The 144179-nt window shown below is 43.7% G+C and overlaps 1 protein-coding gene across 1 annotated transcript; it reads left to right on the forward strand.

The window, feature by feature from the left end:
- Nucleotides 1–12062: 12062 nt before the first annotated feature.
- On the forward strand, nucleotides 12063–78260 carry LOC123993751. Its single transcript, XM_046296204.1, has 3 exons — nucleotides 12063–12867; nucleotides 75021–75072; nucleotides 76368–78260. The coding sequence occupies exons 1-3, from the start codon at nucleotides 12530–12532 to the stop codon at nucleotides 76662–76664; spliced, it is 687 nt and encodes a 228-aa protein (XP_046152160.1). The 5' UTR covers nucleotides 12063–12529; the 3' UTR covers nucleotides 76665–78260.
- Nucleotides 78261–144179: the final 65919 nt, after the last annotated feature.

The following is a 144179-nucleotide window of genomic DNA, read 5'->3' on the forward strand; positions in this document are numbered from 1 at the left end:
TGACAGACCAGCTAGATCTACATTCTCTAGTATATTTTATCAGACCAGCTAGATTTACTGTCTCTACTATACTATGGCAGACCAGCTACATCTACAGTCTCTAATATGTTATGACACACCAGCTAGATCTACTGTATCAGTTATATTATGACAGACCAGCTAGAACTACTGTCTCCATAAATATTATGACAGACCAGCTAGTTCTACTGTCTCTAATAAATTTTGACAGACCAGCTAGATCTACTGTATCAGTTATATTATGACAGACCAGCTAGATCTACTGTATCAGTTATATTATGACAGACCAGCTAGAACTACTGTCTCCATAAATATTATGACAGACCAGCTAGTTCTACTGTCTCTAATAAATTTTGACAGACCAGCTAGATTGAAAGTCTCAATTATATTATTTCAGACCAGCTAGGTCTACTGTCTCAATTATATTATGGCAGACCAGCTAGATCTACTATCTCTATTATATAATGACAGACCAGCTAGATCTACTGTCTCAATTATTTTATGACAGACCAGCTAGATCTACTGCCTCTTTTATATTATGGCAGACCAGCTAGATCTATTGTCTCCATTATATTATGAAAGACCAGCTAGATCTACTATCTCTATTATATAATGACAGACCAGCTATATCTACTGTATCAATTATATTATGGCAGACCAGCTAGAACAACTGTCTCAATTATATTATGACAGACCAGCTAGATCTACTGTCTCTATTATATAATGACAGACCAGCTCTCTACTGTCTCTTTATATTAGACAGACCAGCTAGAACTCACTTCTCTCAATTATATTATGACAGACCAGCTAGAACTACTGTCTCTATTATATTATGAGACCAGCTAGATCTACTGTCTCTATAAATATTATGACAGACCAGCTAGATCTACTGTCTCTATTATATTATGACAGACCAGCTAGATCTTAGTCTCTCTATTATATTATGACAGACCAGCTAGATCTATTATCTCCATTATATTATGAAAGACCAGCTAGATCTACTGTCTCAATTATATTATGGCAGACCAGCTAGATCTATTGTCTCTATTATATTATGACAGACCAGCTAGATCTACTGTCTCAATTACATTATGACAGAACAGCTAGATCTACTGTCTCTATTATATTATGAAGACCAGCTAGATCTACTGTCTCAACTATATTATGACAGACCAGCTAGATCTACTGTCTCTATTATATTATGACAGACCAGCTAGATCTACTGCCTCAATTATTTTATGACAGACCAGCTAGAACTACTGTCTCAATTATATTATGGCAGACCAGCTAGATCTACTGTCTCTATTATATAATGACAGACCAGCTAGATCTACTGTCTCTATTATATAATGACAGACCAGCTAGATCTACTGTCTCTATTATATTATGACAGACCAGCTAGAACTACTGTCTCTATTATATTATGACAGACAAGCTAGATCTACTGTCTCTATTATATAATGACAGACCAGCTAGATCTACTGCTCTTTATATTACGACAGACCAGCTAGAACTACTGTCTCAATTATATTATGGCAGACCAGCTAGATCTTCTGTCTCTATAAATATTATGACAGACCAGCTCTCTACTGTCTCTATTATATTATGACAGACCAGCTAGATCTAAAGTCTCAATTATATTATGGCAGACCAGCTAGGTCTACTGTCTCAATTATATTATGGCAGACCAGCTAGATCTACTATCTCTATTATATAATGACAGACCAGCTAGATCTACTGTCTCTTTTATATTATGGCAGACCAGCTAGATCTATTGTCTCTATTATATTATGAAAGACCAGCTAGATCTACTATCTCTATTATATAATGACAGACCAGCTATATCTACTGTATCAATTATATTATGGCAGACCAGCTAGAACAACTGTCTCAATTATATTATGGCAGACAAGCTAGATCTACTGTCTCTATTATATAATGACAGACCAGCTAGATCTACTGCCTCTTTTATATTAGGACAGACCAGCTAGAACAACTTTCTCAATTATATTATGGCAGACCAGCTAGATCTACTGTCTCTATAAATATTATGACAGACCAGCTAGTTCTACTGTCTCTATTAAATTTTGACAGACCAGCTAGATCTAAAGTCTCAATTATATTATGGCAGACCAGCTAGATCTATTATCTCCATTATATTATGAAAGACCAGATATATCTACTGTCTCAATTACATTATGGCAGACCAGCTAGATCTATTGTCTCAATTATATTATGGCAGACCAGCTAGATCTACTGTCTCAATTACATTATGGCAGAACAGCTAGATCTATTGTCTCCATTATATTATGAAAGACCAGATACATCTACTGTCTCAACTAAATTATGGCAGACCAGCTAGATCTACTGTCTATATTATATTATGACAGACCACCTATATCCACTGCCTCAATTATTTTATGACAGACCAGCTAGAACTACTTTCTCAATTATATTATGGCAGACCAGCTAGATCTACTGTCTCTATTATATAATGGCAGACCAGCTAGATCTACTGTCTCTATTATATAATGACAGACCAGCTAGATCTACTGCCTCTTTTATATTAGGACAGACCAGCTAGAACAACTGTCTCAATTATATTATGGCAGACAAGCTAGATCTACTGTCTCTATTATATAATGACAGACCAGCTAGATCTACTGCCTCTTTTATATTACGACAGACCAGCTAGAACAACTGTCTCAATTATATTATGGCAGACCAGCTAGATCTTCTGTCTCTATAAATATTATGACAGACCAGCTAGTTCTACTGTCTCTATTAAATTTTGACAGACCAGCTAGATCTAAAGTCTCAATTATATTATGGCAGACCAGCTAGGTCTACTGTCTCAATTATATTATGGCAGACCAGCTAGATCTACTATCTCTATTATATAATGACAGACCAGCTAGATCTACTGTCTCAATTACATTATGGCAGACCAGCTAGAACTACTGTCTTTATTAAATTCTGACAGACCAACTAGATCTAGTGTCTCTATATTATAGCAGACCAGCTAGATCTACTGTCTCTATTATATTATGACAGACCAGCTAGATTTACGGTCTTTAGTATATTTTGACAGACCAGCTACATCTTCTGCCTCAATTATATTATGACAGACCAGCTAGATCTACTGCCTCTTTTATATTATGACAGACCAGCTTGATCTACTGTCTCTATTAAATTCGTGTTGATGTTTGCTTAGTCCTCACTCTCGTGTGTTTTCAACTTCAGAATCCTTCAATTGGTGTGCCAATGCCTCAACACCAGCAGTACCCCTTTCTTTCCAAAGGGGGGCAGTCAAAACTCAAGTAGCCGAGAGTCACCTATGTTCCACGCTGGTTGGGGATTTAAGACCATAACAAAAAACATCCTACACATTGTACTGGGAAACCCCTAGTGCTACGTCCCACATGTTAATTGTAGTAGTGCACTATACAGGACATAGGGAGCGATTTGGGACAGATCCCCAATCAGAAGACAGGTTTTTCATAATGGGACTGTGGTGTTATTATAACAACTTGGTGGCAGAACGTTTGAATGTAATTAACATTTATAATTTTACCTTTTCAAATGTCATTTAAACATCACATGTATTTGATCAACAGGCTGGTTTAGCTGTAGCTTTCTGACACAGAGTCTGATTGTAGTTGATCAACAGAGTGGGAAGAGGTGGGAAGAGGTGAGACAAGAGTCCTTCTACAGATCATGGGTTGCGTTCCACGTGTCACCAATAGGGCTCAAAAGTAGGGCCCTAAATAGGGAATATGGTGCCTGAGCCAACTCAGTAGCTGGTGACATGTTTTGGACTGACAAACCCGAACCTCAAAACAGAACCATGTCTCATGTGCACTAGCCATGGATATAGTCTGTCAGGAGAGACTACCACACAGACAGACAGGGTAGTCTAGCCATGGATATAGTCTGTCAGGAGAGACTACCACACAGACAGACAGGGTAGTCTAGCCATGGATATAGTCTGTCAGGAGAGACTACCACACAGACAGGGTAGTCTATCTGGGATGATGTGGAGGGAGAGACTACCACACAGACAGACAGGGTAGTCTATCTGGGATGATGTGAGGTGAGAGAGACTACCACACAGACAGACAGACAGGGTAGTCTATCTGGGATGATGTGAGGTGAGAGAGACTATCACACAGACAGGGTAGTCTATCTGGGATGATGTGGAGTGAGAGACTACCACACAGACAGACAGGGTAGTCTATCTGGGGTGATGTGGGGTGAGAGAGACTACCACACAGACAGGGTAGTCTATCTGGGATGATGTGGGGTGAGAGGGACTACCACACAGACAGGGTAGTCTATCTGGGATGATGTGGGGTGAGAGAGACTACCACACAGACAGGGTAGTCTATCTGGGATGATGTGAGGTGAGAGAGACTACCACACAGACAGACAGGGTAGTCTATCTGGGATGATGTGGGGTGAGAGACTACCACACAGACAGGGTAGTCTATCTGGGATGATGTGGGGTGAGAGAGACTATCACACAGACAGACAGGGTAGTCTATATGGGATGATGTGGGGTGAGAGAGACTACCACACAGACAGACAGGGTAGTCTATCTGGGATGATGTGAGGTGAGAGAGACTACCACACAGACAGACAGGGTAGTCTATCTGGGATGATGTGGGGTGAGAGAGACTACCACACAGACAGGGTAGTCTATCTGGGATGATGTGGGGTGAGAGAGACTACCACACAGACAGACAGGGTAGTCTATATGGGATGATGTGAGGTGAGAGAGACTACCACACAGACAGGGTAGTCTATCTGGGATGATGTGGGGTGAGAGAGACTACCACACAGACAGGGTAGTCTATCTGGGATGATGTGGGGTGAGAGAGACTACCACACAGACAGGGTAGTCTATCTGGGATGATGTGGGGTGAGAGAGACTATCACACAGACAGGGTAGTCTATCGGGGATGATGTGAGGTGAGAGAGACTACCACACAGTCAGACAGGGTAGTCTATCTGGGATGATGTGAGGTGAGAGAGACTACCACACAGACAGACAGGGTAGTCTATCTGGGATGATGTGGGGTGAGAGAGACTACCACACAGACAGGGTAGTCTATCTGGGATGATGTGGGGTGAGAGAGACTACCACACAGACAGACAGGGTAGTCTATATGGGATGATGTGAGGTGAGAGAGACTACCACACAGACAGGGTAGTCTATCTGGGATGATGTGGGGTGAGAGAGACTACCACACAGACAGGGTAGTCTATCTGGGATGATGTGGGGTGAGAGAGACTACCACACAGACAGGGTAGTCTATCTGGGATGATGTGGGGTGAGAGAGACTATCACACAGACAGGGTAGTCTATCGGGGATGATGTGAGGTGAGAGAGACTACCACACAGTCAGACAGGGTAGTCTATCTGGGATGATGTGAGGTGAGAGAGACTACCACACAGTCAGACAGGGTAGTCTATCTGTGATGATGTGAGGTGAGAGAGACTACCACACAGACAGGGTAGTCTATCTGTGATGATGTGAGGTGAGAGAGACTACCACACAGACAGACAGGGTAGTCTATCTGGGATGATGTGAGGTGAGAGAGACTACCACACAGACAGACAGGGTAGTCTATCTGGGATGATGTGAGGTGAGAGAGACTACCACACAGACAGACAGGGTAGTCTATCTGGGATGATGTGAGGTGAGAGAGACTACCACACAGACAGACAGGGTAGTCTATCTGGGATGATGTGGGGTGAGAGAGACTACCACACAGACAGGGTAGTCTATCTGGGATGATGTGAGGTGAGAGAGACTACCACACAGACAGACAGGGTAGTCTATCCGGGATGATGTGAGGTGAGAGAGACTACCACACAGACAGGGTAGTCTATCTGGGATGATGTGAGGTGAGAGAGACTACCACACAGACAGACAGGGTAGTCTATCTGTGATGATGTGAGGTGAGAGAGACTACCACACAGACAGACAGGGTAGTCTATCTGTGATGATGTGGGGTGAGAGAGACTACCACACAGACAGACAGGGTAGTCTATCTGGGATGATGTGGGGTGAGAGAGACTACCACACAGACAGGGTAGTCTATCTGGGATGATGTGAGGTGAGAGAGACTACCACACAGACAGACAGGGTAGTCTATCTGTGATGATGTGAGGTGAGAGAGACTACCACACAGACAGACAGGGTAGTCTATCTGGGATGATGTGAGGTGAGAGAGACTACCACACAGACAGACAGACTACCCTGTCTGTCTGTGTGGTAGTCTCTCACCTCACATCATCCCAGATAGACTACCCTATCTGGGATGATGTGAGGTGAGAGAGACTACCACACAGACAGAAGGGTAGTCTATCTGGGATGATGTGAGGTGAGAGAGACTACCACACAGACAGACAGGGTAGTCTATCTGTGATGATGTGAGGTGAGAGAGACTACCACACAGACAGACAGGGTAGTCTATCTGGGATGATGTGAGGTGAGAGAGACTACCACACAGACAGACAGACTACCCTGTCTGTCTGTGTGGTAGTCTCTCTCACCTCACATCATCCCAGATAGACTACCCTATCTGGGATGATGTGAGGTGAGAGAGACTACCACACAGACAGACAGGGTAGTCTATCTGGGATGATGTGAGGTGAGAGAGACTACCACACAGACAGACAGGGTAGTCTATCTGTGATGATGTGAGGTGAGAGAGACTACCACACAGACAGACAGGGTAGTCTATCTGTGATGATGTGAGGTGAGAGAGACTACCACACAGACAGACAGGGTAGTCTATCTGGGATGATGTGAGGTGAGAGAGACTACCACACAGACAGACAGGGTAGTCTATCTGGGATGATGTGAGGTGAGAGAGACTACCACACAGACAGACAGGGTAGTCTATCTGGGATGATGTGAGGTGAGAGAGACTACCACACAGACAGACAGGGTAGTCTATCTGTGATGAGGAATCTGTTGGGCGTGAAAAACCCAGCAGCATTGCAGTTCTTGACAAACTCAAACCGGTTCACCTTGCACCTACCACCCTGTTCAAAGGCTTGTCTTGCCCATTCACCCTCTGAATGGCACATATTTACAATCCATGTCTCTGCTGTCTCAAGGCTTAAAATCCTTCTTTAATAACTTGTCTCCTCCCCTTCATCTACACTGATTAAAGTGGATTTAACAAGTGGCATCAATAAGGGATAATAGGTTTCACCTGGATTACCCTTGTCAGCCTATGTCATGGAAAGGCTTGTTGTACACTCAGCGTGTAGCTAGAAGGACTTTGGCTGAGCCTTCATAACTGGGTTAAAGCATTAACCAGTTCTGTTATGGTCCTGTCACCTCAGTATGAGGGGTAATGTTATGGTCCTGTCACCTCAGTATGAGGGGTAATGTTATGGTCCTGTCACCTCAGTATGAGGGGTAATGTTATGGTCCTGTCACCTCAGTATGAGAGGTAATGTTATGGTCCCGTCACCTCAGTATGAGGGGTAATGTTATGGTCCTGTCACCTCAGTATGAGGGGTAATGTTATGGTCCTGTCACCTCAGTATGAGGGGTAATGTTATGGTCCTGTCACCTCAGTATGAGGGGTAATGTTATGGTCCTGTCACCTCAGTATGAGGGGTAATGTTATGGTCCTAGTCACCTCAGTATGAGGGGTAATGTTATGGTCCTAGTCACCTCAGTATGAGGGGTAATGTTATGGTCCTGTCACCTCAGTATGAGGGGTAATGTTATGGTCCTGTCACCTCAGTATGAGGGGTAATGTTATATGGTCCTGTCACCTCAGTATGAGGGGTAATGTTATGGTCCTGTCACCTCAGTATGAGGGGTAATGTTATGGTCCCGTCACCTCAGTATGAGGGGTAATGTTATGGTCCTGTCACCTCAGTATGAGGGGTAATGTTATGGTCCTGTCACCTCAGTATGAGGGGTAATGTTATGGTCCTGTCACCTCAGTATGAGGGGTAATGTTATGGTCCTGTCACCTCAGTATGAGGGGTAATGTTAGCAGCTTCTCTCTGTTGTTGGATGGTGACCCTAGAGATCAAAGGCAGCCCTTATAACAGCAGGCAGTATGAACACACGCACGCGCACGCACGCACACACACACACACACACACACACACACACACACACACACACACACACACACACACACACACACACACACACACACACACACACACACACACACACACACACACACACACACACACACACACACACACACACACACACACACACACACACACACACGCAGTCTGGCTCCAGGGAGCACCAGAGGGTCTAAGACAATAATGTGTGGTTGTGGATACTTCACACTGCTTCATTAGAGAGCCATGCCAGAGTATCTCCTCTAAATACACATTAGATAACCCACAGCAGCAGACAACCTTCTCTAGGTGTGGACTGCTAACGTTGGCAGAAACACAGACAAGATATTTTTTGAGTATCTGTTGTCATCTCAGTCACTGACGGCCCTTAGGATCGTTTTTTTGTTGTTGTAAATATTCTGAAAAATATATATTTGTGATCTCTGTTCTGCAACATATGCTTAAACAATGAAATTATTTTTCTGTGTTAAGACCTTCGGGATAATATCTGCTTTAATAACGTTGTTTTATGTTGTAGATCTATAAAAATGTACCAAAATGCTAACGGAATTAGCTCTGGAACATTCAATGAGGCTACAAAACAAAACAAAAATATGTTTGGAGATTTGTACTACATATTTAAATAATCTAATGTTAGATTTAAACAATCAAAAGCCTTTAAACACTTGTTGGACAATAACTATAAAAAATAAAATGCCTTTTATGGTCTCTGACAGACTTGAAATGAATCCAGTTAGTTGCATTTTCTGAAGAAAACAATATATAGAGGAGGTTGTTCCTTTTTGTTGGGAAATGTTATACTTTATCAAAATATATATTTGTTAATATGTATATTAATTAAGACACATATTTGTCCCTTTCTTTCAAGAATCCCTGAGCTCTGAAACAGAAAAATCTTCTCTCAGCCTCGGGGCAAAATGTAAAGTAGCGTAAAATTAGCTTTATTAAAACTGCACATTTGTCTCTCTGGCCCATGCTCTGACGTCGCGGGGGGGCCCTGCGGAACTACGCTACGCCACTGTACGCCATGGCAACAGACATTAGTTTATCCTCCTCCATGAGTTTGAATCCCTGCTCAAACCGTCACCAAATACAAACACATTTGGGGCTGCCTGATTGGTCCAGAAACCGATGGGTTTTTCCAGAGCCAGAACACAGGTGGATAAAGCGGTGGTTTTAAAATGAGTAAATGGCTTTGATACTCTGATTGGTCAGAGACGATGATTTTGTTTTGGACAACGCCCCTCGCCGCCACAAACGACTTCCATGATGGTCGTCTCCGACTGAAGTACGCAGCGAACGACAAAGCAACGGACGAATTTGGTGTCAGGCTAAGTCTCTTTATCATCATTTGTTCTTAACTGACTCGTTAAATATAAAGGTTAAATAAATAAAAACATGTAAAACACATCATCACAGAAGTGCTGTATTTTATCAGCACCAATAGAGGGCAGTGTTTCTTTCATTTCACTTCATCCACAGCTTCTACCTGATTTCCCCATACCAGAAAGTGTAAGTCCCCAAATGGCATGCTATTGGGCTTTGGTCGAAAGTAGTGCACTATATAGGGAATAGGGTGTCATAGTACTCTGGTCAAAAGTAGTGCACTATATAGGGAATAGGGTGCCATAGGACTCTGGTCAAAAGTAGTGCACTATATAGGGAACAGGGTGCCATTTGGGAGGCATGCCAGGGCTCCACTGCCAGAGGACATCCTCAGACACTCAGTAAAACAAGAGACAGTCATTTTCTCTGTTTAACTGATTCCACTGAGCAATGAAACATTTGTATTGATGCCTGCCTTCAATAAGCCATGATGTCTTCTTAGCGTTCTATTCTGTCTGCACTGCAAAGTTGTCTTAATCAGGCCCAGGATAGATAAGTTCCCCCAACTTAATCACACTTGCGATCGATAGGTTCATATATCTTAATCGGGCTCAGGATAGATAAATTCACCTAACTTAGTTCAATTAAAATTTAAATGAGATTTTACAGTGTTGCAGTCTCACAGCCATTAAATTCAAATTGTGCAAATGTAATGAAATAATGTTTTCTAGCTTGAGAAACTCTTATTTGAGAACAGAACCACCCTCTGACTCTGTCAGTGTTCTTTCTCACTTAACAAGGGTTCTGGGCCAGATCTTAAAATGCACTTAGAACAATGAACAAACTGGGGACAAACTGATAGCAAATATTGACCTTTACCATCTTGACATGTACACACTTGAAATGGATCGAATTCAAACATTTTCAAGCATGCATCTCTGCATCTCACCAATATGCCACATTCGTGTACATTTGGTCCGAACCTCCATATAGATCTGTGTGCCTTTACTGTTGTCCAACTCATTAATCCACAAGGAACATCGCTGCTCTTCCTAGTTAAAGATGTGACATCCATTTTGACAACAATGCTGTAAATGCAGCCCAAAGAGAGCTAGCCTACAGTATGCCTCAGACAGAGCACTCAGCCCAAAGAGAGGTAGCCTACAGTATGCTTCAGACAGAGCACTCAGCCCAAAGAGAGGTAGCCTACAGTATGCTTCAGACAGAGCACTCAGCCCAAAGAGAGCTAGCCTACATTATCCTTCAGACAGAGCACTCAGCCCAAAGAGAGCTAGCCTACAGTATGCTTCAGACAGAGCACTCAGCAAAAGAGATTTAGCCTACAGTATGCTTCAGACAGAGCACTCAGCCCAAAGAGAGCTAGCCTACAGTATGCTTCAGACAGAGCACTCAGCCCAAAGAGAGCTAGCCTACAGTATCCTTCAGACAGAGCACTCAGCCCAAAGAGAGCTAGCGTACAGTATGCTTCAGACAGAGCACTCAGCCCAAAGAGAGCTAGCCTACAGTATGCTTCAGACAGAGCACTCAGCAAAAGAGATCTAGCCTACAGTATGCTTCAGACAGAGCACTCAGCCCAAAGAGAGGTAGCCTACAGTATGCTTCAGACAGAGCACTCAGCCCAAAGAGAGCTAGCCTACAGTATCCTTCAGACAGAGCACTCAGCCCAAAGAGAGCTAGCCTACAGTATGCTTCAGACAGAGCACTCAGCCCAAATGCTTCAGACAGAGCACTCAGCCCAAAGAGAGCTAGCAGTATGCTTCAGACAGAGCACTCAGCTCAAAGAGAGGTAGCCTACAGTATCCTTCAGACAGAGCACTCAGCCCAAAGAGAGCTAGCCTACAGTATGCTTCCGACAGAGCACTCAGCCCAAAGGTATAATATGCGTGTCATTACAGGCACTGGAGTTAAAAGACAGAGCACTCAGCCCAAAGAGAGCTCCTACTATTTCAGACAGAGCACTCAGCCCAAAGAGAGCTAACAGGGAGCAGCAGCTCCATATGTGCTCATGCTCTCCCTGTATCTCTCTGCGTCTCCCTCTCCCTTTTTCTGTCTTTCTTTCTGTCTTTCTTTCTTTCTTTCTTTCTTTCTTTCTTTCTTTCTTTCTTACTTTCTTTCTTTCCCCTCTGTCTCTCTCTGCATCTCTCTCTCTCTCTCTCTCTCTCTCTCTCTCTCTCTCTCTCTCTCTCTCTCTCTCTCTCTCTCTCTCTCTCTCTCTCTCTCTCTCTCTCTAGAACAGTGAGCATCACCAAGCACATGCATTGCATCTTTCCATCCCCTAATTATGCTGTCTGAACACACACATCCTGATTCAGCGGGAATGTGAGAGAGGAGAAGGAGGAGGGCCAGTCGTTTACCAATCACAAGGGTTTTCCCCACCTCCCTCCCGGCTAACCTCCCTCCCTCCCTTCCTCTCTCCCTCCCTCCTCCCTCCCTCCCTCAGTCTCTAAGCACGTTGGGGGAGGAAAAAGTGCTGGGCAGTGAAAAAAAGTGATAAGCAGCTTTGAAACACATTCCCGCTGAATCAGGATGTGTGTGTTCGACACAGACACAGACAGCACAGCATTGGCTAGCTCTCTCTCCCCCACAGACGCAGACAGCACAGCATTGGCTAGCTCTCTCTCCCCCACAGACACAGACAGCACAGCATTGGCTAGCTCTCTCTCCCCCACAGACACAGAGGCCAGCGAGTGTCTCACAACCAAAGCAAACATAGCCTTATTAACGTGACGAGAGGGAGACTCAGGGAGACACGACTGACTGTCTACTCTCAGGGAGAGGAGGAAGCAGGGGACACTTGACTTCCCAACACCCTGATCCAGAACACCTGGAGGGAGAAAATCCGTCCCTCTGCATACACTGAGGAACACACAACAACAACTACAAGCCTGAGAAGAAGAAGAGAGACCAGCAACAAGGTCTTTCTCTTTCCCTTTCTCTTTTTCTACCTCTCTCTCTCCTGCTGTGGAGCTCATCTCTCCAGTCCGTCAAGGTGCTCTGCTGACCGGGTTTGACTGATCTGCTGTCATCATGTCAGATGGAGAGGAGTGTCTCTCTCCCATCGGTCTGGACTGCTGCTCCTGCTGCCTGGACCTGGCCAACTGTGACGACCCAGCTAGAGTTGGGGGCCAAGGCAGAGGCCAAAGCACCCCTCTGATGGGCAGCCCCACGTCGCTCAGCCACTTCCGCCAGTTCCGTGAGCAGCTGACGTTCCAGAACCAGAACGTGAACACAGACAAGCTGAACAGCATGATGAGGCTGGACTCTCTGGAGTCTGTGGTCAGAGACCCCTGTTACCTGCTCAACGAGGGCATCTGCAACAGCAACATCGACCAGACCACGCTGTCCATCCTGCTGTTCTTCCACAGGTAACTGTCCTTCACCTCTCTACCTCTCATCCTCATTTACACCTCCACTTTTATTTCATCCTGTTTCTGATACATTAAAACACCTCAAAAATATCTCTATATTTCACATTATCTCACTAAACATTACAGTGTAATTATTTTCGTAAGCACTGCACAATGTAATAATTAGTGTGATTACTCATTGTTATATTGTGCTTGGAGCAGTAATCTTACCTGGGTTATGGAAAGGCACAATGACTAACTTCAATACTGTCACTGCGTACGGGACAGGTAACAACTAAATACATTGTCAGTACTGAAGGGATATCAAATCCAGTTGTATTGGTCACATACACATATTTATCAGATGTGATGTAGCAAACTGCTTGTGTTCCTAGCACCAACAGTGCAGGCGGTATCTATCTAAAACAAAAAACGATATTACTGCTCTGTTGGAGCTGAGAACATAAGCATTTGGTTACACCCTCCTCCTCACTTGTACTGAAAGTTGTGACGTCATCGTTTACCCTCCAATCCATCTGTTCCACTTTCTGATGATGTCATTTTTCAATGTTTATTTACCATAGAAATGTATTGGTGATATCCCTGTCATAACCACAAAATGACCACAATAATATCATCAACCCGATGAAAACGAAATAACGTGACTATTCTACCCTTAATCAAACATCACAATTGACCAATTAGGTTGTTTTAAAAACTGACGCGCTAAGAATGTTGATGATTTGAGAGCTGAACGACAAGTCAACTAGTTTTCATTAGCCCTCATTTCTACACATAAAGATACAGTTATACATTTCCCTCTCCAATGCATAATAATAACTTTTCAAAGGACTCGGGCAAAAGACAGAAGACACACAATTATGAATTAATTATTATGATTAATTATTAGTGTATTTATGAAGTCCTTTTTTTCATCAGCAGTTGTCACAAAGAGCTGATACAGAAACCCAGACTAAAACACCAGAGAGCAACGCACATGTAGAAGCACGGTGGAACAACTAGAAAGAGGAGGTCCTCTTCTGGCTGTGCCGGGTGGAGATTATAACAGAACATGGTCAAGATGTTCAAATGTTCATGGATGACCAGCAGGGTCAAATAATAATAATCACAGTGGTTTTAGAGGGTGCAACAGGTCAGCACCTCAGGAATAAATGTCAGTTGGCTTTTCATAGCCGAGGCTTCAGAGGTCGAGACAACAGGAGAGAGAGAGAGAGAGAGAGAGAGAGAGAGAGAGAGAGAGAGAGAGAGAGAGAGAGAGAGAGAGAGAGAGAGAGAGAGAGAGAGAGAGAGAGAGAGAGAGAGAGAGAGAGAGAGATGAGAGATAAGAGAGAGAGAGAGAGAGAGAGAGAGAGGAGAGAGAGAGAGAGAGAGAGAGAGAGAGAGGAGAGAGAGAGAGAGAGAGAGAGAGAGAGAGCCAGAGAGAGAGAGAGAGAGAGAGAGAGAGAGAGAGAGAGAGAGAGAGAGAGAGAGAGAGAGAACTTAAGTTCACACAGGATGACAGATAAGACAGGAGAATTACACCAGATATAACAGACTGACCCTAGCCTTCCGGCACATAGACTACTGCAGCATAGATACTGGAGTCTGAGACCGGAGGGGTTGGGGGACACCGTGGCCCTGTCTGACGATACCCCTGGACCGGGCCAACCAGGCAGGATATGACCCCACTCACTTTGTCAAAGCACAGCCCCCACACAACTAAATGTATATCAACAGACCACCAACCTACTACCCTGAGACAAGGCTAAGTATAGCCCATGAAATGGGCTTCCTGTCCGTCAAAACTGAACAGGAAGTTCACGTCAGTGACTCAACCCACTCAAGTTGAGTATAGAGGGGGAAAAAGCCTGGCACTGCGTGACGCACCCCTCTTCTAGGGACAGCATGGTAGAGCACCATTAAACACATCACAAACCCTCTAGAGGTCACAGTAAACACAACGCATCACAAACCCTCTAGAGGTCACAGTAAACACAACGCATCACAAACCCTCTAGAGGTCACAGTAAACACAACGCATCACAAACCCTCTAGAGGTCACAGTAATCACAACGCATCACAAACCCTCTAGAGGTCACAGTAAACACAACGCATCACAAACCCTCTAGAGTAAACACAACGCATCACAAACCCTCTAGGTAAACACAACGCATCACAAACCCTCTAGAGGTCATAAACACAACGCATCAAAACCCTCTAGAGGTCACAGTCAAAACCCTCTAGAGGTCAACGCATCACAAACCCTCTAGAGGTCACAGTAAACACAACGCATCACAAACCCTCTAGAGGTCACAGTAAACACAACACATCACAAAACCTCTAGAGGTCACAGTAAACACAACGCATCACAAACCCTCTAGAGGTCACAGTAAACACAACACATCACAAAACACTAGGCAGCTTGTGATATTGGACGAGTTTTGAATTAGTTTGGGTGGATTGCAGAAGGCTTATTAAGATCTAAATATACTCCCCTCTCATCATTGCCAAATTGTAAATATAAACCACAGGTTTGTTTGGATACATGCTGACGTGTTAGTTGGGATTATAGTTGGCATGCAACTGATTACTGCCAGTTCGCATCTCCCTTTGGCAGCACGAACCAACCCTTGGGATGACTTAAACTCGGTTCAAATTAGAGTTAACAGTTTTCCATTAAAACTCTTCCATAGCTTCAGCAGCCATCATTGCTGTACTTCAGATTTATGAAAGGTTTAACAGTACTGTCTGTACACTGTGTGTAAGTAAAGAAATAAAACAACAGTAAAAAGACATTTGAAAATGAGAGTAGCAAGGCTACACAGACACCTGTTAGTCAGGCTTATTGAGGTAGTATGTACATGTAGATATGGTTAAAGTGACTATGCATATATGATGAACAGAGAGTAGCAGTAACGTAAAAGAGGGGTTGGCGGGTAGTGGGACACAATGCAGATAGACAGGTTAGCCAATGTGCAGGAGCACTGGTTGGTCGCGCAAATTGAGGTAGTATGTACATGTAGATATGGTTAAAGTGACTATGCATATATGATAAACAGAGAGTAGCAGCAACGTCAAAGAGGGGTTGGGGGGGCACACAATGCAAATTGTCCAGGTAACCATTTGGTTACCTGTTCAGGAGTCTTATGGCTTATGGTTAAAAACTATTGAGATCCTTTTGGTCCTTGACTTGGCACTCCGGTACCACTTGCCACGCGGTAGCAGAGAGAACAGTCTATGAGAATAATAATATTATAATAATATATGCCATTTAGCAGACTCTTTTATCCAAAGCGACTTACAGTCATGTGTGCATACATTCTACGTATGGGTGGTCCCGGGGATCAAACCCACTACCCTGGTGTTACAAGCGCCATGCGCTACCAACTGAGCTACAGAAGACTGGGGTGGCTGGGGTCTTTGACAATTTTCAGGACCTTCCTCTGACACCGCCTGGTGTAGAGGTCCTGGATGGCAGGCAGCTTAGCCATAGTGATGTACTGGGCTGTACGCACTACCCTCTGTAATGCCTTGCTGTTGGAGGCCGAGCAATTGCTGTACCAGGCAGTGATGCAACCGGTCAGAATGCTCTAGATGTTGCAGCTGTAGAATCTTTTGAGGATCTCAGGACCCGTGCCAAATCTTTTTAGTTTCCTGAGGGGGAATAGGTTTTGTTGTGCCCTCTTCACAACTCTCTTGGTGTGTTTGGACCATTCTAGTTTGTTGTTGATGTGGACACCAAGGAATGTGAAGCTCTCAACCTGCTCCACTACAGCCCCGTTGATGAGAATGGGGACGTGCTCGGTCCTCCTTTTCCTGTAGTCCACAATCACCTCCTTAGTCTTGGTTACGTTGACAGATAGGTTGTTACACTGGCACCACCCGGCCAGGTCTCTGACCTCCTCCATATAGGCTGTCTCGTCGTTGATCAGGCCTACCACTGTTGTGTCGTCTGCAAACTTAATGATGGTGTTGGAGTCGTGCCTGTCCATGCAGTCGTGGGTGAACAGGGAGTACAGGAGGGGACTGAGCACGCAACCCTGGGGAGCTCCAGTGTTGAGGATCAGCGTGGCAGATGTGTTGCTACCTACCCTCACCACCTGGGGGCACCTCGTCAGGAAGTCCAGGATCAAGTTGCAGGGGGAGGTGTTTAGTCCCAGGTTCCTTTGCTTAGTGATGAGCTTTAAGGGTACTATTGTATTGAACGCTGAGCTGTAGTCAAGTAATGGTGTTTTAATGAACTTGTTGACTTACAGCATTGTTATGACTGTGTTAATGGATGTTGGTGCTCTGCCAGGAGATGTCTGGCAACAGTGTGGTGTCCTTGTTATATGGTGGTGTGTGTGTGTGTGTGTGTGTGTGTGTGTGTGTGTGTGTGTGTGTGTGTGTGTGTGTGTGTGTGTGTGTGTGTGTGTGTGTGTGTGTGTGTGTGTGTGTGTGTGTGTGTGTGTGTGTGTGTGTGTGTGTGTGTGTGTGTGTGTGTGTGGTGTTCCCCTGTTCTCTCTCTGTTTGTCTGGTTCAGAGTACCATCAGGAGCCATCTGTACATGCTCTCAACGACCCAAACGGGAGTCACTCTCAGTGGGGGACAGCTGTCGCTGTGGACCTCTTCACCACATCACCAGCCAGGCTCTGTCAGTGGGGCCACATCACCAGCCAGGCTCATACAGAGGTCCTCTCATACATATATCTACTCATACAAAGATCTACTCATACAAAGATCTACTCATGAAGAGATCTACTCATGAAGAGATCTACTCATAAAGAGATCTACTCTTAGAGATCTACTCTTATAGAGATCTTCTCATACAGAGATCTTCTTATACAGAGATCTACTCTTACAGAGATTTTCTCATACAGAGATTTTCCCATACAGAGATCTTCTCATACAGAAATCTTCTCATACAGAGATCTTCTTATACAGAGATCCAGCAGAGACTCACGGGCAAACAGTCAGACAGAGATGCAGCTTCACACAGGCAACTGCCTGAAACTGATTCAACAAGTCCAGTATGTTCCTACACTAACTGTCCATGTTGTGTAGCAGCCACTCTGGGCTTGTTAGGCCATGAAGGATGTCAATGGTAATGTCATGAGTAGATACTATATATAACTATATATAACACAGTACATCATATAAAGTTATTACAGCACTAGATATCTACAATACAAGACGACGCCAACAGAGATGGTCGCCTCGCTTCGAGTCCTTAGGAAACTATGCAGTATATTATTTTTTTAAATATTATTTCTTACATTGTTTAAAAAAACTAAATAATTATATATATATAATTATATATATATTTTTTTTAAATGTTATTTTATTGAATATCCAAAACAGACAATATACTTGCAGTAAAACCGCTCAACAACTACACCACACCAGTCATCCAACAGACTCCCATTCAGAGCGACACACAGAAGCATCCAGTGATATACGTCCTGCTCAAGGGCACGTCAACAGTTTTGATCCCACAAGGCAAAAAACAGGGACCCGAATCCTCCAAGATCCCCCCCCCCCCCCACAGTTCCCCAAGAGCTGTCCCCCAACCATCCAAGACCCCTCCCACAGTCCACCCGCAAGAAAAATAATCATTATAATAAAAAATACAAATGCAAATAATTCCATTCCCCAACCCCAATAACCCCCAACCCCAATAACCCCCAACCCCAATAACCCCCACCCCCAATAACCCCCCACCCCAATAACCCCCACCCCCAATAACCCCCACCCCCAATAACCCCCAACCCCAATAACCCCCACCCCCAATAACCCCCACCCCCAATAACCCCCACCCCCAATAACCCCCACCCCCAATAACCCCCCACCCCCAATAACCCCCACCCCCAATAACCCCCACCCCCAATAACCCCCACCCCCAATAACCCCCACCCCCAATAACCCACCCCCAATTCAACAACAACCAAGGAAATGAACTAAAGAGAAAAGAAGACAAAGACAAAGGAAAACAGAAAACAACAAAATGCCAAAAAAAGGACATCAAGGACAACCAATCTAGTCGAATGGAATCCACAGCTTGAGAGTTGAAGATAAATAATTTTACTAAGAGTAATGGTATATTAGTAATTGACTCTCTAGATCTAACAACAGTAATATTTCCAGGGTCAATTTTAGATCAATGTTATGCATTTTCAGCCATTCCTGAACCTGAGACCAGAAACAGGCTACCTGGGGGCAATACCAAAATAAATGGTCTATCGATTATGTATCCTCACAACAAAATCTGCAGAGCTTTGATGATTTTATGCCCCAAATATTCGACATTTTGTTGGTGGCAAGAATTCTATATAATAATTTGAATCGTGTGTAATTTTATATATCAACTCATACACCCTGTACCATGGAATCGGTACATCAAAATCTCTTCCCTACAATTTTTCAATCTGTATGGCACAGTTGCCAACATCCTGGTCCTCAAATGAAACTGGTAACTTTCCTATTAATGCTATTTGTATTCCTCTGCCAGTTGTGATCCTTTATACTGGGCAGACAGACCAGTTCCCTACCTCCTCCTGCTGCCACCTGCCTCCTCCAGTATTGATCAAAATTGGGCAGACAGACCAGTTTATCCTCCTGCTGCCACCTTTCCTCCAGTTGTGATCCTTTATATTGGACAGACAGACCAGTTTTATACCTATCCTGCTCCACCTGCCCCTCCAGTATTGATCCATGGATATTGGGTACATCAAAATCCAGTTCCCTACAATTTTTCCACCTGCCTCCTCCAGTATTGATCCTTTATATTGGGCACAGTCAGACAGACCAGTTCCCTGCCTCCTCCTGCTGCCACCTGCTGCCACCTGCCTCCTCCAGTATTGATCCTTTATATTGGGCAGACAGACCAGTTCCCTACCTCCTCCTGCTGCCACCTGCCTCCTCCAGTATTGATCCTTTATATTGGGCAGATAGACCATTTCCCTGCCTCCTCCCGCTGCCACCTGCCTCCTCCATTTTTGGGGCAATACTGTAATCAATTGGTTGTACTCTTGGATTGAACAGACCTTCCCGTACAATTCTGACAACTCTATGAAATACATAACTCTACCATTCCAATTTACAATATCATTTAAGAACAAAATACCCTGTATTTTGACCTTGGCTGTGAGTGCCTTGTTCTCTCCATGGAGCGTGAGAATTCCACTCTGGCTGAACTCTAAACTCCCCCTCAGCTCTGCTACTTCCTCACACAACCTTTCCAGTGTTGCATGCATTCCAGCCAGAGCACTAGCCTCTACTTCATCGGTAAGTATATTGTCCGTGTCTGTAGACTAATCTGTCTTTCTTTTTTATGTCAGGTTAGAGTTCATTTTTGAGGTAGCCGGATCTTTCCTTGATGGAGTATGTTGTTCCTCCATAGCATAAAACTGTTGGTACTTGGCGATTTCCCTCAGGATCTCCTTAGTATCCACGATGACGACCGGTGTGTCTGTAGTACAGGCACCTAGCACTGTTGTTTGGTTAGCAGTGTGTCTGTAGTACAGGCACCTAGCACTGTTGTTTGGTTAGCAGTGTGTCTGTAGTACAGGCACCTAGCACTGTTGTTTGGTTAGAAGTGTGTCTGTAGTACAGGCACCTAGCGCTGTTGTTTGGTTAGCAGTGTGTCTGTAGTACAGGCACCTAGCACTGTTGTTTGGTTAGCAGTGTGTCTGTAGTACAGGCACCTAGCACTGTTGTTTGGTTAGCAGTGTGTCTGTAGTACAGCCACCTAGCACTGTTGTTTGGTTAGCAGTGTGTCTGTAGTACAGGCACCTAGCACTGTTGTTTGGTTAGCAGTGTGTCTGTAGTACAGGCACCTAGCACTGTTGTTTGGTTAGCAATGTTTCTGTAGCACAGCCACTTAGCACAGTTGATGTTACCAGCCAAACTAAAAAGTTAGCTAGCTACTGAGAAACATTCCATTCCACACTTTTAAAACAACCACATTTCCAAAACAACAAACCCGAGCTCTCCTTCGTTCAACGGCAAGTGACATTGTCACCTCAGAAAAACTTAAGTCTTATTACATAGAGCCGGGAAGAACTATTTGATATAAGAGCGACGTCAACTTACCAACATTACGACCAGCAATACTAATTTCCCGAAGCGGATCCTTTGTTTGGCCCTCCACTCAGGACAATGGACCTAATCCCAGAAGCCAACCCAAAACAACGGTGCCTCAGAAGGCCTCCTGGTTAGGCTCCGTAGACGTGCACATTGTCTACCGCTCCCGAGTATACAATGTCCAGTCTCTTGACAACAAGGTAGATGAAATTCGAGCAAGGGGTGCCTTCCAGAGAGACATCAGAGATTGTAACATTCTCTGTTTCTCGGAAACATGGCTCTCTCGTGATATGTTGTCGGAATCTGTTCAGCCTCCTGGCTTCTCCATGCATTGCGCCGATAGAAATAAACTCCTCTCTGCGAAGAGGAAGGACGGGGGTGTATGCCTCATGATTAACGACTCATGCTGTAATCATAACAACATACAGGAACTCAAGTCCTTCTGCTCACCCGACCCAGAATTCCTTACAATCAAATGCCGTCCATATTATCACCCAAGGGAATTCTCGTCAGTTATCGTCACAGCTGTGTACATTCCCCCTCAAGCAGACACCAAGACGGCCCTCGCGGAACTTCACTGGACTCTATGTGAACTGGAAACCATATATCTTGAGGCTGTGTTTATTGTAGCTGGGGATTTTAACAAAGCACATTTGAGAACAAGGCTACCTAAATTCTATCAGCATATTGATTGCACTACGCGCCGGGGGTAATACACTGGATCACTGCTACTCTAACTTCCACGATGCATACAAAGCCCTCCCCCGCCATCCTTTTGGCAAATCCAACCACGACGCCATCCTGCTCCTACCGTCTTATCGGCAGAAACTCAAACAGGATGTATCAGTGACTAGACCCATTCAACGCTGGTTTGACCAATTGGAATCCACGCTTCAAGATTGTTTGATCATGCGGACCGGGATATGTTCCGGTCAGCCTTGTCATGACGTTGCCCTCTTTGGGTACAGCGAGTACCTTCACCCTTTCTCGGTATCCTACAACTAGGCTGCTGTGGTCAGAGAGGTCGTACATTCCTGAAGGAGTTTATCTCCCCATGGCCACACAGTATAGAGACAGACTGAATTTTCATAGAGAACAAAGGAATTTCTTCCACCTCACAGAACTTGAGGTCCGAAGAACATTTATGTTCTGGAGAAGGTATAAAAATTGGTGAAGAATCCAGCTACGAACTGTTTGGTACCATTTTGTGACACTCATGGGAGTGTGGCTTTTTTCAGGTCGAATCAGTATTTTGTTATTAATTAATTATTTATTTTACTTAAGGGCCCTAGACAGCTGCCCTGGAGAAATGCTGATTCAACCTGATTATGTTTGAGAGGCTTCCATTAAAAAACACCCTCTAGGTTCCGTTAGACAGGTAACTCTTTATGTACAATATAGCAGGGGGTGTAAAGCCATAACACATATGTTTTTCCAGCAGTTAACTATGAAGTCAAACAAAACAAACCCCCCACCACAATATTCTCATCATCAATTCCTAATGATGATATAAGACTTTTGAAACGGTTTTCGTTTTGACATATCAGGGTTAGCTCGTGAGGAGATATTGCACGACCAGAACTGTTATGCAGGTGAGTGAGGACCCAAAAGCGACTTAACAGAAACAGAGTTTATTCAAGTCCAAACAGAAAACGACAAATCCTGAATCCTTAACAGGAAATGTCCAAGCGGGGAATAACAGAAATCCTCTAGTCTGTAGAGGGGAATAACAGGAGAAGCGGCCACAGACTGCAGGTCCCTTCGGGTAGGCGCAGGCCGTAGCTGACAGAGACACCTGCTCACACGCAGCATCTGATGAAGGCAAAAACACGACAGGACGGAACAAGAACACAGCACAGCAAACAAGGATCCGACAAGGACAGAAGCAGAAACAGAGAGAGAAATAGGGACTTTATCAGAGGGCAAAATAGGGGACAGGTGTGAAAGAGTAAACGAGGTAGTTAGGAGAATGAGGAACAGCTGGGAGCAGGAACGGAACGATAGAGAGAGAGAGATAGAGAGAGGGAAAGAACCTAATAAGACCAGCAGGGGGAAACGAATAGAAGAGAAAGCACAGGGACAAGACATGACAATCAATGACAAAACATGACAATCTATGACAAGACATGACAATCTATGACAAAACATGACAAGAACATGAGAAGGTCACATGAAACTCTGTGATATGAAGATGCATAGTGCTGTCACAGACAACTAGAACAGTGCAGTATGTATGGAATACGACTGTCACATAGACAACTAGAACAGTGCAGTATGTATGGAATACGACTGTCACATAGACAACTAGAACAGTGCAGTATGTGTGGAATACGACTGTCACATAGACAACTAGAACAGTGCAGTATGTGTGGAATACGACTGTCACATAGACAACTAGAACAGTGCAGTATGTATGGAATACGACTGTCACATAGACAACTAGAACAGTGCAGTATGTCTGGAATACGACTGTCACATAGACAACTAGAACAGTGCAGTATGTATGGAATACGACTGTCACGCTAGAACAGTGCAGTATGTATGGAATACGACTGTCACATAGACAACTAGAACAGTGCAGTATGTATGGAATACGACTGTCACATAGACAACTAGAACAGTGCAGTATGTATGGAATACGACTGTCACGTAGATAACTAGAACAGTGCAGTATGTATGGAATACGACTGTCACATAGACAACTAGAACAGTGCAGTATGTCTGGAATACGACTGTCACGTAGATAACTAGAACAGTGCAGTATGTATGGAATACGACTGTCACATAGACAACTAGAACAGTGCAGTATGTATGGAATACGACTGTCACATAGACAACTAGAACAGTGCAGTATGTGTGGAATACGACTGTCACATAGACAACTAGAACAGTGCAGTATGTATGGAATACGACTGTCACATAGACAACTAGAACAGTGCAGTATGTATGGAATACGACTGTCACATAGACAACTAGAACAGTGCAGTATGTATGGAATACGACTGTCACATAGACAACTAGAACAGTGCAGTATGTATGGAATACGACTGTCACATAGACAACTAGAACAGTGTCACATCACATAGACAACTAGAACAGTGCAGTATGTATGGAATGCACTGTCACATAGACAACTAGAACAGTGCAGTATGTATGGAATACGACTGTCACGTAGACAACTAGAACAGTGCAGTATGTATGGAATACGACTGTCACATAGACAACTAGAACAGTGCAGTATGTATGGAATACGACTGTCACGTAGACAACTAGAACAGTGCAGTATGTATGGAATACGACTGTCACATAGACAACTAGAACAGTGCAGTATGTCTGGAATACGACTGTCACATAGACAACTAGAACAGTGCAGTATGTGTGGAATACGACTGTCACATAGACAACTAGAACAGTGCAGTATGCATGGAATAGGATGCAATTTTGGAAGCATTCAGCACACTCAGACGATCCCTGTCCTGTGCAGAGCAGGGTAACAGGTTTTGCCTTTTACATCAAAATGAATAAGATGGTATGGATCTGATCCTAGATCAGTACTGAAGTTCTTCATTCTGCCTAGCAACAGGACAACATGTTCACAGGTGGTTGTTCTTCCACGGTTCCGTAGCTTCCCACTTTCCTGTTGTTCTTCCACGGTTCCGTAGCTTTCCACTTTCCTGTTGTCCTTCCACGGTTCCGTAGCTTCCCACTTTCCTGTTGTCCTTCCACGGTTCCGTAGCTTCCCACTTTCCTGTTGTCCTTCCACAGTTCCGTAGCTTCCCACTTTCCTGTTGTTCTTCCACAGTTCCGTAGCTTCCCACTTTCCTGTTGTTCTTCCACAGTTCCGTAGCTTCCCACTTTCCTGTTGTTCTTCCACGGTTCCGTAGCTTCCCACTTTCCTGTTGTCCTTCCACATTTCCGTAGCTTCCCACTTTCCTGTTGTCCTTCCACAGTTCCGTAGCTTCCCACTTTCCTGTTGTCCTTCCACAGTTCCGGACTTTTCTGTTGTCCTTCCACAGTTCCAGCTTCCCACTCATCATTGTCCTTCCACAGTTCCGACATTTCCTGTTGTCCTTCCAAAACCCAGCTTCCCACTTTCCTGTTGTCCTTCCACAGTTCCCAGCTTCCCAGTCTCCTGTTGTCCTTCCACAGTTCCGACTTCCAACTTTCCTGTTGTCCTTCCACAGTTCCGTAGCTTCCCACTTTCCTGTTGTCCTTCTGGACTGCATTAGCCATCTATCACTCATCATCGCGAACAGGACACCACCCAACCCAAATAAAACCCACCAAGTTCTCCCCCATCGGTGGGACTGTAGTGGGACAGGTTGAGAGCTTCATGTTCCTTGGCGTTCAAGTCACCAACAAACTAACATGGTCCAATCACACCAAGACAGTTGTGAAGAGGGCATGATAAAACCTATTCCCCCTCAAGAGACTGAAAAGATTTGCCATGAGTCCTCAGATCCTCAAAAGGTTTTACAGCTGCACCATAGAGAGCATCCTGACAGGTTGCACCACTGCCTGGTATAGCAACTGCTCGGCCTCCGACCACAAGGCACTACAGAGTGTAGTGCATACGGCCCAGTACATCACTGGGGCCAAGCTTCCTGCCATCCAGGACCTCTATACCAGGTGGTGTCAGAGGAAGGCCCTAAAAATTGTGAAAAACTCCAGCTACCCAGGTCATAGACTGTTTTCTCTGCTAAAACATGGCAAGCAGTACCAGAGCGCCAAGCCTAGGACCAAAAGGCATCTCAACAGCTTCTACACCCAAGCCATAAGACTCCTGAACAGCTAATCAAATGGCTACACAGACTATTTGCATTGATACCCGCCCCCCCACGTTGCTGCTATTTTCTTAAAACTGCACTGTTGGTTAAGGGCTTGTCAGTAATAATTTCTCTGTAAGGTCTATCTGTTGCATTCGGCGCATGTAACTAAAAAAACGTGATTTGATGATAGGATACCACCCAACCCATCCAACCTCCACCAAGAAAAAGTCCAGTTTTAATTTCCCCAGTAACAGTAAGGTCGAGGCAGATTAGGCAGGGCTCCAAATTCAGACATTTGACTCTCTCTGAGTTCGAAGCAAGTTATTTGCCCTGTCAAGCTCCTCTTGTGCTTATTCCAGGCCATTCCGTACAGACCACAGAGTGCCGGAGAACAGGGATTCGGATTGGTTGCCAATTTCTTTTTTTTAAGCCTGTGATTGTTTCTGTCGATTTAAAATAAAAACTTGACAGGGCTGGATGAGAGAAAATAACAAGATGCATCCTGTCTGAGCCTTTACTTCTGGGTATTGTTTACAAGAGCAAGTTGTGCCATGGGAACAGGGCGGGTACAGAGTGGGTACAGGGTGGGTACAGGGTGGGTACAGGGTGGGTCCAAGGCGGGTCCAGGGTGGGTACAGGGTGGGTACAGGGCTGGAACAGAGTGGGTACATAGTGGGTACAGGGTGGGTACAGGTACAGGGTGGGTAAAGGGTGGGTACAGGGCGGGTACAGGGTGGGTACAGGGCTGGAACAGAGTGGGTACATGGTGGGTACAGGGTGAGTACAGGGTGGGTACAGGGCGGGTACAGGGCTGGAACAGAGTGGGTACATGGTGGGTACAAGGTGGGTACAGGGTGGGTACAGGTACAGGGAGGGTACAGGATGGGTACAGGGTGGGTACAGGGTGGGTACAGGGCGGGTACAGGACAGGAACAGGGGGAGTACAGGGTGGGTACATGGTGGGTACAGGGCAGGTACAGGGCAGGAACAGGGGGAGTACAGGGTGGGTACAGGGCGGGTACAGGGCGGGTACAGGGCAGGAACAGGGGGAGTACAGGGTGGGTACATGGTGGGTACAGGGCAGGTACAGGGCAGGAACAGGGGGAGTACAGGGTGGGTACAGGGTGGGTACAGGGCGGGTACAGGGCAGGAACAGGGGGAGTACAGGGTGGGAACAGGGTGGGTACAGGGTGGGTACAGGGCAGGAACAGGGCGGGTACAGGGCGGGAACAGGGTGGGTACAGGGTGGGTACAGGGCAGGAACAGGGCGGGTACAGGGTGGGTACAGCGTGGGTACATGGTGGGTACATGGCGGGTACTGGGCGGGTACAGGGGGTACAGGTACAGGGCAGGAACAGGGTGGGAACAGGGAGTGTACAGGGCGGGTACAGGGCAGGAACAGGGCGGGTACAGGGTGGGTACAGGGTGGGAACAGGGTGTGTACAGGGTGGGAACAGGGTGTGTACAGGGTGGGTACTGGGCGGGTACATGGCGGGTACATGGCGGGTACTGGGCGGGTACAGGGGGGTACATGTACAGGGCAGGAACAGGGCGGGTACAGGGCGGGTACAGGTGGGTACAGGGTGGGTACTGGGTGGCTACAGGGCAGGAACAGGGTGGGTACAGGGCAGGTACAGGGCGGGTACAGGGTGGGTACAGAGCGGGTACAGGGCGGGTACTTTTTTAGAACAACTATGTACACTAATTGGTGATGCCATTTAGCCTGCACTGGCTTGCTGACTGGTGGGCTGGCTGGCTGGTGGGCTGGCTGGCTGGTGGGCTGGCTGACTGGTGGGCTGGCTGGCTGGCTGACTGGTGGGCTGACTGGTGGGCTGGCTGGTGGGCTGGCTGGCTGGTGGGCTGGCTGGCTGAATGGTGGGCTGGCTGGTGGGGTGGCTGGCGTTCTTTCCACTGAGATGTCATGGCAGTGACTCACCATTACAGCGATGCATGTTGATGGTCACTTAGTTTGTTTACGTGCTACAGAGGTTAAACAGACTGAATGATGAGTAAACAGGACAGAGAGCAGAGCTCTGGAAGGAGCACAGAGACACAGAGACACAGAGACACAGAGACACAGAGACACAGAGACACAGAGACACAGAGACACAGAGACACAGAGACACAGAGACACAGAGACACAGAGACACAGAGACACAGAGACACAGAGACACAGAGACACAGAGACACAGAGACACAGAGAGTAGAGATCTGGAAGGAACACAGAGACACAGAGACACAGAGACACAGAGACACAGAGACACAGAGACACAGAGACACAGAGACACAGAGACACAGAGACACAGAGACACAGAGACACAGAGGGTAGAGGTCTGGAAAGAACACAGAGACACAGAGACACAGAGACACAGAGACACAGAGAGACTGGCTAATAGTACAAGCTTAGTTAGGAGGTAGAGAGGGATTACTCTGCAAAGAAGGCCAACTGCAAGACACTGATGCAGGAATGTAAAATATGTCTCTCTCTCTCATCCACATAGCTCTATAATGACTTGCATTGCTACGGCTGGGGTGATCCAGGGAGAGAGTTTCTCAGGCCAGGCTGCAGTGCATACAAAGACCTTTCTATCACTGGATAAAAGGTGTCATACAGGTGTCATACAGGGGACATTAAGGGGACATTAAATTGATGGGGCAGTAGTTACATGGGGAGGGTAGTTGTAGCATTTCAGTTGACTGAGGAGAATATATATTATTATCTAACATTAAGTTGATGGGGCAGTAGTTACATGGGGAGGGAAGTTGTTGTGTGTGGCTATTCTCAATCTGATGGTGAAAGACTGTTTAGGATGAGGTGAGATCATGAATGTTTCTATAGTAGAGAATTGGAGGAAAACAGTACTATTCTTAATCTGTCACTTTCAGCCCTGGGTCATTGCCTTTGATCCAGTCTGTCTCTGTCATAGGTAAATATTTATTTTACTAGCCCATTGTATGTGTTGCGGGTGTAGGGTGTTAGCCCTACACAGAATCCCCAACCTGCAAGACCAGGGTTGCTTGATCTCCCTCCTACCCTCCGACCTGTCCCGTTTGGTTGCACCTGCCAGGGGTATATACCCCTTGGGCCTAACTCTAATGGTTATTGGCTTCTTGCTCTAGATGCCTAATCTGTTTTGACAAGGTAACAGATGACCCCTAACTTCACCTGTGAAGTGGAGCCTTAGAGGGGTCAACTAAGGTCTCCAGTCCCACTACACTCTTAGAAAAACAGTGCTATTAGAATGTAAAAGTAGTTCTCTGGTGTCCCCATAGGGGAATCCTTTGAAGAACCCTTTATGGTTCCAGGTAGAACCGTTTATGGTTCCAAGTAGAACTCTTTTGGGTTCCATCTTGAACACATTCTACAGAGTTTCCATACCAAGCGGTGATGCAGCCAGCAGAGATACTTTCAATGGTGCAGCTGCAGAACTTTGAGGATCTGAGGGTCCATGCCAAATCTTTTCAGAGTGGGAAGAGGCATTATCGTGCCCTCCTCACAACTGTGTTGGTGTGTTTGGATCATGATAGATCTTTAGTGATGTGGACACAGAGGAACTTGAAGCTCTCGACCCGCTCCACTACAGCCCCGTGGATGTGAATGGGGGCTTGCTCGGGCCACCTTTTCCTGTAGTCCATGATTCGCTCCTTCGTCTTGCTGACGTTTAGGTATAAGTTGTTGTCCCGGAACCACACTGCCAGGTCTCTGACCCCCTCCCTTTAGGCTGTCTGCAAATGTAATGATGGTGTTGGAGTCGTGCGCAGCCACTCAGTCGTGGTTGAGAAGGGAGTACAGGAGAGGACTAAGAACAAACCCCTGAGGGGCCCCCGTGTTGAGGGTCAGTGTGGCAGATGTGTTGTTACCTACCCTCACCACCTGGGGGCGGCCCGTCAGCAAGTCCAGGATCCAGTTGCAGAGGGAGGTGTTTAGTCCTAGTGTCCTTAGCTTCGTGATGAGCTTGGATGGCACTAAGTTGTTGAACGCTGAGCTGTAGTGAATGAACAGCATTCTAACATATGTGTTCCTTTTGTCCAGGTGGGAAAGGGCAGTGTGGAGATTGCTTCATCTGTGTATCTGTTGGGGACGGTATGTGAATTTGAGTAGGTCCAGAGTCTCTGGGATGACTGTGTCGATGTGGGCCATGACCAGCCTTTCAAAGCACTTCATGGCTACAGATGTGAGGGCTACGAGACAATAGTCATTTAGACAGGTTACCTTGGCATTTGTGGGCACAGGGTCTATGGTGGTCTGCTTGAAACATGTTGGTATTACAGTTGTGATTGAAAATGCAAACGCAGTGCTTCATAAAAATCGGTATTAATACAGACGTTGTAAACAGTTACTCTTCTGTGTGCTACTTAGTATCTTGTCCTCACGAATGAGGAAATGATAATAACATGTAATTTGTTTTTAACATTAATGATGCCTTCGTTCCTGCGTCTGCTAGATTTCAACACCAAGCTAAAGGAGACCAGTATTTTGGTCTGTTGTCAATGCGTTTTACTTACACTTTATTCAATGTTTTTATGATGTGACAGTTATTATATAAGAGGAAACTGTGATTGTTTCCCAAATGGCAACCTGTTCCCTATATAGTGCATTGCTGCTTTTGACTTTTTTTTTTAGCTCTATGAGCCCTGGGCGCTGGTCCAACATAGTGCACTATGTCGAGAATAGGGTGCAATTTGGGACGAACACCAGCTGAAACTGGGTGAAAATCCTCACAGAGTAAAATGTTGACGTTAATGATGATTGATGTAGTCAAAGTGCATGGCCCATTTCAACAGCGTGACGATCACTGTTGGTTTTTTCCCCCATTCCATATTTTCTTTTACTCTTTGAAAAAGACATCTTTCAACACAGTTTGCATTGGATACGTTGCAACACATCAAATGCAGTATCCTTTGTATGTCACGTCAGCAGGAGTTGGACTCAATTCAGGTTTCAAAAAGTAGGTGAGGACTTTAATAGACCCGTCAGTATAGTTGTAACTTACACTAATTACCATGTCGGCACCCGACCTTATAGTATGTAAGACATGTACACTACAGTAGAGCACACCCTAAGAAACCCTGCATATAAGGCTGTGCTGCCAAATGGCACCCTATTCCGTATGTAGTAAACATATTTTGACCAGTTTCCTTAGGGAATTAGGGTGCCATTTGGGACGCAGTCTAAGGTTAAGCACCTGAGGGTGTATGTCATTCACATGCGAGTGGGCTGTGACTCCTCAACCGTGAGTGAAAGTGTTTTAGTTGACTGGTGAAGCAGAGTCCCAGACAGTCTTGTTCTCTCTCAGTTAGGTAACAATCAAGGTGGTAATGGACTGGAAACATACAACCAACAAAGCAATCACACCATACTTTAGGCTTATTACCTGAATCATCAGTATAATCTGAATGATATACCATTCAGATACTGTAGCTGAATTTGATTAACATGATTTAATGCAACATAACAAATATATATAGTAATACAGGACATCCTTGTCTTAGACTTCTAGAAAATCTAATAAATGCCAAACGTGATAGGAATTCTGTAGAAGAGCATGTCCTCCTGGTAACGTTTGGCCAATTAACAGATAATGGGGCCTGGTTTCAGGCTTTAGACTCAGAGAGCTCTCATAGTTCCCTGCCTTTTATACTCATAATACCCATCAAGACAAGTTATCTATTACTGTACCAACAAGTAGGAGCCTGTGTCACGCCCTGGTCTAAGTATTTTGTGTTTTTCTTCATGTATTGGGTCAGGCCAGGGTGTGACATGGAGTTTTTGTATTGTGGTGTGTTTTGTCTTGGGGTTTTGGTGTGTATGCTTAGTGGGATTGTAGCTTAGTGGGGTGTTCTAGGAGAGTCTATGGCTGTCTGAAGTGGTTCTCAATCAGAGGCAGGTGTTTATCGTTGTCTCTGATTGGGAACCATATTTAGGCAGCCATATTCTTTGGTTGTATTGTGGGTGATTGTCCTTAGTGTCTTGACGTCCTTATTCTGTGTTAGTTTGCACCAGTTTAGGCTGTTTTGGTTTTCATTATGTTTATTGTTTTGTTGAGTTTTTGTATTGATTCGTGTTACGTTTGTTTTATTAAACATGGATCACAATATACACGCTGCAGTTTGGTCCGACTCTCCTTCACCATATGAAAACCGTTACAGCCTGTCTGTCCTGTCCACAATGTTAGGAGAAATAACCATAATAATCTGGGTCACTAATAATCTGGGTCACTAATAATCTGGGTCACTAATAATCTGGGTCACTAATAATCTGGGTCACTAATAATCTGGGTCACTAATAATCTGGGTCACTAATAATCTGGGTCACAGAGGAAGAGCACAAAGCTTGTCGATGTCAAGACAAACATCTTCTTCTTGCTAATTCATGAACAAATCATGTGTAGTTCAAGCAGACAGGATCTAATTCAGGTGATAATTCATTGTGTGATATGTCACACAGACCCAATGGGTGATACTCAGTTAAACAATAAGACTACAATAAGTAAAGTACTTCCTTCAGAAGTTACTACGTCTGTATAGTTTTTTTTTAGGTGTGTATCTTAATTTGAGCCAGTTTGCTACAGCAGGAAAATAATCCTGCAGCAACAAAAGTGAATTGTGATGTGACAAATCAGATCTAACATTTTAAAGTGGAAATTACACATATCAGAAGCCTTTGTAAACCTCGATTACAATACAAGTTTGCATATCCTCCTGCCGTGCAGGAAAATTCTCAGCAACAAGAGAACCTTCATCTGTACATTTGTATTAATTTATAATCATGAATCTAAAATTATTCCAACAATCACAAAGGCGGTGATGCAGACAACAAAGCAAATGTGAACGTTCCATACTTCCATCAAATTAACTTCTGAAGGTTTAATGATAAAACCATTAGCTAAAAAGTGCCGTTTTCAGCAAAACACATGCAAGAAAACAATACCAGCTTAGACAAGACTCTCAGATGGAAATGAAAAGCAGTTGTACAGGCTTTCTGCTTCATGTCCAGGCATCATTGTATAGGCCTAGGATGAGTCCCAAATAGCACCGTATTCCCTATATCCAAAAGTGGTGCACTAAAGAGGGAATAGGGTGCATTTTGCATGAATACCCTAGTCTACACACTGGTACCTTACTCTTCGTAGAGAGGCCATCAGATCACATGGCAATTGTGTTTTGTGGCGTCAGTCAATGAGTAAGTCAGTTCACCTTAAGAACTGGGAGTACAGCCAAGACCACTACTATCAGAGGAAGGACTGCAGAATAACAGCTGTGTGTGGTGATCCCTCCCTCCCTCCTTCCTCCCTCGTCTTTCTATTCCTCTTTTTTTCATTTCTCTATTTCGGTGTTCATTTTGCTGCCCTTGTCAGGCACCTCAAAATACAGGGGGGGGGGGCTCTCCTCGCTTCTCTAGCAGACACTGCTGCTACTGGGTTTATCAGATCTACATCTCTGTGAAATAGGATTGTATCAGTATAATACTAGAGTTTGGTGCATGTCTGTATAAAGCAGAGGCCTAATCTATCTGTTTGAATCAAAAAGAAACATCTTGTAAAAGTGTTGCATTTGGTTTTCACCAGTTCCACAAGTGACAAACACAATATCCTGAACATGTACTGATAATAACCAAAATAATTTCCACTAATTTATGTAACATAAACAGGAACTTCAGTGACATAATGTGGTCAGTAATATCTTGAAAATATAATACCATGCCACTTCTATGACTGTGTGTTTATCCAAGGTCTGTCTAATAATAGTGGCCTTTCTCTCTGTCCCTATGACATGGTCACACTAAGTTCCATCTTGTTTTAAACTAGCCAACCGCCATTCATCTACAGAGAGAAAGAGAAATTTGTGTTTGGTGGCTTTTGGTTGTGTTTGGTGGCTGTTGAGTTGTGTTTGGTGGCTGTTGAGTTGTGTTGGGTGGCTGTTGAGTTGTGTTGGGTGGCTGTTGAGTTGTGTTGGGTGTTCCGTTGGCTGTTGGCTGTTCCAGTGGCTGTTGGCTGTTCCAGTGGCTGTTGGCTGTTCCGGTGGCTGTTGACTGTTCCGGTGGCTGCTGGCTGTTCCGGTGGCTGTTGGCTCTTCCGGTGGCTGTTGGCTGTTCCGGTGGCTGTTGGCTGTTCCAGTGGCTGTTGGCTATTCCGGTGGCTGCTGGTTGTCCAGGTGGCTGCTGGTTGTCCAGGTGGCTGCACAGGCGTCTTTATCTTTCCAACAGTGTGTGACTAAGCAGGTGGTTTGAGGACAGGGTGATTTAGTGGTGCATGTCTGTTAAAACGAAGGGCAGATGAGAACCAGGGCAGTTCAGCAAAATTCTTTGGGAGGTAGGGCTAGAGAGCAGACAGGGAAGATAAGGTCGGCTGCAGAGTAAAGAATGGTATCAAGGAACAAGCCAACGTTCTACATTCTACATTCTACATTCTACATTCTACATTCTACCGGCCAACTGACTTACTCACCTTGTTTCACCCTGCCGTAGGCATTCTGACTGGCAACATTATTAGATAACATAATACTCTTCACCTGAGCCTTAAATAGACCTTAACCAAACGTCACAGAGTATGTGATGCAGACAAGTGACAGACATGCTAATTATCAAGCGCAGGCAAGGCAGGGGTACGTACACTGACCGACTGCTTAACTTGTGCCAGATGAGATTTAGCTGGTGCTCAGAGGCTGTTAAAAGAAAAAGCATGTGTGAAGATATGGAACAGAAAAGAATGGGATGGTAGAGGAGTGACAATATGGCTTTGCAATGCTTTCCATTGATACAATACAGATTCTGTAAATGTTATTACTGCATTTATAAAATTAAGCAGGTAGCTAAATGTCCACGGAGGTCCTGGTCTTGTCCCTGTAGATTAAACCTGGTCCTGGTGTTGTCCCTGTAGATTAAACCTGGTCCTGGTGTTGTCCCTGTAGATTAAACCTGGTCCTGGTGTTGTCCCTGTAGATTAAACCTGGTCCTGGTGTTGTCCCTGTAGATTAAACCTGGTCCTGGTGTTGTCCCTGTAGATTAAACCTGGTCCTGGTGTTGTCCCTGTAGATTAAACCTGGTCCTGGTGTTGTCCCTGTAGATTAAACCTGGTCCTAGTGTTGTCCCTGTAGATTAAACCTGGTCCTGGTGTTGTCCCTGTAGATTAAACCTGGTCCTGGTGTTGTCCCTGTAGATTAAACCTGGTCCTAGTGTTGTCCCTGTAGATTAAACCTGGTCCTGGTGGTGTCCCTGTAGATTAAACCTGTATCTCTGTTATCTGGTCCTGGTGTTGTCCCTGTAGATTAAACCTGTCTCTCTGTTCTCTGGTCCTGGTGTTGTCCCTGTAGATTAAACCTGTCTCTCTGTTCTCTGGTTCTGATGGTGTCCCTGTAGATTAAACCTGTCTCTCTGTTCTCTAGTCCTGGTGTTGATCCTGTAGATTAAACCTGTCTCTCTGTTCTCTAGTCCTGGTGTTGTCCCTGTAGATTAAACCTGTCTCTCTGTTCTCTAGTCCTGGTGTTGTCCCTGTAGATTAAACCTGTCTCTCTGTTCTCTGGTTCTGATGGTGTCCCTGTAGATTAAACCTGTCTCTCTGTTCTCTAGTCCTGGTGTTGTCCCTGTAGATTAAACCTGTCTCTCTGTTCTCTGGTTCTGATGGTGTCCCTGTAGATTAAACCTGACTGTTCCCTGGTCCTGGTGTTGTCCCTGTAGATTAAACCTGTCTCTCTGTTCTCTAGTCCTGGTGTTGTCCCTGTAGATTAAACCTGTCTCTCTGTTCTCTGGTTCTGATGGTGTCCCTGTAGATTAAACCTGTCTCTCTGTTCTCTGGTCCTGGTGTTGTCCCTGTAGATTAAACCTGTCTCTCTGTTCTCTGGTTCTGATGGTGTCCCTGTAGATTAAACCTGTCTCTCTGTTCTCTGGTCCTGGTGTTGTCCCTGTAGATTAAACCTGTCTGTCTCTGGTCTCTGGTGTTTTTCCTGACTGTTCTCTGGTCCTGGTGTTGTCCCTGTAGATTAAACCTGTCTGACTGTTCTCTGGTCCTGGTGTTTTTCCTGACTGTTCTCTGGTCCTGGTGTTGTCCCTGTAGAATAAACCTGTCTGACTGTTCTCTGGTCCTGGTGTTTTTCCTGACTGTTCTCTGGTCCTGGTGTTGTCCCTGTAGATTAAACCTGACTGTTCCCTGGTCCTGGTGTTGTCCCTGTAGATTAAACCTGTCTCTCTGTTCTCTGGTCCTGGTGTTGTCCCTGTAGATTAAACCTGACTGTTCCCTGGTCCTCGTGTTGTCCCTGTAGATTAAACCTGTCTGTCTCTGGTCTCTTGTGTTTTTCCTGACTGTTCTCTAGTCCTGGTGTTGTCCCTGTAGATTAAACCTGTCTGTCTCTGGTCTCTGGTGTTTTTCCTGACTGTTCTCTGGTCCTGGTGTTGTCCCTGTAGAATAAGCCTGTCTGACTGTTCTCTGGTCCTGGTGTTGTCCCTGTAGAATAAGCCAGTCTGACTGTTCGCTGGTCCTGGTGTTTTTCCTGACTGTTCCCTGGTCCTGGTGTTGTCCCTGTAGATTAAACCTGACTGTTCCCTGGTCCTGGTGTTGTCCCTGTAGATTAAACCTGACTGTTCCCTGGTCCTGGTGTTGTCCCTGTAGATTAAACCTGACTGTTCCGTGGTCCTGGTGTTGTCCCTGTAGATTAAACCTGACTGTTCCCTGGTCCTGGTGTTGTCCCTGTAGAATAAGCCTGTCATAAGCCTGTCTGTCTCTGGGCTCTGTTGGCTCTGAGGCAGCAGAGACACCCAGCTGTGTAATTTTCCTGTGTGGTAGAACCATCATTACAGTCTTGTCAGAAAGATTACCACCAGACTCACCAAATCACACGCTGCCTGGCTGCTGACTGGCTGGCTGCCGGCTGTGTGGCTGTGTGGCTGTGTGGCTGTGTGGCTGTGTGGCTGTCTGGCTGCTGACTCTGGCTGCGTGGCTGTCTGGCTGACTGGCTGCCTGTTTTCCTGGCTGTCTGGATGCTGACTGTCTGGCTGCCGACTGTCTCTGGATACCATTGATGTTCAGACAATCAGTTACATAACAGGAATGACTGACAGGCTGCATGCTGTTTGTCTGGCTGTGTGGCTGTGTGGCTGCCAGGCTGCCTGTTTGTCTGGCTGCCTGGCTGCCTGTTTGTCTGGCTGTGTGGCTGCCTGGCTGCCTGTTTGTCTGGCTGTGTGGCTGCCGACTGTCTCTGGATACCATTGATATTCAGACAATCAGTTACATAACAGGAATGACTGACAGGCTGCATGCTGTGATACCCTCCTGTGTTGACAAACATAGGTCAAATGTAGGGAACTAAATTAGCCAGAGGGTGTCATTTGGGACTGAAATCAGTTGGCAGGTTTTTGGGTGAACGGGGTCACTGAGTAGAAAATGGGTTTGTCTTAAAAATCTCCCCACCTGGTTCTCAGTTGTGCAAAAATAAATAGTTAATCCATGAGGTGCTCATAAACCAAGTGGTTTTGTTATGTTTTCATGTATCACCTCTCCTTTAAGGCAGGTTTTGTTATGTTTTCATGTATCACCTCCCCTTTAAGGCAGGTTTTGTTATGTTTTCATGTATCACCTCCCCTTTAAGGCAGGTTGTGTTATGTTTTCATGTATCACCTCCCCTTTAAGGCAGGTTGTGTTATGTTTTCATGTATCACCTCCCCTTTAAGGCAGGTTGTGTTATGTTTTCATGTATCACCTCCCCTTTAAGGCAGGTTGTGTTATGTTTTCATGTATCACCTCCCCTTTAAGGCAGGTTGTGTTATGTTTTTGTAACAGAATCATTTAAAACCGTCCCCTCGCCCATACCCGGGCGCGAACCAGGGACCTTCTGCACACATCAACAACAGTCACCCTCGAAGCATCGTTACCCATCGCTCCACAAAAGCCGCAGCCCTTGCAGAGCAAGGGGAACTACTACTTCAAGGTCTCAGAGCAAGTGACGTAACTGATTGAAACGCTATTTAGCACACACCGCTAACTAAGCTAGCCGTTTCACATCCGTTACATTTTCATGTATCACCTCCCCTTTAAGGCAGGTTGTGTTATGTTTTCATGTATCACCTCCCCTTTAAGGCAGGTTGTGTTATGTTTTCATGTATCACCTCCCCTTTAAGGCAGGTTGTGTTATGTTTTCATGTACCACCCCCTTTAAGGTGGGTTGTCATCACCTGTAAGGTTGATTGGAATAGACGCAAATCACTTCAGATTACGCAATGTTGTGCGTGTCTGTGCAATGGCGCTCAGAAAGTTCATCCAAGCAGCTAGTCTCCCTGGCACTCAACCCGTATTTAGTTACATATTAGATTAACTTTCATTTGTATACATGTATCAATTCATTTAGTATTTATCAATTCATTTATCAAGTCATTCAAACTTGGTCTTCAGAACTTGGTGCTCTAATAAATTACTTAAGTCCACATTCTACAATTGCTTTGGCAGTAAAATACGCTTATGCAATGTTAAAAACCAGCAGCATGATCACATCTATGACCCCGGTTCTGATCAAATGTCAACATGATAAGAGGTTCTGGCCCTCTGTTTGGTGTTTTAGTCGCTCAACAAAATCTGCACAGCCGCATACTATTTTGCTAGAAGTCATCTGGACAACTTGATAGCATGTCGGCAATTCTCTCCTTCTTTAAAAAGTACAATACGCGCAAATAACGCTGCGGGTGTAGTCAGCCAACCAGGAGAGGACGTGTGCAGGACAAGTAGCAATGAATTGTTAAGAGATTTTTCAGAGATAATTGGCCACGTAGGCAGAACTGAAAGCCAGCTAGCTGTCACCATGTTTGAGTCCCAAAGGACAACTTATTCCCTATATCTTGCAATACTTTTGACCAGCTCTGGTCAAAAGTAGTTCACTACATAGGGAGTATAATGCCATTTGGGACACGGTTCCTTATCTTCCCACAGCATCAGAGAGCTCTGTCAGTGGTTCACACAAACATGTCAGGAGATTGGCAGGATTCCAGAGCACGACAGGCATGCTAGCTCTACACTCTACAGAGAGGGTCAGGAGAGGTAAAGGAACTAGCTACAGTACATTCCCTATCACTAGGAGTCTGTGAATATGCACACTGAAGCACTGTCCCGGCACAACCAGAGTATGGAATCATTCAAATGAAATATGGAATGAATGAAGTGAAATGTAATTAAAGCAAAGTGGAGGAGCAGGTGAGAGAGACAGGTACTGTAGATATACACTGTCTGGAGGAGCAGGTGAGAGAGCCAGGTACTGTAAATATACACTGTCTGGAGGAACAGGTGAGAGAGCCAGGTACTGTAAATATACACTGTCTGGAGGAGCAGGTGAGAGAGCCAGGTACTGTAGATATACACTGTCTGGAGGAGCAGGTGAGAGAGCCAGGTACTGTAAATATACACTGTCTGGAGGAGCAGGTGAGAGAGCCAGGTACTGTAGATATACACTGTCTGGAGGAGCAGGTGAGAGAGCCAGGTACTGTAAATATACACTGTCTGGAGGAGCAGGTGAGAGAGCCAGGTACTGTAAATATACACTGTCTGGAGGAGCAGGTAGGGAGACAGGTACTGTAAATATACACTGTCTGGAGGAGCAGCAGGTGAAATATACACTGTCTGGAGGAGCCAGGTACTGTAAATATACACTGTCTGGAGGAGCAGGTGAGAGAGCCAGGTACTGTAAATATACACTGTCTGGAGGAGCAGGTGAGAGAGCCAGGTACTGTAAACTATACACTGTCTGGAGGAGCAGGTGAGAGAGCCAGGTACTGTAAATATACACTGTCTGGAGGAGCAGGTGAGAGAGCCAGGTACTGTAAATATACACTGTCTGGAGGAGCAGGTGAGAGAGCCAGGTACTGTAGATATACACTGTCTGGAGGTACTGTAGAGAGCCAGGTACACTGTCTGGAGGAGCAGGTGAGAGAGCCAGGTACTGTAAATATACACTGTCTGGTGAGGAGCCAGGTGTCTGGAGGAGAGCCAGGTACTGTAAATATACACTGTCTGGAGGAGCAGGTGAGAGAGCCAGGTACTGTAAATATACACTGTCTGGAGGAGCAGGTGAGAGAGCCAGGTCTGGAGGAGCAGGTGAGAGAGCCAGGTACTGTAATATACACTGTCTGGAGGAGCAGGTGAGAGAGCCAGGTACTGTAAATATACACTGTCTGGAGGAGCAGGTGAGAGAGCCAGGTACTGTAAATATACACTGTCTGGAGGAGCAGGTGAGAGAGCCAGGTACTGTAAATATACACTGTCTGGAGGAGCAGGTGAGAGAGCCAGGTACTGTAGATATACACTGTCTGGAGGAGCAGGTGAGAGAGCCAGGTACTGTAGATATACACTGTCTGGAGGAGCAGGTGAGAGAGCCAGGTACTGTAAATATACTGTACTGTCTGGAGGAGCAGGTGAGAGGAGCCAGGTACTGTAAATATACACTGTCTGGAGGAGCAGGTGAGAGAGCTGTCTGTAAATATACACTGTCTGGAGGAGCAGGTGAGAGAGCCAGGTACTGTAAATATACACTGTCTGGAGGAGCAGGTGAGAGAGCCAGGTACTGTAGATATACACTGTCTGGAGGAGCAGGTGAGAGAGCCAGGTACTGTAGATATACACTGTCTGGAGGAGCAGGTGAGAGAGCCAGGTACTGTAGATATACACTGTCTGGAGGAGCAGGTAGAGAGCCAGGTACTGTAAATATACACTGTCTGGAGGAGCAGGTGAGAGAGCCAGGTACTGTAAATATACACTGTCTGGAGGAGCAGGTGAGAGAGCCAGGTACTGTAAATATACACTGTCTGGAGGAGCAGGTGAGAGAGCCAGGTACTGTAAATATACACTGTCTGGAGGAGCAGGTGAGAGAGCCAGGTACTGTAGATATACACTGTCTGGAGGAGCAGGTTACTGGTCTGGAGGAGCAGGTTAGGGAGCAGGTACTGTAAATATACACTGTCTGGAGGAGCAGGTGAGAGAGCCAGGTACTGTAAATATACACTGTCTGGAGGAGCAGGTGAGAGAGCCAGGTACTGTAAATATACACTGTCTGTACTACTGTAAATATACACTGTCTGGAGGAGCAGGTGAGAGAGCCAGGTACTGTAGATATACACTGTCTGGAGGAGCAGGTGAGAGAGCCAGGTACTGTAAATATACACTGTCTGGAGGAGCAGGTGAGAGAGCCAGGTACTGTAGATATACACTGTCTGGAGGAGCAGGTGAGAGAGCCAGGTACTGTAAATATACACTGTCTGGAGGAGCAGGTGAGAGCCAGCCACTGTCTGGAGGAGCAGGTACTGTAAATATACACTGTCTGGAGGAGCAGGTGAGAGAGCCAGGTACTGTAAATATACACTGTCTGGAGGAGCAGGTGAGAGAGCCAGGTACTGTAGATATACACTGTCTGGAGGAGCAGGTGAGAGAGCCAGGTACTGTAAATATACACTGTCTGGAGGAGCAGGTGAGAGAGCCAGGTACTGTAAATATACACTGTCTGGAGGAGCAGGTGAGAGAGCCAGGTACTGTAAATATACACTGTCTGGAGGAGCAGGTGAGAGAGCAGGTACTGTAAATATACACTGTCTGGAGGAGCCAGGTACTGTAAATATACACTGTCTGGAGGAGCAGGTGAGAGAGCCTGTAGGTACTGTAAATATACACTGTCTGGAGGAGCAGGTGAGAGAGCCAGGTACTGTAAATATACACTGTCTGGAGGAGCAGGTGAGAGAGCCAGGTACTGTAAATATACACTGTCTGGAGGAGCAGGTGAGAGAGCCAGGTACTGTAAATATACACTGTCTGGAGGAGCAGGTGAGAGAGCCAGGTACTGTAAATATACACTGTCTGGAGGAGCAGGTGAGAGAGCCAGGTACTGTAAATATACACTGTCTGGAGGAGCAGGTGAAATATACACTGTCTGGAGAGCCAGGTACTGTAAATATACACTGTCTGGAGGAGCAGGTGAGAGAGCCAGGTACTGTAAATATACACTGTCTGGAGGAGCAGGTGAGAGAGCCAGGTACTGTAAATATACACTGTCTGGAGGAGCAGGTGAGAGAGCCAGGTACTGTAAATATACACTGTCTGGAGGAGCAGGTGAGAGAGCCAGGTACTGTAAACTGTCTGGAGGAGCAGGTACACTGTCTCTGGAGGAGCAGGTGAGAGAGCCAGGTACTGTAGATATACACTGTCTGGAGGAGCAGGTTAGGGAGACAGGTACTGTAAATATACACTGTCTGGAGGAGCAGGTGAGAGAGCCAGGTACTGTAAATATACACTGTCTGGAGGAGCAGGTGAGAGAGCCAGGTACTGTAGATATACACTGTCTGGAGGAGCAGGTGAGAGAGCCAGGTACTGTAATATACACTGTCTGGAGGAGCAGGTATACTGTAAATATACACTGTCTGGAGGAGCAGGTGAGAGAGCCAGGTACTGTAGATATACACTGTCTGGAGGAGCAGGTGAGAGAGCCAGGTACTGTAAATATACACTGTCTGGAGGAGCAGGTGAGAGAGCCAGGTCTGGAGGAGCTGTACTGATATACACTGTCTGGAGGAGCAGGTGAGAGAGCCAGGTACTGTAAATATACACTGTCTGGAGGAGCAGGTGAGAGAGCCAGGTACTGTAAATATACACTGTCTGGAGGAGCAGGTGAGAGAGCCAGGTACTGTAAATATACACTGTCTGGAGGAGCAGGTGAGAGAGCCAGGTACTGTAAATATACACTGTCTGGAGGAGCAGGTTGTAAATATACACTGTCTGGAGACAGGTACTGTAAATATACACTGTCTGGAGGAGCAGGTGAGAGAGCCAGGTACTGTAAATATACACTGTCTGGAGGAGCAGGTGAGAGAGAGCCAGGTACTGTAAATATACACTGTCTGGAGGAGCAGGTGAGAGAGCCAGGTACTGTAAATATACACTGTCTGGAGGAGCAGGTGAGAGAGCCAGGTACTGTAAATATACACTGTCTGGAGGAGCAGGTGAGTCTGGAGGAGCCAGGTACTGTAAATATACACTGTCTGGAGAGGAGCAGGTAAATATACACTGTCTGGAGGAGAGCCAGGTACTGTAAATATACACTGTCTGGAGGAGCAGGTGAGAGAGCCAGGTACTGTAAATATACACTGTCTGGAGGAGCAGGTGAGAGAGCCAGGTACTGTAAATATACACTGTCTGGAGGAGCAGGTGAGAGAGCCAGGTACTGTAAATATACACTGTCTGGAGGAGCAGGTGAGGAGACAGGTACTGTAAATAGCAGGTACACTGTCTGGAGGAGGAGCAGGTGAGAGAGACAGGTACTGTAAATATACACTGTCTGGAGGAGCAGGTGAGAGAGACAGGTACTGTAAATATGTACACTGTCTGGAGGAGCAGGTGAGAGAGCAGGTACTGTAGATATACACTGTCTGGAGAGCAGGTACTGTAAATATACACTGTCTGGAGGAGCAGGTGAGAGAGCCAGGTACTGTAAATATACACTGTCTGGAGGAGCAGGTTAGGGAGACAGGTACTGTAAATATACACTGTCTGGAGGAGCAGGTGAGAGAGACAGGTACTGTAAATATACACTGTCTGGAGGAGCAGGTTAGGGAGACAGGTACTGTAAATATACACTGTCTGGAGGAGCAGGTGAGAGAGCCAGGTACTGTAAATATACACTGTCTGGAGGAGCAGGTTAGGGAGACAGGTACTGTAAATATACACTGTCTGGAGGAGCAGGTTAGGGAGACAGGTACTGTAAATATACACTGTCTGGAGGAGCAGGTTAGGGAGACAGGTACTGTAAATATACACTGTCTGGAGGAGCAGGTGAGAGAGCCAGGTACTGTAAATATACACTGTCTGGAGGAGCAGGTTAGGGAGACAGGTACTGTAAATATACACTGTCTGGAGGAGACAGGTACTGTAAATATACACTGTCTGGAGGAGCAGGTTAGGGAGACAGGTACTGTAAATATACACTGTCTGGAGGAGCTTAGGGAGACAGGTACTGTAAATGTCTGGAGGAGCAGGTTAGGGAGACAGGTACTGTAAATATACACTGTCTGGAGGAGCAGGTTAGGGAGACAGGTACTGTAAATATACACTGTCTGGAGGAGCAGGTTAGGGAGACAGGTACTGTAAATATACACTGTCTGGAGGAGCAGGTTAGGGAGACAGGTACTGTAAATATACACTGTCTGGAGGAGCAGGTGAGAGAGCCAGGTACTGTAAATATACACTGTCTGGAGGAGCAGGTACAGGTACTGTAAATATACACTGTCTGGAGGAGCAGGTGAGAGAGCCAGGTACTGTAAATATACACTGTCTGGAGGAGCAGGTGAGAGAGCCAGGTACTGTAAATATACACTGTCTGGAGGAGCAGGTGAGAGAGCCAGGTACTGTAAATATACACTGTCTGGAGGAGCAGGTTAGGGAGACAGGTACTGTAAATATACACTGTCTGGAGGAGCAGGTGAGAGAGCCAGGTACTGTAAATATACACTGTCTGGAGGAGGAGCAGGTTAGGGAGACAGGTACTGTAAATATACACTGTCTGGAGGAGCAGGTGAGAGAGCCAGGTACTGTAAATATACACTGTCTGGAGGAGCAGGTGAGAGCCAGGTACTGTAAATATACACTGTCTGGAGGTACAGGTACTGTAAATATACACTGTCTGGAGGAGCAGGTGAGAGAGCCAGGTACTGTAAATATACACTGTCTGGAGGAGCAGGTGAGAGAGCCAGGTACTGTAAATATACACTGTCTGGAGGAGCAGGTGAGAGAGCCAGGTACTGTAAATATACACTGTCTGGAGGAGCAGGTAGGTGAGACAGGTACTGTAAATATACACTGGAGACAGGTACTGTAAATATACACTGTCTGGAGGAGCAGGTGAGAGAGCCAGGTACTGTAAATATACACTGTCTGGAGGAGCAGGTTAGGGAGACAGGTACTGTAAATATACACTGTCTGGAGGAGCAGGTTAGGGAGACAGGTACTGTAAATATACACTGTCTGGAGGAGCAGGTTAGGGAGACAGGTACTGTAAATATACACTGTCTGGAGGAGCAGGTACTGTAAATATACACTGTCTGGAGGAGCAGGTGAGAGAGCCAGGTACTGTAAATATACACTGTCTGGAGGAGCAGGTGAGAGAGCCAGGTACTGTAAATATACACTGTCTGGAGGAGCAGGTGAGAGAGCCAGGTACTGTAAATATACACTGTCTGGAGGAGCAGGTGAGGTAGAAATATACACTGTCTGGAGGAGCAGGTACTGTAAATATACACTGTCTGGAGGAGCAGGTGAGAGAGCCAGGTACTGTAAATATACACTGTCTGGAGGAGCAGGTGAGAGAGCCAGGTACTGTAAATATACACTGTCTGGAGGAGCAGGTGAGAGAGCCAGGTACTGTAAATATACACTGTCTGGAGGAGGGTTAGGGAGACAGGTACTGTAAATATACAGGTTAAATATACACTGGGAGGACAGGTACTGTAAATATACACTGTCTGGAGGAGCAGGTTAGGGAGACAGGTACTGTAAATATACACTGTCTGGAGGAGCAGGTTAGGGAGACAGGTACTGTAAATATACACTGTCTGGAGGGTGAGCAGGTTAGGGAGGAGACAGGTACTGTAAATATACACTGTCTGGAGGAGCAGGTACTGTAAATATACACTGTCTGGAGGAGCCAGGTACTGTAAATATACACTGTCTGGAGGAGCAGGTGAGAGAGCCAGGTACTGTAAATATACACTGTCTGGAGGAGCAGGTGAGAGAGCCAGGTACTGTAAATATACACTGTCTGGAGGAGCAGGTGAGAGAGCCAGGTACTGTAAATATACACTGTCTGGAGGAGCAGGTGAGAGAGCCAGGTACTGTAAATATACACTGTCTGGAGGAGCAGGTGAGAGAGCCAGGTACTGTAAATATACACTGTCTGGAGGAGCAGGTGAGAGAGCCAGGTACTGTAAATATACACTGTCTGGAGGAGCAGGTGAGAGAGCCAGGTACTGTAAATATACACTGTCTGGAGGAGCAGGTGAGAGAGCCAGGTACTGTAAATATACACTGTCTGGAGGAGCAGGTGAGAGAGCCAGGTACTGTAAATATACACTGTCTGGAGGAGCAGGTGAGAGAGCCAGGTACTGTAAATATACACTGTCTGGAGGAGCAGGTGAGAGAGCCAGGTACTGTGGAAATATACACTGTCTGGAGGAGCAGGTGAGAGAGCCAGGTACTGTAAATATACACTGTCTGGAGGAGCAGGTGTCTGGAGGAGCAGGTGAGCCAGGTACTGTAAATATACACTGTCTGGAGGAGCAGGTGAGAGAGCCAGGTACTGTAAATATACACTGTCTGGAGGAGCAGGTGAGAGAGCCAGGTACTGTAAATATACACTGTCTGGAGGAGCAGGTGAGAGAGCCAGGTACTGTAAATATACACTGTCTGGAGGAGCAGGTTAGGGAGACAGGTACTGTAAATATACACTGTCTGGAGGAGCAGGTGAGAGAGCCAGGTACTGTAAATATACACTGTCTGGAGGAGCAGGTGAGAGAGCCAGGTACTGTAAATATACACTGGCTGGAGGAGCAGGTGAGAGAGCCAGGTACTGTAGATATACACTGTCTGGAGGAGCAGGTGAGAGAGCCAGGTACTGTAGATATACACTGGCTGGAGGAGCAGGTGAGAGAGCCAGGTACTGTAGATATACACTGTCTGGAGGAGCAGGTGAGAGAGCCAGGTACTGTAGATATACACTGTCTGGAGGAGCAGGTGAGAGAGCCAGGTACTGTAAATATACACTGTCTGGAGGAGCAGGTGAGAGAGCCAGGTACTGTAAATATACACTGTCTGGAGGAGCAGGTTAGGGAGACAGGTACTGTAAATATACACTGTCTGGAGGAGCAGGTGAGAGAGCCAGGTACTGTAAATATACACTGTCTGAAGCCCCATACAATTTAAACTTGATTGTTTACCTGAAGCCCCGTAAAATGTAAACCTTATTGTTTACCTGAAGCCCCGTACAATTTAAACCTGATTGTTTACCTGAAGCCCCGTACAATTTAAACCTGATTGTTTACCTGAAGCCCCGTGCAATTTAAACCTTCTTGTTTACCTGAAGCCCCGTACAATTTAAACCTGATTGTTTACCTGAAGCCCAATACAATTTAAACCGTATTGTTTACCTGAAGCCCAATACAATTTAAACCTTATTGTTGACTTGCAGCCCCGTACAGGAGTAGTACAGGGGCTTGATGTTGACTTACTTTGCTCTGATACTTTTAAAACCTGGAGAAAGAAGTCCCAAAGGACCATTTGTTTTTATGTTCTCAGGTTTAAAGAGAATTGGGTGAGGACGCATTTCCTGCACTTATCTCTGAATATAGGTATTTCCCTTTCCTGTCCTTTTGTTGTGAGAAGTCCCACAATTAAGCAGAGCCTTGATGCCAAACGTCGGTAATGTCGTTGAATCTACGTCTTAAAGCCTGAAAGAGGTCAACATCAATTTATAACGCGAAGTAAACTCCTTGACAAGGCAGGCTGTCAATGTCAGCTGTGTTCCTTTAGAGCCAGAGATGGAGAAACTCCTCCAAGCGCACAGCACATTGTGCTTTTTCATTTCTTTTTAGACAATTATGATTATCGTATTCTGAAAGTGAAGGTAATTTATTTATTAAAGAAAAGATTGTCAAGGAAAACTACATGGGGAAATATAATATATAAAATGTGGATACATTTACATTAATTTCAAAACTCGATTTGATTTTAAGCCAGTAAGAAGTCCTGGTCCCAATTGAGTCCAGGTCAAACGTAGTGTACTTTAAATGGAATAGGCTGCCATTTGGGACAGAGTCAGTGACACATAGCCAAGAGGATCTGATTAAGGAATGGCATGCTCAAATCTGTTTTACCTTCAAAACAACAGTCTCTCCAAGTGATATCTTGTCATCCCGTTGAAACGCTGTGTCGAGAGAAATGTATTGTATGAATTTATCATCAGTATTTCTTTGTTTGTAATTGTATTCTGTTCAATGGTCGTTAGTGTACTTTTTTTACGTCAGAACTAAAGCAGTTGCCTCTCCCACCACGCCCCCCAACAATTCTGCTCGTCCACCAATCGGCGGAGACAGCACCTTTACTGTGTCCCTAATGGCACTAAATTCTCCACATAAATGCCCTACTTTGTATCAACGCCCTATGTGCTCTAGTCAAAAGTAGTGCACTAAATGCTCCAAATAAATGCCCTACTTTGCATCAAAGCCCTATGAGCTCTAGTCAAAAGTAGTGCACTAAATGCTCCACATAAATGCCCTACTTTGCATCAAAGCCCTATGTGCTCTAGTCAAAAGTAGTGCACTAAATGCTCCACATAAATGCTCTACTTTGCATCAAAGCCCTATGTGCTCTAGTCAAAAGTAGTGCACTAAATGCTCCAAATAAATGCCCTACTTTGCATCAAAGCCCTATGAGCTCTAGTCAAAAGTAGTGCACTAAATGCTCCACATAAATGCCCTACTTTGCATCAAAGCCCTATGAGCCCTAGTCAAAAGTAGTGCAATATATTGGGAATAGGGTGCGATTTGGGAGCCCCCTGTGTCTGAGGGCTAAGGGGTGCAGCAGAGGGGCTTTGAGCTCAGGAATGGAAAGGTACGGTCCCTGTTCCTGTAAACGCCCAAACAAAGCTCCCTCCCCATCGAGCTACTACAGCTCCAGTGTGTGGGTGTGTGGGTGTGTTTACATGTGCGTGTGTGTGTGTATATGGCGTGAGCTATTGGTGGGCTCCAGAGGTGATACGCTGTTCTGTAGAACAATAGTTGGACTTTAGTCCCATTCTCTTAGCGGTGGAGAGGAAACAGAGCAATTTAGCCTTTTTGTTTACCTGAAGCCCCGAACAATTTAAACCTTAGTGTTTACCTGAAGCTCCGTACAATATATACCTTAGTGTTTACCTGAAGCTCCGTACAATATATACCTTAGTGTTTACCTGAAGCTCCGTACAATATATACCTTAGTGTTTACCTGACCTGAGCTCCGTACAATATATACCTTAGTGTTTACCTGAAGCTCCGTACAATATATACCTTAGTGTTTACCTGAAGCTCCGTACAATATATACCTTAGTGTTTACCTGAAGCTCCGTACAATATATACCTTAGTGTTTACCTGAAGCTCCGTACAATATATACCTTAGTGTTTACCTGAAGCTCCGTACAATATATACCTTAGTGTTTACCTGAAGCTCCGTACAATATATACCTTAGTGTTTACCTGAAGCTCCGTACAATATATACCTTAGTGTTTACCTGAAGCTCCGTACAATATATACCTTAGTGTTTACCTGAAGCTCCGTACAATATATACCTTAGTGTTTACCTGAAGCTCCGTACAATATATACCTTAGTGTTTACCTGAAGCTCAATATATACCTTAGTGTTTACAATATATACCTTAGTGTTTACCTGAAGCTCCGTACAATATATACCTTAGTGTTTACCTGAAGCTCCGTACAATATATACCTTAGTGTTTACCTGAAGCTCCGTACAATATATACCTTAGTGTTTACCTGAAGCTCCGTACAATATATACCTTAGTGTTTACCTGAAGCTCCGTACAATATATACCTTAGTGTTTACCTGAAGCTCCGTACAATATATACCTTAGTGTTTACCTGAAGCTCCGTACAATATAAACCTTAGTGTTTACCTGAAGCTCCGTACAATATATACCTTAGTGTTTACCTGAAGCTCCGTTTACAATATATACCTTAGTGTTTACCTGAAGCTCCGTACAATATATACCTTAGTGTTTACCTGAAGCTCCGTACAATATATACCTTAGTGTTTACCTGAAGCCCCGTACAATTTAAACCTTTGTGTTTACCTGAAGCTCCGTACAATATATACCTTAGTGTTTACCTGAAGCCCCGTACAATAAACCTTAGTGTTTACCTGAAGCTCCGTACAATATATACCTTAGTGTTTACCTGAAGCCTTTAAACCTTAGTGTTTACCTGAAGCTCCGTACAATATATACCTTAGTGTTTACCTGAAGCTCCGTACAATATATACCTTAGTGTTTACCTGAAGCCCCGAACAATTTAAACCTTAGTGTTTACCTGAAGCCCCGAACAATTTAAACCTTAGTGTTTACCTGAAGCTCCGTACAATATATACCTTAGTGTTTACCTGAAGCTCCGTACAATATATACCTTAGTGTTTACCTGAAGCTCCGTACAATATATACCTTAGTGTTTACCTGAAGCTCCGTACAATATATACCTTAGTGTTTACCTGAAGCTCCGTACAATATATACCTTAGTGTTTACCTGAAGCTCCGTACAATATATACCTTAGTGTTTACCTGAAGCTCCGTACAATATATACCTTAGTGTTTACCTGAAGCTCCGTACAATATATACCTTAGTGTTTACCTGAAGCTCCGTACAATATATACCTTAGTGTTTACCTGAAGCTCCGTACAATATATACCTTAGTGTTTACCTGAAGCTCCGTACAATATATACCTTAGTGTTTACCTGAAGCTCCGTACAATATATACCTTAGTGTTTACCTGAAGCTCCGTACAATATATACCTTAGTGTTTACCTGAAGCTCCGTACAATATATACCTTAGTGTTTACCTGAAGCTCCGTACAATATATACCTTAGTGTTTACCTGAAGCTCCGTACAATATATACCTTAGTGTTTACCTGAAGCCCCGTACAATTTAAACCTTAGTGTTTACCTGAAGCTCCGTACAATATATACCTTAGTGTTTACCTGAAGCTCCGTACAATATATACCTTAGTGTTTACCTGAAGCTCCGTACAATATATACCTTAGTGTTTACCTGAAGCCCCGTACAATTTAAACCTTTGTGTTTACCTGAAGCTCCGTACAATATATACCTTAGTGTTTACCTGAAGCCCCGTACAATTTAAACCTTAGTGTTTACCTGAAGCTCCGTACAATATATACCTTAGTGTTTACCTGAAGCCCCGTACAATTTAAACCTTAGTGTTTACCTGAAGCTCCGTACAATATATACCTTAGTGTTTACCTGAAGCTCCGTACAATATATACCTTAGTTTTACCTGAAGCTCCGTACAATATATACCTTAGTGTTTACCTGAAGCCCCGTACAATTTAAACCTTTGTGTTTACCTGAAGCTCCGTACAATATATACCTTAGTGTTTACCTGAAGCCCCGTACAATTTAAACCTTAGTGTTTACCTGAAGCTCCGTACAATATATACCTTAGTGTTTACCTGAAGCCCCGTACAATATATACCTTAGTGTTTACCTGAAGCTCCGTACAATATATACCTTAGTGTTTACCTGAAGCCCCGTACAATATATACCTTAGTGTTTACCTGAAGCTCCGTACAATATATACCTTAGTGTTTACCTGAAGCCCCGTACAATTTAAACCTTAGTGTTTACCTGAAGCCCCGTACAATATATACCTTAGTGTTTACCTGAAGCCCCGTACAATTTAAACCTTAGTGTTTACCTGAAGCCCCGCAATATAAACCTTAGTGTTTACCTGAAGCCCGTACAATATATACCTTAGTGTTTACCTGAAGCCCCGTACAATTTAAACCTTAGTGTTTACCTGAAGCCCCGTACAATTTAAACCTTAGTGTTTACCTGAAGCCCCGTACAATATATACCTTAGTGTTTACCTGAAGCCCCATACAATATAAACCTTAGTGTTTACCTGAAGCCCCGTACAATATATACCTTAGTGTTTACCTGAAGCCCCGTACAATATATACCTTAGTGTTTACCTGAAGCTCCGTTATAAACCTTAGTGTTTACCTGAAGCCCGTACAATATATACCTTAGTGTTTACCTGAAGCCCCGTACAATTTAAACCTTAGTGTTTACCTGAAGCCCGTACAATTTAAACCTTAGTGTTTACCTGAAGCCCGTACAATATATACCTTAGTGTTTACCTGAAGCTCCGTACAATATATACCTTAGTGTTTACCTGAAGCCCCGTACAATTTAAACCTTAGTGTTTACCTGAAGCCCCGTACAATATATACCTTAGTGTTTACCTGAAGCTCCGTACAATATAAACCTTAGTGTTTACCTGAAGCCCCGTACAATATATACCTTAGTGTTTACCTGAAGCCCCGTACAATTTAAACCTTAGTGTTTACCTGAAGCCCCGTACAATTTAAACCTTAGTGTTTACCTGAAGCTCCGTACAATTTAAACCTTAGTGTTTACCTGAAGCCCCGTACAATTTAAACCTTAGTGTTTACCTGAAGCCCCGTACAATTTAAACCTTAGTGTTTACCTGAAGCCCCGTACAATTTAAACCTTAGTGTTTACCTGAAGCTCCGTACAATTTAAACCTTAGTGTTTACCTGAAGCTCCGTACAATATATACCTTAGTGTTTACCTGAAGCCCCGTACAATATATACCTTAGTGTTTACCTGAAGCTCCGTACAATATATACCTTAGTGTTTACCTGAAGCTCCGTACAATATATACCTTAGTGTTTACCTGAAGCCCCGTACAATTTAAACCTTAGTGTTTACCTGAAGCTCCGTACAATTTAAACCTTAGTGTTTACCTGAAGCTCCGTACAATATATACCTTAGTGTTTACCTGAAGCCCCGTATATACCTTAGTGTTTACCTGAAGCTCCGTACAATATATACCTTAGTGTTTACCTGAAGCCCCGTACAATTTAAACCTTAGTGTTTACCTGAAGCCCCGTACAATTTAAACCTTAGTGTTTACCTGAAGCCCCGTACAATTTAAACCTTAGTGTTTACCTGAAGCTCCGTACAATTTAAACCTTAGTGTTTACCTGAAGCTCCGTACAATATATACCTTAGTGTTTACCTGAAGCCCCGTACAATATATACCTTAGTGTTTACCTGAAGCTCCGTACAATATATACCTTAGTGTTTACCTGAAGCTCCGTACAATATATACCTTAGTGTTTACCTGAAGCTCCGTACAATATATACCTTAGTGTTTACCTGAAGCTCCGTACAATTTAAACCTTAGTGTTTACCTGAAGCTCCGTACAATATATACCTTAGTGTTTACCTGAAGCTCCGTACAATATATACCTTAGTGTTTACCTGAAGCTCCGTACAATATATACCTTAGTGTTTACCTGAAGCTCCGTACAATATATACCTTAGTGTTTACCTGAAGCTCCGTACAATTTAAACCTTAGTGTTTACCTGAAGCTCCGTACAATATATACCTTAGTGTTTACCTGAAGCTCCGTACAATATATACCTTAGTGTTTACCTGAAGCTCCTACAATATATACCTTAGTGTTTACCTGAAGCTCCGTACAATATATACCTTAGTGTTTACCTGAAGCTCCGTACAATATATACCTTAGTGTTTACCTGAAGCTCCGTACAATTTAAACCTTAGTGTTTACCTGAAGCTCCGTACAATATATACCTTAGTGTTTACCTGAAGCTCCGTACAATATATACCTTAGTGTTTACCTGAAGCTCCGTACAATTTAAACCTTAGTGTTTACCTGAAGCTCCGTACAATATATACCTTAGTGTTTACCTGAAGCTCCGTACAATATATACCTTAGTGTTTACCTGAAGCTCCGTACAATATATACCTTAGTGTTTACCTGAAGCTCCGTACAATTTAAACCTTTGTGTTTACCTGAAGCCCCGTACAATTTAAACCTTAGTGTTTACCTGAAGCCCCGTACAATTTAAACCTTAGTGTTTACCTGAAGCCCCGTACAATTTAAACCTTTGTGTTTACCTGAAGCCCCGTACAATTTAAACCTTTGTGTTTACCTGAAGCCCCGTACAATTTAAACCTTAGTGTTTACCTGAAGCTCCGTACAATATATACCTTAGTGTTTACCTGAAGCCCCGTACAATTTAAACCTTTGTGTTTACCTGAAGCCCCGTACAATTTAAACCTTAGTGTTTACCTGAAGCTCCGTACAATTTAAACCTTAGTGTTTACCTGAAGCCCCGTACAATATAAACCTTAGTGTTTACCTGAAGCCCCGTACAATTTAAACCTTTGTGTTTACCTGAAGCCCCGTACAATTTAAACCTTAGTGTTTACCTGAAGCCTCGTACAATTTTGACATTATTGTTTACCTGAATCCCCATACAATTTAGACCTTATTGTTCACCTGAAGCCCAGTACAATTGAAACCTTATTGAGGAACGAGGAGTGCATCAGAAGGGCTCTGAACTCAGGAAAGGAGAGTCATGGTTCCTGTAAACTCCCAAACAGCCTAACTCCCCGTCAAGCTCTTACAGTAATGGCTTTAAATGACGTGGCAGCAGTGTTTGAGGCCAAATTATTGTTAGACTGTAATGTAAAGTAAAGGGGAATGTGAGACTGTACTGTAAAGTAAAGGAGAATGTGAGACTGTACTGTAAAGGAGAATGTGAGACTGTACTGTAATGTAAAGGAGAATGTGAGACTGTACAGTAAAGTAAAGGAGAATGTGAGACTGTAATGTAAAGTAGAATGTGAGACTGTACTGTAAAGTAAAGGAGAATGTGAGACTGTCCTGTAATGTAAAGGAGAATGTGAGACTGTACAGTAAAGTAAAGGAGAATGTGAGACTGTACAGTAAAGTAAAGGAGAATGTGAGACTGTACTGTAAAGTAAAGGAGAATGTGAGACTGTACTGTAAAGTAAAGGAGAATGTGAGACTGTACAGTAAAGAAAAGGAGAATGTGAGACTGTGCTCTACTGTAAAGGAGAATGTGAGACTGTACTGTAAAGTAAAGGAGAATATGAGACTGTACTGTAAAGTAAAGGAGAATGTGAGACTGTACAGTATAGGGGAATGTGAGACTGTAAAGTAAAGGAGATTGTGAGACTGTACAGTAAAGTAAAGGACAATGTGAGACTGTAATGTAAAGGAGAATGTGAGACTGTACTGTAAAGGAGAATGTGAGACTGTACTGTAAAGTAAAGGAGAATAAGACTGTACTGTAAAGGAGAATGTGAGACTGTACTGTAAAGTAAAGGAGAATGTGAGACTGTACTGCAAAGGAGAATGTGAGACTGTACAGTAAAGTAAAGGAGAATGTGAGACTGTACTGCAAATGAGAATGTGAGACTGTACATTAAAGTAAAGGAGAATGTGAGACTGTACTGTAAAGTAAAGGAGAATGTGAGACTGTACTTTAAAGTAAAGGAGAATGTGAGACTGGAAATGAGAATGTGAGACTGTACATTAAAGTAAAGGAGAATGTGAGACTGTACTGTAAAGTAAAGGAGAATGTGAGACTGTACTTTAAAGTAAAGGAGAATGTGAGACTGTACTGCAGAGGAGAATGTGAGACTGTACAGTAAAGTAAAGACTGTACTGCAAAGGAGAATGTGAGACTGTACTGTAAAGTAAAGGAGATTGTGAGACTGTACTGTAAATAAATGAGAATGTGAGACTGTACTGTAAAAGTAAAGTAGAATGTGAGACTGTACAGTAAAGTAAAGGAGAATGTGAGACTGTACAGTAAAGTAAAGGAGAATGTGAGACTGTACTGTAAAGTAAAGGAGAATGTGAGACTGTACTGTAAAGTAAAGGAGAATGTGAGACTGTACTGTAAAGTAAAGGAGAATGTGAGACTGTACACTAAAGTAAAGGGGAATGTGAGACTGTACTGTAAAGTAAAGGAGAATGTGAGACTGTACTGTAAAGTAAAGGAGAATGTGAGACTGTAAAGTAAAGGAGAATGTGAGACTGTACAGTAAAGTAAAGGAGAATGTGAGACTGTACTGTAAAGTAAAGGAGAATGTGAGACTGTACTATAAAGTAAAGGAGAATATGAGACTACTGTAAAGTAAAGGAGAATGTGAGACTGTACAGTATAGGGGAATGTGAGACTGCAAAGTAAAGGAGATTGTGAGACTGTACAGTAAAGTAAAGGACAATGTGAGACTAATGTAAAGGAGAATGTGAGACTGTACTGTAAAGGAGAATGTGAGACTGTACTGTAAAGTAAATGAGAATATGAGACTGTACTGTAAAGGAGAATGTGAGACTGTACTGTAAAGTAAAGGAGAATGTGAGACTGTACTGCAAAGGAGAATGTGAGACTGTACAGTAAAGTAAAGGAGAATGTGAGACTGTACTGTAAAGTAAAGGAGAATGTGAGACTGTACTTTAAAAGTAAAGGAGAATGTGAGACTGTACTGCAAAGGAGAATGTGAGACTGTACAGTAAAGTAAAGGAGAATGTGAGACTGTACTGCAAAGGAGAATGTGAGACTGTACAGTAAAGTAAAGGAGAATGTGAGACTGTACTGTAAAGTAAAGGAGAACTCTCCACTCTTGAACAGTTGTTAGTGGTGACTTGATGCCTCATGGCTACATTTAAATAGAGTGTTTCCCAGTCTGCCACAGTTGGTGAGGACAGAGGCCTCTGCCACAGTTGGTGAGGACAGAGGCTCTTTCACAGTTGGTGAGGACAGAGGCTCTTTCACAGTTGGTGAGGACAGAGGCCTCTTTCACAGTTGGTGAGGACAGAGGCCTCTTTCACAGTTGGTGAGGACAGAGGCCTCTTTCACAGTTGGTGAGGACAGAGGCCTCTGTCACAGTTGGTGAGGACAGAGGCTCTTTCACAGTTGGTGAGGACAGAGGCCTCTTTCACAGTTGGTGAGGACAGAGGCCTCTTTCACAGTTGGTGAGGACAGAGGCCTGTCACAGTTGGTGAGGACAGAGGCCTCTTTCACAGTTGGTGAGGACAGAGCCCTCTTTCACAGATGACATAGATATTAGCTGAAAAGAGAGAGTGGCAGAGCTGACGCAGTCAGTCGTCAGTGAGACTTAAAGCACTGCAGAGCCTTATGTAAAGTCCATTTATATGTTTCATCAGCCTGTGCAGTGTTAGGAGGAAGTGGATCTGTGGCAGTCAGGCAGTAAATTGGTGTGAGTGCCTCTCTTTTTCGACACTGCCCTGCACCCCACTCCCCTCCCCACTGCAGATGGACTTGGAATATAAGCCTTCCGTGACAGAGTCCTCGCTTTGCTCTGTTATTCCCCCATCACACACACACACACACACACACACACACACACACACACACACACACACACACACACACACACACACACACACACACACACACACACACACACACACACACACACACACACACACACACACACACACACACACACACACACCTCCCCCATCGTTATGGGAGACTGTTGTGTAATTGGAAGCATTGATCGTCTCCGGCCTAGCTATGACCAGCCAGCCGTGAATAACACACACAGACAGATTTGGGGTTCTCTGTAGAAAACAATACATTATTAATGAGTTAGTATGGTTAACGGAACCACTTCCACAGCACATGGAGGAATCAGGCACATCTGGAACAGTTGTGACTAGATGCGTCTCACATTATACCCTATTCCCTACACAGTGCACTACTTTTGACCAGTGCCTATGGGGCTTTGGTCCAAGGTAGTGCACTAAATAGGGAATAGTGGTAGAATCCAAGACGGCGCTGCAGTTGGACGTGTATATCCGTCTTTGTCTTATCCAGTGTAAATAGGCGGTCTTTTTCATATATATCTTAATCCCACTTTCTATCTACGAATGAAATATTCTTTCCTGCATCCCGCCTCACCCAATGTGGTACGGATCTGCTATTTTTATTCCTTATAACTGGAACTTCCATCAGGAGCTAGTCAAGCTAACTAGCTACTAGTCTTTGTTAGCCACGACTCGCGGTGCTCGCCTTTTTATCCCCGTTATCAGCCAGCCTTAGCTGCCAGTCTGCACAGCGCGATATTTACCCAGAGCACATCGGACTGCTTCTCTCTACCACGCCGGATTCCTGCCTCTCTGGATCATTACTCCGGATCAACACAGCTAGCTGGCGGTAAACGAGTGGCTACTGTTAGCTACCGCCTCAGTCGTAAAGCAAGCACCAGCTAGCCTTGAGCTAGCCTCGAGCTAGGCCCGAAGCAAGCACCAGCTAGCCTTGAGTTAGCCTTGAGCTAGGCCCATATACCAGCTAATTCTAGGGCTACAATACCTCCTTCGCCAATTGGCATGGACCCTTTATTGTCGACACGGAAACCCGCCGATCCATCGCGACTGGACTGCCGATGTGATCCCCCGATGTGGTCTCAACAGGCTATTCTGTTACGATGTTGCTGAAGAACCATCTACTAGCCCCGGCCCGCTAGCTTTTCTGAACGCTGCGTCCCCTGCTCTCCTAGCGTGGCTGCTGAACAGCACCCTGACTCACCTATTGCTGCTCTTTTGACCCTATGATCACTCGGCTACACAGCTGACGCCCCCTGGACTGTTTCAATAGCACTGTACCGCCTTTAGTTTATCTGTCGGCCCCAGCCTCGAACTCAGGTCCTGTATGTACCTAACTGACCCGCTCTGCCCATTCATTGCCATTTACCCGTTGTTGTCTTAGCTCTCCTGATCAACACCTGTGACACCTGTGACACCGCCTCTCTCTAATGTCAATATGCCTTGGCTACTGCTGTCTTGGCTAGATTTTACTGTTTTATTTAACTCTACAGCCTTCAGTCCTGCTCAAAATGCCTTAGATAGCTCTTTCGTCCCACCCCACACACATGTGGAGACCTCACCTGACATAACTTGTTCCTCCAGAGAAGAAACCTCTCTCATTGTCACTCAACACCTAGGTTTACCTCCACTGTACTCACATCCTACCATACCCTTGTCTGTACATTATGCCTTGAATCTATTCTACCACGCCCAGAAATCTGCTTCTTTTATTCTCTGTCCCCAAATCACGAGACAACCAGTTCTTATAGCCATTAGAAGTACCCTTATCCTACTCCTCCTCTGTTCCTCTGGTGATGTACAGGTTAACCCAGGCCCCAAAGCCCCAGTTCCACTCCAATTCCCCAGGCGCTATCATTTGTTGACTTCTGTAACCGTAAAAGCCTTGGTTTCATGCTTGTTAACATCAGAAACCTCCTCCCTAAGTGTGTTTTACTCACTGCTTTAGCACACTCTGCTAACCCTGATGTCCTAGCCGTGTCTGAATCCAACTTCCACGACGATAGAACTGCCGAAGGGGGTGGAGTTGCAATCTGCTACAGAGATAGCCTGCAGAGTTCTGTCATCTCACTGTGTCCACTTGTTATAGACCCCCCTCAGCCCCCAGCTGTGCCCTGGACACCATATGTGAAATAATTGCCCCCAATTTATCTTCAGAGTTTGTACTGTGTACCTAAACTGGGATATGCTTAAAACCTCTTTGGGCTAGATGTCCCGCTAGCGGCACACCTCGACGACATCCGGTGAAATTGCAGAGCGCGAAATTCAAAATACAAAAATCGTAATATTAAACATTCATGAAAATACAAGTGTCATACATTGTTTAAAATATTAACTTCTTGTTAATCCAGCTGCTTTGTCATATTTCAAAAATACTTTACAGTGAAAGCAAACCATGTGAAAAACATTTACCAAACCAGCAGAGGCGTCACAAAATTATTCATAGTGTCTCAGAGTAGGAGTACTGATCTAGGACCAGTTTTGCCTTTTTAGATCAGAATGAAGAAGCCTACATTGACTAGGAGGGAACCTGATCAAGTACTCCCACGCTGAGAACCCTTTGTGCCTTGGACTGGCTATACAGTAAGACTGAAGATTACCAAATATGTCTACACCAGAAAATGGCTATTTCATTCCACTTACTACGGTAGCTATTATTCCTCTGCTACCAGAAGTGAAACCATCTCATTGAATCTCATCCTATGATGAAGCTCTTTACCTAATTTACTGCCAGACAATTACATTTGTAAAAGAGAAATTGATGCAGATAAAACCCACAATTCAATTTTGCTGATAAAATTTCCCAAATGGAAGTCTATTCCCTGTTTAGTGCACTACTTTTGACCAGTGTCCTATGGGCCCTGGAGAAAAGTAGTGTACTATATAGGGAATAGTGTGCTGTTTGGGTCACAGTAAAAATGTCATCATCAACTACGGTGACTTCCTTGTTAATCGGAACACGTCCACATTGGATCGAGAAAGGACTGACTCAATTTGTTGCAATTATTATAATCATTGTGGTACTGTAGACGGATGGTAATATGATTTAAATCTCATTGAGCTCATTTGTCGTTTGGGCTCCCTCCAGTCCATGGTTTCTGTTTCACCTTGGGGACAAATGCTCTCAGTTGGTAGGGAAAAGACAATGACAATCATAGCAGCTACAGTATATTGTATGTCTCCGAAATGGCACTTTATTCCCTATATAGTGCACTACAGATGTAGCATATTCATTTGAGAAAGTTTTCTAGGGCAGGAAAAGAATCCTGCAGCAACAGGAAATGTTGATTATTACGTGGATAATGAATAACGCATCCTTTTGTAGGGGTTGATACATTTATTGTTAGGGAAAATAAAGTCTGGTAAAAGAGGTCATATAAAATAAAATGGAGGTGTAGAGCTGTAATGGACAGTTATAACTGGGGGTGAAGAGCTGTAATGGACAGTTACAACTGGGGGTGAAGAGCTGTAATGGACAGTTACAACTGGGGGTGTAGAGCTGTAATGGACAGTTACAACTGGGGGTGAAGAGCTGTAATGGACAGTTACAACTGGTGGTGTAGAGCTGTAATGGACAGTTACAACTGGGGGTGTAGAGCTGTAATGGACAGTTACAACTGGGGGTGAAGAGCTGTAATGGACAGTTACAACTGGGGGTGGGCTGAAGAGCTGTAATGGACAGTTACAACTGGGGGTGTAGAGCTGTAATGGACAGTTACAACTGGGGGTGTAGAGCTGTAATGGACAGTTACAACTGGGGGTGAAGAGCTGTAATGGACAGTTACAACTGGGGGTGAAGAGCTGTAATGGACAGTTACAACTGGGGGTGAAGAGCTGTAATGGACAGTTACAACTGGGGGTGAAGAGCTGTAATGGACAGTTACAACTGGGGGTGAAGAGCTGTAATGGACAGTTACAACTGGGGGTGTAGAGCTGTAATGGACAGTTCCAACATGTTTGAAACAATGATGGGGAGAGTTTGGCAAAACCAGGAAGGGAGTGAGTTCCAGATCATAGGGCCTCTGTAGGTGATTGAATTGAGAAGTGGTTGTTGTTGAATGTGTGCGGGCGTAGCTGTTGTCTGTTTCTTATTGAGTAGTTATGGAATTCATATGTGGTTGTGAAATAGTTGTTTTTGAAGAAAGATTGTAATAATTGATTTAAAGAGCTGTAAACAAATTTAACAACTGTTTGAAAAGTAACTGCTGAATGGTCTCTTAATCCACCAGATGATATTATTATTACTGATGGTTTCTGCAGGCGATAGATTGATAGTAGTTTGGTATGTTATGTCCTGGTCCATGTAATGTTACAGAAGCTGTGATTATTTTTCGTGATCTTAGAGGTTATTATCGTTATGTGTGGTTTCCATGACAATTTATCATCAATAAAAAGACCAAGAAAGTGTGTTGTACAGGCTTGATAAACTTGGATATTATTCATATGGACTCCTATATAGTCTGGATTGGATTCACCAAGAAAGTATGTTGTACAGGCTTAGAGCGTTGGGCCAGTAACCGAAAGTTTGCTGGATCGAATCCCTGAGCTATCAAGATAAAAATCTGTCGTACTGCCACTGAGCAAAGCAGTTAACCCACCAAAGACGTGGATGTTCATTCAGTTTTACAACTGACTAGGTATCCCCCCTTTCCCTTTCCCTAATCAAAATGTATATTATCAATATGGACCCCTATATAGTCTGGATTGGATTCTCTGTTCTTGGACCAAATAATACATTCAATTACAATTTGTTGATTTTAAATCACTTGGAGATATTGCAGTTTATCATGAACAATATTAATATGATAATTGAGGTCTCTGTGAGATCTGGGAGAGCACTTTGGATGCTTTAGGCAGAGCATTTAAATAGATCAGAAATAATAGGGGACCAAGAATTGATCCCTGCGGCACACCACACTTAATCTCCCGAATGCTTTTGAGAGATCCAGAAAAAATACTGAATGCGATCATTTTCCTTATGTATTTCGTCAATTAAATAAGTAGAGTTAAATTTTAATGAAGCCATACTGATGTTTGATATTTTATTAATCTGTTATATGCAAGCTTCTCTAAAATGGTCGAGGTAGACGGCAAAATTGGTAATTACAAAAAAAATAAAAACTTTATGAATTGGAAAACTTTTGCCCATTTTTAGTTCATAGGACACAATGCCCTTTGCAAATGATAGATTGAAAATGTGGTTGAGGTGTGATAATGAAATCAACCATTTCTTTAGCCAGCTTAGCGTCCAATCTGTCGTGACCTGAGGTGGTGTTTATCCCAGATAATAAGATGTCACGTAACTTATTACAGGACACAGAGGTAGATTGGAACTTGCTAGAATGGGACAGATTCATGAATTTTATTGGCCCGATTGTGAGATTGTAGTGGCTCCCTTATTATAAGCCATTCTCCCCTCAGCAGCCTCCTGTGGTAAGGTTGTAGTGATGACACATGAGCCAGTCAGTGCCAAGGGGAAACCCTGGGATTGTTCCAGCCAGACACTACACTGACATTGATGAATAGTTTTTTTGTCTTTGTCAGACGGTTTGATCTAGATCTTCTGCTGACTAAAAGAGACAGACAGATGGGGATCCTCCAGTCTCAGTCCTGCCCTGTCCTAGTCGTCATGTCAAAGGTCACACAGCTGTTAAGAGAGACACCCTACTAGAGGGTAGGATGGAAGGACAGCGGGCACAACCTCACATCTGCAGGCTACTGGGGTCTGGTGGAATAGGGTGTTCGTTTTTTCTCAAAATTAATGAAACAGAGGTGGTTCATTGATTGTTATAACGTTGCAGTGTACTTTACAAAATATACACCAACTCTGAAAACAAATGCAACAAAGAGCCAGTATAGAGTAGAGAGGGACCGGTATAGAGTAGAGAGGGACCGGTATAGAGTAGAGAGGGACCGGTATAGAGTAGAGAGGGACCGGTATAGAGTAGAGAGGGACCGGTATAGAGTAGAGAGGGACCGGTATAGAGTAGAGAGAGACCAGTATAGAGTAGAGAGGGACCGGTATAGAGTAGAGAGGGACCGGTATAGAGTAGAGAGAGACCAGGGATAGAGTAGAGAGGGACCGGTATAGAGTAGAGACCAGGATCGGTATAGAGTAGAGAGGGACCGGTATAGAGTAGAGAGGGACCGGTATAGAGTAGAGAGGGACCGGTATAGAGTATAGAGTAGAGAGGGACCGGTATAGAGTAGAGAGGGATCAGTATAGAGTAGAGAGGGACCAGTATAGAGTAGAGAGGACCGGTATAGAGTAGAGAGGACCGGTATAGAGTAGAGAGGGACCGGTATAGAGTAGAGAGGACCGGTATAGGTATAGAGTAGAGAGGGACGGACCGTATAGAGTAGAGAGGGACGGGTATAGAGTAGAGAGGGACCGGTATAGAGTAGAGAGGGACCGGTATAGAGTAGAGAGGGACCGGTATAGAGTAGAGAGGGACCGGTAGAGTAGAGTAGAGTAGAGGGACCGGTATAGAGTAGAGAGGGACCAGATAGAGTAGAGAGGACCGGTATAGAGTAAGGGACCGGAGTATAGATAGAGTAGAGAGGGACCGGTATAGAGTAGAGGGAGGGACCGGTATAGAGTAGAGAGGGATCGGTATAGAGTAGAGAGGAATCGGTATAGAGTAGAGAGGGACCGGTATAGAGTAGAGGACCGGGATCCGGTATAGAGTAGAGAGGGACCGGTATAGAGTAGAGAGGGATCGGTAGAGAGGGACCGGTAGAGAGGGACCGGTATAGAGTAGAGACCGGATCTGTATAGAGTAGAGAGGGATCTGTATAGAGTAGAGAGGGACCGGTATAGAGTAGAGAGGGACCGGTATAGAGTAGAGAGGGACCGGTATAGAGTAGAGAGGGACCGGTATAGAGTAGAGAGGGACCGGTATAGAGTAGAGAGGGACCGGTATAGAGTAGAGAGGGACCGGTATAGAGTGGAGAGGGACCGGTATAGAGTAGAGAGGGACCAATATAGAGTAGAGAGGGACCGGTATAGAGTAGAGAGGGACCGGTATAGAGTAGAGAGGGACCGGTATAGAGTAGAGAGGGATCGGTATAGAGTAGAGAGGGACCGGTAGAGAGACAGGTCTTGATGGTCTTAGCACACTTTGTACCACTCACTATGATGTCAGCACTTGTGAAGCCTCGTGTTCAGAGAAGACGTCCACATCTGAGGTAAATCTGTACTGTGTGTGAACAGACAAACACAAACGGGTGTCTTTGACCTCTGTAAGCCTTGTTGTTCTGGTACATGACTCAACTCAAGGCAGCTCTTGTCTTTCATTCAGAACACCACGAAGACGCTTCCTGTTGAGGAAGGCTGAAGGCCATTACATTTCAGCTTTTCATGTTTTCAGATCCAGTTGTCATGCTTTGCACGACACCGCTGTCAATGTTTAGTAGAGTGACTCCACTTTCAATGAATAGGAGAGTGACTCCACTGTCAATGAATAGGAGAGTGACTCCACTGTCCTCCACTGTCAATTAGGAGAGTGACTCCACTGTCAATGTAGAGGAGAGTGACTCCACTGTCAATGTAGAGGGGAGTGACTCCACTGTCAATGTAGAGGAGAGTGACTCCACTGTCAATGTAGATGAGAGTGATTCCACTGTCCATGTTTCGGAGAGTGACTCCACTGTCAATGTAGAGGAGAGTGACTCCACGGTCAATGTAGAGGAGAGTGACTCCACTGTCGATGTAGAGGGGAGTGACTCCACTGTCAATGTAGAGGAGAGTGACTCCACTGTCAATGTTTCGGAGAGTGACTCCACGGTCAATGTAGATGAGAGTGACTCCACTGTCCATGTTTCGGAGAGTGACTCCACTGTCCATGTAGAGGAGAGTGACTCCACTGTCAATGTAGATGGAGAGTGACTCCACTGTCCATGTTTAGGAGAGTGACTCCACAATGTCAATCCACTGTCCATGTTTAGGAGAGTGACTCCACAATGTCAATGTTTCAATGTTTAGAGAGTGACTCCACTGTCAATGGATCAATGACTCCACTGTCCATGTATAGGAGAGTGACTCCACTGTCCATGTTTAGGAGAGTGACTCCACTGTCCATGTTTAGGAGAGTGACTCCACTGTCAATGTAGAGGGGAGTGACTCCACTGTCCATGTTTAGGAGAGTGACTCCACTGTAAATGAATAGGAGAGTGACTCCACTGTCAATGTAGAGGAGAGTGACTCCAATGTTTATCTTTTTTAATTTAGAAAACAAACTAGGAAGATAAAGTTGTAATTCATTCCCAGTGGTAGATGTTGTAGATGTTGTAGACAAGCAAAACAACTCAATCAAATGACTGAAATAGCAATTTGAAAGACAACACCTGTAAATACATTATTATCTCATAGGGCACGAACCATGTTAGTTATCAATACTGTCTCATAGGAACCATGTTAATTATCAATACTGTCTCATAGGGACCATGTTAGTTATCAATACTGTCTCATAGGAACCATGTTAGTTATCAATACTGTCTCATAGGGACCATGTTAGTTATCAATACTGTCTCATAGGAACCATGTTACAATACATGTTAGTTATCAATACTGTCTCATAGGAACCATGTTAGTTATCAATACTGTCTCATAGGTTAGTTATCAATACATGTTAGTTATCAATACTGTCTCATAGGGACCATGTTAGTTATCAATACTGTCTCATAGGGACCATGTTAGTTATCAATACTGTCTCATAGGGACCATGTTAGTTATCAATACTGTCTCATAGGAACCATGTTAGTTATCAATACTGTCTCATAGGGACCATGTTAGTTATCAATACTGTCTCATAGGGACCATGTTAGTTATCAATACTGTCTCATAGGGACCATGTTAGTTATCAATACTGTCTCATAGGAACCATGTTAGTTATCAATACTGTCTCATAGGAACCATGTTAGTTATCAATACTGTCTCATAGGATACGAACCATGTTAGTTATCAATACTGTCTCATAGGGACCATGTTAGTTATCAATACTGTCTCATAGGGACCATGTTAGTTATCAATACTGTCTCATAGGGAACCATGTTAGTTATCAATACTCATAGGTCTCATAGGATGTTAGTTATCAATACTGTCTCATAGGAACCATGTTAATTATTGTCTCATTTATTCAATACTGTCTCATAGGGACCATGTTAGTTATCAATACTGTCTCATAGGATACAAATTATTATTATTCAACTAGCCGACTTATATAAATCAAATTTAATCAAATTTATATAAGCGTCTCTTCAGTGGCACCAGATAACAGGGTAACACATGGATGGTGTGAGGAGACGAGAGCTGCAGAGGAGACCTGACTACATAATGACGTGACAGTAAAAGAGTGGCGTGGGCGCAACAGAAACAGAATAATAGATGTGTTTTTTCTGTAAGGCTCATTGATCTCTGGGCCTCCAGCAGCACAATATAAATGTTAGTTAGTCGCATATAGGTCATCAGACATGTGACCTGCAGGCCAAGTGGCACCCTATTCCCTACATAGTGCTCTATTTTTCACCAGAGACCTATAGGCCATGGTCAAAAGTAGTGCACTATATAGGGAATAGGTTGCCACTTTGGCAAGCAGATGAAGAATCACCTTGTGTGGCCGCGTTGAGTAGGCTACACCTGGCCATCTGCCCAAGTGAACCATGGAATTTGAATGGCCTCGATGTTTCCCAGTTCTTAGAAAGGTTATCTATTAGATAATATCTACTAACGTCTACAGATATCAGGATGGGTCCACTCCCATGAAAGATGCTGTATGTCCTAGTTGGTAATCAGACTCCCTCTGGTGGTGACAGTCTCTTCGTGTTTAATGCCTCTCTCTTATCAACTAATACTCCTCATTATGGCCCTGTCTCTGAGAAGGGCTCTAGAACTCATCGTAGAAACGACTTCTCATTCTATTCGAATTCGGAATTGATTCTAATTCCATGGTTTCTACAAAGGGAGCAGGATCAGCTGTCATTGAGCTGCCCAGACCTCCAGTGTTCTGCCCAGACCTCCAGTGTTCTGCCCAGACCTCCAGTGTTCTGCCCAGACCTCCAGTGTTCTGCCCAGACCTCCAGTGTTCTGCCCAGACCTCCAGTGTTCTGCCCAGACCTCCAGTGTTCTGCCCTGACGTCCTGGTAGAATTTACCAGGGAGTTGACAGTGGTTTTGCGTCCCAAATGGCTCCCTATTCTCTATATAGTGTCACTACTTTTGGACATCTTCCATAGGACTCTGGTCAAAAGAAGTGCACTATATAGGGAATAGGGTGCCATTTGGCATACATTCGTAGAGTTTAGAGGACAAATTACAAGGACTGTTCCCAGCCGTATTGACGGACCAGCGACAGAGAGAAGGATTTAACAGGGAGATGAGATTGGCTGGTTTCAGGGTGTTAGCATTGATCTGTCTCTGTGTTCCCACCGTGTCAGGACATATCTGTATCTATGTCTGTTTAATTAGTCTGCATTGTGTTGGCTTTGTGGGATCACAATGTGGGATCATCATCATTCAGAGTGATGTGTCAAATCTCTATCTAGCCAGGTGTCACGTTCGTTATAGCGATGAGACCAAGGCGCGGTGGGATGTGAATACAAAAATAAAAAAATCCAATCAAATCCAATTTTATTTGTCACATACACATGGTTAGCAGATGTTAATGCGAGTGTAGCGAAATGCTTGTGCTTCTAGTTCCGACAATGCAGTGATAACCAACAAGTAATCTAACTAACAATTCCAAAACTACTGTCTTATACACAGTGTAAGGGGATAAGGAATATGTACATAAGGATATATGAATGAGTGATGGTACAGAGCAGCATACAGTAGATGGTATCGAGTACAGTATATACATATGAATACATCTTCTATTTTAATGAAACGAAGAACACTTCAACAAACTTACAAAAACGTGACGCTATACAGAATAAGTGCAGACACAGACAACTAATACATAGACAATCACCCACAAATTACCCAAGGAATATGGCTGCCTAAATATGGTTCCCAATCAGAGACAACGATGAACAGCTGCCTCTAATTGAGAACCTATCTAGGCAACCATAGACATAAAAACACCTAGACAAGTTTACAACACCATAAACATACAAAAACCCTAGACAGGGAAAAACACAACAAACCACCCCTTGTCACACCCTGACCTAACCAACATAATAAAGAAAATAAAGAGAACTATAAAGGTCAGGGCGTGACACTAGGTATGAAATGAAAGTCTTGTTGACTTGCAACATCTCAGTCAGTGGTTTCTACAGCTACTCTATGGACTAATACTGGACACGTTTCATCTTCAAACCTTATGTAATGTGATGCCTTTTGTTTTCAACATGATATCCTGCTTCAACTTGTTTTAAATGTGAACAACGACTGTAACAGGTCTACAGTACACTATATATTTCTCAATATTTATGTTAGCATTTTGCCCAGGTACAAAAGACTGCCAAATTAACTGGATTGACTCATTTGTTTTTTTCGTTTTGACATAAGAACATACCGTAGGTAAGACGATAAGAGGTTGACTTCGTGTTCCATGTCACAGGACAATGGATGACTAGTGTCTTATTATGGATGAGATTCCGGAATGATTCCATCAGTAATCAATTGAGAAATGTTTCAATTTAAAGAATTTCCCCCCTCGTTTGTGAATGAGGTTCATATTCTGTGCATGGACAGCTGTTGAGTGACAATGGTTGCCGATGGTATGGGCCTAATACGGCCTTGGAAAATCACATGACGAATGCCACTATGTGCTGCGTTGTGCGTAGGCCTTGGCCCACCTCCAGAGGTATCCTCGTCAGTTTTTCTCTTTGTGTTTTGAGAGAGAGAGAGAGAGATCGCTGAAGAAACAGAAACAACAGTGAATAACAGAACAGTGAAAGCATCTCTCCACTATCCTCTCATTCGTTTGTTGGTCGTTGGAATGGGAGCCTGTTGGTCGCATCCCTGCGTTGTCCCACTCCCTCGCCAGGCCAGAAGCAGACCACCTCTCCCATCCCCTGGGCCAGCCCAGCAAACCATCCAGCGACTAGCCGAGCCGCCTGCTGCCGTCCCAGCCCCACTGCAGACACAGAGACGTCTGAGCAGCGTTGCGAGAGCCATGAACTACCACTACCAACCCCCCTACTCACCTAGTCTGTCCCAGAGGGGGTATCGGCGGTAAGTGGTGGTCGGAGCACGTTTTGCATGTGTTCGGAGCGTTTTCAGAGCGTGGTCGGAGGGTGTTCAGGAACATGTGTGTGGATGGTTGAATGTTGTCATTACGTTGTCAAGAGAAAGGTGATTGGTTGGTTTGTTGAGGAGGTACAGGGACTGGCAGGAATAGTAGGGCAGGTTGACATTTGGTTGATTTGTAACAGGTTAATAAACACTGGGGAAGTTATACTCCTCTGTAACATTTAATCAAATTGGTCTGGAAGTCTGGATGTATGTTGTAGTAAAATACTTACGTCTGTATATAAAATACTGAATCATTCTGTTTGATACGGGAACAACTGTCATTATCATTCTTTCTTAGACCCTTGTTTTGTTGCCAGTAGGACAGTGGATCCATTGTCTATGGGTGAAGAACACTCATTGTTTTTACAGAGAAGAAGAGTCTGTCAGAGACATCTCCCCTCTTCTCTGAGTGACAAACTGATGGCTTGTGATTTGGTTTTCATTGTATGTCTCACTCCCACTTGTCAGTCCATGCATTTATGCTATTCTCTGCATCGTGGAGGCTTAGCGTCAGCAGCATTACCACCCTGCATCCCACTGCTATTCTCTGCATCGTAGAGGCTTAGCGTCAGCAGCATTACCACCCTATATCCCACTGCTATTCTCTGCATCGTAGAGGCTTAGCGTCAGCAGCATTACCACCCTGTATCCCACTGCTATTCTCTGCATCGTAGAGGCTTAGCGTCAGCAGCATTACCACCCTGTATCCCACTGATGGCTGGCCCCTGAAGCTAAGCAGGGTTGGTTCTGGTCGGTCCCTGGATGGGAGACCAGGTGCTGCTGGAAGTGGTGTTGGAGGACATGTAGGAGGTGCTCTTTCCTCTGGCCTAAAATAAAGTATAATATTCCAATGCCCCAGGGCAGTGATTGGGGACATTGCCCTGTGTAGGGTGCCGTCTTTCGGACGGGACGTTAAACGGGTGTCCTGACTCTGTGGTCACTAAAGATCTCATGGCACTTATCGTAAGAGTAGGGGTGTTAACCCTGGTGTTCCTGGATAAATCCCCAATCTGATCCTCATGCCATCATGGCCACCTAATCATCCCTAGCTTCCAATTGGCTCATTCATCCCCCCTCCTCTCCCCTGTAACTATTCCCCAGGTAGTTGCAGTAAATGAGGATGTGTTGTCAGTCAATGGACCTGGGAATAGGTCTGTCTGTTTATCGAATGGTCTGTCTGTCTATTATGCACATAATTTAAAACTCCTAATTCCCTCTGGGCTACAGAGGTGAATACATACTGTAGACTACATCCTAAATATAACAGTGCACTACTTTTGAACAAAGCCCTGTGCTGGGAAAAAGTAGTGTAGTAATTAGGGAAGTACAATGCCAAAGCCTTGGGCCTCTGGAGGTCACCATGGGGATCCAAAGCCTTGGGCCTCTGGAGGTCACCATGGGGATCGCAAAGCTGTGGGCCTCTGGAGGTCACCATGGGGATCCAAAGCCTTGGGCCTCTGGTCACCATGGGGATCCAAAGCCTTGGGCCTCTGGTCACCATGGAGAGCCAAAGCCATGTGCCTCAGGAGGTCACTATGGGGATCCAAAGCCTTTGGCCTCTGGAGGTCACCATGGGGATCCAAAGCCTTTGGCCTCAGGAGGTCACCATGGGGATCCAAAGCCTTGGGCCTCTGGAGTTCACCATGGGGATCCAAAGCCTTGGGCCTCTGGTCACCATGGGGATCCAAAGCCTCGGGCCTCTGGAGATCACCATGGAGATCCAAAGCCATGTGCCTCTGGAGGTCACCATGGAGATCCAAAGCCATGTGCCTCTGGAGGTCACCATGGGGATCCAAAGCCATGTGCCTCTGGAGATCACCATGGGGATCCAAAGCCATGTGCCTCAGGAGGTCACCATGGGGATCCAAAGCCATGTGCCTCAGGAGGTCACCATGGGGATCCAAAGCCATGTGCCTCTGGAGGTCACCATGGGGATCCAAAGCCATGTGCCTCTGGAGATCACCATGGAGATCCAAAGCCATGTGCCTCTGGAGGTCACCATGGGGATCCAAAGCCATGTGCCTCTGGAGGTCACCATGGGGATCCAAAGCCATGTGCCTCTGGAGGTCACCATGGGGATCCAAAGCCATGTGCCTCTGGAGATCACCATGGAGATCCAAAGCCATGTGCCTCTGGAGGTCACCATGGGGATCCAAAGCCATGTGCCTCTGGAGGTCACCATGGGGATCCAAAGCCATGTGCCTCTGGAGATCACCATGGAGATCCAAAGCCATGTGCCTCTGGAGGTCACCATGGGGATCCAAAGCCATGTGCCTCTGGAGGTCACCATGGGGATCCAAAGCCATGTGCCTCTGGAGGTCACCATGGAGATCCAAAGCCATGTGCCTCTGGAGGTCACCATGGGGATCCAGATGAGAGATACAGAGAGAGTAAATCTGTTAGAATGTGTTTTGTTTGGCTCTCAGACCAGGACATCTGATGGAAAGTCTGGTTCAATGCCTAATTGGTTGTATCATGACTCATAGATCCAGGGTGTGTACCAAATGGCACCCTTTTCCCTGTAAAGTTCTCTATTTATGACCAGAGTGCTTTGTGCCCTGGTCATAAATAGTGCATTATGGGGGGAATATGGTTCCATTTGCGGGACTGTAAATGAGTCATATATCCTGCTGGACCCTTTAGGCTGGAGCACACTTAGCTCAATGGACACTGGCTGACAGTTTCCCTTATAGCATATAAACGATAAGAGGACTGAGGGTAGTATGGCTGAGGAGAAAATGAACAGTAGGAGGACTCGGGTTAATATAACATGGCCAAACATTGTTGTTCAAATACCAGTACTTTGTTGACATTGTCATGGTTAGTGGTACTTCTCTCTCTCTCTGTCTCTGTCTCTGTCTCTGTCTCTCTCTGTCTCTCTCTCTCTCTCTCTCTCTCTCTCTCTCTCTATCTTTCTCCATGTCCCTCCCCTCTCCTCTCCCCCCTCTCTCTCCCCCTCCCCTGTCTCTCTCTCTCCCTGTCTCTCTCTCTCTCTCTCTCTCTCTCTCTCTCTCTCTCTCTCTCTCTCTCTCTCTCTCTCTCTCTCTCTCTCTCTCTCTCTCCACGTCCCCTCTCTCTCTCTCTCTCTCGTCCCCCTCTCTCTCTCTCTCTCTCTCTCTCTCTCTCTCTCTCTCTCTCTCTCTGTCTCTCTCCCCCTCCTCGTCCTCTCTCTCTCTCTCTCTCTCTCTCTCTCTCTCTCTCTCTCTCTCTCTCTCTCCCCCCAGTATTTAGATAGGAAACAGTACAATACACTTTTTTGAAAAGTACTAAGCCATGACCACTGTGACTAACACCCAGAGATTTTCCAACCAGAAACAATAGGTGTAATACTCTTCCCAACTGGCACTTTACTCCCTATGCACTACTCTTTGGGCCCCAGGTCCAAAGTAGTGCACTACCCTATGGGCCCTTGTCCAAAGTAGTGCACTACCCTATGGGCCCCAGGTCCAAAGTAGTGCACTACCCTATGGGCCCTAGTCCAAAGTAGTGCACTACCCTATGGGCCCCAGGTCCAAAGTAGTGCACTACCGTATGGGCCCTAGTCCAAAGTAGTGCACTACCCTATGGACCCCAGGTCCAAAATAGTGCACTACCCTATGGGCCCTTGTCCAAAGTAGTGCACTACTCTATGGGCCCCAGGTCCAAAGTAGTGCACTACCCTATGGGCCCCAGGTCCAAAGTAGTGCACTACCCTATGGACCCCAGGTCCAAAGTAGTGCACTACCCTATGGACCCTAGGTCAAAAGTAGTGCACTAAATGGGGAACAGGGTGCCTCTTGGGTTGCAGTCTAGCCACTTGCTACAGCCCTGCCTGGCAGCTCCACAGCACAGTGTAAAATCACAAGTGACAAGTACTATTGATACTAATACATTCAACAAGGCTCTGTGAGATCTGGTTCGTGTCCAGACCAAACTGGAGTCTCACCTTGCTAATTGGATCCGATGGGTTAATGAATAATGAATTCTTTCCTCACAAAATAACTTTTCTTATATGAGCTAAAATAGCGACACGAAAGGGGTGTCGGAGGTGTTCAAGTTATAACTGTGTTGCTATACAGTGACAGCACATAGCAACAAGGCAGCTGTGATGGTGCTTGTAACTAGGTAGGGTTATCTATGGATGACAGTATTGACCCCTATAAGATGTCCTTATGCTGAAACTCTTGCCTGATAGTGAGGATCTTTTAGGACAACAAAACCACATTACATATTACAAATTAATTATAATATTTTTTAAATTCCGTGCATCAAAATCCTAAATGCTCACCAAGTAGACTAGTTATGAGTTCTCCAAAGATACGACGCCTGTAAAATGTTATTTCTGAAGAAGTTAAATTTCAACTCTCGCCAGCAGGTGGTAGCAGAGCTCTAGAGGAGAGGAAGGAAAATTACCAGAGCCTTGCAGTGTGTGGAAAAGTACCCTTATTAAGGAGAAAGGGCTTCCCCAAGATGTCTGTTTGCAACATACTGCAATGTCTTCTACTATTGCACCTGCAGATAACACCGACTCAAAACAATAAACATTATGTAGACATCCTGTTGTAAACCAATAATGCATTATTAATGCATTCAATACATCCAGATTCTAGTTTGCCTCTATAGGCTATCTGTTTCATAATCTCGCTTCACTGTTGCACGTGGTCCCTGACAAATTAATAATTTAATGAAAAAGAGCAATATAATAGAATGAACTAGGCCGATAATAATTCTACACAATTCCGTTGTAGCATTTCCTTAAAAAATATTATCAGCTGATGCAAAACAACAACGAAAACAACCAAACCAACAGTAATTCCTAGTCTGCATATGACATGTCATGCAACCAAAACCCGTTCACTCAAAATAAATGCGCGGGGAAAAACCCACAAGCACACACTTTTTTGTGCCGTTTTTTGTTGTTGATGCCTGTTTTCTTCAGGGTGTAAACGGATTGGGTCTCCGCTCCGGGTCAACTAGGCGCTTATTGTGTTTGTATGAGTTCAATAAGGGGGCAGAGGGGAAATCATGCCATAAGGCGTATTTGCATAAATTATCCCCCGCGTCAGATGACGTCAGAACACAGTTCGGTTATAAGCGCCGCCGGTTGCAGAAATAGACACATTCGCTGAAACATAACGTGGCTCACATCACTGGCATTAACCTACCGCACTATACTCAACTCAATTCACCACAGAAGCAACCGAATCGAGTCAGTCGAGTGATTTAATCTGAATACAGTAACCTATAATTGTATCTAGATAGGTAGATTTATCTACTCAACCAATCGCAAACGTGGCGAGAAGCATTATCCAAACGAGTCTGCTGCTAAATTTGAGTACGGAGATCTTCAAAACGCCAATGGAGGTTGCTGTCTATCAGTTGCATAACTTCAGCATCTCCTTCTTCTCCTCGTTAGTAGGAGGAGATGTGGTGTCTGTAAAACTTGACAACAGGTAAATAGAAAAACCCGCTCTGCATTTTGTGTGTTATTGATGTGTCATTTGTGCATTATATATTTCATTCAAATATTTCATCTAAATTGTTATAATTCGACATAGTCATGTTTCTTCCTTTACAAATAGATTAAGCAAAGTATGGTTATGCTGGTATCCGTTATGATACAATTGTAAATACCGTATTATAAATGTCTTCTGCTGTGCAGACTTTGAGTAATGCAATTTGACTCCAACCCGCCGCGTGTCTCCTAAGGGTGCATTTTCAAACGCATAAAAGTGGAGTATCTTGAAACAATATCGATACAATGTAATCAATTTCATGTCAAAGTTTGCAGCGCGCAACAATGTATCTAGCTTGGTTGCAACAACAAAAGAATAATCCTGAATTGTAGGACAGTGGTAGGCAGGCATGCTGGTTTTTCATACACATGCCCAATCTCAAATAGGTTTAGCCTAAACACAAATTAAGTAAACATTTGTGATGATGGCATCACGTGGCAATTGAATCTCAAAAGACTCAAAATAAGTTATCCTGGTGCCAGCATCTGTAGGAGAACATCATAACCTGCCGGTACTTTACTAGGACCCCAGTTTGTTCCTTCTGATCCAATGCTCTGATTTGATATGTTGACTTATGGCGTCTCTTCTTCTCTCCTCCACAGTGCCTCGGGTGCTAGCGTTGTTGCCATTGACAACAAGATAGAACAGGCAATGGTATGTATATCAGCAGGATTATACACTTTATCGTTCATAGCATCACTCATAGTAGCCCAGTAACACTATTCCATATCCCACCATACACTTTATCGTTCATAGCATCACTCATAGTAGCCCAGTAACACTATTCCATATCCCACCATATACACTTTATCGTTCATATCATCACTCATAGTAGCCCAGTAACACTATTCCATATCCCACCATACACTTTATCGTTCATAGCATCACTCATAGTAGCCCAGTAACACTATTCCATATCCCACCATACACTTTATCGTTCATATCATCACTCATAGTAGCCCAGTAACACTATTCCATATCCCACCATACACTTTATCGTTCATAGCATCACTCATAGTAGCCCAGTAACACTATTCCATATCCCACCACATACACTTTATCGTTCATATCATCACTCATAGTAGCCCAGTAACACTATTCCATATCCCACCACATCCATGCACTTTGCCCATAGTCATCATTATCTGTATGTTGATAATCATAGTAGACTAGGCTTCAGTCTAGTACTAGAATAATTGTAGTACCGCAGAAGCATGGTAGTCTGTATGTGCCTGCAGCTTTGAGTGGCTACAGTACTGCATGTTCAATACGTGTGATGTGGCATGGGACTGTGTTCTGTCTGCTGCATTCTGAGTCAGACAGGGAGGAAGCTATAGATGTGCACAACAGCAGTCAAGACTATATTATCTATTTAGTTTACATCTCAGCTTTTAAACCTTAATCCTGGTCATATGGGTACAAGTCTATGTAACCACATGGCCTGTTACTACATGTTACTACACATTACTACATGTTACTACATGTTACTACATGTTACTACATGTTACTACATGTTACTACATGTTACTACATGTTACTACACGTTACTACATGTTACTACACGTTACTACACGTTACTACATGTTACTTCAAGTTACTACATGTTACTACAACTTACTACATGTTAGTACAATTTACTACAAGATACTACATGTTACTTCAAGTTACTACATGTTCCTACATGATACTACAAGTTACTACATGTTACTTCAAGTTACTACCTGTTACCACATGTTACTACATGTTACTACATGTTTTCTACAACTTACTACATGTTACTACATGTTACTACAAGTGTTTGTAAGGCACGGTAGGTTAAGCTTAATCTATGAGTCACCTTACATGGATAGATTAGTGGTCGGTTTGTATGAGTTGCACAAACTCTCTTTCTCTCTCTCTCTAAACAGGCATCTCTAACTGTAGATCTCTTTCCTTCTCTCCTGTCTTAGGATCTGGTGAAGAACCACCTGATGTATGCCGTCAGGGAGGAAGTGGAGATCCTCAAGGAGCAGATCAGAGAGCTGGCTGAGAAGAACAACCAGCTAGAACGTGAGAACAGCCTTCTGAAGAACCTGGCCAGTCCAGAACAGATGGAGAGCTTCCGCGAACGGGTTCCGTCCGACCCAGACGCTCTGGTCCCCCTGCGGCTGGACAACCAGTACCAGCAGCAGGCCCAGCAGCAGGCCCAGATGGGACTCCATAACCCTGACCAGTCCTGCCACATCAGCGCTGGCTCTGCTGTATAGGTGACTCTGCCTTGGACCTCCAATTGTAAACTGATCGTCGCCGCCAACTTCAGTGAAGCTGTCTGGAACAGATGATGAAACACACAATTGATGAAAAGCACACGAAAAGACGCTCTAAATAGCGGCTATAGGCTGAAGCTATACGCTAAGATAAGCCCGTCCTACGACATCTAGACTCTTTCTCTTTAGACAAAAGCGCTAAACGAGAGGGCTCACATGTGGCCAGCCGGAGAACGCTTGCATTGGGACAGAGGTGAGGCTCCTGCCTTCTGGGGCCAGGAGGGCCAACCCTTCAGCCATTCTCTATCACCCCTGCTACAGAGGGGGGAGAGGGCTAAGAGACGGGGCTGGCCCAGGGATCTGATCCTGGGGATGCCTCTCCATACCTCTCCTGGTCCAGCCAAGGAAAAAGTAAATCTTTTCTCAAGACAGATGGCCCTCTAGTCTCCACTAGACCCCCCCCCCCATTTAACTAGGCAAGTCAGTTAAGAACAAATTCTGATTTTCAATGACGGCCTATCGGGGAACGGTGGGTTAGCTCCCTTGTTCAGGAGCAGAACGGCAGAATTTATACCTTGTCAGCTCGGGGATTTGATCCAGCAACCTCCCAGTTACTGGCCTAACGCTCTAACCACTAGGCTACCTGCTACCTGAAATCCATGTGGAGTTCTTCTAACTGCTGATAGTACAAGCTCTGAGTAGTTAGAAAATATCTCAACCATCTTGTGACTGTTTCCACCTGACACCATCTACTGATATTCTCTGTCAATATTCTTTAAGAAGAAGCAACGTGTCTTTAGGAAACCAAACCGGAGCTCCAGTTGAACGAGTAGAGGAGAAGGAGGTTCTAGGAGATCCTGGACTGTTGCTGGGAGATAGAGTCTTGTTGCTTCTCTTTCTCAACCTCTCTGGTGATAGGAGATGCTGGACTGTTGCTGGGACAGAGAGGCCTGTTGCTTCTCTATCTCACCCTCGCTGGTGATAACTGATTAACATAATCATGATTCAGAACATCATTACTTGTATTCTTTGCAGTTGGGGTGTGCTGCTTTTTGGGGAAAATCCTGCTATTTCACATTTGTTTTGTGATTCTGAACAAAATGGAATACTTGTTAATAAGAGCATTGTAACTGTTCAGTTAAATGATTTATTATGGGGATGGAAGTATCTACTACCCAGTATGCCTAGCTCTGTACATTTTACTAACATGTTCAGAGTAGTGGGCTGGAGATGAATTTGAGCAGCTGATTTTTTCTCTAAAGGCTGTGAATGCGATCCTGACCTAGCAGACATGTTCTGTGTGTTCAGATGCCAACCTCAACTTGAATCAATGGCATGACTATAGTGCCTATCTCCAGAAGAGGAATAACACAGTTCCACATTGGACATTTGTGTTTTCTAACTACCAAAGACTTTGTCTCATTCCTACTCCAAACGAAACCAAGCAACCTGGACCATGTGTACATCGTTCACAGGGAGAACTCTTGTTAGCGTGTGTTTTTGTTTTGATAAACGTTGGTTATTGTTGCTGTATTGTGTCCATGAAACAGGTAAAATGTCCATTTGCAATAAACCTTCTGTTTACACTAAACGCCATGTTGATTCCCTGTCCGTTGTTCTTACTCAAAGGTATTGCAATCTACATGGAGAGTAACAAGAATATATAATTAACTATTTAGCACACATTGACCACTCGCAACAACAGCTCATGTTGTTAAGAGCTTCAAGACCCACTGCTATTGGGTTTAAGTTATCTAAGATTTGAGACGTAAATTATGCAAAAGTAAAGGCTTTATACATCGGCCTACATGTTGAAGCTTAATGATGTTTTTGCAAGAAAACATTGGACATCTAACCAATGCTAATTTAACAGAGGAACTAAATGTAGCTTACTTGTGTAGGTCAAATGAAAATCTACAACATATTCTTAACATACTCTTTGTCCAAAGCAGCACATGTGATCTTTTCAAACAACTAGTTATTTAATAATGGTTGTCCATGGGGCAGCTAGCTTGGAAGATGAAAAAAATACTTTGTCCCCCAAAAAAAACAAATCCTTCCGCCATATTGGCGGCTAGTGTGTTACTGTCTCGTGTCTGTGTTGGTTTGTGGGTTTTCTACTGCCCTGGTCTGGGAGCTGAGGGCTACACCCATGAAATGAGAAAAGGAGTGAGTACAGTAGGTTAGGTTAGGACAGCATAACCAGCTAGGACAGCATGATGGGTAAACCAACAAGTCCCAGTCCAGCAACAGTATCTGGTAGTATGGATACACCGACAGGTCTCAGTCCAGCAACAGTATCTGGTAGTATGGATACACCGACAGGTCTCAGTCCAGCAACAGTATCTGGTAGTATGGATACACCGACAGGTCTCAGTCCAGCAACAGTATCTGGTAGTATGGATACACCGACAGGTCTCAGTCCAGCAACAGTATCTGGTAGTATGGATACACCGTCAGGTCTCAGTCCAGCAACAGTATCTGGTAGAATGGATACACCGACAGGTCTCAGTCCAGCAACAGTCTCACCGAGGTCCAGTCCAGCAACAGTATCTGGTAGTATGGAGACACCGACAGGTCTCAGTCCAGCAACAGTATCTGGTAGTATGGAGACACTGACAGGTCTCAGTCCAGCAACAGTATCTGGTAGGATGATGGGTAAACAAACAGGTCTGAACCCTGTTTTTCCATATGACTGAACACATGAAATGAGTCATCTTATTTAGGTGGAGATTTACATCAGGTCCCTAGTATAACATAGAGGATGAGATTACATCAGGTCCCTAGTATTACATAGAGGATGAGATTACATCAGGTCCCAAGTCTTACATAGAGGATGAGATTATATCAGGTCCCAAGTCTTACATAGAGGATGAGATTATATCAGGTCCCTAGTATTACTTAGAGGCTGAGGTTACATCAGGTCCCTGGCCTTATTTAGAGGCTGGGATTACATCAGGTCCCTAGTATTACTTAGAGGCTGAGGTTACATAAGGTCCCTGGCCTTATTTAGAGGCTGAGATTACATCAAGTCCCTAGTATTACTTAGAGGCTGAGATTACATCAGGTCCCTAGTATTACTTAGAGGCTGAGATTATATCAGGTCCCTAGTATTACTTAGAGGCTGAGATTATATCAGGTCCCTAGTATTACATAGAGGCTGAGATTACATCAGGTCCCTAGTATTACATAGAGGCTGAGATTATATCAAGTCCCTAGTATTACTTAGAGGCTGAGATTATATCAAGTCCCTAGTATTACATAGAGGCTGAGATTATATCAAGTCCCTAGTATTACTTAGAGGCTGAGATTATATCAAGTCCCTAGTATTACTTAGAGGCTGAGATTATATCAAGTCCCTAGTATTACTTAGAGGCTGAGATTATATCAAGTCCCTAGTATTACTTAGAGGCTGAGATTATATCAAGTCCCTAGTATTACTTAGAGGCTGAGATTATATCAAGTCCCTAGTATTACATAGAGGCTGAGATTATATCAAGTCCCTAGTATTACATAGAGGCTGAGATTATATCAAGTCCCTAGTATTACATAGAGGCTGAGATTACATCAAGTCCCTAGTATTACTTAGAGGCTGAGATTACATATGGTCCCTAGTATTACATAGAGGCTGAGATTATATCAAGTCCCTAGTATTACTTAGAGGCTGAGATTATATCAAGTCCCTAGTATTACTTAGAGGCTGAGATTATATCAAGTCCCTAGTATTACTTAGAGGCTGAGATTATATCAAGTCCCTAGTATTACTTAGAGGCTGAGATTATATCAAGTCCCTAGTATTACATAGAGGCTGAGATTATATCAAGTCCCTAGTATTACTTAGAGGCTGAGATTATATCAAGTCCCTAGTATTACATAGAGGCTGAGATTATATCAAGTCCCTAGTATTACTTAGAGGCTGAGATTATATCAAGTCCCTAGTATTACTTAGAGGCTGAGATTATATCAAGTCCCTAGTATTACAGTAAGAGTAATGCATTGCTGTCATGTATTATTATTGCCATTACAGTACCTGTATGTTATTGGTTGGCCATTTTGATGAGGCTCGTCTCTATAGGCCTATATCACATTGTGGTTCCAGTTCTCTCATTCTATTTTGGGGTTATTTATCATGGTTGGTTACAATGCTTGCATAAGGACCGTGTGCAAGAACGGTTGTTTTCTTTTTTACTAGAGCTATGGTCTCCATTAAAGTAATATAATTAGTGTAGCATACTGGTTGTTTGGCATGACAAGCTGTTAGCACGATAGCACAAACAGCATGGTACTCAGGCTAGTAACACAGACAGCATGAAGATAATGATAGACTATGTTTTCTCCAGATCTATGGTGATAAAACTGGTCTAGACTGGTTCAACCAATTAAAGTGTCCCAGTTACAATTTGTTGTGTTAACCTATCATTGAGTCCTTCGTTAAGGAACACTAAGCAGGAACTACTGAGGTGAATCAATGTCCAGTTTTTAGAGAATCTGAGGGTGTTCTCAAAACAGAATTTGTTGGGCCTAGTCTCTGGGTGACTGAAACACCAAAAGTGTCACAAGAACTGACAAGACCTGTGTCAAGGTTTATGAGACCATATTTACATGGTGTTGGGCTGCTTGGTTTATGAGACCACCTTCACATGGTGTTGGGCTGCTTGGTTTATGAGACTACCTTTACATGGTGTTGGGCTGCTTGGTTTATGAGACCACCTTTACATGGTGTTGGGCTGCTTGGTTTATGAGATCACCTTTACATGGTGTTGGGCTGCTTGTTTTATGAGACCACCTTTACATGGTGTTGGGCTGCTTGGTTTTATGAGTGTGATCTATCAGTGTGATGTTGTTCCCCTAGACCAGGGCTGCTCAACTCTCTTCCTGGAGATCTACCGTCCTGTGGGTTTTCAGTCCAACCCTCTTCTTGGAGATCTACCGTCCTGTGGGTTTTCAGTCCAACCCTCTTCCTGGAGATCTACCGTCCTGTGGGTTTTCAGTCCAACCCTCTTCCTGGAGATCTACCATCCTGTGGGTTTTCAGTCCAACCGTCTTCCTGGAGATCTACCGTCCTGTGGGTTGGGTTTTCAGTCCAACCCTCTTCCTGGAGATCTACCGTCTTGTGGGTTTTCAGTCCAACCCTCTTCCTGGAGATCGACCGTCCTGTGGGTTTTTAGTCCAACCCTCTTCCTGGAGATCTACCGGCCTGCGGGTTTTTAGTCCATCCTTCTTCCTGGAGATCCACCGTCCTGTGGGTTTTTAGTCCAACCCTCTTCCTGGAGATCTACTCTCCCTGAGGTTTTCTGTCCAAACCTCTTCCTGGAGATCGACTGTCCTGTGGGTTTTTATTCCAATCCTCTTCCTGGAGATCTACCATAGTGTGGGTTTTCAGTCCAACCCTCTTCCTGGAGATCTACCATAGTGTGGGTTTTCAGTCCAACCCTCTTCCTGGAGATCGACTGTCCTGTGGGTTTTTAGTCCAACCCTCTTCCTGGAGATCTACCGTCCTGTGGGTTTTCAGTACAACCCTCTTCCTGGAGATCGACTGTCCCGTGGGTTTTTAGTCCAACCCTCTTCCTGGAGATCTACTTTCTTGTGGTTTTCCTGTGGGTTTTCATTATAGCTGCATAACTAATGCTATTGTTTTTTTATGTGCAAACACTTTTTCATATCTATATTGTAAATACACATGATTGTATAAAAATGTGTATATTTTGGTTGGGTCCATCGTGGGGTATCTGTGTTACCTAACCCTCCTATTGTTCTCTCTTGCCTGACATTCAGTTAGGCAGGTGCCTGAGAGCTGTGACTGCGCCAAGGGCTAACATCTTGTACGTTGTCTCTTCGTGCGCAGGACAAATAAAAATCCAACCAGCAGACCTCCAGTTGTGGCAGTGTCCTCATTAAATTACACAACTCAGAACGAACCACGCTACATATACATTTTGGAGTTATGGATCCTACGAAAAACACTCTTCTTACAAAAGCAAATACACATTGGGCAGGGAATATGTGCCAGAGGGAATGTTCTATGTTAATGAGTACCGACACGCATCTCAGTGGAATTCCACTGGACACTCCAGTCCAAACATAACACGATGTGCAACAAGTCGACTCACTAACAATTCCTGTATTTTCCACCAATACTGTTAAATTTTAATGAACAGGGCATGGCCAATGGAACGGAATGTTACTTTAATGTTACTTTTGATTGGAGCTACAGGATGATTTCCTGCCTGCATGGGAGCCCGTGATTGGTTGTCAAGAGTTCTGGGGTTATGCAACGAGAACACATCTGTTTAAGTTGTAAATATGGTGTCTGTGTGTGCAGTGTGAGTCGGGCCCAGCCTAAATGTGGTTAGGGTTTGCATGCAAAGAGATCATTTGCCCTCGTTCGCATGCCTTGGCTTTCTGCAGACATATACAACATGTTTGTCCGTCTCTGATAGCTGTGTATTCTTAATGTCAACCCTCTGCTCGGTCTACCAATGTAGTAATGACAGAACACTGATTGAAGTTGGCTATTATGGGAACTCAATGCAACTTCACTATTATTTATTCTTTCCATGAAAAAAAGGCCTATCATTCAGATGACTGTTTTGTTGATGGAATCTCCATTGAAAATTTGAAAATGACATTTTTATCTCCTTTAGAAAGAGTTGTAGATTCAGTTAAGACAAAGACAAGGTATTCCACGATAGCACCTTTATCAGCACCTTCATTCACATTTCTCTTGACACAGAACTACATGGTGAGGTCTACTGTATAAACTGAGTGCAAATCCTAAAATCACTCATGGTTGTGTCCCAAAATGCACCCTATCCTCTATACAGGGCAGAACTGTTGACCAGGACCCCACTATATAGGGAATACGGGGTCATTTGGGACACTGCCAAGAAAGGGGATAGAATGCAGAATAATGCATGGTACCATGCTGAGACTGGTCACAATCTGTCAAGTTAATCAGTATTTACTGCCCCTCCAGCTTTGTTACCCATTTACCATTACCACTGTGTGTTGTTGCCATAGTAACACAGCTAACATTACCACTGTGTGTTGTTGCCATAGTAACACAGCTACCACTACCACTGTGTGTTGGTGCTATAGTAACACAGCTACTACTACCACTGTGTGTCGGTGCCATAGTAACACGGCCACTACTACCACTGTGTTGTTGCCATAGTAACACAGCTACCACTGTGTGTTGTTGCCATAGTAACACAGCTAACACTACCACTGTGTGTTGGTGCCATAGTAACACAGCTACCATTACCACTGTGTGTTGTTGCCATAGTAACATAGCTACCACTACCACTGTGTGTTGTTGCCATAGTAACACAGCTAACACTACCACTGTGTGTCTGTGCCATAGTAACACAGCTACCATTACCACTGTGTGTTGTCGCCATAGTAACAAAACTACCACTACCACTGTGTGTTGTTGCCATAGTAACACAGCTAACACTACCACTGTGTGTTGGTGCCATAGTAAAACAGCTAACACTACCACTGTGTGTTGGTGCCATAGTAAGACAGCTACCACTGTGTGTTGGTGCCATAGTAACACAGCCACTACTACCAATGTGTGTTGTTGCCATAGTAACACAGTTAACACTACCACTGTGTTGGTGCCATAGTAACACAGCCAATACTACCACTGTGTTTGGTGCCATAGTAACACAGCTACCACTACCACTGTGTGTTGGTGCCATAGTAACACAGCTAACACTACCACTGTGTGTTGGTGCCATAGTAACACAGCTAACACTACCACTGTGTGTTGGTGCCATAGTAACACAGCTACCACTACCACTGTGTGTTGGTGCCATAGTAACACAGCCACTACTACCACTGTGTGTTGTTGCCATAGTAACACAGCTACCACTACCACTGTGTGTTGGTGCCATAGTAACACAGCTAACACTACCACTGTGTGTTGGTGCCATAGTAACACAGCTAACACTACCACTGTGTGTTGGTGCCATAGTAACACAGCCACTACTACCACTGTGTGTTGGTGCCATAGTAACACAGCTAACACTACCACTGTGTGTTGTTGCCATAGTAACACAGCTACCACTACCACTGTGTGTTGGTGCCATAGTAACACAGCTAACACTACCACTGTGTGTTGGTGCCATAGTAACACAGCTAACACTACCACTGTGTGTTGGTGCCATAGTAACACAGCTAACACTACCACTGTGTGTTGGTGCCATAGTAACACAGCTAACACTACCACTGTGTGTGTTTTTTTCCCAGAAATAACAAAAACAAAGGCGCAGCTGTGCTTGAAACCCCGTTGATGTGAATTTCACAAAGAGTCAATAGTCCTTCCAGTTGTGTTGATCCTTCAAACCGAATCTATCATTTAATGCAAATAGTTTACTAACTGAGTGTGGTCACGTTAACGTGTGGTTGCATAAGTGTGAGTTGAGTTTGGGACATGTTTTACGTGCCTCATTGTGACTATCTGTTATTAACAGAGGGATTATTCCCACATTGGCACGTCGGCCTAATTCATTCAATGATGTTTTTTATTTTTAAAGATGCCTGCTGCAATCTCTTCCGTCTTCAAAAGTCCAAATATGTACGTAGGTGAACGAGCCAGCCTAGCTTTTATGTCTGGCACTGAGTCTATGCCCTCGATGAGTAACAGACTAGGGTCTGTGCCCAAAATGTCACGTACACCATTTACAATAGGTAGTAAAGGGTGTGGTGAAAGGCTTACTCAACGGGGCCACTACAAATATCCATATCAATATAATCAAAAGTCTAATAAAAGTTACAAGTAGTAGAAGAGACATGCATGGTAAGTAAACTGATATGTACACAATAGGATATTCAATATCAATGATGAATGTTAGGTACGACTGTATTTACAAATAGGCCTATGTAACAGTATAACTTTAGACCGTCCCCTCGGCCATACCCGGGCGTGAACCAGGGACCCTCTGCACACATCAACAACAGTCACCCTCGAAGCATCGTTACCATCGCTCCACAAAAGCCGCGGCCCTTGCAGAGCAAGGGGAACTACTACTTCAAGGTCTCAGAGCAAGTGACGTCACCGATTGAAACGCTATTTAGCGCGCACCGCTAACTAAGCTAGCCGTTTCACATCCATTACACCTATAAAGAGGGATAGTGTCTTGGTCGCGCAGTTGAATTAATATATATGGAATAGGGAAGCATTTTGGGACCCATTCTAGTAGGGACCGGTATATGACTGTGTGTTTACAGTGACAAGTTCAACTACCGTCTTCGTCCCCGAAATAGAATCGTCTTGGAAATAACGAGCGCCAAAGATCCCATAAGTCATCAGCTTCAGAGAGGCCAGAAAGATGATTCCTCAGTAATCGATTCAGTGGGTTTTTAGCAAAGCCCCTCTTTTTTTCTCTCTCTACAGTATTCTCCCCAAACAGCCTCTCGACTATGATGTTAGCCTCAAGATCTTCAAGGTCTTGCCAGAGGCGTCGTGCCTGTAGGGGGGCACAAGGGCACGGTATCCACAGTGGAGGAGGAGAGAGAGTGTAGATTTTAGCTGGCAGCGATGGGCAGGACTGTCAGAAGTTGTGTGTGTAAATGAATTTGATCAAGCCGTATAGGCTATTGATTCCTTCCTTGGTTGAATCAATAAAACAGCCATGTTTGGTTGTTTCTCTGTAATTCCTAGATGCCACCTAGACATTTATAAAGTTTTTTTTTTTTAGCTAGCCAGCTAGATAGGTTTCCAATTTCCCAACTTCTTAACCAGATACAAAGGCCATTTCAGACTTTCAATCAGGTGAAGAGTAGCTTGTCTAACTATCTTAGCTGGCCTGTTGGCAACATTGGTAGACTTTTAAAAATAATAATAATAATAATATATGCCATTTAGCAGACGCTTTTATCCAAAGCGACTTACAGTCATGTGTGCATACATTCTACGTATGGGTGGTCCCGGGAATCGAACCCACTACCCTGGCGTTACAAAAAGCAAGTCATTAATAAACATACTGAATAAGACTTAATATTTTACCCAGATTTTAGCAGAGATGCAGAGAAGCATGTTTTATTTCTATAAATAAACAAATGAACCACCAGTCAGGAGGATACAGACTGCTCAAGAGGTATGCTTTAGATATGCAGAAAAATACTTGGTTTTAATGGAATCTGGCACCTTACGATAATATCATTATATATGTTTTTATTAAATATGATGCCATGATATCTGCCTGATGATGTGTGTTATGATCCCATGTAAATGTGTTGTAATGTGGATGTAATATCCTAGGCATGTTAGTGCAGTATATTGAGATGTGTGATTTACAACAGTCATATTGACAGATACACTATGTATACAAAAGTATGTGGACATCCCTTCAAATGAGTGGATTCAGCTATTTCAGCGACACCCGTTGCTGACAGGTATATAAAATCACAGCCATGCAATCTCCATAGACAAACATTGGCAGTAGAGTGACCTTACTGAAGAGCTCAGTGACTTTCAACTTGGCACCGTCTTAGGATGCCACCTTTCCAACATGTCAGTTCGTCAAATTTCTTCTTTGCTTGAGCTGCCCCGGTCAGCTGTAAGTGCTGTTATTGTGAAGTAGTAGGTGGTGGTGAAGTGGTGAATCTAGGAGCAACAACGGCTCAGCTGTGAAGTGGTAGGCCACACAAGTTCACAGAAAGGGACTGCCGAGTGCTGAAGTTAGTAGTGTGTAACAATCTTCTGTATTCAAACTGTTCCAAACTGCCACTGGAAACAACGTCAGCACTATAACTGTTCGTTGGGAGGTTCATGAAAATGGTTTCCATGGCAGAGCAGCCGCATACAAGCCTAAGATCACCATGCGCAATGCCAAGTGTTGGCTGGAGTGGTGTAAAGCTCGCCGCCATTGGAGGAGTGGAAATGCGTTCTCTGGCAGACCGGCAAATCTTGGTTTGGCGGATGTCAGGAGAACGCTACCTGCCCCAATGCATAGTGCCAACTGTAAAGTTTGGTGGAGGAGGAATAATGGTTTGGGGCTGTTTTTCATGGTTTTTCATGGTTTGGGCCCCTTAGTTCTATATGATTCTGTGTTTCCAACTTTGAGGCAACCAGTTTCAGCATGACAATGCCCCCGTGCACAAAGTCAGGTCCACACAGAAAGGGTTTGTCAAGATCGGTGTGGAAGAACTTGACTGGCCTGCACAGAGCCCTGACCACAATCACATCGAACACCTTTGTGATGAATTGGAACACAGACTGCGAGCCAGGGTTAATTGCCCAACATCAGTGCCTAACATAATATAAAAATCCCCATCAAAATCCATCAATTTAACCTGATATCAGTTTTGCATTCTGCATTAGGGGGCAGGTAGCCTAGTGGTTAGAGCGTTGGACTTGTAACCCAACGGTTGCAAGATAGAATCCCTGAGCTGACAAGGTAAATATCAATCGTTCTGCCCCTGAACAAGGCTGTTAACCCACTATTCCTAAACTGTCATTGAAAACGAGAATTTGTTCTTAACTGACTTGCCTAGTTAAATAAAGGTAAAATAAACAATTGCGGTGGAATGTGGCTGAGCTTCAACAGTGTTTGTTCAGACCATTAGACATCCTGAAAATCGGTCTTCTCCTGAAAACGGGTATAGTGTCTGAACGGTTTGACCCATAAACTAATATGACCACACAAGTGTCACTGGACTCCTCTGAAGGTAACCAGTACAGTTTACAAAATTAGTAGAAGTATATCTACCCCCCCCCAAAAAAAAAGGGATTAAATATGTGTAAAAAAATCCTGATCTTTCTTATCTCCTGTTGTAGATATAGGACAGACAGTTAAAAAACTTCCTTATGATTTACAGTGTGTTTGGACTGTCTTTTTTGGGCCATTTATGAATGTGTTATTCAATGCGTTTCTGTGGGATTTGGTACTAAAGGCCAAATTTTATATTTTACTTTTGCATCGTTTGCTTTTTACACAACAAGCTGCCAATCGTGGGGTAAAATCCTTTGAGGTCACTGTGTAGGATGGCAGTGCGTTTATAGAAAGTCGAGATATTTCTGTCTAAATGTTTGTTCGTACTGTAGTTTCACTCTACCAACAGCATCCTATGTGAACCATGTAAACTACAGTATGTTTTCCTGACGTTTTCAAGGACGTGCTTCTATCTTCAAATGTGTAACTGGAATATATATATATATATATATATATATATATATAATATAATATAAATATAATATAAAAATATTGGCGTTCTTGCAGGAGGAAAGGATATTTGCTGAATGTAGCTACTGTTCAGGTTAACACCATAGAGGACTAAATATTGTCTTATAAAACTATAAAATAAATAAACGTAATAATCTGTAACGTTAGCAAGTTTGTGTATGTGAATATAAACCTTCATTCAGTTATCTTGGCTAAGTGAGCCGAAAAGTCATTATGATATAGATTTAAGGGAGTTAAAGATTAAATCTTCATTAGAAAAATCATTATGATATAGACTTAAGGGCGTTAAAGATTAAATCTTCATTAGAAAAATCATTATGATATAGACTTAAGGGCGTTAAAGATGAAATCCTCATTTGGGGAAACAACGCAACTGTTCGCATCAGCACTTTTGTTCTTGCTTTTGTTTTGATGTTGAAAGGAGAGGAGCCTCCGGCAGTGATGTAACAAATCATTTGCAGTACACATTCTGCTGTTCTATTCCGCGCGCAACAATGCTAGTTATTTACAGTCATTTCTTTGTTGTTATAATAGCCCAAACGGACATGGCATTTTTAGCAATGAAGGATTCCTGCTTTAAGGCTGGCTGGACGGGTGTGTTTATGTCTAGGTGAGCTATACCAGTCATTATGATATAGATTTAGGCTGATGTTATTCTGGTTGGCTCAAGTGCCAAAATAATCCAAGGCAGTCATGTTAGGAATGTGGCCGACCAAGCTTCAGAACATATTCTAAAAACAAGTGTGGAACAAAGGTAGCTGGCATTTGGTTTGTGATTTCAAGGTAATGTCTCAGTTGAGGGCCTGGAGGATTCTACTGTGAAGTGTTTCAAATGGTTGTCAGGGGGAGTGTCAAAGCTATGGGGGTTGGGGGAGGGGCCTCTCCCTCTCTGTGTTACATAACACACACCTAGCACTATGTTGTCACATCAATCAGAACCATAACACACACCTAGCACCATGTTGTCACATTAATCAGAACCATAACACACACCTAGCACCATGTTGTCACATCAATCTGAACCATAACACACACCTAGCACCATGTTGTCACATCAATTAGAACCATAACACACACCTAGCACCATGTTGTCACATCAATCAGAACCATAACACACACCTAGCACCATGTTGTCACATTAATCAGAACCATAACACACACCTAGCACCATGTTGTCACATCAATCTGAACCATAACACACACCTAGCACCATGTTGTCACATCAATTAGAACCATAACACACACCTAGCACCATGTTGTCACATCAATCAGAACCATAACACACACCTAGCACCATGTTGTCACATCAATCAGAACCATAACACACACCTAGCACCATGTTGTCACATCAATCTGAACCATAACACACACCTAGCACCATGTTGTCACATCAATCTGAACCATAACACACATCTAGCACCATGTTGTCACATCAATCTGAACCATAACACACATCTAGCACCATGTTGTCACATCAATCTGAACCATAACATACACCTAGCACCCTGTTGTCACATCAATCTGAACCATAACATAGCCTTGCACCCTGTTGTCACATCAATCAGAACCAATGCCAATGGTTCTTCTTTGTCTAATTGTGCTGAAAAGCACAAAAACACCCCCCCCCCATCCAAGATCAGCTGTAGGCATTGGCCTGGTTCCCTTCCGGACGTCTTCCTTTTAGTCATCGTTAGTTTGAATAGCCCCGGCCCTGTCTGGGAGTAATGGGCTTTAGCTCTTAATTACCTGCACACACAATACTGCTGTGTTGATATATACCTTTCTGTGATGCTCCCAGGCATAGAGAACAGTCAGGCTCTCTTAGTAAAACACATCTAATTTGTTGATATGTACCTTTCTGTGATGCTCCCAGGCATAGAGAACAGTCAGGCTCTCTTAGTAAAACACATCTAATGTGTTGATATGTACCTTTCTGTGATGCTCCCAGGCATAGAGAACAGTCAGGCTCTCTTAGTAAAACACATCTAATTTGTTTGTGTTGCAGGATACAAGGTAACTTTTTCCGTAGTATGTTAGAAAGCTTTACACTGTCGTACATACAACTCTGTAGCATCATATTCCAGGCAGTGTCTTGTCTTATGACACACAGAGAACAGGGGAGAGAGAGAACAGGGGAGAGGGAACAGGGGAGAGAGAACAGGGGAGAGGGAACAGGGGAGAGGGAACAGGGGAGAGGGAACAGGGGAGAGAGAGAACAGGGGAGAGGGAACAGGGGAGAGGGAACAGGGGAGAGAGAACAGGGGAGAGAGAACAGGGGAGAGGGAACAGGGGAGAGGGAACAGGTCTACAAAAACAACAGCTGGATCAGAGCTGGAACAAAAACCAACCTGTCTAAAATGTTATTTGTTTTTGTTGACTGTCATGGTTTTCAAAGCCAAACGTTCATGAATGAGCCCTTTTATGTTTGCAGCTACGCTGTTTGAGTTTCCCCGTGGAAGGAATTGTTAAGCACAGTCTTTCAATGCATGCTGAGAGGCCTTACGAAACGCAATAAGCTGGGACACATAGGACGGGTATGTGAGGACGTGTATAGACATGTATAGATTGGACACTGATATTTTAGAACCACACACACACACACACACACACACACACACACACACACACACACACACACACACACACACACACACACACACACACACACACACACACACACACACACACACACACACACACACACACACACACACACACACACACACACACACACACACACACACACACACACACACACACACACACACACACACACACACACACACACACACACTCATCCCAGAATTGGGGACAAAAGGGGACTTTATTAAATTAACAAGTAATCAGTGAGTTCAATCTCAAACTGTGTTACGTGAACATCATCTGGGTGATCAGTTGGATATGGGGACGCTCATATAGCCGAGGTAGTGGCAGGTAGCCTAGTGTTTAGAATGTTGGGCCTGTAACTGAAAGGTTGCTAGATCAAATCCCTGAGCTGACAAAATCTGTTGTTCTGCCCCCTGAACAAGGCAGTTAACCCACTGTTAACCTAGGCTGTCATTGTAAATAAGAATTTGTTCTTAGCTGACTTGCCGAGTTAAAGAATAAAATATTGAAATACTGTATCTAGGGTTACAGTCCCAGCATTGTCGCTTACACAGAGGAACTCACTCTACTGGGACAGCAAGTGCTTAGACTGAACCACTGAGAATTCCCAGTCCCCTTAGCCCAGGGTTAACAGGTGAAATGAGGATGTTTTCTCTTTGACACTGAGACCTTTGGGTCTGTGAAATTGTTACTTTACAGGTGCCAGGTAAGTTTGACCAAAGTAGTGCATTAAATAGGGAATAGGGTGCTATGTGGGATGTAGCCCTAGGAAAATTATTCACTCTTCAGTACTCAGTCTGAGAAACTTACCTGCCATTTGTAAAGTAGCAATTCTACTTATTTCAGACCCAAAGGCCTCAACACCAAAGAGAAAACAAAATCCTTGTAGAGCTTTTAAACACTGCATTCGCTAGGTCTTAGACGCTAGCAAATGTTCTCATGCAGTCAACAATATTAACAAGCATAGGAAGTAGGACTTTGACCTTGGTGTTGTTGAGAATGACAAACTGTGTTCTGTGTCAGGGCAGCTTCATTCATCCCTGCTCTTACTATAGCTATAGTTGTACTATAACTAAGCTCCAATACTACAGCACGGATCCCACATGCTTGTACTTTCTGTTCGTCTCAGCACCACACAAATACTGTCTGTGGACCTCATCTAGAATTATCTGGTTTGTTAAAAGAATGTATTTGGAATGTATTTGGAATGTATTTAGAATGTATTTGGAATGTATTTGGAATGTATTTAGAATGTATTTAGAATGTATTTGGAATGTATTTAGAATGTATTTGGAATGTATTTGGAATGTATTTAGAATGTATTTGGAATGTATTTGGTTCCATGTTATTTAGTTCCATGCTCATTGTATTGTAAACACTTCCAACCTCCTGCTCCAGTTCTATTCCTTCACTGGTCCTGACACTGGGGTTTTAGGAAGAGCTGGAGGTAAACAAGGAAGTAAATTAACTTCAGACAGTACTGTACTGTAAATAGCCTCACTGTGTGTTGGTGGAGGGAAGAGGAGAACAGGAAGTTACCTTCAGGGTTGTTGTTGTGGTTCAATGTTCTCTACAGAATTAATTACACTTTGTATATTGTGTAGTGTATATTTAGGACAGTTAAAAACACACAAAGAATTGGGTTATGTCACGCGGTGGAAAAGTGACACAATCTAAGGATATCTTGAATGTTTTGTGACAACCACCTTGACTGCACATGGCATTGACACTCTGAAATATATCCAAGGAAGAGACTATTAAAAAGGTGGCTGCATGACGACTGCTACATAAATGATCTTCTATAGGCTTCGGGGGGATTTCCGATGTTTCAATAAGTTTGGAGCCAAAACCATAAAATATATCACTAGCCACTTTAAACAATGCTACCCAATATAATGTTCCCTACATTATTCATCTCATATGTATACGTATATACTGTACTCTATATCATCTACTGCATCCTTATGTAATACATGTATCACTAGCCACTTTAACTATGCCACTTTGTTTACATACTCATCTCATATGTATATACTGCACTCAATACCATCTACTGTATCTTGCTTATGCCGCTCTGTACCATCACTCAGAAGGACCACTCACTAGTGGTCCTTCTGTAGCTCAGTTGGTAGAGCATGGCGCTTGTAACGCCAGGGTAGTGGGTTCGATTCCCGGGACCACCCATACGTAGAATGTATGCACACATGACTGTAAGTCGCTTTGGATAAAAGCGTCTGCTAAATGGCATATATATATATATATATATCTTTATGTACATATTCTTTATCCGCTTACACTTGTGTCTATAAGGTAGTAGTTTTGGAATTGTTAGCTAGATTACTTGTTGGTTATTACTGCATTGTCGGAACTAGAAGCACAAGCATTTCGCTACACTCGCACTAACATCTGCTAACCATGTGTATGTGACAAATACAATTTGATTTGATTTGATTTGATTTTAGAATGATCCAGAACCCTAAAAACCATACATAGAAACGTAAGCCCTAGCTTGATCTGAATCTGAAGGTTTGGATCCATGTTACTGGGTGGGGAAGGCTGTCTGGAAGATCCATGTTACTGGGTGGGGAAGGCTGTCTGGAAGATCCATGTTACTGGGTGGGGAAGGCTGTCTGGAAGATCCATGTTACTCAGTGGGGAAGGCTGTCTGGAAGATCCATGTTGCTGGGTGGGGAAGGCTGGCTGGAAGATTAATGTTACTGGGTGGGGAAGGCAGGCTGGAAGGCTGTCTGGAAGATCCATGTTACTGGGTGGGGAAGGCTGTCTGGAAGATCCATGTTACTGGGTGGGGAAGGCTGTCTGGAAGATCCATGTTACTCAGTGGGGAAGGCTGTCTGGAAGATCCATGTTACTGGGTGGGGAAGGCAGTCTGGAAGATCCATGTTACTGGGTGGGGAAGGCTGTCTGGAAGATCCATGTTACTCAGTGGGGAAGGCTGTCTGGAAGATCCATGTTACTGGGTGGGGAAGGCTGGCTGGAAGATTAATGTTACTGGGTGGGGAAGGCTGTCTGGAAGATCCATGTTGCTGGGTGGGGAAGGCTGGCTGGAAGATTAATGTTACTGGGTGGGGAAGGCAGGCTGGAAGGCTGTCTGGAAGATCCATGTTACTGGGTGGGGAAGGCAGGCTGGAAGATCCATGTTACTGGGTGGGGAAGGCAGGCTGGAAGATCCATGTTACTGGGTGGGGAAGGCAGGCTGGAAGATCCATGTTGCTGGGTGGGGAAGGCTGGCTGGAAGATTAATGTTACTGGGGGGGAAGGCTGTCTGGAAGATCCATATTACTCAGTGAGGAAGGCTGGCTGGAAGATCCATGTTACTGGGTGGGGAAGGCTGTCTGGAAGATCCATGTTACTGGGTGGGGAAGGCTGTCTGGAAGATCCATGTTACTCAGTGGGGAAGGCTGTCTGGAAGATCCATGTTGCTGGGTGGGGAAAGCTGGCTGGAAGATTAATGTTACTGGGTGGGGAAGGCAGGCTGGAAGATCCATGTTACTGGGTGGGGAAGGCTGTCTGGAAGATCCATGTTATTGGGTGGGGAAGGCTGTCTGGAAGATCCATGTTACTCAGTGGGGAAGGCTGTCTGGAAGATCCATGTTGCTGGGTGAGGAAGGCAGGCTGAAAGATCCATGTTACTGGGTGGGGAAGGCTGGCTGGAAGATCCATGTTACTGAGTGGAGAAGGCAGGCTGGAAGATCCATGTTGCTGGGTGGGGAAGGCTGGCTGGAAGATCCATGTTACTGAGTGGAGAAGACAGGCTGGAAGATCCATGTTGCTGGGTGGGGAAGGCTGTCTGGAAGATCCATGTTGCTGAGTGGAGAAGGCTGGCTGGAAGGCTGGATGTGTTATTGGCAAGTTCAGTCAGATTCTCTCTGCTGTCTCGTCTTATTTTCCTGCTGGCCGGCGTCACCACTGGGAACAGGGAACAAATCAGTCACCCCTAGGAAAAGCTCACTGGACGCCTCTTCACACAAATAATGTATAAATATAGTGACTAGCTAATAAGTTATAAATATAGTGACTAGCTAATAAGTTATAAATATAGTGACTAGCTAATAAGTTATGAATATAGTGACTAGCTAATAAGTTATGAATATAACAACTAGTTAATACGTTATAAATATATGACTAGCTAATAAGTTATTGATATATGACTAGCTAATAAGTTATTGATATATGACTAGCTAATAAGTTATTGATATATGACTAGCTAATAAGTTATTGATATATGACTAGCTAATAAGTTATTGATATATGACTAGCTAATAAGTTATTGATATATGACTAGCTAATAAATGATAAATATAGCAACTAGCTAATAAGTTATAAATATAGTGACTAGCTAATAAATGATAAATATAGCAACTAGCTAATAAGTAAAAAATATAGTGACTAGTTGGCGAGGCCGGTGAGTTTCTCTTCCTGTCATGCAGCCAGAGATCAGATCCAGACTACAATATTTTCGCATCCCAAAATGGCACCCTATTCCGTATATAGTGCCCTATAGGGCTCTAGTAAAACGCAGTGTACTATATAGAAAATAGGGTGCCATTTGGGACACTCCCTGTGGTCTATAGAGTATGTATTCTCCCACTATGTCTATTTAAAGTGTGTCTGCCCTGGAGGCATGTCCTGATGCCTATTATGCATCAGTGGGGATGTGATGAGCAGTTGAACACATAGGAAGATATGCACACAACAAAACATCTATCTATGACAAGAACAGATAAAGGAAAATACTGTAGTAGCACCATTTCTACTGTGTCTACAGGGATCCAGCTATTTCCATACAAATTAACATGATTGCAATGCACACACGGGCACACACACACACACACACACACACACACACACACACACACACACACACACACACACACACACACACACACACACACACACACACACACACACACACACACACACACACACACACACACACACACACACACACACACACACACACACGCCAATCTACCTTATGCATGCTTTGGCGTATATGAGTCATAGAGACTCCATTTTTCCCACAGGCAGAATGTCCTAGGAAAGAACCTGTTTTGTAGCATTAGAAGACTTGCAAGATATTCTACATTTCCCCAAATGTATTTCTCATAAAGGCAGATTGAGCAATTTATTCGAAAACCAATGGCATTTATTTCACAACAGGGGTTCCCATTATACTAGTCCCTATATATAACATACAACAATCCCAATCTGTCACAAACCAGAAAACCAGTTTAGCTCAATAGAAAACGCCTTAAGAAAAGAGGTCGTGTGAATGTTCACTTAGACATCAACTTAAATTACATTTAATTTTATTGAATTGGACTGGAAACCCGTCAGAGCAAACAGTATGACATATGTTTGTTTTATTTTTTATTGTGACGATTATCAAAAAAACATTTGGTGTGTTTATTTCCCTGTTCTGTCTGGCTTTCTCTGGCGCCTCGGACAGGGAAACTATCTCTTGAACAAATGGGTGTGAACTTGTTTTTATTAGGGCATGTCAGAGTAACATAACTCACAGTCTGGCACTTATCTGTGCCAGGAGAGATGATATTATAGCGCGTGGTGATGATACTGTTGATCACAGTTCAACGTAAGGCCTACCTTATCCCCAGGGCTTGTGTGTACCTAGCTGGCACCCTATTCCCTAGTTAGTGCACTACTTTTGACAAAATAGGATGCCATTTTGGATGATGCCTCCACCACAGTCCCATGCCTTTCTTTTGTCACATTTAAATATATGGGCACTGTCTCAATATATCTTTCTCAAATAATTTTAAGCATTTGTCTACAGGTCAGAGTCAGGCATGTTGGTTCCAGGAACTCAGCCAGGAACTCCTCTGCTAAGAACTCCTCAGCCAGGAACTCCTCAGCTAGGAACTCCTCAACCCGGAACTCCTCAGCTAGGAACTCCTCAACCCGGAACTCCTCAGCTAGGAACTCCTCAACCCGGAACTCCTCAGCTAGGAACTCATCCAGGAACTCCTCAGCTAGGAACTCCTCAACCCGGAACTCCTCAACCCGGAACTCCTCAGCTAGGAACTCCTCAACCCGGAACTCCTCAACCCGGAACTCCTCAGCTAGGAACTCCTCAACCCGAAACTCCTCAACCCGGAACTCCTCAGCCAGGAACTCCTCAGCTAGGAACTCCTCAGCTAGGAACTCCTCAACCCGGAACTCCTCAGCTAGGAACTCCTCAACCCGGAACTCCTCAACCCGGAACTCCTCAGCTAGGAACTCCTCAACCCGAAACTCCTCAACCCGGAACTCCTCAGCCAGGAACTCCTCAGCTAGGGACTCCTCAGCTAGGAACTCCTCAGCTAGGGACAGCCAAGAACTCCTCAGCCAGGAACTCCTCAGCTAGGAACTCCTCAGCCAGGAACTCCTCAGCTAGGGACTCCTCAGCTAGGGACTCCTCAGCTAGGGACTCCACTCCTCAGCTAGGGACTCCTCAGCTAGGGACTCCTCAGCTAGGGACTCCTCAGCTAGGGACTCAGCCAGGAACTCCACAGCTAGGGACTCAGCCAGGAACTCCTCAGCTAGGAACTCCTCAGCCAGGAACTCCTCAGCTAGGGACTCCACTCCTCAGCTAGGGACTCCTCAGCTAGGGACTCCTCAGCTAGGGACTCCACTCCTCAGCTAGGAACTCCTCAGCCAGGAACTCCTCAGCTAGGGACTCAGCCAGGAACTCCTCAGCTAGGAACTCCTCAGCCAGGAACTCCTCAGCTAGGAACTCCTCAGCCAGGAACTCCTCAGCTAGGGACTCAGCCAGGAACTCCTCAGCTAGGAACTCCTCAGCCAGGAACTCCTCAGCTAGGGACTCCTCAGCTAGGGACTCCTCAGCTAGGGACTCCTCAGCTAGGGACTCCTCAGCTAGGGACTCCACTCCTCAGCTAGGGACTCCTCGGCTAGGGACTCCTCAGCTAGGGACTCCTCAGCTAGGAACTCCTCAGCCAGGAACTCCTCAGCTAGGGACTCCACTCCTCAGCTAGGGACTCCTCAGCTAGGGACTCCTCAGCTAGGGACTCCACTCCTCAGCTAGGGACTCAGCCAGGAACTCCACTCCTCAGCTAGGGACTCAGCCAGGAACTCCTCAGCTAGGGACTCAGCCAGGAACTCCTCAGCTAGGGACTCAGCCAGGAACTCCTCAGCCAGGAACTCCTCAGCCAGGAACTCCTCAGCCAGGAACTCCTCAGCCAGGGACTCCTTAGCCAGGGACTCCTCAGCCAGGAACTCCTCAGCTAGGGACTCCTCAGCCAGGAACTCCTCAGCCAGGAACTCCTCAGCTAGGGACTCCTCAGCCAGGAACTCCTCAGCTAGGGACTCAGCCAGGAACTCCTCAGCTAGGGACTCAGCCAGGAACTCCACTCCTCAGCTAGGGACTCAGCCAGGAACTCCTCAGCCAGGAACTCCTCAGCCAGGAACTCCTCAGCTAGGGACTCCTCAGCTAGGTACTCCTCAGCTAGGGACTCCTCAGCTAGGAACTCCTCAGCCAGGAACTCATCCAGGATCTCCTCAGCTAGGGACTCCTCAGCTAGGGACTCCTCAGCTAGGGACTCCTCAGCTAGGGACTCAGCCAGTGCTCGCTTATTGTGTAACAGATTCAGTAGGTGTTATCTGCACAACATGTCTCAGTGTGTCAAAGTCCTCACAAATACCTGTTTGACACATTATATCTCATTTAACACAATGTCGTGGATTCAACTTCATTCAGAGAAATGTAATGAATCATTATCTGTTTACTACTAAGGTATACCATTAAAACATATAATTGTATAGTGAGAAGCATTTACGTCCGAGGTTTAGGAGTGGGAGAGGAGTGGGGGAACACACACACACACACACACATAGTGTGTTTACTCTAGCATCCTGTAATGAGAGAAATTCTCTCACACCCGTCTGTCTCCCAGCGCCTCCCACTATGGAGAGAGAGAGAGAGAGAGAGAGAGAGAGAGAGAGAGAGAGAGAGAGAGAGAGAGAGAGAGAGAGAGAGAGAGAGAGAGAGAGAGAGAGAGAGAGAGAGAGAGAGAGAGAGAGAGAGAGAGAGAGAGAGAGAGAGAGAGAGAGAGAGTGGTGAGTGCAGAGAGAAAGAGCGAGGAGGAACCAGGACACAGTGTTCTCTGAGGAGTTTACGGCCTTCCTGTGGTTTCTCGGGTTGTGAACTTGAAAGGGCTGCATTTAGAAGTGCCAAGCTGAGCCCACGTATTGGATAACAGACACTAGTATACGACTCCATGCAGCTAGCTACGCTACATACATTTAGAGGTGCCAGAGTAAGGCTTAGACAACGCAGAGTAGACGACCACGTGCAGCTAGCTATCCTGCAGATGTTTAACATGCCAGGTTAAGGCTTACAAAACAACAGAGTAGACTACAACTTGCAGCTAGCTACAGTCATTTATCCCATCATTGTAAATTTAAATAAAGTTTAATTAAAAAATATATATAATAAAAATGAAACATTTATACACCTATAGCTGTATGTATTAGATAACGCAGCAGAGAAGGCCTAGACGACTCCATGTCACTAGCTGGGCTCAGGTCGAAGGATTATTACAGTGGAAATGCCACCCCTGTTTGTTTACCTGACTTTATAAAACACATGTTGGCCTCAGATGCCAGAGACATCTTCCCTACGCACCACGGGCAACACACACCTTTTCTTAGAAACACTTGTACAGATGTAGGATCTTAATTGGATCACTCTTTTATTGCTGAGAATTTTCCAGTACCGGAGGACACTTGTAGTTTATTCAAGGTTTAAAAAGGGTTCTAAAGTTTGTTTTGCCCTAATGATGTCACGCCTTGGTCTTAGTATTTTGTGTTTTTGTTATATATTTGGTCAGGCCAGGGTGTGACATGGGTTTATTTTGTTGTGTTTCGTATTGGGGTTTAGTAGGCATTGGGATTGCGGCTGAGTAGGGGTGTCTAGCATAGTCTATGGCTGCCTGAGGCGGTTCTCAATCAGAGTCAGGTGATTCTCGTTGTCTCTGATTGGGAACCATATTTAGGTAGCCTGGGTTTCACTGTGTGTTTTGTGGGTGATTGTTCCTGTCTCTGTGTTTGTTGTCACAAGATAGGCTGTATAGGTTTTCGCGTTTCGTTTGTTGTTTTTGTATATTTTGTTATTTCATGTATCGTTCATCACTTTTATTAAAGAACATGAGTAACCACCACGCCACATTTTGGTCCGACTCTCCTTCAACAGACGAACGCCGTTACAAATGAAAAATGTATCAACCCCTATGAAAAATTACATTCATTATAACCCACATAATAATTCACATATTTCACATCCTGTTGCTACAGAATTATTTTCCCGCTGTAGCAAACTGGATCAAATTAAGATGATACATCTGTTTTACTACACAACCCATTCATATTTTCCTCTTCAAGTTTCTATAATATAAGAGACGACAAGAGTAAGACCATGTGTTTCGTCTGCGGTCTTGAATGTTATACTTATGTAAGTCAGTCCTATGATATGTTGGAAATTCTATATACCCAACTAAAATATGAAATGGTTTAGCATTTAATACACTAATCCACAGCTGGAGAAGAGTTCACATTTCCTCTTGGTTTAGAGTCTCACTGTCACAATGCTAAACACATGTTATGAAATGCTGCTATGGAACCAAATGTATTTAGAGGGGAAGTCGGCTACTGCATTAAAAGTTGCTTTAATAATCCCATATTTAATTATAATTGTTTGATTGGATTTATACTGTCATATTTCAGTATAGAAGTCATTGTATAAAATGTGATGATTGGCAATTATACGTTCTGTAATTTGCAATAATATAAAGTATATTTTTAATATTTTTAACAGATTATTATTGCAACTTTAATTCAACTTTATGTGATTCATTAAAGGTAAATTGAGTCACACGTATCTTACCGAATAAATTGTTCTTTCTAGCTAGCATCATAAGCTTTTCTATCTCTTATTTATGCCACATGTAGGACTTGAATGTCAACCAGTCTCAGCCCTGAAGGCTGTGAATATAGAATGTTTTACATTCTGCTATTTCCTCTGAATAGGTTCATTGGTTTAATTTGTTGCTTAGAATAGCCAAACAACCTTAAATACACAAACAATCATTACAGTTAAGTTACTTAATAACTGACCCCAAAGCTGGTCTGCGGTGGCAGGTAGCTTAGTGGTTAAGATCATTGGGCCTGTAACCGAAAAGTCTTTGGTTTGAATCCCCGATCCCACAAAGTGGGAAAAATCTACCGTTCTGACCTTGAGTAAAGCAGTTAACCCCCAATAACTACTCCCCGGGTGACTATAATGTCCCGGACCTCTCTGATTCAGACGGGTTGGGTTAAATGAGGAAGACACATTTTGGTTGAATGCATTCAGTTGTGCAACTGACATTGACATTGAACCTTAGGAAGAAAAAAAAACAGAACAAGTAAAATAGCAAATTGTATTTTTATTTTTTTTTTTATTTTTTTCACCTTTATTTAACCAGGTAGGCTAGTTGAGAACAAGTTCTCATTTGCAACTGCCACCTGGCCAAGATAAAGCATAGCAGTGTGAACAGACAACACAGAGTTACACATGGAAATGATTCCATTGACATTCTCATTCAAACCTATGAGGTGCAATTTGGTGATTTTGAATTGTTTTGTAAGGAAGTCCTTCACAGACATTGTATTGCATAACATCTGTTTAATGCTAGTTATGACACAACACTTTGTGGTTAACACTCACACACCTTGGTCTGTCGCCGCATGTTCTCAGATCCGTGTACTGGAATTCTGAGGACGAAGTAGTACACATAAATCAACGAGGTAGTACACATAAATCAATGAGGTAGTACACATAAATCAACGAGGTAGTACACATAAATCAACGAGGTAGTACACATAAATCAACGAGGTAGTACACATAAATCAACAAGGTAGTACACATAAATCAACGAGGTAGTACACATACGGTAAATCAACGAGGTAGTACACATAAATCAACAAGGTAGTACACATAAATCAACAAGGTAGTACACATAAATCAACAAGGTAGTACACATAAATCAACAAGGTAGTACACATAAATCAACAAGGTAGTACACATAAATCAACGAGGTAGTACACATACAGTAAATCAACGAGGTAGTACACATAAATCAACGAGGTAGTACACATAAATCAACGAGGTAGTACACATAAATCAACGAGGTAGTACACATACGGTAAATCAATGAGGTAGTACACATACGGTAAATCAACGAGGTAGTACACATAAATCAACAAGGTAGTACACAAATCAACGAGGTAGTACACATACGGTAAATCAACGAGGTAGTACACATAAATCAACGAGGTAGTACACATAAATCAACGAGGTAGTACACATACGGTAAATCAACGAGGTAGTACACATACGGTAAATCAACGAGGTAGTACACATAACTCAACGAGGTAGTACACATAAATCAACGAGGTAGTACACATACGGTAAATCAACGAGGTAGTACACATAAATCAACGAGGTAGTACACATAAATCAACGAGGTAGTACACATACGGTAAATCAACGAGGTAGTACACATAAATCAACGAGGTAGTACACATAAATCAACGAGGTAGTACACATAACTCAACGAGGTAGTAAACATACGGTAAATCAACGAGGTAGTACACATAACTCAACCTGGTGGCTGATTTGTTGTGGGGAAAAAAATCCAAATGACAATGTCATCATTCCACAATATATTTCTATTTCTCTGCACATGTCACGTGTGCTCCCTCTCCGACCTCTATGTCACCAGGCTACTCGTTATGGCGCACACCTGTCACCATCGTTACCTGCGAGTCGTCAGACTCACCTGGACTCCACAGGCTCGACAGGCAGCCATGCCTCAGCTGGTGAACAGGTTCCCGTGCCTCGACCGAGACAACCGGGGAGGTCTCAGCCGGCTCATGAGGCTCTCATGCCTCAGCCGGTTTGTCAGTTCTGACCGGTCCGCTCCGGATTCCCGGGATCGTCCTTTTGGTTGGCATCCTGCGGCTGGAGCCTAGCGCCGGGGAGGGGGTACCGTCACGTATGCTCTCTCTCCAGCACTCTAGGTCGCCATGTTCCCGCGTCTCTGCCGGACTGACAGGTTTCCTACACATCAGCGGAGGTGACCTGTCCACAACTGATCCCAGGGATCATCATTTTGGTCGGCGTCCTGCGGCTGGAGCAATGTGTCGGGGAGGGGGTACTGTCACGTGTGCTCCGTCTGCAGCCTCTAGGTCACCAGGCTGCTCGTTATGGCGCACACCTGTCACCATCGTTACACACACCTGGACTCCATCACCTCCTTGATTACCTGCCCTCTATATGCCACTCCCTTTGGTTCCTTCCCCAGGCGTCATTGTTTCTGTTTCAGTTTCCTGTCTGTGAGTTGTTCGTGTTTCTTGTTTTGTTCATTTGTTTATTAAATGATGCACTCCCTGAACTTGCTTCCCGACTGCCAGCGCACACGTTGTGCGCTGGGAGTTTTCCACAGGGATGCTGGCCCATTTTTACTCCAATGCTTCCCACAGTTTTGTCAATTTGGCTGGATGTCCTTTTTGCAGTGGATTATTCTTGAAACACACAGACAACTATTGAGTGTGAAAACCCAGCAGCATTGCAGTTCTTGACTCACTCAAACCAGTATACCTGGCACCCACTACCATACCTGTTGAAAGACAGTCTTTCCCATTCATCCTCTGAATGGCACACGTACACAATCCATGTCTCAATTGTCTCAAGGCTTTCACCCGTCCCCTCCACTCATCTACACTGATTGAAGTGGATTTAACAAGTGACATCAATAAGAGATCATAGCTGTCATGGAAAGAGCAAGCGTTCCTGATGTTTTGTACACTCAGTGTATATTTGCCATATTTAGAAGAGTATCTCAGTCTTATTAAATTTCCATAAAATAATAATACAATTAATAATAGTAGTAATAATAATAATAGCAATAATAGTAATAATGATAATAATAATAACAGTAATAATAATAACAGTAATATTGATCATAATGATAACAGTAATAATAATAACAGTAATAATAATAACAGTAATATTGATAATAACAGTAATAATAATAACAGTATTAATAATAATAACAGTAATAATAACAGTAATATTGATAATAACAGTAATAATAATAACAGTAATAATAATAATAACAGTAAAACTAATAATAACAGTAATAATAATAACAGTAATAATAATAACAGTAATAATAATAACAGCAATAATAATAACAGTAATATTAATAACAGTAATAATAATAACAGTAATAATAATAACAGTAATATTAATAACAGTAATAATAATAACAGTAATAATAATAACAGTAATAATAATAACAGTAATAATAATAACAGTAATATTGATAATAACAGTAATAATAATAATAACAGTAATAATAATAACAGTAAAACTAATAATAACAGTAATAATAATAACAGTAATAATAATAATAACAGTAATAATAATAACAGTAAAACGAATAATAACAGTAATAATAATAACAGTAATAATAATAACAGTAATAATAATAATAATAACAGTAATAATAATAACAGTAATATTGATCATAATAATAACAGTAATAACAATAATAACAGTAATAATGATAATAATAGTAATAATGATAATAATAGTAATACCAATAATAATAACAGTAATATTGATAATAACAGCAATACTGATAATAATAGTAATACCAATAATAATAACAATAACAGTAATAATAATAATTGCAATAATAGTAATAATAATAATAATCGTAATACTAATTATTATAATAGTAATAATAATAGCGCTAATAATAATAGCAACAATAGTGATAATACTAGTAATAATAATAGTACAATTATGATAATAATAGGTATTATAATAATAATAATAGGTATAATAATAATAGTGATAATAATAACAATAATAGTAGTAATAATTGTAATGGTAATAATAATAATAGTAATAATGATAATAATAATAATAGCAATAATAATAATAATAATAATAATAGTAATAATGATAATAATAATAGCAATAGCAATAATAATAATAATAATAATAATAATAATACTACTAATGATAGTAATAATATCAACAATAATAACAATACTCATAATATAAATAATAGTAATAATAATAATAGTAATAATACTATGCATAGTAATACTATTAATAGTAATAATACTAGTAATAATATTAATACTATTCATAGTAATAATAATAGTAATCATAATAATAGTAATTATACTATTAATAGTAATAATAATAGTAATCATAATAATAGTAATTATACTATTAATAGTAATAATAATAGTAATCATAATAATAGTAATTATACTATTAATAGTAATAATAATAATAGTAATTATACTATTAATAGTAATAATAATAGTAACAATAATAATAATAATACTAGTAGTAATAATAGTAATGCTACCAATAATAGAATAATACTATTAACAGCAATAGTAGTAATACTACTAATAATAATATAATAGTAATAATAGTAATTATACTATTAATAGTAATGCTATTAATATTAATAATAATAGTAATAATAGTAAGTATACTATTAATAGTAATAATAATAGTAACAATGATAATAATAATACTAGTAGTAATAATAGTAATGCTACCAATAATAGAATAATACTATTAACAGCAATAGTAGTAATACTACTAATAATAATGGTAATAGTAATAATAGTAATTATACTATTAATAGTAATACTATTAATATTAATAATAATAGTAATAATAGTAAGTATACTATTAATAGTAATAATAATAGTAACAATGATAATAATAATACTAGTAGTAATAATAGTAATGCTACCAATAATAGAATAATACTATTAACAGTAATAGCAGTAATACTACTAATAATAATGGTAATAGTAATAATAGTAATAATAACAATAATAATATTTATGAGAGTAATTATACTAATGACAGCAATAATACTAATGACAGTAATAATAATAATAATAGTCTCTTTCTTGCTTGCACTGACTTAGCTGATATATTTGCTTACTATGACCGGGATATATGGTTGTCTCACCTAGCTAGCGTAAGATGACATAATAGTAATATAATAGCATTATTATATAGTAAGTTGCTCTGGATAAGAACATCTGCTAAATTATAACATGCTAAAATGTATGCCATCGACTCCTCAGAAAAACAATTCAATATGAACTCTTTGATGAATCTGTCAAAAGGTCCTCAACTTAAGTGGGTGTCATGTTCTGTTTTGAGGAGTACTGAGCAGCTGATATACTAGCATTACTGAGTAGCAGATATACTAGCATTACTGAGTAGCAGATATACTAGCAGTACTACAGGGGAGATCAACAAATATTCCCAGCTGTTAGAGAGAGAGAGAGAGAGAGAGAGAGAGAGAGAGAGAGAGAGAGAGAGAGAGCTTCACACACACTTTGGGAGAGAGCTTGGCAGGCAGTCACAGCGTCAGTCAGACACACAGAGGCGAACAGTGCAGCATAAAACTATTAGTGTCATCTAAAAAGAGAAGCACATACGGACGGACAGGTACGACAGGAAGCAATCACAAATGATTTTAAAAAGTACACATCGTACATACACATTTAACATCGTTATGATGGAGCCATCATTCTGGAATCAGGTGGTTCCTTCATACAGTAGCTGTACATTAGTAGTGAGACATCGTTATGATGAAGCCATCATTCCGGAATCAGGTGGTTCCTTCATACAGTAGCTGTACATTAGTAGTGAGACATCGTTATGATGAAGCCATCATTACGGAATCAGGTGGTTCCTTCATACAGTAGCTGTACATTAGTAGTGAGACATCGTTATGATGAAGCCATCATTCCGGAATCAGGTGGTTCCTTCACACAGTAGCTGTACATTAGTAGTGCGACGAACAGATTTCTCGGTCTTTTCGGTAAAAAGCTGAGGAATGTGGCTGGTGAAATGTAACCATTCTGAAATTCATAGACCGTCTTTTATACTGATAACAAGTTCAAACAGGTGCCATTAATACAGGTAACGAGTGGAGGACAGAGGAGCCACTTAAAGAAGAAGTTACAGGTCTGCCAGAGCCAGAAATCTTGTTTGTTTGTAAGGTGACCAAATACTTATTTTCCACCACAATTTGCAAATAAATTCATAAAAAATCCTACAATGTGATTTTCAGGATTTTTTCTCTCCAATTTTGTCTGGCATAGTTGAAGTGTACCTATGATGAAAATTACAGGCCTCTCTCATCTTTTTAAGTGGGAGAACTTGCACAATTGGTGGCTGACTAAATACTTTTTTGCCCCACTGTAGCTATGGATGCAGGCACTCACCATCCATGATTTAAAAGTTGTAATTTTAACCATGTTTTGTGGCTATACATTGTTTGTTTACATATAATTTGTTTTTACAAACATTGGAGTAAAAGAAGCATATATTTTGGGTTCTGATGGGGTATTTATGAGTTATATTCTTCAAGAATCAATTGGTATAAATCCTTAATTTAAAAGTAAAAAATGGATGTACCAACTGCAGATTGCCCCTTTAAGTGAATGATCAAATTACAGATCCCAGCCGTTTTACGAGGACTGAGTCCTTATCTGGAGGAATGTACAGACTGAGTCAGAGACATGGTAAACATATTTTAACGCTGACTGGGTGTCTATTTCTGCTTTGGTGCTGCGTCGGTGCAGTTATCTCACGGATTAGTCCCAGTCCGAGACAACCCTGGAGGGCGTCCTTTCTAGCCGCAATGGATAACACATTAAATGGCACATTGGAGCCTCTGAACATTTAGTCCTAAAGCTGTTGAGGCCATACCTGGGTTCACATAGTATTTGAAAACTCTTAAATAGTTTACTCTTGTTTGATTGAGGTTGCTTGACACAATGGAACCAATGGAATAACCCCAAAAGTGGAAACCCTAAAAAACATGGCACGCCAGGTAAGGCTAAAGCTAAACCATCAAAGCATTTGAAAGATTTCAAATGCTATTTGAACCCAGGTGTTGTTGAGGCGTCTAGGCGGCCGCTGTGCCGCAGCACCAACTGATAAGATCATCATGTAAACACACCCTGGATTTGTCCCAAATGGCACCCTATTCCCTATGTAGTGCACTACATTTGACCAGAGCCCACAGGGGAGAGAAAGGCTACACAGTGATGCTTGTACAAGGAACCTTATGTAACTGTATGTAATGTATGCAGAGAAACTGGAGCTGGTCGTGTGTACACCTCCCCCATCATCCCACTCCTCTCCCACTCCTCATTATAGGACTTCCCCCTCCTTATTTTCACTCCACAGTGTGTGTGTGTGTGTGTGTGTGTGTGTGTGTGTGTGTGTGTGTGTGTGTGTGTGTGTGTGTGTGTGTGTGTGTGTGTGTGTGTGTGTGTGTGTGTGTGTGTGTGTGTGTGTGTGTGTGTGTGTGTGTGTCTGCGTGTTCCCCGACTCCTCACTCCTCACTCCCCAGTCCTGTATCTCGGACGTAAATGCTTGTATATGTTTTAATGGTACACCTTAGTGACGAGTAGTAAACAGATAATGATTCAATGCATTTCTCTGAAAGACATTGTGTGACAGGACACATATAACAGGGTCAACTACTATGCTCTATTAAACCGCGATGTTACTGTTTCCTTTATTTTAGCAGATACCTTTACCTGGCCAGCTACAGTATCTCCTCCAGTTACCTTTACCTGGCCAGCTACAGTATCTCCTCCTGTTACCTTTACCTGGACAGCTACAGTATCTCCTCCAGTTACCTTTACATGGCCAGCTACAGTATCTCCTCCTGTTACCTTTACCTGGCCAGCTACAGTATCTCCTCCAGTTACCTTTACCTGGCCAGCTACAGTATCTCCTCCTGTTACCTTTACCTGGCCAGCTACAGTATCTCCTCCTGTTACCTTTACCTGGCCAGCTACAGTATCTCCTCCTGTTACCTTTACCTGGCCAGCTACAGTATCTCCTCCAGTTACCTTTACCTGGCCAGCTACAGTATCTCCTCCTGTTACCTTTACCTGGCCAGCTACAGTATCTCCTCCTGTTACCTTTACCTGGCCAGCTACAGTATCTCCTCCTGTTACCTGACCAGCTACAGTATCTCCTCCTGTTACCTGACCAGCTACAGTATCTCCTCCTGTTACCTTTACCTGGCCAGCTACAGTATCTCCTCCTGTTACCTTTACCTGTCCGGCTACAGTATCTCCTCCTGTTACCTTTACCTGGCCAGCTACAGTATCTCCTCCTGTTACCTTTACCTGGCCAGCTACAGTATCTCCTCCTGTTACCTTTACCTGGCCAGCTACAGTATCTCCTCCAGTTACCTTTACCTGTCAGGCTACAGTATCTCCTGTTGGGTGGCGTGGAAAGAAGAGCTAAACGCTGCATGCTGGGAAACTGAAAGCAGAGAGCAGCTAGGGCGTTGGTTACCCTGGTAACGGTGACGACTAATATCTTCATCCAGGTCAAGAGCCCCCCTCCACACACACACACACACACACACACACACGCACGCACGCACGCACGCACGCGCGCGCACACACACACACACACACACACACACACACACACACACACACACACACACACACACACACACACACACACACACACACACACACACACACACACACACACACACACAACACTGATCATAACTGACAGGGTATTTATATTTACATTAGAAATTCCATATAGCTGTCATGTCATGAAGTACTACACGTTCACATACATGTTTTCTCACTTGTGCTTTCTGTCGTCACGTCAGCTTGCATAAATCAACTGTTAAAGGAATGAGAGTGTTCTCCCTCACGCTCCAGGCCAAATCTCTCCCACGATCTGTGTGACTTCACAGAAGAAACGCTGGAGGGTAAGGACTTCTATTGGCATGTCCTTCAACATCAACGTATCGCAAAAAAACGCTTTAGATGGCATCTTAAAGAACATTCGCAAGGCATTTTGTTCGTCATCGCTGTGTACTAAAGTGTAGCGAAGAATGCAGCTTTCGTTGTACCCTCTCATTGTGTGTTTGTAGATGCCTACAGACAGTGTACCCAGTGTATTTCATAGACCGTATAAATACCTTGCTTTACAGAGCAATGGACTAGAAAATAACAACGGAATATTCAGATCATTTGCCGGAGCACAGCCCTGACACTGACAATAGCTAAGACAATACAACACAATACAATACAGTACTATACTTTACAACACAATAGAAAACAACACAATACAACACAATAGAGTACAACACAATACAATACATTCCAACACAACACCCTGCAATACATTATAGTGACAGACGGTTAAAGGGACGGCCAGATATGTAGTGACAGACAAGTGAAGGGACGGGCAGATAGAAAGTGACAGGCGGTTAAAGGGATGGCCAGATATATAGTGACAGGCAGTTAAAGGGACGGCCAGGTATATAGTGACAGGCAGTTAAATAGACGGCCAGATATATAGTGACAGGCAGGTAAAGGGAAGGCCAGATATATAGTGACAGGCCGTTAAAGGGACGGGCAGATATATAGTAACAGGCAGTTAAAGGGACGGCCAGATATATAGTGACAGGCTGTTAAAGGGACGGGCAGATATATAGTGACAGGCAGTTAAAGGGAAAGGGACGGCCAGATATATAGTGACGGCCAGATATATAGTGACAGGCCGTGTTAAAGGGACGGGCAGATATATAGTAACAGGCAGTTAAAGGGACGGCCAGATATATAGTGACAGGCAGTTAAAGGGACGGGCAGATATATAGTGACAGGCAGTTAAAGGGACGACCAGATATATAGTGACAGGCAGTTAAAGGGACGGCCAGATATATAGTGACAGGGAGTTAAAGGGACGGGCAGATATATAGTGACAGGCAGTTAAAGGGACGGCCAGATATATAGTGACAGGCAGTTAAAGGGACGGCCAGATATATAGTGACAGGGAGTTAAAGGGACGGGCAGATATATAGTGACAGGCGGTTAAAGGGACGTCCAGATATATAGTGACAGGCGGTTAAAGGGACGGCCAGATATATAGTGACAGGCGGTTAAAGGGACGCCCAGATATGTAGTGACAGGCAGTTAAAGGGACGGCCAGATATATAGTGACAGGCAGGTAAAGGGACGGCCAGATATATAGTGACAGGCAGTTAAAGGGACGGCCAGATATATAGTGACAGGCAGGTAAAGGGACGGCCAGATATATAGTGACAGGCAGGTAAAGGGACGGACAGATATGTAGTGACAGGCAGTTAAAGGGATGGCCAGATATATAGTGACAGGCAGTTAAAGGGACGGCCAGATATATAGTGACAGGCGGTTAAAGGGACGGCCAGATATATAGTGACAGGCAGTTAAAGGGACAGGCAGATATATAGTGACAGGCGGTTAAAGGGACGGGCAGATATATAGTGACAGGCGGTTGAAGGAACGACCAGATATATTGTGACAGGTGGTTAAAGGGACGGGCAGATATATAGTGACAGGCAGTTAAAGGGACGACCAGATATATAGTGACAGACAGTTAAAGGGACGGGCAGATATATAGTGACAGGGAGTTAAAGGGACAGCCAGATATATAGTGACAGGCAGGTAAAGGGACAGCCAGATATATAGTGACAGGCAGTTAAAGGGACGGGCAGATATATAGTGACAGGCGGTTAAAGGGACGTCCAGATATATAGTGACAGGCGGTTAAAGGGACGTCCAGATATATAGTGACAGGCGGTTAAAGGGACGGCCAGATATATAGTGACAGGCGGTTAAAGGGACGCCCAGATATGTAGTGACAGGCAGTTAAAGGGACGGCCAGATATATAGTGACAGGCAGGTAAAGGGACGGCCAGATATATAGTGACAGGCAGTTAAAGGGACGGCCAGATATATAGTGACAGGCAGGTAAAGGGACGGCCAGATATATAGTGACAGGCAGGTAAAGGGACGGACAGATATGTAGTGACAGGCAGTTAAAGGGATGGCCAGATATATAGTGACAGGCAGTTAAAGGGACGGCCAGATATATAGTGACAGGCGGTTAAAGGGACGGCCAGATATATAGTGACAGGCAGTTGAAGGAACGGGCAGATATATAGTGACAGGCGGTTAAAGGGACGGGCAGATATATAGTGACAGGCGGTTGAAGGAACGGGCAGATATATAGTGACAGGCGGTTAAATGGACGGCCAGATATATAGTGATAGGCAGTTAAAGGGACGGCCAGATATACAGAGACAGGCGGGTGAAGGGAAGGCCAGATATATAGTGACAGGCAGTTATTAAAGGGACGGGCAGATATATAGAGACAGGCGGTTAAAGGGACGGGCAGATCTATAGTGACAGGCGCCTAAGTACCGAGGGCTGTAAATAAAGGAAGAGGCAATTTAAGACATACAGTAGCACATGACTTAGACTCAGACACGCACAGGTACAAACCTACAGACGAGGCAAAGGAACAGCAACCTATCGTCCCAGGCCTCCCCACACATACACACACAGCCTCAGAATGCCCGGTCTTCCACATGTAACCACATGCACTTTGAGGTGGCCGATTCACAGTCAGAAGGTCTAACTTTTTAATTGATGCAGGCTTTCCAACGTAGACAAGCGCACTCGTACGCAATGCACCACAGAAATATGACTTAGAGCTGAAGTGATGGATTCAGCTTCTGCGACTAGCGCTAGAACGTTCTCTGGAACACAGTTCTGACACAGTACCTCCCAATGGTACCAGTACCCCCCAATGGTACCAGTACCCCCCAATGATACCAGTACCTCGTGTCCATACTGTTTCACTGGAACAGTTTCTGAAACACAGTTCTGACACAGTACCTCCCAATGGTACCAGTACCTAGTGTCCATACGGTTCCTAACACACGGAAAGGATATCTGTTGCACAGTAAGTCTAGTCTATATAGTCTTTCCAACATAGACTAGAGCACAAATATGAAAATACGTCTCTAAGAGCTAAGGTTATGAATTGAGCTCCTGCCACCAGCCACTAATAAGTGACAGCTGAGAGCGTGTCCACATATGTGCACCCAGTGGAATGTATTCTCAGCTCAGCCTCGTACGGTTTCATCCTCAGCTATAGCACATACTGTCCTAGTTTGACACATGCCTCCTTTGTGCGCCTCAAGTAAATCCATGCAAGTCTTACAGTTCACTTTGCCTGTATCCATGAAACTCTCTATGGTGCTGTTAAGAACCTGATAAATACAGATAGATAGACCATGATAACCTGAGTAATACAGATAGATAGACCATGATAACCTGAGTAATACAGATAGATAGACCATGATAACCTGAGTAATACAGATAGATAGACCATGATAACCTGAGTAATACAGATAGATAGACCATGATAACCTGAGTAATACAGATAGATAGACCATGATAACCCATGATAACCTGTAATACAGATAGATAGACCATGATAACCTGAGTAATACAGATAGATAGACCATGATAACCTGAGTAATACAGATAGATAGACCATGATAACCTGAGTAATACAGATAGATAGACCATGATAACCTGAGTAATACAGATAGATAGACCATGATAACCTGAGTAATACAGATAGATAGACCATATAACCTGATAATACAGATAGATAGACCATAACCTGAGTAATACAGCTAGATATACCATAATAACCTGAGTAATACAGATAGATAGACCATAATAACCCGAGTAATACAGATAGATAGACCATGATAACCTGAGTAATACAGCTAGATAGACCATAATAACCTGAGTAATACAGATAGATAGACCATGATAACCTGAGTAATACAGTAATACAGCTAGATAGACCATGATAACCTGAGTAATACAGCTAGATAGACCATAATAACCTGAGTAATACAGCTAGACAGACCATGATAACCTGAGTAATACAGTAATACATCTAGACAGACCATGATAACCTGAGTAATACAGCTAGATAGACCATGATAACCTGGGTAATACAGTAATACAGCTAGACAGACCATGATAACCTGAGTAATACAGCTAGACAGACCATGATAACCTGAGTAATACAGCTAGACAGACCATGATAACCTGAGTAATACAGATAGATAGACCATGATAACCTGAGTAATACAGATAGATAGACCATGATAACCTGAGTAATACAGATAGATAGACCATGATAACCTGAGTAATACAGATAGATAGACCATGATAACCTGAGTAATACAGATAGATAGACCATGATAACCTGAGTAATACAGATAGATAGACCATGATAACCTGAGTAATACAGATAGATAGACCATGATAACCTGAGTAATACAGATAGATAGACCATGATAACCTGAGTAATACAGATAGATAGACCATGATAACCTGAGTAATACAGATAGATAGACCATGATAACCTGAGTAATACAGCTAGATATACCATAATAACCTGAGTAATACAGATAGATAGACCATAATAACCCGAGTAATACAGATAGATAGACCATGATAACCTGAGTAATACAGCTAGATAGACCATAATAACCTGAGTAATACAGATAGATAGACCATGATAACCTGAGTAATACAGTAATACAGCTAGATAGACCATGATAACCTGAGTAATACAGCTAGATAGACCATAATAACCTGAGTAATACAGCTAGACAGACCATGATAACCTGAGTAATACAGTAATACATCTAGACAGACCATGATAACCTGAGTAATACAGCTAGATAGACCATGATAACCTGGGTAATACAGTAATACAGCTAGACAGACCATGATAACCTGAGTAATACAGCTAGACAGACCATGATAACCTGAGTAATACAGCTAGACAGACCATGATAACCTGAGTAATACAGATAGATAGACCATGGTAACCTGGGTAATACAGTAATACAGCTAGACAGACCATGATAACCTGAGTAATACAGCTAGACAGACCATGATAACCTGAGTAATACAGATAGATAGACCATGGTAACCCGAGTAATACAGTAATACAGCTAGACAGACCATGATAACCTGAGTAATACAGTAATACAGATAGATAGACCATGATAACCTGAGTAATACTGTAATACAGATAGATAGACCATGATAACCCGAGTAATACAGCTAGACAGACCATGATAACCTGGGTAATACAGTAATACAGCTAGACAGACCATGATAACCTGGGTAATACAGTAATACAGCTAGACAGACCACAATAACCAATAACCTGAGTAATACAGCTAGATAGACCATGATAACCTGGGTAATACAGTAATACAGCTAGACAGACCATGATAACCTGAGTAATACAGCTAGACAGACCATGATAACCTGAGTAATACAGTAATACAGCTAGACAGACCACAATAACCTGAGTAATACAGCTAGATAGACCATGATAACCTGAGTAATACAGCTAGATAGACCATGATAACCTGGGTAATACAGCTAGATAGACCATAATAACCTGAGTAATACAGTAATACAGCTAGATAGACCATGATAACCTGAGTAATACAGCTAGATAGACCATAATAACCTGAGTAATACAGCTAGATAGACCATGATAACCTGAGTAATACAGCTAGATAGACCATAATAACCTGAGTAATACAGCTAGATAGACCATGATAACCTGAGTAATACATATAGATATACCATGATAACCTGAGTAACACAGTAATACAGCTAGACAGACCATGATAACCTGCGTAATACAGCTAGATAGACCATGATAACCTGATTAATACTGTAATACAGACAGACATTACACCATAATGAAATGAATGAATCAAATCAACAGACAGTCAACAGAGAGTGTTATGCATGGTGATGAAAGCTGATATCCTCTGTCTCAAGGACAGATGTGTTTTTTGAACAACAGGTTGTTTGTTTTAGGAGAGACACAGGGTTTGTTCAGGTAGGCAAACATACAGTATACTCAGACGAGTAGGTAGCTAACCCTTCTCCTGTAGGCATGGATGGTTCATGTGGCGAGAGAGAGAAAGAGAGAGAGAGAGACAGAGAGGGAGAGAGAGGGGAGGAAGACAAAGGAGTAAACGGGATACATCCCTGCCCCGGCCCCTTACAACATTTTAGTAGGTAATAAGAGTGTCCCAAATGGCACTATATTCCCTACATAGTGTAATAATTTTGAACAGGGCTCTGATCAAGGATCTGTTTAAAAGTAGTGGGCGATATAGGGAATAAGATGCCATTTGGGAAGCGGACAGAGTGTTTCTACAGTAGCTTTGTCAGGGGAGAATCTTCCAGACAAACAAAGTAATGCCTTGATATCAAAGAGAGCAAAAAGAGTAGGCTGATTCTAGGACAAAGCTCAATCAGCGTATGTCATGTTTTGGTCTGGGTAATGGGGCAGGAAGGGAAAGCGCCGCAGAGGAAACAACATGCCCACAAAGACACAACACAGTATAATCCACCGCTGACCTGATAATGTCTGGGAGGACGGAAACACACAGTGATCCTACTACAAGCAATGTACAGTATTACTGTAACAGGGAACCCTTTACCCAGGGAGATATGGAGGTGAATTGTATTTATTAAGGATCACCATTTGCTGCTGCACGTTACTACACAATAAAACAACGTTACAATGCATGTGTGTGTGTTAGAATGTGTGCTAGAATGTGTGTTAGAATGTGTGTTAGAATGTGTGTTAGAATGTATGTTAGAATGTGTGCTAGAATGTGTGTTAGAATGTGTGTTAGAATGTGTGTTAGAATGTGTGTCAGAATGTGTATTAGAATGTGTGTTAGAATGTGTGTTAGAATGTGTGTTAGAATGTGTGTTAGAATGTGTGCTAGAATGTGTGTTAGAATGTGTGTTAGAATGTGTGTTAGAATGTGTGCTAGAATGTGTGTTAGAATGTGTGTTAGAATGTGTGCTAGAATGTGTGTTAGAATGTGTGTTAGAATGTGTGTTAGAATGTGTGCTAGAATGTGTGTTAGAATGTGTGTTAGAATGTGTGCTAGAATGTGTGTTAGAATGTGTGTTAGAATGTGTGTTAGAATGTGTGTTAGAATGTGCGCTAGAATGTGCGTTAGAATGTGCGTTAGAATGTGTGTTAGAATGTGTGTTAGAATGTGTGTTAGAATGTGTGTTAGAATGTGTGTTAGAATGTGTGTTAGAATGTGTATTAGAATGTGTGTTAGAATGTGTGTTAGAATGTGTGTTAGAATGTGTATTAGAATGTGTGTTAGAATGTGTGTTAGAATGTGTATTAGAATGTGTGTTAGAATGTGTATTAGAATGTGTGTTAGAATGTGTATTAGAATGTGTGTTAGAATGTGTATTAGAATGTGTGTTAGAATGTGTGTTAGAATGTGTATTAGAATGTGTGTTAGAATGTGTATTAGAATGTGTGTTAGAATGTGTATTAGAATGTGTGTTAGAATGTGTATTAGAATGTGTGTTAGAATGTGTGTTAGAATGTGTATTAGAATGTGTGTTAGAATGTGTATTAGAATGTGTGTTAGAATGTGTGCTAGAATGTGTGTTAGAATGTGTGTTAGAATGTGTATTAGAATGTGTGTTAGAATGTGTATTAGAATGTGTGTTAGAATGTGTATTAGAATGTGTGTTAGAATGTGTGTTAGAATGTGTATTAGAATGTGTGTTAGAATGTGTGTTAGAATGTGTATTAGAATGTGTGTTAGAATGTGTGCTAGAATGTGTGTTAGAATGTGTGTTAGAATGTGTATTAGAATGTGTGTTAGAATGTGTGTTAGAATGTGTGTTAGAATGTGTGTGTCTCTTCCCAGTCCGTTGTTCCTTTAAGGGTGTTGGTTTATCTGTTTTGTTTTTTAAATCAGATTTTACTGCTTGCTTGAGTTACTTGATGTGGAATAGAGTTCCGTGTAGAGTTCATGGCTCTTTGTATTAATGCACGTTTCACAGAGTCTGTTCTGGACTTGGGGACTGTGAAGAGACCCCTGGTGACATGCCCTGTGGTGTAGGTATGGGTGTCTGAGCTCTGTGCTAGTCGCAGGGAACACGCTGTCAACACGTCAGTACCTCTCACAAAGACAAGTAGTGATGTAGTCAGTCCCTCCTCTATTTTAAGCCAGGAGAGATTGACCTGCATGTTATTAACATTAGCTCTCCGTGTTCACTAAAGGGCCAGCCGTGCTGCTCTGTTCTGGGCCAGCTGTCATTTGCAGATGTCCCTCTTTGTGGCACTTGACCAGGGTAGCAGGGTAGCCTAGTTGGACTAGTTGGACTAGTAACCAGAAGGTTGCAAGGTCAAACCCCTGAGCTGACATGGTACAAATCTGTCATTCTGCCCCTGAACAGGCAGTTAACCCACTGTTCCTAGGCTGTCATTGAAAATAAGAATTTGTTCTTAACTGACTTGCCTAGTAAAATAAAGGTAAAATAAAATGTGACTGGACAGAGGTCCAGGTGTGACAAAACTAGGGCCTGTAGGACTTGTTCTGTTGATTGTGATGTCAAGAAATCATTATTATTATTGACAGACTTCTCCCCGTCTTAGCTACTGTTGCATCAATATATTTTTTTTATGACATTTTGCAATCAAGGGTTGCAGTTTAGCTCACCTCAACTCGCTCATTTTCCACAATATTCATTACACGATTTAGTTCAGTTTTTGGGCTTAGTGAAATGATTTGTCCCTAATACACACGTTTAGTTTCTGAAATATTTAGGACTAGTTTATGCAATGGAGCAGATTATTCCTAAATCATGTTTGGAGAACCAGGCTATGATTTATAAACTCTCACTGTGGTCCTCTGTATTAATACAAAGACCTACATACCTACACCACAAGACATGTCACCAGGGGTCTCTTCACAGTCCCCAAGTCCAGAACAGACTCTGTGAAACGTGCATTAATACAAAGAGCCATGAACTCTACACGGAACTCTATTCCACATCAAGTAACTCAAGCAAGCAGTAAAATCTGATTTAAAAAACAAAACAGATAAACCAACACCCTTAAAGGAACAACGGACTGGGAAGAGACACACACATTCTAACACACATTCTAACACACATTCTAACACACATTCTAACACACATTCTAACACACATTCTAACACACATTCTAACACACATTCTAAAACACATTCTAACACACATTCTAACACACATTCTAACACACATTCTAGCACACATTCTAACACACATTCTAACACACATTCTAACACACATTCTAACACACATTCTAATACACATTCTAACACACATTCTAACACACATTCTAACACACATTCTAACACACATTCTAGCACACATTCTAATACACATTCTAACACACATTCTAACACACATTCTAGCACACATTCTAATACACATTCTAACACACATTCTAACACACATTCTAACACACATTCTAACACACATTCTAACACACATTCTAGCACACATTCTAACACACATTCTAACACACATTCTAATACACATTCTAACACACATTCTAACACACATTCTAACACACATTCTAATACACATTCTAATACACATTCAGATAACAGATAACTGTGCCTTCTAGGACTAGCAGAATCATTGAGGGTTTGGTTTGTACATTCTAGATTTGGACATGGTGTTGAGAAAATATCTTTCCCAGGATTGTTGTGGACATATCTGAAATTCAAATTCTTACAATGGTCAGTGGTCCTCTTTAGCTTGGTGTGGTCTTCTGTAGCTCAGTTGGTAGTGCATGGTGTTTGACCACATGTACGTGCGTGACTGTAAATCGCTTTGGATTAAAGTATAGCAAAATTGCATGTATACACTGAACAAAAGTTTAAAATCAACACTTGATTTTACTGAGTTACAATTCATAAGTAAATCAGTCAACTGAAATAAATTCATTGGGCCCTAATCTGTGGTTTTCACATGACTGGGAATACAGATATGCATCTGTTGGTCACAGATACCTTAAAAAAAGTAGGGGAGTGAATCAGAAAACCAGTCAGTATCTGGTGTGACTATTTGCCTCATGCAACACAACACATTTCCATTTCATAGAGTTGATCAGGCTGTTGATGGTGGCCTGTGGAATGTTGTCTCACTCCTCTTCAATGGCTGGGCAAAGTTGATGGATATTGGCGGGAACTGGAACACTCTGCCGTAAACGTTGATCCAGAGCATCCCAAACATGCTCAATGGGTGACATGTCTGGTGAGTATGCAGGCCATGGAAGAACTGGGACATTTTCAGCATCCATGAATTGTGTACAGATCCTTGCAGCATATGCATTATCATGCTGAAACGTGATGTGATAGCTGCAGATGAATGGCACGACAGTGTGCCTCAGCATCTCATCACTGTATCTCTGTGCATTCATAGCATAACCTTACCGCCACCATGAGGCAAACCTGTCGCCCACTCGATTCCTTACAAACTGCTACATGCACAGTACAGTTGAAACCGGGACTCATCCTTGAAGAGGACACTTCTCCAGCGTGCCAGTAGCCATGGAAGGTGGACATATCCCCACTGAACGACGCCGTACTGGAGTCAAGACCCTGGTGAGTACGATGGGCACGCAGATGAGCTTCCCTGAGACGGTTTCTGACAGATTGTGAAGAAATTCTTTGGTTGTTCAAATTTACAGTTTCATCAGCTTTTCTGGTGGCTGGTCTCAGACGGTCCCACAGGTGAAGAAACTGGATGTGGAGGTCCTGGGTTGTCATAGTTATATGTGGTGTGCGGTTGTGAGGCTAGTTGGACGTACTGCCAAATTCTCTAAAACGACGTTGGAGGTGGTTTATGGTAGAGAAATTAACATTGAATTCTCTGGTAAAAGCTCTGGTGGACATTCCTGCAGTGAGTATGCCAATAGCATGCACAATCAAAACTTAATAGGGAAAGGGAAAGGGGATACCTAGTCACTTGTACAACTGAATGCATTCATCTGAAATGTGTTTTCCGAAACACTTGTGGCATTGCACATTTTAGAGTGGCCTTTTATTGTTCCCAGCACAAGGTTCATCTGTGTAATTAGCATGCTGTTCGATCAGCTTCTTGATATGACACACCTGTCAGGTTGATGGATTATCTTGGTAAAGGAAAAATGCTCTGTAACATGGACGTAAACAAATTTGTGAACAAAATAAGAGAAATAAGCTTTTGTGTGTATGGAACATTTCTGGGATCTTTTATTTCAGTTCATGAAAGATGGGACCAACACTCTACATGTTGCATTTATATTAATGTTCAGTATATTTCCTTATTGAGGACTGTCACGCAGAAGGCAGGAGCCCTTCTCCAAAACACATTAACTTCTCTGAAACCAGAAACCAGAAAAAATGTTCTATTTGTTGAATTGAACAGTTTCTGGCTTTTCCTCTTTTGAGAAAAACACTAAATCTAGCCCAACAATATGGAAGTATTTATGGTGATTTATTGTGCCACCTTAAAATTTCCCAGGCCTTGTTGCTCAGTCAAGCACAGATAAAGTATATGAATGATTTGAAATACGACCTGAACCCAGGTGTAATGCAGGGCTGGGATAGATTTGTTTTATACCTCTGACTGAAATAGTGTCCCTCCATATGTAAGCTGAATAGGTGCCATGACAGTTTTATAGCCTAGAGAAATGTTAGTATATGAAAAGTGTCACTTCTTTGTCAGTCCATGAGAGATCGTAAAAATTGGTCTTCTCACAAAATCATCTGTCTGTCGCGTTTGAACGGTTTGGCCTACAAAAACTATTTTGACCACACGATGGAAAGATGAGACTCTCACAAACAGGATGGTGTTCTCAGTACAGCCAATCTGCCAACTTCTGTCAGTAGCATCTGAATAGTTTGGGCTTCCCACTAATACGACCCCTCTTTGGAAAGTTGAGGACACGTACATGTTGATTGTTTTGCTCTAGGACAAGACTCGTCTGAATGTCCCCCTGGTACCAGTTGAACAAATTAATTTCTAGTACATATGGAGACGGTTAAGTGGCAAAAATAAAGGGGTAAAAAAAACACATAGAGACACATCAGAACAAACTTCCTTTGGGGGGGGGGGACTATCTGTCGTTCAACGTAGTAAATCTGTTATTCAACGTGTTTGTTTGAGCTAATAGCAGGAACGACAAATCAAAATTGTCATGAAATAATTTTTGTATGTATTTTTCGGATACTCCAAGGGGTCTTAAAATTCCAAATCAAATAGCTAAATGATCCTTGGTGTGACCTTCTTAAAACAACTCCATATAGCTTAGTGAGGGTGAATGAAGAAAACGTCAGGGTCAGTCTGTTTATGAAATGTTTGAAGAGCAGGAAGTCGTCGTCACTCTGCATTAAACACAACACACAATGGCTGATCAGGTTCTCCGTAGAATGCTTTATAGTTCACACCAGCAATAAACAAGGACAAGTGTTGTTAATTACATTCCCATTTGTTGAACCCCGACTACGGACATTATATTTGAAAATGTCTGCAAAATGTTTATTATTTCTAATGAGATGATCGCACTGTTGTTCTCTCTCTGAACAACATTATGAAGTACTGTGTAAAGGCGGAAGGCACAACATCCTTACATTATTACTAATATGGCAGTGTAGTAACTAGCCTACATTGTTGATGTAAATACTGCTCACTGCTGTTGTGTATCAGAGGCCCTATGAGGCCTGCCCTATGAGGCCTGCCCTGTGAGGCCTACCCTGTGAGGGCTGCCCTGTGAGGCCTACCCTGTGAGGCCTACCCTGTGAGGCCTACCCTGTGAAGCCTGCCCTGTGAAGCCTGCCCTGTGAGGCCTGCCATTTGAGGCCTGCACTTTGAATCCTGCCCTGTGAGGCCTGCCCTGTGAGGCCTGCCCTGTGAGGCCTACCCTGTGAGGCCTACCCTGTGAGGCCTACACCATGCTGCATAACTCATCAGTACAATACAATCAAGATAATGTCGGCAGGTTCCGTGGGAACATCAACACAACATGACAGCTACTCACTAAATGCCATCAAAAACAGGCCTGACAACACAGCTCCCAGAACCTTGGGTTCCCTACAGCCATCTTTAAACAATTATTCTACATATATATATATATATACTGTATTTCACCTTTATTTAACCAGTTAGGCTAGTTGAGAACAAGTTCTCATTTACAACTGCGACCTGGCCAAGATAAAGCAAAGCAGTTCGACACATACAACAACACATAGTTACACATGGAATAAACATACATACAGTAGAAAAAGTCTATATACAATGTGTGCAAATGAGGTAAGATAAGGGAGGTAAAGGCAATAAAATAGTCCGTAGTGGTGAGGTAATTACATCTATTAAGTGTTACTTCAAATGAAGGTCATATGGTTGTGTGTGTAACTCTGCACTCAAACCTACTATTAGAGACAGTTCCTCTTGTGTAGATTTTAAGAATTCTCACGAGAGAACGCAATCTGGAAAACTGGCAAAGTACATTAACCCCGTATAAACATCGTAGACGGGACATAAAGGAATGGAAGCAGAGTAGACCTTTACAATTCCATATAATATTTGTCATGCCACATTAACCAGAAAAATAAATAATCCCTAACCTCTACTTCATGTGTAAAATAACCTGGACATAAACGGACATGTTTTGAGTTATACGGGTAATGGAGGTCGAACATTCCCCTCGGGATGTCTACATGTTTAAAGCGCTTGAAAGCCTCTAACACTAAATAACGTGTAATTTATACATACCACCACAACAGCATGGATTTGGGTCATGGGTTCATAACAAAAAACATATCCGCTCAATCCGCTCCGCTCAATCCAGTCTGCTCTCAGCTCAATCCACTCCGCTCAATCCACTCCGCTCCGCTCAATCCAGTCTGCTCTCAGCTCAATCCACTCCGCTCAATCCACTCCGCTCCGCTCAATCCAGTCTGCTCTCAGCTCAATCCACTCCGCTCCACCGCTCAATCCAGTCTGCTCTCAGCTCAATCCAGTCTGCTCTCAGCTCAATCCAGTCTGCTCTCAGCTCAATCCAGTCTGCTCTCAGCTCAATCCACTCCGCTCAATCCAGTCTGCTCTCAGCTCAATCCACTCCGCTCCGCTCAATCCAGTCTGCTCTCAGCTCAATCCAGTCTCCAGTCTGCTCTCAGCTCAATCCAGTCTGCTCTCAGCTCAATCCAGTCTGCTCTCAGCTCAATCCACTCCGCTCCGCTCAATCCAGTCTGCTCTCAGCTCAATCCACTCCGCTCCGCTCAATCCAGTCTGCTCTCAGCTCAATCCACTCCGCTCCGCTCAATCCAGTCTGCTCTCAGCTCAATCCACTCCACTCAATCCAGTATGTTCTCAGCTCAATCCCCTCCTCTCCGCTCAATCCAGTCTGCTCTCAGCTCAATCCAGTCTGCTCTCAGCTCAATCCAGTCTGCTCTCAGCTCAATCCTGTCTGCTCTCAGCTCAATCCAGTCTGCTCTCAGCTCAATCCAGTCTGCTCTCAGCTCAATCCACTCCACTCCGCTCAATCCAGTCTGCTCTCAGCTCAAACCACTCCGCTCCGCTCAATCCAGTCTGCTCTCAGCTCAATCCACTCCGCTCCGCTCAATCCAGTCTGCTCTCAGCTCAATCCACTCCGTCTCCAGTCTGCTCTCCGCTCACTCAATCCAGTCTGCTCTCATGTTCTCAATCCAGTCTGCTCTCAGCTCAATCCAGTATGTTCTCAGCTAAATCAACTCCTCTCCGCTCAATCCAGTCTTCTCTCAGCTCAATCCAGTCTGCTCTCAACTGAATCCAGTCTGCTCTCAGCTCAATCCAGTCTGCTCTCAGCTCAATCCAGTCTGTTCTCAGCTCAATCCAGTCTGCTCTCAGCTCAATCCAGTCTGCTCTCAGCTCAATCCACTCCTCTCCGCTCAATCCAGTCTGCTCTCAGCTCAATCCAGTCTGCTCTCAGCTCAATCCAGTCTGTTCTCAGCTCAATCCAGTCTGCTCTCAGCTCAATCCAGTCTGTTCTCAGCTCAATCCAGTCTGCTCTCAGCTCAATCTACAGTGTTACATTACATCTTCTTGATACCCAGTGCTCTCTCTTGTTTGTAATCTGATCAGAAGCTGAGGGGGATCAGAGAAAGGTTTGTTTCTTGAGCTAATACACACAAATGTGCTTTCAGTTTACAACTGAAAAGTAAGTGGATTTGTAAATAACCAAACCTAATTTTTTCCCCCAGGAACTTTCATCATACACCAATCCCATAACATTGAAAAAAAATCACATGACCCTGAGTATTTGTTCAGAAATATTGATGTGGGACTACAATACAATTATTCACAACAATATTTATTTTTCTTTATTTAACTAGGCAAGTCAGTTAAGAAGAAATTCTTATTTTCAATGACGGCCTAGGAACAGTGGGTTAACTGGTCTAGGAACAGTGGGTTTAACTGGTCTAGGAACAGTGGGTTAACTGGTCTAGGAACAGTGGGTTAACTGGTCTAGGAACAGTGGGTTTAACTGGTCTAGGAACATTGGGTTAACTGGTCTAGGAACAGTGGGTTAACTGGTCTAGGAACAGTGGGTTAACTGGTCTAGGAACAGTGGGTTAACTGGTCTAGGAACAGTGGGTTTAACTGCTCTAGGAACAGTGGGGTTAACTGGTCTAGGAACAGTGGGTTAACTGGTCTAGGAACAGTGGGTTAACTGGTCTAGGAACAGTGGGTTTAACTGGTCTAGGAACAGTGGTGTTAACTGGTCTAGGAACAGTGGGTTAACTGCCTGTTCAGGGGCAGAATGACAGATCTGTACCTTGTCAACTCAGGGATTTGAGCTTGCAACCTTCCGGTTACTAGTCCAATGCTCTAACCACTAGGCTACCCTGGCATATGAGCAGATTGACATCAAGTGTAGTAAACTTTTTTCTAAGGACAGAAATACCCTAAATAGCTAAGTGTCAAATATATCATTAAATCAGCTAACATTTGCTTTATTGAAATATTAAGTTAAATAAATATTATAAAAAATAATAAAATAAAAAATATTTATTGGAATTCAGTCGGAGTCTCAACTTAGCATTGAGAGTTAGAATAATAGAACACACAAGGCGCAATTTTAAAATGGCATTGTTCATAGCCAATCACTCAATTAGCTCATGTCAGCCAACATTGTTTTAGATTGGTTAGTTAGTCTAGCGGCCAGCTATTGAAACTTGCAGTAAACATGGTTGAATTACTGACTGGGGTGTGGTGTGGCCCATTGATCATCAGCTGTTGCATTAAAACCTGCAAACATTTGTTCCAGGTAGAACCCTCTCTACATAAGGTTCTTCTACATGGAACCCAAAAGGGTTCTATCTGGATCCAAGAAGGGTTCTACCTGGAACCAAAAAGGGTTCTTCAAAGGGGACAGTTCAAGAACCCTTTTGGAACCCTTTTTTCCTAAGAGTGTAGCTGACTCTAAGAGTGTAGCTGACTCTAAGAGTGTAGCTGACTCTAAGAGTGTAGCTGACTCTAAGAGTGTGTCATGTTTTGTCATTTATTATCATGTCTTGTCCCTGTGCTCCCCATTCTATTCGTTTCCCTCTGCTGGTCTTATTAGGTTCTTTCCCTCTTTCTATCCCTCTCTCTCCCCCTCCCTCTCTCACTCTCTCGCTCTCTCTTCTCTCTATCGTTCCGTTCCTGCTCCCAGCTGTTCCTATTCCCCTAATCATCATTTAGCCTTCCCACACCTGTTCCCGATCCTTTTCCCTGATTAGAGTCCCTATTTCTCTCCTTGTTATTCGTTTCTGCCCTGTCGGTTCCTTGTCTAGAATTCACCGTGCTGTGTTTGTGTATCGCCCTGTCGTGTCGTGTTTTCCTCAGATGCTGCGTGGTGAGCAGGTGTCTGAGTCTGTCTGGTTCAAGTGCCTTCCCGAGGCAACCTGTTGTTCACCTGCTGTTCAAGATCGAGTCTCCAGTTTGTCCTCGTCATTTCGAGTGAAAGTTGTGTTTTTTGATTGTATTTACTTTACTGGATTAAAGACTCTGTTTTCGCCAAGTCGCTTTTGGGTCCTCTTTCATCAGCATGACAGAAGGAACCGACCAAGGAATGGACCCAGCGACTTCAGACGCTCGTTACACTGCCGTCGAGATCCAAGGAGCCATGCTCGGCAGACACGAGCAGGAATTGTCTGCTGCTCGCCATGCCGTGGAGAACCTGGCCGCTCAGGTTTCCGACCTCTCTGGACAGTTCCAGAGTCTACGTCTCGTGCCACCTGTTACTTCCTGGCCTGCCGAGCCTCCAGAACCTAGGGTTAATAACCCACCTTGCTACTCCGGGCAGCCCACTGAGTGCCGCTCCTTTCTCACGCAGTGTGAGATTGTGTTCTCTCTCCAACCCAACACATACTCTAGAGAGAGAGCTCGGGTTGCTTACGTCATTTCACTCCTTACTGGCCGGGCTCGAGAATGGGGCACAGCTATCTGGGAGGCAAGGGCTGATTGCTCTAACAAGTTCCAGAACTTTAAAGAGGAGATGATTCGGGTTTTTGACCGTTCAGTTTTTGGTAGGGAGGCTTCTAGGGCCCTGGCTTCCTTATGCCAAGGTGAACGGTCCATAACGGATTATTCTATTGAGTTTCGCACTCTTGCTGCCTCTAGTGAGTGGAACGAGCCGGCGCTGCTCGCTCGTTTTCTGGAGGGACTCCACGCAGTGGTTAAGGATGAGATTCTCTCCCGGGAGGTTCCTTCAGATGTGGACTCTTTGATTGCTCTCGCCATCCGCATAGAACGACGGGTAGATCTTCGTCACCGGGCTCGTGGAAGAGAGCTCGCATCAACGGTGTTTCCCTGCTCCGCATCGCAACCATCTCCCTCCTCTGGCTCAGAGACTGAGCCCATGCAGCTGGGAGGGATTCGCATCTCGACTAAGGAGAGGGAACGGAGGATCACCAACCGTCTGTGTCTCTATTGCGGAGTTGCTGGACATTTTGTTAATTCATGTCCAGTAAAAGCCAGAGCTCATCTGTAAGCGGAGGGCTACAGGTGAGCGCAACTACTCAAGTCTCTCCATCAAAATCCTGTACTACTTTGTCGGTCCATCTACGCTGGACCGGTTCGGGTGCTACATGTAGTGCCTTGATAGACTCTGGGGCTGAGGGTTGTTTCATGGACGAAGCATGGGTTCGGAAACATGACATTCCTTTCAGAGAGTTAGAGAAGCCTACGCCCATGTTCGCCTTAGATGGTAGTCATCTTCCCAGTATCAGATTTGAGACACTACCTTTAACCCTCACAGTATCTGGTAACCACAGTGAGACTATTTCTTTTTTGATTTTCCGTTCACCGTTTACACCTGTTGTTTTGGGTCATCCCTGGCTAGTATGTCATAATCCTTCTATTAATTGGTCTAGTAATTCTATCCTATCCTGGAACGTTTCTTGTCATGTGAAGTGTTTAATGTCTGCCATCCCTCCCGTTTCTTCTGTCCCTACTTCTCAGGAGGAACCTGGCGATTTGACAGGAGTGCCGGAGGAATATCATGATCTGCGCACGGTCTTCAGTCGGTCCCGAGCCAACTCCCTTCCTCCTCACCGGTCGTATGATTGTAGTATTGATCTCCTTCCGGGGACCACTCCTCCTCGGGGTAGACTATACTCTCTGTCGGCTCCCGAACGTAAGGCTCTCGAGGATTATTTGTCTGTGTCTCTTGACGCCGGTACCATAGTGCCTTCTTCCTCTCCGGCCGGGGCGGGGTTCTTTTTTGTTAAGAAGAAGGACGGTACTCTGCGCCCCTGCGTGGATTATCGAGGGCTGAATGACATAACGGTTAAGAATCGTTATCCGCTTCCCCTTATGTCATCAGCCTTCGAGATTCTGCAGGGAGCCAGGTGCTTTACTAAGTTGGACCTTCGTAACGCTTACCATCTCGTGCGCATCAGAGAGGGGGACGAGTGGAAAACGGCGTTTAACACTCCGTTAGGGCATTTTGAGTACCGGGTTCTGCCGTTCGGTCTCGCCAATGCGCCAGCTGTTTTTCAGGCATTAGTTAATGATGTTCTGAGAGACATGCTGAACATCTTTGTTTTTGTCTATCTTGACGATATCCTGATTTTTCTCCGTCACTCGAGATTCATGTTCAGCACGTTCGACGTGTTCTACAGCGCCTTTTAGAGAATTGTCTCTACGTAAAGGCTGAGAAGTGCTCTTTTCATGTCTCCTCCGTTACTTTTCTCGGTTCCGTTATTTCCGCTGAAGGCATTCAGATGGATTCCGCTAAGGTCCAAGCTGTCAGTGATTGGCCCGTTCCAAGGTCACGTGTCGAGTTGCAGCGCTTTTTAGGTTTCGCTAATTTCTATCGGCGTTTCATTCGTAATTTCGGTCAAGTTGCTGCCCCTCTCACAGCTCTTACTTCTGTCAAGACGTGTTTTAAGTGGTCCGGTTCCGCCCAGGGAGCTTTTGATCTTCTAAAAGAACGTTTTACGTCCGCTCCTATCCTCGTTACTCCTGACGTCACTAGACAATTCATTGTCGAGTTTGACGCTTCAGAGGTAGGCGTGGGAGCCATTCTATCCCAGCGCTTCCAGTCTGACGATAAGGTTCATCCTTGCGCTTATTTTTCTCATCGCCTGTCGCCATCTGAGCGCAACTATGATGTGGGTAACCGTGAACTGCTCGCCATCCGCTAGCCCTAGGCGAATGGCGACAGTGGTTGGAGGGGGCGACCGTTCCTTTTGTCGTTTGGACAGACCATAAGAACCTTGAGTACATCCGTTCTGCCAAACGACTTAATGCCCGTCAAGCTCGTTGGGCGTTGTTTTTCGCTCGTTTCGAGTTTGTGATTTCTTACCGTCCGGGTAGCAAGAACACCAAGCCTGATGCCTTATCCCGTCTGTTTAGTTCTTCTGTGGCTTCTACTGATCCCGAGGGGATTCTTCCTTATGGGCGTGTTGTCGGGTTAACAGTCTGGGGAATTGAAAGACAGGTTAAGCAAGCACTCACGCACACTGCGTCGCCGCGCGCTTGTCCTAGTAACCTCCTTTTCGTTCCTGTTTCCACTCGTCTGGCTGTTCTTCAGTGGGCTCACTCTGCCAAGTTAGCTGGTCATCCCGGTGTTCGAGGCACTCTTGCGTCTATTCGCCAGCGCTTTTGGTGGCCGACTCAGGAGCGTGACACGCGCCGTTTCGTGGCTGCTTGTTCGGACTGCGCGCAGACTAAGTCGGGTAACTCTCCTCCTGCCGGTCGTCTCAGACCGCTCCCCATTCCTTCTCGACCATGGTCTCACATCGCCCTAGACTTCATTACCGGTCTGCCTTTGTCTGCGGGGAAGACTGTGATTCTTACGGTTGTCGATAGGTTCTCTAAGGCGGCACATTTCATTCCCCTCGCTAAACTTCCTTCCGCTAAGGAGACGGCACAAATCATTATCGAGAATGTATTCAGAATTCATGGCCTCCCGTTAGACGCCGTTTCAGACAGAGGCCCGCAATTCACGTCACAGTTTTGGAGGGAGTTCTGTCGTTTGATTGGTGCGTCCGTCAGTCTCTCTTCCGGGTTTCATCCCCAGTCTAACGGTCAAGCAGAGAGGGCCAATCAGACGATTGGTCGCATACTACGCAGCCTTTCTTTCAGAAACCCTGCGTCTTGGGCAGAACAGCTCCCCTGGGCAGAATACGCTCACAATTCGCTTCCTTCGTCTGCTACCGGGTTATCTCCGTTTCAGAGTAGTCTGGGTTACCAGCCTCCTCTGTTCTCATCCCAGCTTGCCGAGTCCAGCGTTCCCTCCGCTCAAGCGTTTGTCCAACGTTGTGAGCGCACCTGGAGGAGGGTGAGGTCTGCACTTTGCCGTTACAGGGCACAGACTGTGAGAGCCGCCAATAAACGCAGGATTAAGAGTCCAAGGTATTGTTGCGGCCAGAGAGTGTGGCTTTCCACTCGCAACCTTCCTCTTACGACAGCTTCTCGTAAGTTGACTCCGCGGTTCATTGGTCCGTTCCGTGTCTCCCAGGTCGTCAATCCTGTCGCTGTGCGACTGCTTCTTCCGCGACATCTTCGTCGCGTCCATCCTGTCTTCCATGTCTCCTGTGTCAAGCCCTTTCTTCGCACTCCCGTTCGTCTTCCCTCCCCCCTCCCGTCCTTGTCGAGCGCACCTATTTACAAGGTACATAAGATCATGGACATGCGTTCTCGGGGACGGGGTCACCAATACTTAGTGGATTGGGAGGGTTACGGTCCTGAGGAGAGGAGTTGGGTTCCGTCTCGGGACGTGCTGGACCGTTCACTCATTGATGATTTCCTCCGTTGCCGCCAGGATTCCTCCTCGAGTGCGCCAGGAGGCGCTCGGTGAGTGGGGGTACTGTCATGTTTTGTCATTTATTATCATGTCTTGTCCCTGTGCTCCCCATTCTATTCGTTTCCCTCTGCTGGTCTTATTAGGTTCTTTCCCTCTTTCTATCCCTCTCTCCCCCTCCCTCTCTCACTCTCTCGCTCTCTCTTCTCTCTATCGTTCCGTTCCTGCTCCCAGCTGTTCCTATTCCCCTAATCATCATTTAGCCTTCCCACACCTGTTCCCGATCCTTTTCCCTGATTAGAGTCCCTATTTCTCTCCTTGTTATTCGTTTCTGCCCTGTCGGTTCCTTGTCTAGAATTCACCGTGCTGTGTTTGTGTATCGCCCTGTCGTGTCGTGTTTTCCTCAGATGCTGCGTGGTGAGCAGGTGTCTGAGTCTGTCTGGTTCAAGTGCCTTCCCGAGGCAACCTGTTGTTCACCTGCTGTTCAAGATCGAGTCTCCAGTTTGTCCTCGTCATTTCGAGTGAAAGTTGTGTTTTTTGATTGTATTTACTTTACTGGATTAAAGACTCTGTTTTCGCCAAGTCGCTTTTGGGTCCTCTTTCATCAGCATGACAGAGTGTATCTGACTCTAAGAGTGTAGCTGACTCTAAGAGTGTAGCTGACTCTAAGAGCGTAGGTGGCTGTTCAATAGCCTGATGGCCTGGGCGTAGAAGCATTTGGCCAGTTGGATACGTTCTGCCCTAAACCAATCAGATTTGTTCTGCCCTTAGAACAAAGTTTACTACACTTTATGCAACCTTCACACCCAGAACCTTGTTCAGAGGAACTGTGACATTGCAAGAATATTTCAGCAACTTTTCAGAAGATTTTACACTAGCATATGAAGTGTTGTTGTTTTTCAGATGACTGCCTTGCCTGGTTCACCAATTACTTTGCAGACAGAGTTCAGTGTGTCAAATCGGAGGGCATACTGTCCGATCCTCTGGCAGTCTCTATGGGGGTGCCACAGGGTTCAATTCTCGGGCCGACTCTTTTCTCTGTATATATCAATTTAAGTCATTTAGCGCTGCGACTTACAAATTGATTCCCCTGATCCACCTCTACGCAGACGACACCATTCTATATACTTTCGGCCCGTCATTGGACACTGTGCTATCTAACCTACAAACGAGCTTCAATGCCATACAACACTCCTTCCGTGGCCTCCAACTGCTCTTAAACGCTAGTAAAACCAAATGCATGCCTTTCAACCAATCGCTGCCTGCACCCGCATGCCCGACTAGCATCACCACCCTGGATGGTTCCGACCTTGAATATGTGGACATCTATAAGTACCTAGGTGTCTGGCTAGTCTGCTAGTGTCTGGCTAGTCAAATCAAGAGTCGGCTTTCTATTCCGCAACAAAGCCTCCTTCACTCACGCCGCCAAGCTTACCCTAGTAAAACTGACTATCCTACCGATCCTCGACTTCAGCAATGTCATCTACAAAATGGCTTCCAACACTCTACTCAGCAAACTGGATGCAGTTTATCACAGTGCCATCCGTTTTGTCACTAAAGCACCTTATACCACCCACCACTGCGACTTGTATGCTCTAGTCGGCTGGCCCTCGCTACATATTCGTCGCCAGACCCACTGGCTCCAGGTCATCTACAAGTCCATGCTAGGTAAAGCTCCACCTTATCTCAGTTCACTGGTCACGATGGCAACACCCATCCATAGCACGCGCTCCAGCAGGTGTATCTCACTGATCATCCCTAAAGCCAACACCTCATTTGGCCGCCTTTCATTCCAGTACTCTGCTGCCTGTGACTGGAACTAATTGCAAAAATCGCTGAAGTTGGAGACTTTTATCTCCCTCACCAACTTCAAACATCAGCCATCTGAGCAGCTAACCGATCGCTGCAGCTGCACATAGTCTATTGGTAAATAGCCCACCCATTTTCACCTACATCATCCCCATACTGTTTTTATTTATTTACTTTTCTGCTCTTTTGCACACCAATATCTCAACCTGTACATGACCATCTGATCATTTATCACTCCAGTGTTAATCTGCAAAATTGTAATTATTCGCCTACCTCATGCCTTTTGCACATAATGTAGACTCTTTTCTTTTTTTCTACTGTGTTATTGACTTGTTAATTGTTTACTCCATGTGTAACTCTGTGTTGTCTGTTCACACTGCTATGCTTTATCTTGGCCAGGTCGCAGTTGCAAATGAGAACTTGTTCTCAACTAGCCTACCTGGTTAAATAAAGGTGTTCTCAACTAGCCTACCTGGTTAAATAAAGGTGTTCTCAACTAGCCTACCTGGTTAAATAAAGGTGTTCTCAACTAGCCTACCTGGTTAAATAAAGGTGTTCTCAACTAGCCTACCTGGTTAAATAAAGGTGTTCTCAACTAGCCTACCTGGTTAAATAAAGGTGTTCTCAACTAGCCTACCTGGTTAAATAAAGGTGTTCTCAACTAGCCTACCTGGTTAAATAAAGGTGTTCTCTAGCCTACCTGGTTAAATAAAGGTGTTCTCAACTAGCCTACCTGGTTAAATAAAGGTGTTCTCAACTAGCCTACCTGGTTAAATAAAGGTGTTCTCAACTAGCCTACCTGGTTAAATAAAGGTGTTCTCAACTAGCCTACCTGGTTAAATAAAGGTGTTCTCAACTAGCCTACCTGGTTAAATAAAGGTGTTCTCAACTAGCCTACCTGGTTAAATAAAGGTGTTCTCAACTAGCCTACCTGGTTAAATAAAGGTGTTCTCAACTAGCCTACCTGGTTAAATAAAGGTGTTCTCAACTAGCCTACCTGGTTAAATAAAGGTGTTCTCAACTAGCCTACCTGGTTAAATAAAGGTGTTCTCAACTAGCCTACCTGGTTAAATAAAGGTGTTCTCAACTAGCCTACCTGGTTAAATAAAGGTGTTCTCAACTAGCCTACCTGGTTAAATAAAGGTGTTCTCAACTAGCCTACCTGGTTAAATAAAGGTGTTCTCAACTAGCCTACCTGGTTAAATAAAGGTGTTCTCAACTAGCCTACCTGGTTAAATAAAGGTGTTCTCAACTAGCCTACCTGGTTAAATAAAGGTGTTCTCAACTAGCCTACCTGGTTAAATAAAGGTGTTCTCAACTAGCCTACCTGGTTAAATAAAGGTGTTCTCAACTAGCCTACCTGGTTAAATAAAGGTGTTCTCAACTAGCCTACCTGGTTAAATAAAGGTGTTCTCAACTAGCCTACCTGGTTAAATAAAGGTGTTCTCAACTAGCCTACCTGGTTAAATAAAGGTGTTCTCAACTAGCCTACCTGGTTAAATAAAGGTGTTCTCAACTAGCCTACCTGGTTAAATAAAGGTGTTCTCAACTAGCCTACCTGGTTAAATAAAGGTGTTCTCAACTGGCCTACCTGGTTAAATAAAGGTGTTCTCAACTGGCCTACCTGGTTAAATAAAGGTGTTCTCAACTGGCCTACCTGGTTAAATAAAGGTGTTCTCAACTAGCCTACCTGGTTAAATAAAGGTGTTCTCAACTAGCCTACCTTGTTAAATAAAGGTGTTCTCAACTGGCCTACCTGGTTAAATAAAAGTGTTCTCAACTGGCCTACCTGTTAAATAAAGGTGTTCTCAACTGGCCTACCTGGTTAAATAAAGGTGTTCTCAACTGGCCTACCTGGTTAAATAAAGGTGTTCTCAACTGGCCTACCTGGTTAAATAAAGGTGTTCTCAACTGGCCTACCTGGTTAAATAAAGGTGTTCTCAACTAGCCTACCTGGTTAAATAAAGGTGTTCTCAACTAGCCTACCTGGTTAAATAAAGGTGTTCTCAACTAGCCTACCTGGTTAAATAAAGGTGTTCTCAACTAGCCTACCTGGTTAAATAAAGGTGTTCTCAACTAGCCTACCTGGTTAAATAAAGGTGTTCTCAACTGGCCTACCTGGTTAAATAAAGGTGTTCTCAACTGGCCTACCTGGTTAAATAAAGGTGTTCTCAACTAGCCTACCTGGTTAAATAAAGGTGTTCTCAACTAGCCTACCTGGTTAAATAAAGGTGTTCTCAACTGGCCTACCTGGTTAAATAAAGGTGTTCTCAACTGGCCTACCTGGTTAAATAAAGGTGTTCTCAACTAGCCTACCTGGTTAAATAAAGGTGTTCTCAACTAGCCTACCTGGTTAAATAAAGGTGTTCTCAACTAGCCTACCTGGTTAAATAAAGGTGTTCTCAACTAGCCTACCTGGTTAAATAAAGGTGTTCTCAACTAGCCTACCTGGTTAAATAAAGGTGTTCTCAACTAGCCTACCTGGTTAAATAAAGGTGTTCTCAACTAGCCTACCTGGTTAAATAAAGGTGTTCTCAACTAGCCTACCTGGTTAAATAAAGGTGTTCTCAACTAGCCTACCTGGTTAAATAAAGGTGTTCTCAACTAGCCTACCTGGTTAAATAAAGGTGTTCTCAACTAGCCTACCTGGTTAAATAAAGGTGTTCTCAACTAGCCTACCTGGTTAAATAAAGGTGTTCTCAACTAGCCTACCTGGTTAAATAAAGGTGTTCTCAACTAGCCTACCTGGTTAAATAAAGGTGTTCTCAACTAGCCTACCTGGTTAAATAAAGGTGTTCTCAACTAGCCTACCTGGTTAAATAAAGGTGTTCTCAACTAGCCTACCTGGTTAAATAAAGGTGTTCTCAACTAGCCTACCTGGTTAAATAAAGGTGCACTGCCCTAGAAAGCTGTTTAAGTTTTTTTTCATTCACTTGTTGTTTTGCCACACATGTTATTTTACCATGCAAGTCAGTTTAGAACAAATTCTTATTTTCAACGATGACCTTGGAACAGTGGGTAAACTGCCAATTCAGGGGCAGAACGACAGATTTGTACCTTGTCAGCTCAGAGGATATGAACTCACGACCTTTCGGTTACTCGTCCAACACTCTAACCACTAGGCTACCCTGCTGCCCCAGCAGTTTTAAAGTGGGTTAAAGCAGACGTTTTCATTATTCTGCATATAAAGAACTGAGAATCTCATACACCCATTTCAATGATTTTGCTGACTGTAGAGAGTAATACTCTACAGATTTACTAAAAACGATGAGGCAATTGTTTTTGGAAATAACTACCATGAAATTATTTTATCATAATCAAATCAAATTGTATTTGTCACACGCTTCGTAAACTACAGGTGTGGACTAACAGTGAAATGCTTACTTACGGGCCCCTTCCCAACAACGCAGAGAGAAAGAAATTCGAGAAATAATAGAAAACTAAAATACGTAATAATAAAACTAATAATAATAATAAGTAATAATAAATCCATATCTTGGCTGTATACACGGGGCACCACTACCGAGGCTATGTGCAAAGTTACGACGATCATTTTAACTGACCTGCCTATTAAATAAAGGTTCATTTAAACTGAAAATCTTCTGAAAATGTGCTTTGTAGCAATGTCGATGCTGTGGTCTGATTGACTGTTGGGGTTCTGATATACTGTAAAACAGTGTGGATGCTGTGGTCTGATTGACTGTTGGGGTTCTGATATACTGTAAAACAGTGTGGATGCTGTGGTCTGATTGACTGTTGGGGTTCTGATATACTGTAAAACAGTGTGGATGCTGTGGTCTGATTGACTGTTGGGGTTCTGATATACTGTAAAACAGTGTGGATGCTGTGGTCTGATTGACTGTTGGGGTTCTGATATACTGTAAAACAGTGTGAATGCTGTGGTCTGATTGACTGTTGGGGTTCTGATATACTGTAAAACAGTGTGGATGCTGTGGTCTGATTGACTGTTGGGGTTCTGATATACTGTAAAACAGTGTGAATGCTGTGGTCTGATTGACTGTTGGGGTTCTGATATACTGTAAAACAGTGTGGATGCTGTGGTCTGATTGACTGTTGGGGTTCTGATATACTGTAAAACAGTGTGGATGCTGTGGTCTGATTGACTGTTGGGGTTCTGATATACTGTAAAACAGTGTGGATGCTGTGGTCTGATTGACTGTTGGGGTTCTGATATACTGTAAAACAATGTTGATGCTGGTTTTGGAAATATGGGACAAATGGCTTAAAGCAGAAATGAAACAGTTAATCTCTTGTAGATTCTAAGAATTCTCATGAGAGAAGGCAATCTGGAGAACTGGCAAAGTACATTAACCCCGTATAAACATCGTAGACGGGACATAAAGGAATGGAAGCAGAGTAGACCTTTACAATTCCATATAATACTTGTCATGCCACATTACCCAGCATTCTTTATGTTTTATTGTTATCCCACAGAACACCTTGTGACACAAGAATAGAGATGGTCACAACGTGTAGATGTCCGTAACCACTCTGAGATCTACCACTGTGTTCCAGCAGCACATTATAATCTGCTGATATAACACACAGACACAGACACAGACACAGACACAGACACAGACACAGACACAGACACAGACACAGACACAGACACAGACACTGACACACACACACACACACACACACACACACACACACACACACACACACACACACACACACACACACACACACACACACACACACACACACACACACACACACACACACACACACACACACACACACACACACACACACACACACACACACACACACACACACACACACACACACATCTGGAGTCTGCTCCTACTGGGCCTAATGGTGTGAGTTAAACCTAACCCCAGGCAGCACACAGAGGGAAGCTACGGTGATCCCAGACTGCTTCAAGGCATCATTGTGTGTTTACTCAGCTGTGGCTTGCCCTGGGTTTAAACTCCATAACCCAGAGTTTATATTAGATTAAGTAAAGTAACCACGTTTGCATAACGCACATCTGCGTATGTCGATGTTGCTTTCCCATTATTCAGGTGACTTGTGTTTGTTTATTGAAGAAGATATGATCCCTTCAAAGTTACTTAACGTTACTGTAGTTTTATTATGTCATTTTTGTAACTATTGTCTGGTCTTTTAACCATAATGCACTTGTCTAGTGGAAGGGTTGACTGCTAGCCTGCTAGCCCCCTGCCGATTGTGTTTTTTTGTTTGTTTATTTGCATTGTTGGTAACTTGTTTTTTAAACTTATTTTGTACATAACGTTGCCGCTACCATCTCTTATGACCGAAAATAACTTCTAGACATCAGGACTGTGATTACTCACCTCACGGACTAGCAGAATCCTTTTTCTTCTTTCACGACTCTGACGAGCCCGACGCGAAGGATATACTGCTTCCTCGGGAACAGGCCCCGATCCCCGTGATCTGAGTGAAGAGGAGGCGGAGAACGAGGGGCCGAAGGGCGGGCTGCCTTCTGAGAATTCATAGGCGATCGAATAAAACCCCCACTTCATTCCGTTCTGCTAGCAAACGTTTAGCAAATCTTTGGAGAATAAAATGGACGAGTTATGCGGAAGATTAAACTACCAACGGGACATTAAAAACTGTTACATCTTATGCTTCACGGAGTTGTGGCTGAACGACGACAATACCAACATACAGCTGGCTATATTATATGTTATATGCTGTACCGGCAGGATAGAACAGCGTCGTCTGGTAAGACAAGGGGCGGAGGACTGTGTCTCGCCTGAGGTAGAGTATCTCATGATAAGCTGTAGACCACACTACCTACCGAGAGAGTTTTCATCTGTATTCTTTGTAGCTGTTTACATACCACCACAGTCAGAGGCTGGCACTAAGACAGCATTGAATGAGCTGTATTATGCCATAAGCAACCAAGAAAACGCTCACCCAGAGGCGGCTCTCCTAGTTGCCGGGGACTTTAATGCAGGGAAACTTAAATCTGTTTTGCCAAATTTCTATCAGCATGTTAAATGTGCAACCAGAGGAAAAATAACTCTGGACCACCTATACTCCACACACAGAGACACATACAAAGCTCTCCTTCGTCCTCCATTTGACAAATCTGACAATAATTCTTTCCTCCTGATTCCTGCTTAGAAACTAAAATGAACGCAGAAAGCACCAGTGACTAGATCAATCAAAAAGTGGTCAAAGGAAGCAGATGCCAGTGACCGTACGTACATACCCCAACCAGAAACCATGGATTACAGGCAGCATCCTCACTGAGCTAAAGGATGTCACTTTCAAGGAGTGTGACTTTAACCGGGAAGCTGATAAGAAATCCTGCAATGTCCTCCGATGAACTATCAAACAGGCAAACCATCAATACAGGCCTAAGATCGAGTCGTACTACACCGGCTCTGACGCTCGTCGGATGTGGCAGGGCTTGCAAACCATTACAGACTACAAAGGGAAGCACAGCCAAGAGCTGCCCAGTGGCACGAGCCTATCAGACGAGCAAAACAACTTCTATGCTCGCTTCAGGGCAAATAACATTGAAACATGCATGAGAGCACTAGCTGTTCCGGAAGACTGCGTGATCATGCTCTCCGCAGCCGATCTGAGTAAGACCTTTTAAACAGGTCAACATTCACAAGGCGGCAGGGCCAGGTGGATTACCAGGACGTGTACTGCGCTGACCTGACCTATGTGAGAATGCTATTCATTGACTACAGCTCAGTGTTCAACATCATACTGCCCTCGAAGCTCATCAATAAGCTAAAGACCCTGGGACTGAACACCTCCCTCTTCAACTGGATCCTGGACTTACTGACGGGCCACACCCAGGTGGTAAGGGTAGGTAACAACACATCCTCCACGCTGATCCTCACACAGGGGCGCCTCAGGGGTGCGTGCTCAGTCCCCTACCGTACTCCCATTTCTATCATGACTGCGCGGCTAGGCACGACTCCAAAACAGTCATTACATTTACTGATGCACAACAGTGGTAGGCCTGATCACCGACAACGACGAGACAGCCTATAGGGAGGAGGTCAGAGACCTGGCCGTGTGGTGCCAGGACAACAACCTCTCTCTCAACGTGATCAAGACAAAGGAGATGATCGTGGACTACAGGAAAAAGAGGACCGAGCTGCAGTGGAGCAGGTTGAGCTTCAAGTTCCTTGGTGTCCACTTCACCAACAAACTAAAATGGTCCAAGCACACCAAAACAGTCGTGAAGATGGCATGCAAAACCTATTCCCCCTCAGGAGACTGAAAAGATTTGGCATGGGTCCCCAGATCCTCAAAAGTTTCTACAGCTGCACCATCGAGAGCATGGTTGCATCACTGCCTGGTACGGCAACTGCAAACGGCCCAGTACATCACAGGTGCCAAGCTTCCTGCCATCCAGGACCTCTATACCAGGCGGTGTCAGAGCAAGGCCCTAAAAATGGTCAAAAACTCCAGCCACCCCAGTAATAGACTGTTCTCTCTGCTGCCGCATGGCAAGCGGTACCGGAGCACCAAGTCTAGATCCAAGAGGCTTCTAAACAGCTTCTACCCCCAAGCCATAAGACTCCTGAACATCTAGTCAAATGGCTACCCAGAATATTTGCAGTGTCCCCCCACCCCCTCTTTACACCACTACTACTCTCTGTTGTCATCTATGCACAGTCACTTTAATAACTCTACCTACATGTACATACTACCTCAACTAACCGGTGCCCCCACACATTGACTCTGTATCGGTACCCCCCTGTATATAGTCTCGCTATTGTTATTTTACTGCTGCTCTTTAAATGCTTGTTGCTTTTATCTCTTATTCTTATCCATATTTTTAAAAAACTGCATTGTAGGTTAGGGGCTCGTAAGTAAGCATTTCACTCTAAGGTCTACACCTGTTGTATTCGGCGCATGTGACTAATGAAATTTGATTTGATTTATGTCTGTATCAGCTTGGTGAAGTGCCGGGGCTCGAGGCCAGAGACAGAATCAGGGCCAGAGCCAGAGCCAGAGCCAGAGCCAGAGCCAGAGCCAGAGCCGGGGCCTGAGCCAGAGACAGAGCCAGAGCCAGAGCCAGAGCCAGAGCCAGAGCCAGAGCCGGGGCCTGAGCCAGAGACAGAGCCAGAGCCAGAGCCAGAGCCAGAGCCAGAGCCAGAGTCAGAGCCAGAGCCAGAGCCAGAGCCAGAGCCAGAGCCAGAGCCGGGGCCTGAGCCAGAGACAGAGCCGGGGCCAGAGCCGAGGCCACCACCTCTAAGTCTCCCTCTGACACACATCTGTGACTGAGCTGGATTTCCATTGGTGATTAGGGTGTGACCTATCTGCTACCCCGTGGTCAACAAGGCCTGGGAACAGAAAAGATTTCCCTGCTTCCCTTGAACCATGGCCAAGGAACACAGTACCGCTGAACACTGCAGCTTAACACGTTCTGCTCCAGTCTCTCCAACATAATGTTGGTGTGTATGTGGGCTTGTCTCTCCAACATAATGTTGGTGTGTATGTGGGCTCCAGTCTCTCCAACATAATGTTGGTGTGTATGTGGGCTCCAGTCTCTCCAACATAATGTTGGTGTGTATGTGGGCTCCAGTCTCTCCAACATAATGTTGGTGTGTATGTGGGCTCCAGTCTCTCCAACATAATGTTGGTGTGTATGTGGGCTTGTCTCTCCAACATAATGTTGGTGTGTATGTGAGCTCCAGTATCTCCAACATAATGTGTGTTGGTGTGTGTGTATGTTGGTGTGTGTTTGTTTGTGTGTGTATATCAGAGGGGTTGTGTACAGGATAATACATGTTTACTTCATATGGATTAACGAATGGTGATAAATAATAATAATAATAATAATACAATCTTATTTTCTTGTTTAATCTTCTTTTGATTCTACTACAAGAGTTCATCTGAAATAAATCCAGCTCTGTTTACTTTGAATCATATTCTGGTAACTGATTGCAGTATACTGTCCCGTTAACAATGACTATGGTAATAAGTATGCTGTATATATAAATGTGATGTCCCCTCTACTCTGGGTTTTAGTCAGTTTCTCTCCTCTTTGTTTGGTATATCATTGGCCCCCGTAACCAAGGAGACAGTGCCAAGGCGTTAAATTTAAACTGAGCGTGACAGAGACTGATAACGAAACCGAGGGAAATTCAGAGTCATCACTCTCTTAGTCATCATTAGCTTTCAGAAATCTGCATTTTTAAAATGCAGACCATCAAAACCTCTTGGTTTTCAACCATTTCGCATGTGGAGGTAAGTTCGAGAGAAAGGTGTCCTTCACATCAGTCAGAGCTGTCTGGCAATCCAACGACAAAGATATTACATAAAAGTGAAGAAGTGTAACTGAAGCACAAAATTAGTCCCTTTACATTGCTGATTTGGTGCGAACCCCAATTGAGTCTGACAGGGAGCTGACTGCAGTATTAACACATTAACAATTACTCCCTGACATCCCCCTGAGATGTAAACACAAAAGCATCCATGACTATGCTTTACTGTTGCTAGGCTAACTGATTGCTACGGTGCTTTACTGTTGCTAGGCTAACTGATTGCTACGGTGCTTTACTGCTGCTAGGCTAACTGATTGCTATGGTGCATTACTGCTGCTAGGCTAACTGATTGCAACGGTGCATTACTGCTGCTAGGCTAACTGATTGCTACAGTGCATTACTGTTGCTAGGCTAACTGATTGCTACGGTGCTTTACTGCTGCTAGGCTAACTGATTACAACGGTGCATTACTGCTGCTAGGCTAACTGATTACTACGGTGCATTACTGTTGCTAGGCTAACTGATTGCTACGGTGCTTTACTGCTGCTAGGCTAACTGATTGCTACGGTGCTTTACTGCTGCTAGGCTAACTGATTGGTACGGTGCATTACTGTTGCTAGGCTAACTGATTGCTACGGTGCTTTACTGCTGCTAGGCTAACTGATTACTACGGTGCATTACTGCTGCTAGGCTAACTGATTGCTACGGTGCTTTACTGCTGCTAGGCTAACTGATTGCTACGGTGCTTTACTGCTGCTAGGCTAACTGATTGCTACGGTGCTTTACTGCTGCTAGGCTAACTGATTACTACGGTGCATTACTGCTGCTAGGCTAACTGATTGCTACGGTGCATTACTGCTGCTAGGCTAACTGATTGCTACGGTGCTTTACTGCTGCTGTTATCGTCTAGCAGGGTGGAGTAGAAAAGGCAAATACAAACCTCAATATAAACGAGGAGCCTAAATCTCAGTTGTCATCAGCCTTGTAAAGAGCTGCCGTTATGCAACTATTGGCCCTATTTATAGTTACCATGTAATATATTACGTAGGTTCAGTCACATATACAATACATGGAATGTCTCTGCTTGCAGACCCTGCTGATAGCTGTTAGTGATGGGAATACAAGGCTTCAGTTACAGCACACAGATGTAACTGAATCATCCAAATGAAATCAGCAGTAATGGCCAGCATCGCTTCATTATGTTTTTACAAACCATTTGCAAGCAATTACATAACCAACGGCAGCAGGGCTTTTATTCGTGCATCATCAAACTAACTAACTGGCTAACTTAATCCTGAGTCAAATGCAATGTTTATCATCAACATCTAGGATGGCATCCTATTTCCTACATAGTGCAGTACTTTTGACCAGGGTCCCTTAGTCAAAACTAGTGCACTATATAGGGCACAGGGTGCCATTTGGGATGCACCTAATAATGAGGATCAGCAAAAGAGAAATCAAATCAAATCAAATTTTATTTGTCACATACACATGGTTA

Source organism: Oncorhynchus gorbuscha, linkage group LG13 (genome assembly GCF_021184085.1).
Source record: "Oncorhynchus gorbuscha isolate QuinsamMale2020 ecotype Even-year linkage group LG13, OgorEven_v1.0, whole genome shotgun sequence".
NCBI lineage: Eukaryota > Metazoa > Chordata > Actinopteri > Salmoniformes > Salmonidae > Oncorhynchus > Oncorhynchus gorbuscha.

What these genes read in the sequence shown, in the direction of transcription:
- LOC123993751 (XM_046296204.1), top strand. Translation starts at nt 12,530, where the DNA reads ATGTCAGATGGAGAGGAGTGTCTCTCTCCCATCGGTCTGGACTGCTGC. An exon ending in ATCCTGCTGTTCTTCCACAG is followed by an intron (nt 12,868 to 75,020) that starts GTAACTGTCCTT and finishes TCTCCTCCACAG; the next exon opens with TGCCTCGGGTGCTAGCGTTG. An exon ending in ACAAGATAGAACAGGCAATG is followed by an intron (nt 75,073 to 76,367) that starts GTATGTATATCA and finishes CTCCTGTCTTAG; the next exon opens with GATCTGGTGAAGAACCACCT.